The sequence below is a fragment of the Eretmochelys imbricata genome, chromosome 14, assembly GCF_965152235.1.
Source record: "Eretmochelys imbricata isolate rEreImb1 chromosome 14, rEreImb1.hap1, whole genome shotgun sequence".
Classification (NCBI taxonomy): Eukaryota; Metazoa; Chordata; order Testudines; family Cheloniidae; genus Eretmochelys; species Eretmochelys imbricata.
In genome coordinates, this window is record NC_135585.1 from 52,421,609 (window position 1) to 52,544,300 (window position 122,692).

General features: G+C 50.0%; 5 protein-coding genes and 1 long non-coding RNA gene across 23 annotated transcripts in view; 5 read left to right on the forward strand and 1 right to left on the reverse strand.

The window, feature by feature from the left end:
• The first annotated feature begins 7,909 nt into the window (after nt 1-7,909).
• LOC144274632 (uncharacterized) lies at nt 7,910-10,866 on the forward strand. The gene is made up of 3 exons (XR_013347905.1): nt 7,910-8,019; nt 8,111-8,229; nt 9,482-10,866. It is a non-coding gene; the product is annotated as an uncharacterized LOC144274632 (long non-coding RNA).
• Nucleotides 10,867-31,573: 20,707 nt separating this feature from the next.
• On the reverse strand, nt 31,574-36,076 carry LOC144274170 (early activation antigen CD69-like; the record flags this gene model as incomplete). The annotated part of the gene is made up of 4 exons (XM_077832804.1): nt 31,574-31,739; nt 32,685-32,788; nt 33,647-33,837; nt 36,055-36,076. Coding segments are annotated over 4 exons (483 nt in total), but the record flags the coding sequence as incomplete, so codon positions are not given.
• A 5,634-nt stretch (nt 36,077-41,710) lies between these two features.
• On the forward strand, nt 41,711-90,312 carry LOC144274606 (C-type lectin domain family 2 member A-like). Of its 11 annotated transcripts, XR_013347900.1 has the most exons (9): nt 45,864-46,033; nt 47,022-47,116; nt 65,955-66,059; nt 80,268-80,609; nt 82,081-82,221; nt 85,967-86,127; nt 86,712-86,815; nt 87,364-87,562; nt 88,049-90,312. XR_013347900.1 is itself a non-coding variant. In XM_077833562.1 (8 exons), exons 4-8 carry the CDS (start codon nt 80,438-80,440, stop codon nt 88,170-88,172), a joined length of 702 nt encoding a protein of 233 aa, XP_077689688.1. In that variant the 5' UTR covers nt 41,711-42,182; nt 47,022-47,116; nt 65,955-66,059; nt 80,268-80,437; the 3' UTR covers nt 88,173-90,312. The 11 variants fall into 11 exon arrangements, 10 of the variants coding, with proteins under 10 accessions (XP_077689688.1, XP_077689689.1, XP_077689693.1 ...); XM_077833562.1 differs by lacking the exons at nt 45,864-46,033; nt 87,364-87,562 and adding an exon at nt 41,711-42,182; XM_077833571.1 differs by having other exon boundaries at nt 87,364-90,312.
• Nucleotides 90,313-94,702: 4,390 nt separating this feature from the next.
• Nucleotides 94,703-101,476, forward strand: LOC144274619 (killer cell lectin-like receptor subfamily F member 1). Its single transcript, XM_077833601.1, has 6 exons — nt 94,703-94,817; nt 96,992-97,090; nt 97,708-97,869; nt 98,498-98,652; nt 100,354-100,466; nt 101,097-101,476. The coding sequence occupies exons 3-6, from the start codon at nt 97,818-97,820 to the stop codon at nt 101,239-101,241; spliced, it is 465 nt and encodes a 154-aa protein (XP_077689727.1). The 5' UTR covers nt 94,703-94,817; nt 96,992-97,090; nt 97,708-97,817; the 3' UTR covers nt 101,242-101,476.
• Nucleotides 101,477-101,968: 492 nt separating this feature from the next.
• On the forward strand, nt 101,969-114,315 carry LOC144274584 (uncharacterized). Of its 5 annotated transcripts, XM_077833493.1 has the most exons (6): nt 103,296-103,416; nt 106,096-106,183; nt 107,376-107,464; nt 108,141-108,267; nt 111,596-111,694; nt 112,056-114,307. In XM_077833493.1, the coding sequence occupies exons 3-6, from the start codon at nt 107,393-107,395 to the stop codon at nt 113,792-113,794; spliced, it is 2,037 nt and encodes a 678-aa protein (XP_077689619.1). In that variant the 5' UTR covers nt 103,296-103,416; nt 106,096-106,183; nt 107,376-107,392; the 3' UTR covers nt 113,795-114,307. The 5 variants fall into 5 exon arrangements, with proteins under 5 accessions (XP_077689620.1, XP_077689617.1, XP_077689622.1 ...); XM_077833494.1 differs by lacking the exons at nt 103,296-103,416; nt 106,096-106,183 and adding an exon at nt 101,969-102,068 and having other exon boundaries at nt 112,056-114,315; XM_077833491.1 differs by lacking the exon at nt 106,096-106,183 and having other exon boundaries at nt 103,289-103,416; nt 112,056-114,314.
• A 7,647-nt stretch (nt 114,316-121,962) lies between these two features.
• LOC144274588 (uncharacterized) overlaps nt 121,963-122,692 on the forward strand; it is an 11,984-nt gene continuing 11,254 nt past the window's right edge. For all 4 annotated transcript variants that reach the window (XM_077833504.1, XM_077833506.1, XM_077833505.1 and 1 more), the window contains exon 1: nt 121,963-122,086. The gene's annotated coding sequence lies outside the window, so the exon portion shown is untranslated. The remainder of the gene's footprint in view (nt 122,087-122,692) is intronic.

Sequence of the window (122,692 nt, forward strand, 5' to 3'; positions counted from 1 at the left end):
CCCTGGAAGGGGTTAACAAAAGCCCAGCCAAACAAGTCCCAGTAAACAAAAAGTTTCCTCAGTCCTACCCTCCTGGCCCTGTTCCCAGCCCCCTTCTGGGCTACCTACCTCCTAGAGTCTTTCTGGCTGCAGGAGAGAGACCCCAAATTGGTCTCCCCATTCTCAGCTCCTGCTGGACCTTCTCTGTTCCAGTGCAGAGCCCTGCACCTCAGGCTGGTGCCCACCCCAAGTGCCCAGCCACCTGCAGACCCTAGCTCAGAGCCCTCCACAGACCAAGCCTGTTTGGCCACTCTCCGACCTTTTATAAGGCCTAGGGTCTATTACATTATCACCTGACCCTCTTAGTCCCACCCCTGAGAAGCAGCTAATTAATAATGGCACAGGTGGGGCTGGTCTCATTTCCCTTTAAAGGGGCCAGTCAGCCTGTAACAGTCGACAGTGCCGTCAACCCCACCCATTCCAAAATCATGAGCCAGATACCCCCAAAATCACCAGACTGGCTTCAAAATCATATTTTACATTTGGGGGGTTGAGCCTGCCCCAGTACACTCAGTTCATCATCTCAAGCTTTTCTCCCCCACCACAAAGGCAAGAGACCTGCTTTTCTTTTTAAATGAAAGCTGAGGGTCTCTTAAAAATCACATGACTCCAGGAGCTGGGGCTTGAGGGAAAGCACCAGATATTGCGAGACCATGATAGGTTGGCCACGCTGTGTGTCTCACAGCTTCCCGTAGGCTGCTGTAATTTGAAAAAGGGGATCTCAGCTTAACAGCCAACAGCCCCGAGATCCAAGGAAGCTGAAACTACATGGAGGGTCCAGTCTATTGTCCTTACTTGGAACTTTCTTTTAGAGGTGGTCAAAAACCACACATTTTTGCAAAATGTTTAACAATTTCAAAGTTGTTTCACACCCTCCAAAATGGACCCATCTGTGCTCTCTCTTTGGGTGGGGGGATGCAGTGGTTTGTTTTTGTTTAACATTTCCCCCCAAAATATTTAAATCCAAGATTTTATTGAATTTTTCATCAAACATGTTACAGAAAAGATAGACAGGGGATATGTTTGGGAATGGGTGGATAAATAGATCTAGAAAGTGCCTATGGGGATGGATGGGTAAATAGCTAACACTGAGATAGAGAACATGGGCTTTTCTCAGTTCCCCCTTGTGCCGTGTGCTCGCACTGAGCTACAACTATCATCCCCAAACTGGGCACAATTTTGGGGTCCCCCCACCCCAGCCTGACAGTGAGTCTCCCAGACAGGGGTGGGCTGGGGGGAGTTATGGGAAAGCTGAATCATGCTCTTCATGCACAGGAAACACATCTGGGGTTAGATTTTCAGAACAGAGCTCAGCTCCCATTGAAGCACCAGATTTTCAAAAGCAGTGGGAGAGTAAAATAAGCCCTCTTCTTCCTCCCTCCTTGCCTATAAATCCTGTGTGCCGTGGGCCATGGGCAGGCGGCTGCTCCCCCGACAGCTCCATCTACCCTAAGTGTTAGCCTTTGGATTATTTCCTACAAATCAATCCCAATATTTACCCATATTTCTTTCAAAAATGCCCTGGGAGCTACAGGCCAAGACTTTCCACTGGGACTGGTGATTTGGGGTCCCAGCTTTTGATGTGTGTCTCCAGCTGCTGGGCCCCCAGAATCACCAGTCACAGCTGGAAAATCAAGGCCCCTCAGCTCTTTCCTGGTGTGGCATGGAAATCAGCCCTGGGAAGGAATAAAAGCCATCTCTTACCTGCCTCAGCCAGGCCATGGTGGGGAGAGTCTCCTGCATGTTAGATCTCAAAGCAAGCAGCCAGGATTGCCACATGTCTCAGCACGCAGGAAACTGCTCACCCCATAGTAGGCAGGAAGCACGCTCATCTCCTTACTAACCCACCAACACAGCAGGCTCAGGGCAAACTGGCTCTTCCCATTGGCTGCCTGAGCTTTGACTCTCCCTCCAAACACATTGCCTGCGCCGTTCCCTTTCCTGGCTGGGTGCTTCTGGGGCTGGCAGGGTGAAATTCACCCATGCTCAGATCCTCCCCGGTGTAAATCGGCGTCGCTCCGTAGCGACAGTCTAGCCAGGGAGGTTTGAATATGAGCCGAGATCCTGCAGGGCCAAACGGAGCTAACCTACATGTACAAGTCAATGGAGGAGCGGCTTTAGTGGCATGATGGGGCCTAGTGCTTTAGGGCAGGGACCATCCTTTTATTGTGTTTGTACAGCACCTAGCACAACGGGGGTCTGGGATATGCTTAGAGCACTCACCTAGGCTCGAGCAGGGTTCAAATCCTCTCTCTGCCCCAAACAAAGCAGTGATTTGAATCCACATCTCCCAGATGGCAGTCCTAACGACAGGAGTTTTTTTCTCTCTCTCTGTCCCCCCACCCCAATGCCTAAATTAAAGGGCCCTGACATGCCGAGCTCCATTCAGAACGGTAGAATTCTCATCCCAAACAAACCATTTCCCGAGCCAGATCGTTGCTTCTGCCTCTGGCTCCTTTGTGAAGCTCCAGCAGCATGAAAAGGGGCAGAGACCAGCCCTAAAATGGCTGGTGGGGATTCCCTGTTGTAGAGGGGGGCAGAACATCGACTTAGCGCCACTCACTCCTCTCTGAGATGGAGGGGGACACTCAGGAATGTGGCTGGCGTTCGTCGCACTCTGGTGATCCCTGGCCAGTGTCACGATCCACAGTGCCTGTTTTAGCTGGCGTAATTTAGAGCAGCCCAAAGGCTGCTCTGAGCAGGGCTGTCCTTACCCATATGCAAACTACGCAGCTGCATAGAACACCAGGAAATTTGGGGCACTAAATTGCCCCAAATTTCTTGGTGCCCTACGCAGCCGGCTGCTACACCAGTGTCCAGCCCAATCTCCCAGCTGCCTGAGCCAGTCACGAAAGCTGTCCCCCCTCCCGCCCCGCGCCCACTCCACCCCTTCCCCATAGCCCCCATCCCTGCTCTGCCCCAGCCCCACTCCACCCCTTCCCCTGAGCTACATCCCAGGGGACTGCAGCAGGGGTCAGGCACACCCTGCACGCACCGGGCGGTGGGAAGTGGAGCAACCCAGCCCCAGCCTGCTCCGTGCCGCTGCCTCATGCTGGGGGGTGGTTCCCTCCTGCCCCCCAAGTCCCAAGGCTGGGAGCCAGGGGAACAGAGCGGAGCGGGCTGGAGCCAGGTCACTCCACTTCCTGCTGCCCCGTCAGTGCGGGGTCGGGCCTGCCCTGCAATCACCGGGTGGCGGGAAGTGGAGCGACCCGGCTCCAACCCACTCTCAGTCACCCCCCCCCGCCAGCAGAGGCCTAGGAACGTCCCGTCCCCCCCCCCACGGGGGAGCTGCATAGGGCACCACAATATCTAGGGACGGCCCTGGCTCTGAGTTATGCCATGCCTGAACCAGTCCCCTGGACAATCCCAGTAATGGGGGAGCTACTGCTTAGCTCCCTTCCCTCCACTCCCAACTTCAACCCCAACCCTGCGTCCTGGACCTAGAACAGCAAGGATCTGACCTTTTCAGCCTCACAGATAACCAAGACACGCAACCACTTCAGTTTATTAAGGCCTAACCCTTTCAACCCCAGTAAATCAATAGCCCCCATTAACCAAGTGTAGCTGCCCGGGCAGCTTTGTCCTTTTGTCCCATCTCTTTGTTGGACACCCGTGAGCTGGTTCTCAGAACCTGGCCATTTCTGCTGTGCCCCCGAACAGGCCTGTGACATCCTGTGGCGAGCCCTGGAGTCACTAACGCCAGACCACATCCTTGGTTCCTGAGAGAGAGAGTGACCGTTACATCGGGTGCATTTCAGACAAACCCAGCCCTGCTCTGTGTGCTTGGTAAATGCCCGGAGGTTTCCTTGCCACCAGGACACCAGCTGGGATAAGGAGAAATTTCTTTGTTTTTCCAAAGCTCAGGCCCGGGCTACAGTTTGAGGTGTGACTAACTCCCACGCGGCGCGGGGACCTGTGGCCCAGGGAAATGATCACCGGCGCCATGTTACTGTTCTCTGCCTTCATGGGTGAGTGCGGACTGTCTCAGGACCTGGTTGGATGGGATCCATCCATGCTTATGTCAAAGGCTGTAGCGAGGCTAAGATCAACGAGAAGGGAGGAGGAGGAACGGCCTGTAGCAAAGGGGGGATGGTTTGTTACATAAGAGAACAGCGATTTCTATGCTACAACTGAGATTGAACCTCTGTCATGGATTATTCTGACCCAGAAGGGCCCAATATGGACATCTAATCTGACCTAGAATCATAGAATCATAGAATATCAGGGTTGGAAGGGACCCCTGAAGGTCATCTAGTCCAACCCCCTGCTCGAAGCAGGACCAATTCCCAGGACCTGCTGTATAACCCAGGCCGGACGAGCTCACCCTGGGATTCCTGCATCCCGCCTATAGCTTGTGGTTGAGCTAGAGTGTATCTTTTAGAAAGACTGATCCCGCAGTGCCACAAAGACTTTGAGTGCTGAAGAGTCCATCTCTCAGGAGTGATTAATCCTCCTCACTATTCACCGCTGGTCTAGTTAAACCAGTGCAGCCCCTCTGGTATGGACGCAGTTATAGCGGTATAAGTGTGTTTATACAGGTAGAGCTTTGTCCCATACAGGAAGGGGAATGAGCTATACTGGTATGCGGTGCCTTTATACTGGGAGAACTGCAGCCACGCTAGGGGCAATACTGGTATAAAAAGCACATCCCTAACCAACGTAAATATATTGGCCCAAAATCTATGTGCTGACCAGGTCGAACTTTATCGGTGATCATAACTACAGGTAGAGGACTTTACTTGTCATTAGAGCCGGTCAGAAAATCGAAATAAATGTGGCTTGAGAAATTTGGTAAGGGTTTCGCTTCTTTGGAAATTGTTTGCAGGAATTTTCATTTTTTCAACCAAAAAAATGGAAATGAAACCAATAGTTTTGGCTGGTTCCGTTTTGAACGTTTAAAAAGAGTTGCTTCGTTTTGGTGTTTGGAAAAGGAAATGATTTTTGTGAGAGGTTGCTTGTTTTTTCTCCCCTTCCCCCCCTTCCTTTTTTCTGGTGGGAGGTGTGGGGGGGGGCAGGATATAACTATATGTCCTTTTAAAAACAGTTCTGTCCTTCTTTTCCAATGGCAGAAAGCTAAGAAAGGGAGAAGAACAGACATAAAAATGGAGAGAAAAACCCCTTTTTACGTTAGTTGCTCTCCCTTCCAAGTGGAAGTTTGCTCATGAACATTGGTAGGGAGCAGTGGCTGGGCTGTACGCACGCTGGAGAGAAATTCATTCCTTAGCTGTGTCTAGGGATTGCTGATCAGGGACCTTTGCCAGCATTTTAAATCCGCTTTATAGAATTTGTGATTCTTTCTCTGTTCTACAGGTGCCTCCTCCACTCTCTTGATAGCCACTCCGGAGAATCCTGTCCATGCCATCACCAACCAGACAGCCGTCCTGCCCATCTCCCTGCGATTCTCTACCCCACCGGGGGAATTCTTCCACCTCAAATGGGATTTCCTCTCCGGCGATCGCCCCGTCTTGGCCTACGTGCTGAGCAGGTGCAAAGGCAGCGCCCCCAAGGGCTGGCAGCGCTCCTGCCAACGCAGCGTGAAGGTGGCGAAGGAATATCGGCAGCAGGCAAACGTCTCTCTGCAGAGCGGTTCCCTGGTGATCCAGCGTGTGCAGCCCATGGACACCGGGACGTACCGGATAACAGTGCAAGGCCTGGATGTGTTTGTCAAGGCAGAGGTGAACCTGACAGTGACTGAAGGTAACAGACATGTAGAGGAACATGGGCAGCGGGGGAACCCCCCCTTAGTGGAGACTAGCCCCCAGCCCTGCCCCCTCTGCCCAAGGCCCCACCCCCACGGCCAGAGGAGCCCCAGCCGTCCTGTCCCAATCCACCAGCCAGCCCTTCCCAGCTGGCCCAAGCCCCAAACTCCAGGCTGCTGGCTGGAGCAGAGCCCCAGCCGGCTTCAGCGGAGAGGGGTGCAAGGGCGGGGCCTTGGGGTGGAGCACAGGCGGGCCTATGATAGGCCTCCCCTGGCCTATGATACCCGCTGCCCCTGGAGAGGAGTCTCCATGTGGTGTGAGCACATCTAGATTGGGGGGGGGGGCATGGGGCGGGGGAAAGGCACAGATGGAAGAGATCAACCAAAGGAGAGAAGAATGGTTTGTTCCAGGGATTTCTCCTGATCCAGAGCATCCACCCGGCTCCTTTGCACTTTCCATGGAATCTAGGACACGCAAACCGTGGTCGGGAGCCGGGGAGCCTGGATTTCAAAGATTCCGGTTCAGAATCCTAGACACAGCTCCCGGCGCTCGCTCTCTCTAGCCCAGGGGTGGGCAAACTTTTTGGCCTGAGGGCCACATCTGGGTATGGAAATTGTATGGCGGGCCATGATTGCTCATGAAATTGGGGGTGGGGCTGGGGTGCAGAAGGGTGCTCCGGGCTGGAACCAAGGGGTTCGGAGGGAGGGAGGGAGGGGGATCAGGGCGGGGACAGGGGGTTGGGGCACTGGAGGGGGTCAGGGGTGCAGGCTCCAGGTGGCGCTTACCTCAAATGGCTCCCAGAAGCAGCGGCATGTCCCCCCTCCGGCTCCTACACGGAGGCACAGCTAGGCAGCTCCGTGCGCTGCCCTGTCTGCCCGCACCACCCCTGTAGCTCCCATTGGCTGTGGTTCCCAGCCAATGGGAGCTGCAGGGGCGGCGCTTGAGGTAGGGGCAGCGTGCAGAGTCCCCTGGCTTCCCCTATGCCTAGCAGCCAGAGGGGGGAATGCTACTGTTTCCAGAAGCTGTGTGGAGCGGGGCAAGTCCCCAACCCCGCTCCCCACCTGGAACACCAGCCTGGACCCCGTTTCCTGGCAGGAGCTCGAGCGCTGGATTAAAACGTCTGGAGGGCCGGATGCAGCCCCTGGGCCGTAGTTTGCTCACCCCTGCTCTAGCCTATAGGTATTTCAGGGAATATGTCAGATTCCTAGATTCCATGGCCAGAAGGGACCATTGTGATCATCCAGTCTGACCTCCCATATAACACCCGCCAGAGAACATCCCTGAATTAATCACTGCTTCAAGCCCACTAGCTGCGGTTGAGCAAGAGCAGATCTTTTAGCAAAACATCCAATCATCATTCAAAAAGATCCAGTGATGGAGAATCCACCATGACCCTTGGTCAGTTGTTCCAATCGTTAATTACCTTCAGTATTAAAAATGTTTACTTTGTTTGCCAGAAGCTGGGAATGGGCAACAGGGGATGGATCACTTGATGATTCCCTGTTCTGTTTATTCCCTCTGGGGCACCTGGCATTGGCCACTGTCAGAAGATAAGATACCAGGCTAGATGGACCTTTGGTGTGACCCAGTATGGCCAGTTTTATGTTCTTATTTCTAGTCTGCATTTGTCTAGCTTCACTTTCCAGCCATTGGATCATGTTGTACCTTTGTCTGCTAGATTGAAGAGCCGTCTGTTGTCAGATCTTAGTTCCCAATGTAGTTACTCATCGTAGACGGTGATCAAATCACCCTTAACCTTCTCCTCAATAAACTAAAGAGACTGAGCATCTTGAGTTTCTCACTATAAGACGTTTTCTAATCCTTGAATCATTTCATTTCCCGGGTGCTACATGAGCTGTTTTAGTATGCTGAGACCAAGCTGCCTTTAGCTGGCTCAACACTACAGCCGGTCAAAAAATAAAAACCACAACAAATTCCAAAATGTCAGAGTTGTTTTTATTTTGACGTGTTTGAAACTGACCATTTTTAAAAGTCATAATTTTTTTCAGTCTATTTATTTTTTTCTTGCAAACGTCGACCTGGCTAGAGACATTTTTCACTTCCCCAAAACACAGTTGGTTTGTTTGTTTAATGAGAAAGTCGAGAATCTAGAGCACAGGAAGGCAGCAGAGGAAGGGTGCGTGTTTGCTATCCCACCACATCCCCTCTAGCTTGAGCCCTGGTTTATCACAATACAAGCCCTGATCTAAAACCCAGTGAAAGTGTTTCCACTGACATTAAAGCATGTGAGGATCCCCGATATTACAGCAGTGGGGACCATGTGAGTATGACGGAGGCAGCCAGACATCAGTGGGCTTTGGATCAGGCCTACAGAGAAGTCAGTCTCTCAGATGCCCCTCTGTCTCTCTCAGCAGCTGCACCAACAAACTCGGGAAGAGTGAATGGAGCCAGAGGCAGCCTGGTGCCCAACGCCGTCCACCTTGGCTTAGCCGGCCTGGTTCTTTGTGTCTTGGGGATGATCGTGGGAGAGGTGAGTGATTCCCACAGTCGTGGCTGCCTCTGGAGGGCATGGGGAAAGGATTCCCCATCTACAAGCCACGCCAGCTCTGTGTATTGCCCGTTAGGGGGCTTGGACCAGATCCTCCAGTGGAGTAAACTGGTGTCGGGTTAAATCCGGCTTTGCAAGGCCTGGAATGCAAATAGTTAGTGAAACTCCATTTTTGCTCAAACTCTGCAACCTGATCTAGGACCTAGGGGTTACAGTGAATGAGAAGCTGAATATAAGTCAACAGTGTGCCCTTGTTGCCAAGAAGGCCAATGGCATTTTGGGATGTATGAGTAGGGGCATTGCCAGCAGATCCAGGGACGTGATCGTTCCCCCTCTATTCGACATTGATGAGGCCTCATCTGGAGTACTGTGTCCAGTTTTGGGTCCCACACTACAAGAAGGATGTGGAAAAATTGGAAAGAGTCCAGCGGAGGGCAACAAAAATGATTAGGGGACTGGAACACATGACTTATGAGGAGAGGCTGAGGGAACTGGGATTGTTTAGACTGCGGAAGAGAATGAGGGAGGATTTGATAGCTGCTTTCAACTTCCTGAAAGGGGGTTCCAAAGAGGATGGATCTGACTGTTCTCAGTGGCAGCAGGTGACAAAACAAGGAGTAATGGTCTCAAGTTGCAGTGGGGGAGGTTTAGGTTGGATATTAGGAAAAACTTTTTCACTAGGAGGGTGGTGAAGCACTGGAATGCGTTACCTAGGGAGGTGGTGGAATCTCCTTCCCTAGAAGTTTTTAAGGTCAGGCTCGACAAAGCCCTGGCTGGGATGATTTAGTTGGAGATTGGTCCTGCTTTGAGCAGGGGGTTGGACTAGATGACCTCCTGAGGTCCCTTCCAACCCTGAGATTCTGTGATTCTATGATCAGTGCATCCTTGGTCTTGGCTTTCTCCATAACTGCTGTTTGGTGATTGCCGATAGATCCTGAGGGGATATGCACTTTGGAAATTAGATAGACAGGAGGGTGAGTGTGTGAAGGAAGAGAGAACTAGATGTGAGGCTCTGCCCTGGCTGTGACGGGGGGGGGGGGGGGAGAACTGGGACAGTGTTTATTTTTTAAAAACAAACATTTTTCACAATTTCCTACAAAAAATAAGTGTCATTTTTCACCCAGCTCCCCCCATGACTCCCTCGGCTGGTGTGGGATGAGGCGGATCCGCCCGCCCCGTGCAGCACACACAGGGGAGGCACCTGTACCTAATCGCTTTCTCCTCCCCGCCCCAGGCAGTTTACAAGCCAGCCAGCTGCTCCCCGCACCGCCTGGAGGGAAGCCAAGAGCCAGGCTGGAGCCACTGGACTGAGCTTCCACATACCTGGATCTGCAGCGCTGAAAATCCCCCAGCCGTCTAGTCCTGTATCCCAACGCAGGATGCTTCTGAAGAAAGCAAAAGACCCCCACCCTGCCACACCCTGGGCGCTGGTACTTGGCAGGGGCTGCACTACAGCGCGGTCTTTCACCCCCCACACGGCAGAACGACCACTGGGCCCCGTTAAGAGTTTTCTTTCAGCAGCAATGTGGCCCAGCGGCTAGAGCACTAGACGGGCCCTGCCCTGAGGTGAGCTAGGTTCCGTTCTGCCGCCAGCCTGCTGGTGACTGTAGCCAAGTCCCGTCCCCACCCAGTGCCTCAGTTTCCCCATTGGTTACAATGATGCCAACCTGCTTTGTGAAGCGCTTTGAGAAGTGCTGATGAAGAGAACCAGATTATTATTATTATTTTAGCTATTTCCCACTCGGTCAGATATGACCCCAGCTCCGGAGGGGCTCCCCCTATTGACAGAAGAACTCCAGGCCAGGTTTACAAGGGCCCAGCACTCAACATTAGGGCTGGAGTTTTCAGTTCCCAATTAGGCACTTACATAAGTGGGCCAAGTTTTTCAAAAGGTCTCAGTGCCCATCATGGCACTCAAGGTCCTGAGCTCTTTAGATGCTCTTGCCCCGATGGTGGGAGCCGAGCCCTTCTGACAATTCCAGTCCCCTATGTACAGGTGACAACTGCTTAAATGGGTCAGGTTCTACCTACTGGTGAAAGAGAACTCTTTACCTCTGCCCACTGCACAAATATTGTCAACGGTCCTAAAGATCCAGCTTAGGGTCGCCAATTTTGTATAGATATGTTCCTGGAGATTTCATCACCTGACGTAATCTTTAATTAAAGATGGATCTTTAATTTCCTGGAGACTCCAGTACAATCCTGCAGGGTGGGCAACCCTAATCCACCTGCTCTGACTCCTGCAGCGGGGAGTTTCACAGGTTGTCTATACATTGCCCAAAGTAGTTCCTTGTGTAGGTTCCAAATTAATGGCCCATTCTTTTCATCTGCTTATCATCACTGGAGGCAAGAGTCTTTCCAGGCGGTAATCCAGTAGTTCTCAACCTTTCCAGACCACTGTACCCCTTTCAGGAGGCTGATTTGTCTTGTGTACCCCAAGCTTAATCTCACTTAAAAATGACTTGCTTACAAAATCAGACATAAAAATACAAAAGTGTCACAGCCACTATTACTGAAAAAATGCTGACTTTCTCATTTACCACCTAATTATAAAATAAATCAATGGGAATATAAATACTGTACTTACATTTCAATGTAGAGTATATAGAGCAATATAAACAAGTCATTGTCTGTATGAAATTTTAGTTTGTACTGACTTCACTAGTGCTTTTTATGTAGCTTGTTGTAATATCTAGATGAGTCGATGTACCCCCTGGAAGAGCTCTGCGTACCCCAGGGGGACGCATACCCCCAGTTGAGAATCACTGCTGAAATCATACCAAGATTCTACCATCTGCCCCACCACTAAGGGGCAGTGTCTCTCCATTCTGTACACCTTAACTGGCACCCAACATAAGAATAACAGACATGGTTCTCCATAGCCCGGCTGCTGGTGCAGTCATTTACACCGAGGTGCGCGTGTAACTGAGCTAGCTGGGCCTTTAAGAGCAAGGTGCCACCAGCCTGTCCACTATGGGTCCTGGCCCCTTTAAGGCCGGGGACTCTGGAGTTGTGGTCCCTGAGCGCGAGACCTCACCGAGCATGTGATTAACAGAAGGGGTATAAAAAGAGGCAGCCCTGAGCTTGGGTGTCTCCTCATAGTGGCCTAAGGAAGAGGTGCTTTGGCAGGAAGTTAGCCCTCTGGTGAGAAACAAGAGTCTATGCCACCCCAAAGCATCTAAATCTACTTGACCAGTGGGGGGAAACTGAGTCACACTGCACCTGGCTCTCCTCCAGTGGGTGAAATGCTAGTGCTGATGTAGCTGAGTGGAGCGTTCACTGTTCACTCCCGGTACAGATGCAAATGACTACACCAGGCATAAGGCAGTGGAGAATCCTACCCCGGAATCGGTACTGTACGCGTCAGTAACATGCAGGATGGATTGTCCAGGACTCCTAAGGGAGTTAAAGCCTAGAAGCCAGTGGGTGCTGCCTTAAGCTCCCCTTGACAATTCCACCCATAACGATCGGCCTTAAATGTGCAGCGGCAGCCAGAAAAGCGAACAGAATGTTGGGAATCTCTAGGGGGAGGAAATGAGGGGAGAGGGGGTCTGCGCTCAGCAGGGCGTGGGAGGCTGGGGGCTGTGCTTGGCCAGAGCTGGGGAGGGTGGGAGGCCCCAATCTGGGGCACGGGCTGTGCCCAGGTGGGGGAGGGTGGGAGGCCCTGCTCGGCGGGATGGGTTGGAAAGCTGATGGCCACCCTTGTGGGGAGCAGCCCCCCAGCTGCATCGAAGCGCCCAGGGCAAATCCACGCCTTGCTCTGTTCCGCAGCGGGCGCAGCCTGGCCTGACCAGCCCCGGCCGCAGCTGGCTGGGAGGAGCGGGCCCCTCACCCTGCCCGTCCCTCTCATGCAGGACGTGGGCTACCTGCCCGGCGAGGTGGCATTCAGCGGCTGGAGCCGCGGTGACATCATTGAGAAGCTGGTGAAGGACCGGCGCTCGGCCGACTCCTGCGGGAGCGAGCCCGCGGATGGGAGCGAGGGGGCAGCAGCGGGGCAGGGTATGGGGCAGCTCCAGCGTCCGTCTCGTCCCGCTGCAGCCACGTGTGCCAAGCTGACGTTCCTCCAGGGTCCCGGCTGTGGCCGCCCCATGGCGCAGCACCAGTGCCTGGGGCAGGGGGAACGACCAGCTCAGCCCCGGCGCCCCAACGGCTGGGGGCTCCAAGGGGAGTGGGGGGCTCGGCCAAGAAGCGTCCCCCCTCGTCAGTGCAGCTTCACTCGCACCCAGTGCCTGGACGGGCAACGCAGGCCGGGCCCAGCCACCCCCCCCCCCGTTCCTGAGCAGCGGGCGGGGAGCGGCCACGCCCGAGGGCGGACTCTGCTCAGGGCCGGGCCAGGCCCATCCCAGCGGGAGGGGCGCGGGAGGACCCGGATGCCGGCGTCGGTCCTGGGGGGCCGGGGAGGCCGCTCGGCCGCGCGCACCCGCCGGGGCGGCAGCAGCTTGGAGCTGCGGGGGCCGCCGCGCCCGCACTGCCCGCAGCGGAGGGGGCGCTCCCCGGCGTGGGGGCGCTGGTGGCGAAGCAGGGCCGAGCGGCGGCGGGGGCAGGCGTGAGGTTTCTCGCCCGTGTGCGGCCGGCGGTGCTCCCCCAGGCTGGGCCGCTGGGCAAAGCGCCGCCCGCGCTCGCCGCGTTGAAAGGGCCACCGGAGGGTGGGGTCTCCGTGCCGCGCCGGCACCGCCTCCTCCTGCCTGGCGCCGCCTCCGGGCACCGCTTCCTCTGCCCCCGCAGCAGGGTCTTTGTGCCACGCTCCGCATCAGCGCGGGTGCCGCCCCTTCCCGGTGCAGCCCCCTCTGCCCCGGCCACGCTCGCCAGCCGCTCCCCTGCAGGAACAACCAGGCATGAGCCGTCCCCACAGGAGGACAGGGCCCCAGCTACGGCAGGCAGAGCCCGAGGCACTGCCCACCTGGCCCTGCCCTGCCCTGGAGCCGGTTTTGAAGGGGGCGCTCACACCTCTTGCAGCGCCGACTCAGCACCACCCAGCTCAGGTTCACAGGCCTCTCTTTGCCTCCGTGTGGGCTGGAAATATTATTTGCTTTTTCAGTGAGAGCCAAGACACGGCTCTCCTATGGTTCTGGGGGCCCGGGCGCAGGTGGTGGGATGGGTGCCGTGGTGCACACAGATCAGGGAGAGGGTGGTGACAACCTCGGAGAGGAGCTGGGCTTGCAGGGGTGGCTGTGGGGGGGTGTCCCAGCTGCCCCCACCCCTCTCAGCTGGGCTTATTTATCCCTCACCGGTTTGGGGGCCCGGCCAGCTCTCACTGTCCTGGCGTTTGCTGAGAACTGGGACTTGCAGCTCCTCCCCTCGCTCCATCCAGTCTCGGGACTGGGGCCCTGCTGGGAGAGAACAGAGCAGGTGGGATCCAGGTAAATACCCGCCCAGCTCGGCGTTCATCCACCGCTCTGGGCTGGCACGGACGGGACAGCCAGGAAACGCCCGTGGAAACACAGGAGGGCCACATCGGACACAAACAATCAGAGTGGAGGGGAGACGACCCCCCGGGCTCCCCCAGCCATGGTGCCAGTGTGGCCCCACAGCCGCTCGCTAACACAGGGGTATAAAAGCCTCTTGAACCGAACTGGCTCCGTGCAGCACCAGGACTGAGCCTCTGAACGGGGCGGGTGGGAAACAGCTGGCCTGGCTAATGCCACCCTGTGTGGTGAACACCAGCTCCGTGCAAAGGAGCAAGCCAGGGAAGCGCCAGTGACCTCGCCCCACATCCCGCGAGCCAGCAGCCGCACCGGGGACCCCACGGCATGGGGCAGAACCCCTGATCCCCTCGGTCACAAGGGGGTGGCAGAGACTCCTGCGCTTTCCAGAGCAGACCGCGTACTCAGGCCCCGCAGGGGCCTTCCCGAAAGAGCCCCCCACCAGCCTCAGCGCACACGGCCTGGCCACCAGAGCTCTACAGGGAACAGCTCTGTGGTCTTCTGAGCCACAGAGACCTGAGCATGCTCCTGCTGGAGACATTTGACAGCATCACCCCACTGGACTTGACCTAGGGAGGACACGCCTCCCACTAATGAGGAAACCCCCCTCACTCCACAGCACACCCAGGGACCCCTGCACTGCCAGCCTTGCCCCTGGGACAGCGCCTCAACTCCTTGGCCCAAGGAGCATTTTCGTTCTGTCCTTGTGCAGGGCCCGGCGCCATAAGGCCTGATCTCCAAACGGCTCTTAGTGCTACCGCTGGCCAAAGAGCAATCGCCCGCTGGTGCTGCCATCGCAAATCAGCACCTCTCCCAATTCCCCCTCATCATAGGATTGGAAGGGACCTCGAGAGGCCATCTAGCCCAGTCCCCTGCACTCATGGCAGGACTAAGCATTATCTCTGACAGGTGTTTGTCTAACCTGCTCCTAGAAATCTCCAGTGATGGAGATTCCCCAGCCTCCCTAGGCAATTTATTCCAGTGCTTAACCACCCTGACAGGAAGCTTTTCCTAATGTCCAACCTAAACTGCCCTTGCTGCAATTTAAGCCCATGGCTTCTTTATCCTCAGAGGTTAAAGAGAACAATTTACCTCCCTCCTCCTGCTAACAATCTTTTATGTACTCGAAAACTGTTAGCATGTCCCCCCCGGTCTTCTCTTCTCCAGACTAAACAAACCCAGTTTTTTCAATCTTCCCTCGTAGGTCATGTTTTTTAGATCTTTAATCATTTTTGCTGCTCTTCTCTGGATTTTCTCCAATTTGTCCACATCTCTCCTGAAATGCGGTGCCCAGAACTGGACACAATACTCCAGCTGAGGCCTAATCAGCACGGAGTAGAGCAGAAGGATTACTTCTCGTGTCTTGCTTACAACACTCCTGCTAATAAATCCCAGCATGAGGTTCGCTTTTTTTGAAGCAGTGTTACACTGTTGACTCATAGTTAGTTTGTGCTCTACTCTGATCCCCAGATCCCTTTCCGCAGTACTCCTACCTAGGTAGTCATTTCCCATTGCGTATGTGTGCAACTGATTGTTCCTTCCTAAGTGGAGTACTTTGCATTTGTCCCTATTGAATTTCATCCTGATTACTTTAGACCATTTCTCCAGTTTGTCCAGATCATTTTGAATTTTAATCCTATCCTCCAAAGCACTTACAACCCCTCCCAGCTTGGTATCATCCGCAAACTTTATAAGTGTACTCTCTATGCCATTATCTGACTCATTGAAGATATTCAACAGAACCCTAACCCAGAACTGATCCCTGTGGGACCCCACTCGTTATGCCCTTCCAGCATGACTGTGAACCACTGTTAACTACTCTCTGGGAACGCTTTTCCAACCAGTTCCGCACCCACCTTATAGTAGCTCAGGGTAGATAAAAATCAATGAATTTTTTAAAAAATTTGGATTTTTTTGATAAAATGCTTTTTGAGGAAAAACCTATCTAAAAATAGTTTTAATTAAGATACATTATAGCTCAAAAATCTCTCATCATGGAATAGGGATTATAAATTCTATAGTATGAGACAATATATTCATGTAACGTGTAAGAAAAGTTTTGTAAATGAGTTCCAATAATTCATGGATTAGGGACCCAATCTTATGGGGTTCCACAGACTTCCGTATAGATTATTTAGGTTAATCTTTCTAGCTACCCAATGGGACTCAGTGGTCAGTCTAGAAGATACCATCAGAGACGGTTAGTGCTGCACTTCTCAAACTGTGGATTTGTGTCTTCAGAGGTAAGATGCTTGTTAACAGCAAAAATATTTTAAAATAAATAATATACAGAGGTGAGAAATAACAGACCTCAACTCTATTGTCCCTCTGCAAATTTGTGTACACAGAGTCAATCCCTTACCTCTCTCTAAAAGTGCAAAGTTTTAAAAAGTTCAATGAATAGAAGATTGTTGAGGGCAGAATAGATCTGGACAAGGAGAAAACATCTGGAGATAAATGTGAGAAGGGAGAGAGAGGCAGTAGAAACAAAAGTGAAATTGTTTGAGCAGCATATTCCAGAAGTCTTGAGGTCTTTCTGAGTGTAGCCTTCATTGATTTGAGATCTACCATACCATTCTCTCACTAGAAGGGAAAACCTATAATGGCAGCAGGCCATAGAAGAGACCCAGTTTGGGAATATTTTAATGAAGTTACTCTACCTGTGAGTAAGACAGACATGCGTGCAAAATGCAAAAGAAATGCAAGGCCTGGTTGCCTGAATGAAACAACATCATGAGAAGCATTCCTTCTCAAGAGGAAGCTGCCTTGAAGATGATGAAAGGAACACGTCTGAACATGCAAGACCTTCAGGTTGGTAAACTTCATACTTCTTTCTTAAGGACTGCCTGTCTTTCCTCTGAACTAATACTGAATTCTCATGTTTGAGCAAAAAATACAGTTGTTACTCTGTGGTACTATCATTTTAGATGCAGTTGTGATAAAAAAGAAAGAGCTGAAATAAGCAGATCTTCCTTTTACAATTTCACCTTTAAAGTAGTACTGAGTGTCAGTGAATGCAATGAGCAATACTAAATGATGAGCAATACGGTAATAATAGTTAAATAACTGCATTGACTTATTTTGTTCAGGAGAATCCATCCTCAACAAACAAAGGGTTCTGAAGACTGTCCACCTTCAAGATCACCATCATTTTCTATAGTTTCAGAGTTATCTGCCAAGGACAGTGTTTCAGTCACATCATATATGTCACATACCCACAGTGTATCTGTCACCTGTAGCAAAAAGAAAAAAAATTCTCCATCATCTAGAAACAACCATAGATAACAGGTTTCAGAGTAACAGCCGTGTTAGTCTGTATTCGCAAAAAGAAAAGGAGGACTTGTGGCACCTTAGAGACTAACCAATTTATTTGAGCATGAGCTTTCGTGAGCTACAGCTCACTTCATCGGATGCATACCGTGGAAACTGCAGAAGACATTATATGCACAGAGACCATAAAACAATACCTCCTCCCACCCCACTCTCCTGCTAGTAATAGCTTATCTAAAGTGATCATCAAGTTGGGCCATTTTCAGCACAAATCCAGGTTTTCCCAACCTTCCCCCCCCCCCCCACAAACTCACTCTCCTGCTGGTAATAGCCCATCCAAAGTGACCACTCTCTTTAAAATGTATATGATAATCAAGGTGGGCCATTTCCAGCATAAATCCAGGTTTTCTCACCCCCCCACCCCCCCTCAAAAACCACACACACAAACTCACTCTCCTGTTGGTAACAGCTTATCCAAAGTGACCACTCTCCTCACAATGTGTATGAAAATCAAGGTGGGCCATTTCCAGCACAAATACAGGTTTTCTCACCCCCACCCCCATACACACACAAACTCACTCTGCTGCTGGCAATAGCTCATCCAAACTGACCCCTCTCCTTACAATGTGCATGATAATCAAGGTGGGCCATTTCCAGCATAAATCCAAGATTAACCAGAACGTCGGGGGGGGGGGGGGGTAGAAAAAAACAAGGGGAAATAGGCTACCTTGCATAGAGACTGGGAGTGGCTAAGTCATTGTGCAAGGTAGCCTATTTCCCCTTGTTTTTTTCTACCACCCCCCCCCCCCCCCGACCTTCTGGTTAAACTTGGATTTATGCTGGAAATGGCCCACCTTGATTATCATGCACATTGTAAGGAGAGTGGTCAGTTTGGATGAGCTATTGCCAGCAGGAGAGTGAGTTTGGGGGGGGGGGTGAGAAAGCCTGGATTTGAGCTGGAAATGGCCCACTTTGATTATCATGCACATTGTAGGGAGAGTGGTCACTTTGGATGAGCTATTACCAGCAGGAGAGTGAGTTTGTGTGTGTATGGGGGTGGGGTGGGGGGTGAGAAAACCTGTATTTGTGCTGGAAATGGCCCACCTTGATTTTCATACACATTGTGAGGAGAGTGGTCACTTTGGATAAGCTATTACCAGCAGGAGAGTGAATTTGTGTGTGTGGTTTTTGGAGGGGGGTGGGGGGGGGGTGAGAAAACCTGGATTTGTGCTGGAAATGGCCCACCTTGATTATCATACACATTTTAAAGGGAGTGGTCACTTTGGATGGGCTATTACCAGCGGGAGAGTGAATTTGTGGGGGGGGGGCGGAAGGTGAGAAAACCTGGATTTGTGCTGAAAATGGCCCAACTTGATGATCACTTTAGATAAGCTATTACTAGCAGGAGAGTGGGGTGGGAGGAGGTATTGTTTTATGGTCTCTGTGCATGTAATGTCTTCTGCAGTTTCCACAGTATGCATCCGATGAAGTGAGCTGTAGCTCACGAAAGCTCATGCTCAAATAAATTGGTTAGTCTCTAAGGTGCCACAAGTACTCCTTTTCTTTTAACCATAGATAAGTTTGTGGTAAGAAACTAGCAGATTACAAAGAGAGGTAATTGATGAAAATATTTTCTGGTTTGTTTATGCAACAAACTCTCCTTTCCGTATGACTGAGAACCCGCACTTCATTAACATGGTTCAGTCATTTAGACCAGGATACTGTCCACCCAACAGGGCAGATGTCGCAGGCGAATTGCTGGATAAAGTGTATGAAAGAGAAATTGAGCAGTGTGCAAAAGGTCGAGAGGGTAAAATTGTTATCCTGAGTCTTGATGGGTGGAGCAATGTCCACAATGATCCTGTTGTATGTGCTTGTGTGACAACAGAAGAAGGGAACGTCTTCCTTACAGAAACAATTGATACATCAGGAAATGCCCACACAGCAGAATACTTACAAGAAGTAACAGTAAAAGCTATAACAAACTGTGGGGAAAAAATTCAAATATCTAGTATGCAGCTTGGTCATAGACAATGCTGCAAATGTATCCAAGGTGAGAAGAAATTATTTAGAAGAGAGTCCCAAGCTAACAACATACGGTTGCAGTGCTCATTTGATGCACCTCCTAGCCAAAGACTTCAGTTTTCCAAAAATAAAGGCTAATGTTGATGAAATTGCAAAATACTTCCCTAACAAGCACTTGGAAGCAGCTGCTCTGAAAAAAGTGGGAGGAACCAAGCTAACTCTCCCACAAGATGTGCGATGGAACTCAGTCGTGGACTGTTTTGAGCATTAGATCAAGAACTGGCCTAATCTGACGACAGTTTGTGAACAAATAGATGGCACTGTCACAGCCAAAGTTTAGAAGGAACTGAGGGAGATCTTAAAAAGAGAAATATGCAATGACAGAGTTAAATTACAAGCATTAAAAAAACGAATGGGACAAGCACTATCTCCGGCTCATTTTCTTGCAAATATTCTCAATACTCGGTAGCAGGGTCAAACCTTAACTGCTGAAGAAGAGGAGTTGGCGAGGACATGGACATCCAGCAATCATCCCTCCATAATGCCAACTATAATAAACTTCAGAGCTATGGGTGAACTATTCAAGAAATATACGTTTGCTGATGATGTTTTAAAGAAAGTCACACCAGTGAACTGGTGGAAGTCACTTAAGCACTTGGATTCAGAGACTGTTGAAGGGATAATCTCATTTTTAACAGCAGTAGCTTCTTCTGTCGGTGTAGAAAGAATATTTTCTTCCTTTGGACTAATTCATTCCAAATTGAGAAATTGTTTGGGACCTGACAAAGCAGGAAAGCTTGTTTTTCTTTTCCAGATTATGAACCAACAGGAAAAAGAAGGTGAAGACGACTGAGTTAGCTGCAGAAGGCAATATTTTAAGTTTCTCATGTTGATCTGGCTGACAGAGTCGATTTAACTTTTGTTTTTTTTAAAAAATATTTCATTTCACTATTTTAGTTAAAAACAATTTTAACAAAAACAAACCTGATTTTAAAAAAAGTGAATGTTTAACTAAACTCAAAAAATCGTGCTTGTTTTGTTAAATATTATGTTTGCTGTTGAAGAAAAAAATCCAGAATACATAATGTTGTTTTAGTTAAATAAAACAATTTAAATGTCTGTCTGGTGATGTTCTCCTCCTAATTCAGCCTGGCAAGAAAAAACGCCAAATATTAATGATTAACCTAAAAAGAAAAGGAGGACTTGTGGCAGCTTAGAGGCTAACAAATTCATTTGAACATAAGCTTTCATGAGCTACAGCTCACTTCATCGAATGCATCCGATGAAGTGAGCTGTAGCTCACGAAAGCTCATGCTCAAATAAATTGGTTAGTCACTAAGGTGCCACAAGTCCTCCTTTTCTTTTTGCGAATACAGACTGACACGGCTGCTACTCTGAAACCAATGATTAATTAACCTGTTGAACTGGCGATAGTTCACCTCCCAATGACTTCATAACTATCGTCTTCAGTTACCTTTGGTAAACGAAATAACCAAACAATCATTCACTGCCTGATAGTAAAACTAATCTGAAAAGTTTCCAAAATAAATCACTTTAAAAATGTACAGTGTGTACCTTCTAAAAATGAAACCTACATTGATCTCTGAGTTATGAAGAATATGTATTAAGGTTATAAAAAACCAACAAGAATGCACTTTTAGGTATGCATCCGATGAAGTGAGCTGTAGCTCACGAAAGCTCATGCTCAAATAAATTGGTTAGTCTCTAAGGTGCCACAAGTACACTTTTAGGTAGAAATCCATGATTAAATCGAGCCTTCCTGACTAGTGATTTAAATCATGAATTAGAACAGGATATAAATCAAATCCACCCTGTCACACACCCAGAGCCCTGCACAGGAAGCAGCCAATCCCCCCCCCATACACTCCCCCGCAGACACGGATCACCCCTCCCCCACCAGCTCCCCATATCCCTCTCCCGGAGCTGGCTGGGGGCCGGGCAGATCTCGCAGGCTGCAGCTATGCACCCCCGCTGCAGTGGCCCGGCTGATGGGGGGTGTCAAGGTTCCTCCCCCACTCTGAACTCTAGGGTACAGATGTGGGGACCTGCATGAAAAACCTCCTAAGCTTATCTTTACCAGCTTAGGTCAAAACTTCCCCAAGGTACAAAGTATTCCACCCGTGGTCCTTGGAATGGCCGCTACCACCACCAAACTAATACTGGTTACTGGGGAAGAGCTGTTTGGACGCGTCTTTCCCCCCAAAATACTTCCCAAAACCCTGCACCCCACTTCCTGGACAAGGTTTGGTAAAAAGCCTCACCAATTTGCCTAGGTGACTACAGACCCAGACCCTTGGATCTTAAGAACAATGAACAATCCTCCCAACACTTGCACCCCCCCCTTTCCTGGGAAATGTTGGATAAAAAGCCTCACCAATTTGCATAGGTGACCACAGACCCAAACCCTTGGATCTGAGAACAATGAAAAAACATTCAGTTTTTTACAAGAAGACTTTTAATAGAAAATAGAAGTAAATAGAAATGAAGAAATCCCCCCTGTAAAATCAGGATGGTAGATATCTTACAGGGTAATTAGATTCAAAAACATAGAGAACCCCTCTAGGCAAAACCTTAAGTTACAAAAAAGATACACAGACAGAAATAGTTATTCTATTCAGCACAGTTCTTTTCTCAGCCATTTAAAGAAATCATAATCTAACACATACCTAGCTAGATTACTTACTAAAAGTTCTAAGACTCCATTCCTGGTCTATCCCTGGCCAAGCACAGCATACAGACAGACACAGACCCTTTGTTTCTCTCCCTCCTCCCAGCTCCCAAAAGTATCCTGTCTCCTCATTGGTCATCCCGGTCAGGTGCCAGCGAGGTTACCCTCAGCTTCCCAACCCTTCACAGGTGAGAGGAGCCCTCCCCTGGCCAGGAGGGATCCCAAAGGGGTTTACCCTTCCCTTCATATTTATGACACGCCCCCCAAATCTCAGCTAGGGTGAAACACTGGCTGGGATTTCTTCCTGGAGCTCTAGGAAAAACAGAGTTAATAAGACACATGCATCTCTAAGTATACTACCAAGTACATAAAGACTAACAATATTTTCCACATCTCAAGGACGATTTTAACCAGTTGACTCTGGGAAACTTTCACGGGAGAGTGCATCAGCCACTTTGTTAGAAGCTCCTGAGATGTGTTGGATGTCGAAATCAAAATCTTGGAGAGCTAAACTCCACCGAAGAAGTTTTTTGTTAGTTTCTTTGACGGTGTGAAGCCATTTTAGTGCAGCATGGTCGGTCTGCAGGTGGAAACGCCGTCCCCAAACATATGGGCGTAGCTTTTCCAGAGCGTAGACAATGGCATAACATTCTTTTTCAGTGACTGACCAGTTGCTTTCCCTCTCAGACAGTTTTTTGCTGAGAAACACTACAGGGTGGAATTCTTGATCAGGTCCTTTCTGCATTAAAACTGCTCCCACACCACGCTCGGATGCATCTGTGGTTACTAGGAACGGTTTGTCAAAGTCTGGGGCCCTTAGTACAGGGTCAGACATGAGTGTTGCTTTAAGCTTGTTAAAGGCCTTCTGACACTTTCCGGTCCACTGAACAGCATTTGGCTGTTTCTTTTTGGTTAGGTCTGTCAGTGGGGCGGCGATTTGGCTGTAGTGCGGTACCAATCGTCTGTAATAACCAGCCAAGCCTAAGAAGGATTGAACCTGTTTCTTTGACTTTGGGACAGGCCACTTTTGGATAGCATCCACTTTGGCCTGTAGGGGGCTGATAGTTCCTTGACCCACCTGGTGTCCAAGGTAAGTCACTCTGTTTAGGCCTATTTGACACTTCTTAGCCTTAACAGTTAGTCCTGCCTCCCTTATGCGCTCAAGGACTTTTTGTAGATGTTCCAGGTGGTCTGCCCAGGAATCCGAAAATATGGCCACATCGTCAAGGTAGGCGACTGCATATTCTCCTAATCCCGCTAGGAGACCATCTACAAGTCTTTGGAAAGTGGCGGGTGCATTTCGCAGCCCGAAAGGGAGTACATTAAATTCATACAGCCCGAGATGTGTGATGAAGGCTGACCTTTCCTTGGCAGATTCATCTAGCGGTACCTGCCAGTACCCCTTTGTTAAGTCCAAGGTAGAGATGAACTGGGCCCGTCCCAGTTTCTCTAACAGTTCATCTGTGCGTGGCATTGGATAGTTGTCTGGGCGAGTTACAGCATTTAGCTTACAGTAGTCCACGCAAAAACGTATTTCCCCATCTGGTTTGGGAACTAGAACCACTGGAGATGCCCATGCACTTTCAGAGGGGCGGATTACACCCATCTGTAACATATCCTGGATCTCCCGTTCTATAGCAGTTTTAGCTTGAGGAGACACCCGGTAAGGTTGGACCCTAATTGGGTGAGCATTACCTGTGTCAATGGAGTGGTATGCCCGTGCAGTCAGTCCTGGGGTGGCTGAGAACGTTGGCGCGTAGCTAGTGCACAGCTCCTGGATCTGCTGTCGCTGCATACGCCCAAGGGTCATGGAGAGGTTCACCTCTTCCACACCACCACCACATTTCCCTTCGTAGTAGACACCTTCAGGCCACTCAGCATCATCTTCTCCCTGGGCTGTAAACTGACAAACCTTTAATTCTCTGGAATAAAAGGGCTTTAGAGAATTAATATGGTACACCTTAGGCTTTCGGTTGGAGGTGGGGAATGCTATGAGATAATTAACAGCTCCCAGGCGCTCCTGGACCATGAATGGCCCTTCCCACGATGCTTCCATTTTATGGGCCTGGAGCGCCCTTAAGACCATGACCTGGTCTCCTACTCTGAAGGAACGCTCTCTGGCATGTTTATCATACCAGGCTTTTTGCTCTTTTTGAGCATCCTGTAAGTTTTCTTTAGCAAGGGCTAAAGAGGTTCGGAGGGTGTTTTGTAGGTTGGTTACAAAGTCCAGAATGTTAGTTCCTGGAGAAGGTGTAAATCCCTCCCATTGCTGCTTCACCAACTGCAATGGCCCCTTAACCTCACGGCCATATACAAGTTCAAATGGGGAAAACCCTAAACTGGGGTGTGGTACAGCTCTGTAGGCAAAGAGCAACTGCTGCAACACTAGGTCCCAATCATTGGAGTGCTCATTTACAAATTTACGTATCATGGCCCCCAAAGTTCCATTAAACTTCTCCACCATGCCATTTGTTTGATGGTGGTAAGGAGTGGCAACCAAGTGATTTACCTCATGAGCTTCCCAAAGGTTTTTCATAGTTCCTGCCAGGAAATTAGTCCCTGCATCTGTGAGGATGTCGGAGGGCCAACCTACCCTGGCAAAAATGTCTGCTAGTGCCTGGCATACACTTTTAGCCCTGGTGTTGCTTAGAGCTACTGCTTCTGGCCATCGGGTGGCAAAATCCATGAAAGTCAGTATGTACTGCTTTCCTCTGGGTGTCTTTTTCGGAAAAGGACCCAGAATATCCACAGCTACTCGCTGAAATGGAACTTCAATGATGGGGAGTGGTTGTAGAGGGGCTTTGACCTGGTCTTGGGGTTTTCCCACTCTTTGGCACACCTCACAAGACTGGACATAGGTAGAAACATCCTTGCCCATTCCCTCCCAGTGGAATGACCCCCCCAAACGGTCTTTGGTCCTGTTCACCCCAGCATGGCCACTAGGGTGATCGTGGGCTAAGCTCAAGAGCTTGGCCCGGTATTTAGTTGGAACTACCAACTGTCTCTGAGGATGCCAGTCTTCCTGGTGTCCACCAGAAAGAGTTTCCTTGTATAAAAGTCCTCTTTCTACAACAAACCTGGATCGATTAGAAGAGCTGAGAGGCGGTGGGTTGCTCCGTGCCGCCGTCCAAGCTCTCTGGAGGCTTTCATCTGCTTCCTGTTCGGTCTGGAACTGTTCCCTTGATGCTGGGGACATCAGTTCCTCATTGGATTGTGGACCTAGGCTTGGTCCCTCTGGAAGCGATATAGGGGATGGAGCTGTTTCTGTTGACTGTGAACCGCTCTCCGCTGGTGCACTAGGTTGGGATTCAGGCTCCGGCTGAGCCTCTTGTGTAGGGTTATCGGCTGCTGCCAGTTCAGGTTCGGTGGGGCCCTCTGGTGTTGAGGTTGCAAGTACTGGATTCAGTGCTGGCACGGGGTCTGGTGTTGGTTGTTCGGCTGGTTCCGGTTCTGGGACTGGTTCCGTCTGGGTCTCTGGGACTGGATCCACTACTGCTGTTGCAGACATTGGCCTGGGGTCCGGGTCCATCACCTCTGACTGGGTCCTGATAGAAGTTTCCGGAACAGAGCTAGGCCTCACGGCTTGTTTAGCCTGGCTGCGGGTGACCATTCCCACCCTCTTGGCCTGCTTCACATGATTGGCCAAGTCTTCCCCCAGCAGCATGGGGATGGGATAATCATCATAGACTGCAAAAGTCCACATTCCTGACCAGCCCTTGTACTGGACAGGCAACTTGGCTGTAGGCAAATTGAAAGAGTTGGACTTGAAGGGTTGAATCGTCACTTGGATCTCTGGGTTGATTAAATTGGGGTCCACTAAGGAAGCATGGATAGCTGACACTTGTGCTCCGGTGTCCCTCCACGCGGTGACCTTCTTCCCGCCCACACTCACAGTTTCCCTCCGCTCCAAGGGTATCTGGGAGGTATCTGGGCCTGTGGACCTCTGGTGTGATTCCGGTGCAATGAACTGTAATCTGTTGGGGTTCTTGGGGCAGTTGGCCTTTACATGCCCCAGCTCGTTACATTTAAAACATCGTCCAGCTGACGGGTCACTGGGGCGAGGAGGGTTGCTGGAGAACGGGGTGGCAGGACGATAAGGGGTCTGGAGGGTTCTTTGGGAGGTAGGTGGGGCCTTGGGCGGCCCCCGGTAATAGGGTGTGGTCTGGGGTGGTCCCTTCTGGTCTCCGCTCCAACTGCGACCAGTTTTCTTCTTCTCTGCCACCTCCACCCATCTGGCTCCAATCTCTCCTGCCTCGATTACAGTTTTGGGTTTCCCATCTAGGATGTATCTTTCTATTTCCTCAGGAACACCCTCTAAGAATTGTTCCATTTGCATTAGGAAGGGCAAATTTACTGGAGATTCAACACTTGCTCCTGATATCCAGGCATCCCAATGTTTCACAATGTGGTAGGCATGTCGGGTAAATGACATGTCTGGTTTCCACCTTAGGGCTCTGAACCTCCGACGAGACTGCTCGGGTGTTATCCCCATTCTGACTCTCGCCTTGGATTTAAACAGTTCATACTTGTTCATGTGTTCTTTAGGCATTTCAGCTGCCACCTCAGCTAAGGGTCCACTGAGCTGCGGCCTCAGCTCTACCATGTATTGGTCAGTAGAGATGTTGTACCCAAGGCAGGCCCTTTCGAAGTTTTCTAGGAAGGCCTCAGTATCATCGCCTGCCTTGTAGGTGGGGAACTTTCTGGGATGGGAAGTGGTACTTGGAGAAGGATTACTAGGGTTTGTTGGGATATTCTGCTGAGCCTTTATCTTCTCCATCTCCTCCACATACTTCCTCTCTTTTTCCTTCTCCTCCAGTTCTTTGTCCCTCGCTTCCATAGCTCTCCTGTGAGCAGCCGCTTGGTGTTGTTCTGCTTCTCTCGCTGCCTCCCTTTCTTGTTCCTTCTTCAGCCGCATGAGTTCTATCTGTCTTTCATGTTCCCTTTGTCTTTCCTCAGCCTGAAATTTGGCTAATTCCAGCTGTAGTCGAGCTGAGGATTTGGTCATTCTAACCTCTCTGTTTTTAACTAACTTTACACCTGAGGTTTAGAAATAAACAAAAAAAAAACTTGGCTGTAAAATTTTGCTGTGCTGGAATAGAATACCTATTCTCTGATAGTGATTGTCAGCCTACAGAAAAAGACAATTCCCTTGTCTCTGCTCTGGGCCCAACTTAAAGCAAAAAACCTCCAGCTACTTGGAAACCTGCTTACCCAGCCCAAAGAAAAAAAAAATTCCCTTTCAAACCTGTGCTCCTTGTAAAACAAAAAAATCAAAATCCAAAAAAAAAAACCCCTGCCACTTTTGTCTCCAGGCAAATGGGTAGAGCACACACCCCCTATTTACTTTTAGGAAGGAAAAAAAAAAAAAAAAAAAACCTCTGGGTTGGAAGACTGTGAATTTCCCTGCAGGAGTTAAGTACCCTGCCTCCAGGCAAAGAAAACCTGCAATTCACAAGATAATCCCCTTTTGTCTCTGCTTGGCCACAAAGCAGAGAAAAACAATCTGCTTTCAGTTTCAACTGCTTTCCAAAGGAAAAAAAAAAAATTCCTTTTTAAAATCTGTATTTCTAGTTCAAAAAATCTCAACTGGATCTCAAAATGATTTCAGGTTAATCCCACCACTATGCCACCATGTCAAGGTTCCTCCCCCACTCTGAACTCTAGGGTACAGATGTGGGGACCTGCATGAAAAACCTCCTAAGCTTATCTTTACCAGCTTAGGTCAAAACTTCCCCAAGGTACAAAGTATTCCACCCGTGGTCCTTGGAATGGCCGCTACCACCACCAAACTAATACTGGTTACTGGGGAAGAGCTGTTTGGACGCGTCTTTCCCCCCAAAATACTTCCCAAAACCCTGCACCCCACTTCCTGGACAAGGTTTGGTAAAAAGCCTCACCAATTTGCCTAGGTGACTACAGACCCAGACCCTTGGATCTTAAGAACAATGAACAATCCTCCCAACACTTGCACCCCCCCCTTTCCTGGGAAATGTTGGATAAAAAGCCTCACCAATTTGCATAGGTGACCACAGACCCAAACCCTTGGATCTGAGAACAATGAAAAAACATTCAGTTTTTTACAAGAAGACTTTTAATAGAAAATAGAAGTAAATAGAAATGAAGAAATCCCCCCTGTAAAATCAGGATGGTAGATATCTTACAGGGTAATTAGATTCAAAAACATAGAGAACCCCTCTAGGCAAAACCTTAAGTTACAAAAAAGATACACAGACAGAAATAGTTATTCTATTCAGCACAGTTCTTTTCTCAGCCATTTAAAGAAATCATAATCTAACACATACCTAGCTAGATTACTTACTAAAAGTTCTAAGACTCCATTCCTGGTCTATCCCTGGCCAAGCACAGCATACAGACAGACACAGACCCTTTGTTTCTCTCCCTCCTCCCAGCTCCCAAAAGTATCCTGTCTCCTCATTGGTCATCCCGGTCAGGTGCCAGCGAGGTTACCCTCAGCTTCCCAACCCTTCACAGGTGAGAGGAGCCCTCCCCTGGCCAGGAGGGATCCCAAAGGGGTTTACCCTTCCCTTCATATTTATGACAGGGGGGCTGCTGCTGCCCGCACCCGCCACGCTGAGCCCGCTGGAGGGGGGCCGACCGGACCGGCTGCAGCGAGCCCAGAGCCGCCCTGGGCCCGCTGAGCTGCGCACCCCGCCTGGCCCCCGGACCCGCTGCGGCGCCCGGCCCTCGACCCGGCTTTACCGAGCTCCGTCTACAGCCCGCACTCTCCACCCGGCTTGGCTGCAGCCCGGCCCCGGCTGTTGACCAGGGGCCTCGCCCGTCCCGGGCGCTGTGCAGCACAGGGACGCCAGGCGGCCGCACGAGTCACGGCAGGGCAGGGCTCCTGCCTCTCACCGCGGGGCTGGCCGCGCTCACGCAGACCCTGCCCTGCTCCGGACAACCCCCCCCGGCCGTCCAGCCTGGCACCCGCAGGAGCCAGGCCAGCTGTAGCTCACGAAAGCTCATGCTCAAATAAATTGGTTAGTCTCTAAGGTGCCATAAGTACTCCTTTTCTTTTTGCGAAGACAGACTAACACAGCTGTTACTCTGAAACCTCCTATGGACCGTCACCGCTAGTTCCAGATCGCTCAGGGCAAGAGCCCATGTTCAGACAGGTCACCAGTGTCCTTGGGCCAGCCCGGGGTGCAAAGCCAAGGGCCTCATGAATGGCCTGTTATTGCCAATACTCCCCTACAGAGCAGCGTGTGCCCGGTGGGACGTGACAAGCGGCCACCCCATGTAGAATCATAGACAATTAGGGTTGGACAAGACCTCAGGAGGTCATCATCCAGCCCTTGGTCTCACCGCCCTCCTGCCTTTTGTATTTTGGATACCAGGTGAGCTCGAGCCCTTTGCAGAGGCACCCAAGGGAATTAAATTATTTGGGCAAGATCACTGGCTCAGGGACCTTTGAAAAGCCCAGCTTCGAAGACTTCCGGGATTGTGAAAACCCCCTGTATAGTTAGGTTGTCAATCAGCAACCCCATGTTCAAATCACTCCACGTTTCCCAGGAAAATTCCAGACCAGATTCAGCCTTAAGCTGATCTGACCGTTTTTGTTTCCATGATTCTCAGTAGCTTCATATTGTTTTTCCAGTAATATGATGATAAAACAGCTGTATGGTGTGCTAGCATGAGATGCCTGTCTGTGGGCTGTTGCACTAATGGCTTCATAACATATAAAGTCCTTTTTCCTAGGAGCAGGAATGTTAGCCTTGTTCTCCTGGCTAGCTCCAAGATCCAGCTCCAAGATCCTGTCTCACTCATTCAACGTTGAGTGAAAGTATCTGCGGGACACAGGCCTTTCTGGCTTTTCCAAAGCTGCTGACTCATGTTGCTGGCATAGCTGGTGTTACGTTCCACTCCACTTGAGTGGTCTGTGACTACATCTCTGCACAACACAGTGAGCTAGGTCTTTCGTTTGTTTCTAAGGTGCTTGGGATCTTTAGGGAAAGTAAGGGTGCTAATTAAATGCAAAAAGAAAAGGAGTTCTTTTTGCGAATACAGACTAACACGGCTGCTACTCTGAAACCTGTAATTAAATGCAAGATCATTAATTTTACTGATAGCCAGTCTGGATGTGTGCATTGGTAAGGAGAGCAATGAATGAAAAGAGGAATCCCCAGGTTTAGCACAGCCTCAATACACTGAGATGAGCTGCACAGCCTTCACCCCACCCCAGCTCTGACCCAAGGAAGACAGAGACTGTGGTGGAGGGAAGAATGCAAGGGAAAAAAAAAAAGAAAGAAAGAAACCCAGAAACTAGAGGAGAGAGAAAACCAGACAAAACCAAACAGATGAGAGCATAACGGTTTTTTAAAAAATGTTTTTTTAAAAATACATCTGATGAAGTGGGTTCCAGCCCACAAAAGCTTCTGCCCAAATAAATGTGTTAGTCTCTAAGGTGCCACAAGGACACCTCGTTGTTTTTGCTGATGCAGACGAACACGGCCGCCCCTCCAAAACCTGTCAACATTTTTCTGTAAGAGGAAAAAATATGCATCAAAATTATACAGAAATAAAAGCCAATTTCAAAGAACCTTGCAGATGGACTTTGGATCCACACACACTGGTTTCATTGGAACTTACAACCTGTGCCTAACCGTCATCATGCTCGCTTTGTATCTCGTCCCTACCCGTTTCATCGGCTTCGGTTGTAAGTTCCTCAGGCCAAGGACAGCGCCTGCCATAGGTAGGGCCCTACCAAAGTCACGGCCATGAAAAATGCATCACGGACCATGAAATCTGGTCTCTCCCTGTAAAATATGCTCTTTTGTGTGCTTTTACCCTATATTATACAGATTTCACAGGGGAGACCAGCGCTTCTCAAATTGGGGGTCCTGACCCAAAAGGGTTTGCAGGGGGGTTGCAAGGTTATTTTGGGGGGGGTCGCGGTATTGCCACCCTTACTTCTGCACTGCTGCCTTCAGAGCTGGGTGGTCGGAGAGCGGCGGCTGCTGACTGAGGACCCAGCTCTGCGGGCAGCAGAGTAGAAGTAAGGGTAGCGGTACTGCAACCCCCCCCTACAATAACCTTGCAAACCCCCCCCCCCCCCACAGCTCCTTTAAATAGCTGAAATCATGACATTTACAATTTTTAAAATCCTATGCTGTGAAATTGACCAAAATGGACCGTGAATTTGGTAGGGCCCTACTCATAGTGGGGGGCAGGTATGGCACTGTCAAATATAATGATTGTACCCTCTGAAGGACAAACAGCAGCGACTTCTCTTTCGTCACATTGATGGATTTTAAGTGCAGGGTGCCAGCAGCTGGATCACAGGCACCGACTTTTGTTTTCTTTCCAGTGGGGGCTTCGCCCCTGCTCCACCCTTGCTCCACCTCTTCCCACCCCCTGCCCTGAGGTCCCACCTGCCACTCCCTCCTCTCCGCCCCTCCCCTGAGTGCCTCCCGCTCGCTGATCCACAGCCAGCCCCACGGGTTCCAGAACAGCTGATCCGCAGCCAGCCAGGGAGCCGGCCAGCCACTGTGGGTGGCGGGTGCTGAGCGTCCCCTGTTTTTTTCCCCCGTGGATGCTTCAGCCCCAGAGCACCCACGGAGTTGGTGCCTATGAGCTGGACCTAGGTACAGAGAATCCCCAATACAACTGTTTTCCCTCTGACAGACGGCAAGGATATGGAGTTGAGCGTCTCCCCGGTGCTTCAGAATTTGCCAAATCTTGGTATCACTGTGGAACAAGCAGATGCTGAGAGGCTCTGGCCCACCTTCACTTGCATAGAAACAAGATACAGCAGGTCGCTAGCGCCCCCACCCCTCTGCTGCCTTAAAAACATAAGGTGCATTTTAAAAAAATGTATCGAGTTCGATCTAAATTGATACAATTAGGTTGAGTAGAAAAGTCGGGGTGGGTGTGCGGGCGTCCCGGTGCATACAGTAGCACTTCAGCTGAGCTCTGACGTCTCCAATTGCCCTTGCGCTCCGTTCTGCTCTCTCGGCATAAGTCCCGCAGGCTTGCTGCAGATCCAGTATCGCACCGTGTCGCACCAGGAAGAGGCGACGGCTTCATCATTCAGATACGCACACTCGCCGTGCGCTCTGACCGTGAACCTGCATTGCAAGCAGCACAGAATTAAAGTCAAGGCTTCGTATTCTGTGCAGCGCAGTGGACAGAAAGCAAGCGGCAAGGGCCTCTAAATTATGTAGCACTGTCCCCTTTCACTTTTGTACAGTCCAGTTCGTCTAACAGCCCCTTGTTATGGTTCACATTAAACGCTGCTCTCCGATTTTTAATTTCACTGTGATGCAAAATTTTGGTGCAAAGTTCCAAACACAATTGCATCACAGAAGTTGTCAAGGAGAACTGGGAAGTTTAAGCAGCTAGGTTAGGAAGAGCTGGGGCTTTTCTTATCTAGGAAAATACTGAGTTTGGGGACCCAAGCAGTTGAAATGTTGGTCACTGGGAAGGGGATGCATCACTTTTGTCTCTCCCCATTTTGGGGACATGAAGGAGAAGACTAAATTTGAGGGAGGGGGTTGAATTTTTCTTTCACAACGCCAGCAATCCGTGATAGCAACTATCTGCCCCAGGATCTGGGACTTCATCCAGTGGCGATGCGGAAAGTATGCTGGTTGATGCTTCTGTTAAAATGGTCAGCAACAAAACAGTTGTGTGTGGACCTTGAAAACAGCCTTAGTAGGGTTGGGTTAAGTCCAGCTGTAATCAGCTGAGCTATTAAGACTTGTCTCAGAGGTATCCTTTCAAGTTACAACAGCAGTTCTGTCCATTTCCTCAGGGATATGTTTTACTACTCAAAACAGTTCAACATAAAGCAAAGAACTAAACCGGGCTCTGCTTCCAGCAAGCACCTACCTGCTCCCTGCAGCTCTCAGCGGAGCAGCTTGCTGACCTTTGATCTAAGCTTGCAAGTCACCTGATCCTCTCTTGTGATCCCTGGCCTCAGCCCTATCAGCTGGGAGGCAGCTAACTCGTCACATCTGTAGCTAAGCCAACTTCCCTGATAGGGCCCCCCATTGACAAGAAAGACAACTCACCAGTGATTGAATTCGGTGCCATTGGTCCATTTCCAGGGCTGACCCGGTTCCCTCCGGAGGCCGATCCAGTGCTCAGAGAGGTCTTTATGGCGCTTAATGAAAGCCTTTCCAAAAGAGGAAGATATTCATCATAAAATATCAGAGTCAGAAGGGCCTCAGGAGGTCATCTAGTCCAACCCCCTGCTCAAAGCAGCACCAATCCCCCAATTTTTGCCCCAGATCCCTAAATGGTCCCCGCAAGGATTGAACTCACAACCCTGGGTTTAGCAGGCCGATGCTCAAACCACTGAACTATCCCTCCCATCCTGTCACAATCTGCATTTGAGTCTCTCTGTGCTGCCGATGGGGCCTAGTGCAGTCTGCAGTGCTGTTCTAGCTGCCAGCGACAGCAAAGTCGCCCTTGTTAAGGTTACGGCTGGGGCCTTACCAAATTCACGGCCATGAAAAACGCGTCATGGACCATGAAATCAGACCTCCTCTGTGAAATCTACCTATGCTGGGGGTGGGGGGGGTGGTGGAGTGCAGGGCTGGGGGCACCCTAGCTGGGGGCTCCTACTGTGCCCCCGACTCCAGTTGCTAGTCCCTGGGATGGGGTGGGACAGGACTTACACTTCCCTTGCACAGCTGCTCTCAGGGGAGATCAGACCCACCTCCGGGTACCTCCCCCAGCTGCAGGAAGCTCCAGGGCTGGGCAGCAGCTCCGGAGGTACCCAGAGGTCGGTCAGATCTCCCCCCAGCTCCTGCCCGCAAGCAGCTGTGCCAGGGAAGAGCAAGTCCTGTCCCTCCCGAGCCCAGCCCGGACTAGCAGCTTGGAGCCTTGGGCTGGGGGGCTCCCAGCAGCATGGGGGCGATCAGACCCACCTCCAGGAACCTCCACCTCTGGGGTGGGGAATGATGGGGGGGCACAACCCTCAAAAGCTTGGGGACCACTGCTCTAAAGTCTGAAAGGGTCTCTCTCTCACCATTTCCTGCTGGGTGTCAATCGCAGCCAAGGAGGCACTGGAGGAGGAGCAGTTCCTCTGGCTGTTGTTCCAGTTCCCTTCGGCCTCAGAGAAATAATAGCATTTCCCTCCGAACCCGACCCAGCCATCCAGGCAGCAGCGAGCAGCAGCCGGAGGATCAGGACCAGCGGACGGTGGGTTAGATGCTACCACTGAAAATGAGAAAGTCAAACAGGGTCAGAGATTCTCTCCCTCTCTGTATAAGAGGGGGGTAAGGGGCAATAAATGTTCTCAGAACTAGAGCCCTTCATTAAACCAACCGGAGGATCTGAGGGACAAAAGGGGGCATGAGAAATGACCCCAAATCACAGTCAAACTCCGAGCATGAAATAGGAAATCTTGGGCCTGGACCACCACCTCCTCCTGAGGGGATACGTAGTCTGGGAGACACCATCATCCCCCTAGTCTCCAGGCAGGGGTCACGGTCCCCTAGCTGTAAATGCAGGGGAGCTGCTCTGGGAGTGCTGTGGGAGTCAGGGCTGGTACCTCTGCCCTAGCCCCAGGCACCCCACACCAGCGAAGCCCCAGGCAATGGCCCGGCCTCTGTCAGGGGAGGCTGGTGACATGGGCAGTGGGGAGGTGCCACTCAGAGCCAGTTCCCAGCCGGGACGGATGTTCCTCTTCTGTCACAGACTCCGAGGCAATGCTGAGAGGGCAACTTTGGCCCTTCCCCACCCTTGATTCTCCCATGATCCCCCCCCCCGAGCCGTGCTGTGGAGTCGGCTGGGAACAGACACGAATGTGCAGAGGGGGCGATGAGCCCATCCCCAGGGCTGCAGATCACAGGAGCGATTTAGGCAGTGGGGGCTGGGGACTCATATTTTGAGGAGTCTGTTTCGGTTCTTTGCATTACTTCCTAGGAGGGCAGGTGAATGAGTTACACTCGCATTTCCCTGAAAGGACGGAACATCTCCAATTCCTGCATCCTACTGCGCAGGTGACATGCTCCCCCGAGACACGGGCCATCAAGGCAATATCGCTCTCGGTTTAAAACGCAGCAAGAACAGCAGAAAAGCTTCCAGCCCCAGGTTTGAACCCAGCTCAGTGCACCACAGGTGCTGGAACTAGGGGGGCTGCTGCACCCCCTGGCTTGAAGTGGTTTCCATCATCATATCCAGGGTCTACAGATTGGTTCAATGGCTCTCAGCGCCCCCAGTAGAAAAGTTGTTCCAGCACATTCTACCTCCACATGAGACAGAGGCCTTGTCTACACTAGAAAGTTGGATTGCTTTAGTGATCCTGATAGAAATTAAGCCATCTCACCCCCTAGTGTGGATGTGGTTATGCCAGTATAAAAGTGCCCACAGCAGCATAGCTATTCCTGTATGGGAAAGGGGAATACGCTATATTGGTGTAAGGCACCTTTCTCACACTATAACTGTGTCCACACGAGAGGTAATACCGATGTAATCGTGTCAGGAATAAATCACACCCCTGACACTGTTATACTGGTACTATTTCCAAGTATAAATCAGGCCTGAGAGTCACACGTTACAGAGTGAAAAAGGAAGAGTTTGAAAAAGGCTGTGATGATCAGTCATGCTTTGATACAGTGGCACGGCATTAAAACCTACTGTCCCTGGGGTGTGGCTGACGCATAATGCCCCCTCTTGTCCAAGGATAGTGCAGCTGCCGCTCCGGGCCTCAGTTTCCCTCTCCAAGGTTGGTCTCCTCAGCTTCCCAGCCACTGCTCTGTGCTGCAGATGTGGCTTCATCCTCCATTCAAGTCCACAGCAAATGTATCCCCTTCCAGGTTACCAAGGGTCCAAATTAAGAAGTCCCAAACAAACAAAGATGTCCCCCTGAACTTCCCATCAGCTCACCCTCTACACCCAGTTCCTAGCCCTTTTCCTTACAGACCCTTGCTCAAGACCTTCCAAGGGAGCCTGCCTGTTCCCTGTGGGTCCAGCTCTCAGTCCCTTTATAAGGCCCAGGTGATTAAGCTCTCACTTGACCCTCCTTAGTCCCCCTCCCTCAGGCTAGGAAGCAACTAATTAACTAGCGCAGGGGTGGGGCTGGCCCCATCTCCCCTTAAAGGGACCAGTTCCCCTGTGACACCTAGATGACATTTCATGTTACTGATTGTCACAGCGATTCCAGACACTGTCTATGGCAAATCTCTGGCCCCCTCTACCATAGGCGCTGACTTCCTGCATTCCCGGGGGTGCTCGAAATGCAATCCTTTCATTGCAGTAGAGGCACAGGGATGGTTACCCCTGGGTGACACGAGAGAGCTGATTTAAAGGGCCAGTGATGAAGTAGTCAGAGGGCCAAGGAGCGGAAGTTGGAGGCTGAGGAGGTGCGAATGTGTGACTGTGATCGCTCCAAGGCGAAACAGGAAGTGCAGAGACTCAGGGCTGGGAACTCACCAGCCAGAACAATGATGATAACGATCAAAACTAAGAAAACTAAGAGGACTCCAGCTACGAGAGCACATTTCTTGAACTTGCGGTTACATGAATATCCTAAAATAGGGAGAGAAAAACAATTAGTGCTCTTTGGGGAAGCGGTGTTATCTAAATAATAACGGAAATTATTTGATTTCCAGTGAGACAAGATGTGTGAGGTAATAGCTTTTATTGGACCCATTTCTGTTGGTGAAAGAGACAGCATTCAAGCTACACAGAGCTCTTCTTCAATTCTGTGTAAACTCAAAAGCGTGTCTCTCTCAGCAACAGAAGTTGGTCCAATAAAATACATCACCTCCCCTGCCTTGTCTCTGTAATGTCCTGGGACCCACACGGCTACAAGTACACTGCAGTGGTTGATTTCCAGTAACATCTACAGACTCCAGCTGAGATCAGGGCCCCATTGTGCCGGGTGCTGCACAGACACACAGCAAAAGACGGCCCCTGTCCCAGCTGAGATCAGGGCCCCATTGAGCCAAGCGCTGCACAGACACACAGGGAGAGACAGTCCCTACCCTAAAGGGCTTACAATCTAAATAGACAAGACACATAAAGGAAGGTTTACTTTCCCCATTTTACAGTTGAGGAACTGAGGCATAGAAAGATTAAGTGACTTGCCCAAGGTCACAAAGGAAGTCAGAGCGAGGAATTGAACCCAATTCTCCTTAGTTTTAATCCAGTGCCTTAACCACAAGTCCCCACAGTTTCTCTAGGGAAGCACATTCCCTACTCTCAACCCACAGCACCGGAGCAAGGCCCTAGATTTCTGAAGAGTTGACTCCCAGGTCTCTGTGTCTAAACCACAGAAAATACTTCAGGTCCATGCTGGGCAATGGCCAATACCAGAACAAGGCACAGGCTTCCAGCAGGGGTCCTGATCTCAGCAGGACCTCTAGGTGCTGTGGTAATATAAACAACAATAATGTAGGGATCCGTTCTATTATCAGAGATCCAGGATAAGGTACAGAACACTGATTCTCTTGGGAACTAAGGCATTAACTGCACAAAAATTTGCATTCCTTTAATGACGCCAGTACAGCCCCCCCTAGCGTGAACACATTTATATAGGTATCAAGGTACCATAAGCTTTTTCTACAGGTGATAACCCCATCTTTGCCAACCACACCAGGAATCGAACACACACTGACCAGACAAGTGGTTCTTGAGCTGTGGCCCAGCCAGCACAGAGCTGCGGCCCACGTGACATCCTCAGGGCCACACAGGTCGTATGGGATGCGGCCCACAATGGTAATAGGTTGAGAACCACTGGACTAGAGAGTTGCATACGCACAGACCAGAATAAGAGAGTCCACATGGGGGTTGTACTGGGGTAGGTATATCCGTTTAAAGTCACATCTTAGCTTATATGGGGATAACTTTCCCATGTGGCCAAGCCCTTAGTCTCTGTCTCTCCCGCTAAGCATTTCCTAGAGAGTGAGGGTTAAGGGCGCTTGTCTCCATGGGAGAATTTACTGGTACAGGCCATGCCAGTAATATTAAACCACTATGGTTATACCGGGGTAGCTCCCCATGGAGATACATTTATTCCAGAATAGGAGTGTCCACACAGGGAGTTATACTGGTATAACTACAATGGTATAATTATACTGGTAAATTTCTCTGTGCAGACAAGCCCTAAGTTACCTGGTTTGTCTCCTCCGTCCAGGTGTCCATGACAATTAAGAGGCTCCATCAGCTGCTGGTGCTGCTGAATAGAATTCTCTCCTCCTCCCTCTGCATTTTCATTGCCATTAAGACGCTCTTCCATTTGGAGTTTCCCCGCAGAATGATCTCCGTGTCCGTCCTCTCTCTGCAAGGCACACGAGCTATGGACACTGCTGCATGTGCCGGGCTCTCTCTCTCGCTATAACCGTGTCTGAGCTGGAGGTAGCAGAGTCCAGAGAGCTGTAGAGATTCCAGCCTCCGATCTCCTCACCTCCAAAGCTTGCTCATGGTTCTGAAATCACAAATAGAGGACACTGGAAGGATTAGTGACATTTGTCATTGGGTGCTTTGCTGATCAAAACAAACACCCAAAACTTTTAGCAGTAGAATAAATCTTACACTTAAATAGCATCCTTAATCCAAGGGTACTTTAGGACAGAAGTGTCAAACATCCGGCCTCTCTGATGTATTTATGTGCCTTGCAGTATTCAGATAGCCCAGGTAAAGGAGTCTTTGTGGCACCTCAGAGACTAACAAATTTATTTGGGCATAAGCTTTCATGGGCTATAACCCACTTCATCAGGTGCATGGAGTGAAAAATACAGTAGGCAGGTGTAAATGTACAGCACATGAAAAGATGGGAATTGCCTTACCAAGCGGGGGGTGAGTGCTAACGAGGCTAATTCAATCAGGGTGGATGTGGCCCATTCCCAACAGTCGACAAGAAGGGGTGAATAGCCCAGAACCTCATCTTTCATTAAGAAAAAAGTAAAATGTCTAGGCCTTATGGTTGGGACGAAAACCTTCCAACGGTGACCCAAGGGTAAATCAGTTCACTGTTATCTGCCTGAACGTCAACAAAGAGCCTCAAACTATGACTTGAGGAGGACTTGTGAGCTCCCCATATCCCATTTAATCTCATTGGCGTGTCAGCTCTAAAGCCCAATACTGACATTGAAGTGTCAACATTAACTATGTAATCACTGATCATTTTAGCAGAGGACGGTGGGGAAGAGGGTGGAAATTGTTGCAGGGAAGGAAACACAGAGAGAAGAAGGGAGGAGAGACAGAGGGAAGAGAGAGAGAAAGGGCTTTTCTATAGGTGCAAGTTGCATCAGTACAACCAGAGGGGCGAATTTAAACCCATTTAGTTAACCTGTGCAAACTCCTGAGTGGATGCTCTTAGGTTTAGACTTTAAAAAGGGCAGAAGTAGCAGTGGGCCTAAAGGTGAGGATATTTTCTCACTGAAGGATACTGAATGAGGCAATGAGTAGGGTGACCATACGTCCTGTTGTGGCCAGGATAGTCCTCGTTCGAAGCCCTGTCCTGGCCAACCCAACTTTTTTGACAAAAATGGGCATTTGTGCTGTTTGCTGTTCCCAACTGATCAGTTGGCAAGCGCAAACGAACAAATGCCCAGTTTACCAGAAAAGATGGGTGTGCCCCCCTATGGGGGGCACGGAGAAACGTGGGGGGGGCGAGGTGCTGGGCAGTGGGAGGTCAGCCACAGCCACGGTCGGCATGGAGCTCGAGGGGGTCAGTCACAGGTGGCACGGGGCACGAAGCTCAGGGGTGGGATCAGCCCCAGCCCTGAGCAATGCAGATCTCACGGGGGAGGGGTCAGCCCCAGCCGTGGACAGCATGGGACTTGGGTGCTCAGTCCCAGCTGCAGGCGGCATGGGGCTTGGGCGGCATGGGGATCGGGCAGCATGGGGTACAGAGCTCGGGGGACAGGGAGGAGTAGCCTCAGCCCTGGGCAGCACAGAATTCTGGCGGGGGGCAGCATGGGGCACGGAGCTTGGGGTGGGATAGGGAGTCAGCCCCAGCCCCGGGTGGCGGGGGTGGCTCTGGCTAGCCTTGTGGGGGGCGGGAGGGTTTGCGGGGCAGCTCAGGCGAGCCCCAGGCCGTTCCATTTTTACTTCAGGAAATATGGTCACTCTAACAGTAAAGCATGCAACAAATACTAAAAGTTCAGTCCCCATCATTTACCGTTTGTATTACAGTGGCACACAGAGGTAGGGCCCCTTGTGCCAGGTACAATACAAACCTATAACACAGAGACAGTCCCTGCCTGAAGGAGGGCACAATCAAAGGGTCTGCCCATGCTGCAATCAGGAGTTGAGATTGTAGATGTATCTGAATCATCTTTGATGCAGCTAGATCAAAGCGAGCTGGAGTAACAACAGCTGCACGTCACCACGGGAGCACGGACAGAGGCACGAGTTAGCAACATGAGTTAGCAACATACGCAGGAGACCAACAGCTTGTTCAGCCCACGCCGCCATGGCTGTGTCCGCGGCTATTGCTACTGGAGCCAGCTCTGGTATTCTAGCTCGGTACGTCTACCCACTCTGCAATCACGCCTCCCAGCTGCAGTGTAGACGTACCCTAAATCCAGGGCAAGGGGCAACAGGGGAAGCACAAGGTACCAATGAGATAGTTATGAACAGTGGGCTAGGCAGCGGTCACAGCTTTCCCGCTGCCTGACCATGGCCATGTGTTCTGCCAGCAGCAGGGCAGGAATCTGGGTGTTTTCCTTCGTGCCCCAGCTACTGGCATGTGGGGGTTATCTCAGCTTTCATGAAAAAACAAACAAACCGAAAAACACCCTCAGAGCGTCTAGCCCCCGCCCTCGGTGAGAAAAACTCGAGGCCGTGATGCGAGTGCAGCTACCGGCTAGAAAAAGGACCCGCATGGATTACTTTTAAAAAAGTCATTCATTATTTTTATGCCAGTCTCCTGATGACGCGGGATTTTTGGACGCTTGGGGTTGGTGAGACTGTCTCTCCCCAGGGTTGTGAGTTCAATCCTTGAGGGGGGCATTTAGGGATCTGGGGCAAAAATTGGGGATTGGTCCTGCTTTGAGCAGGGGGGTGGACTAGATGACCTCCTGAGGTCCCTTCCAACCCTGATATTCTATGATTCCTCCATGTCACCCGGCCACCCCATGCAGCCCAGCCCCCCTAGGCCACCCAGCCCCTCTCCATGCTCCCAACCCCTCTCCATGCAGCGGAGCCCCGCCCTCCCGCCTGGTCTGTTCCCGCCACTCCCATCTCCCCCCTCCACACGGCCCCGCCCCCCTCATTGAACTCAGTGCGCAGCCGCAGGGCCGGGCGGCGCGCTCAGGCGCCGCTTCGGCTTCTGTATTCTGTCCCCTTCGCCTCCCCGTAGGACGTTCGCCGCAGCCGCCGCCATTTTGGTATTGGCGTCGGCCGGGCCTGGGAATCTTCCTTCGGGTCTGTGGTGGTTCACGCAGCACCCCCCCCCCCCCCCGGCCAAGGTGGAGCCGCCCCCAGGGCAGGAGCGGGGGGACCCAGGCGTCCTGCCCGGAACACGAGCGCCTCATAGCCCCCTTCCCTCCCCCCCTTTTCATCTGCGGGGCCCTCGCCCCCCCCCCCGGCCTTCGCTCCGAGAGCGGGGCTGAAACCCCCAGGCCGCCCCTCATCAGTGTGGGGGGGATCGAGGGTTCCCCCGCTAACCCCCCCCAGAAATAGAGGTGCACCCTCCCCAGACCCCCCCCGGGATTAGTGCAGGAAGAGGGAAGGATTAGGGGTGCCCCAGCACAGCTGCCCCTATAAAAGGGGGAAGGTTTACCCCGCAGTGCCCCCCCCCAGGATTAGTGCAGGAAGAGGGGAGGATGAGGGGTGCCCCAGCACAGCTGCCCCTATAAAAGGGGGAAGGTGCCCCCCCAGTGCCCCCCCCCAGGATTAGTGCAGGAAGAGGGGAGGATTAGGGGTGCCCCAGCACAGCTGCCCCTATAAAAGGGGGGAGGTGCACCCCCCCCAGAGCCCCCCCAGGATTAGTGCAGGAAGAGGGGAGGATTAGGGGTGCCCCAGCACAGCTGCCCCTATAAAAGGGGGGAGGTGCACCCCCCAGAGCCCCCCCAGGATTAGTGCAGGAAGAGGGGAGGATTAGGGGTGCCTCAGCACAGCTGCCCCTATAAAAGGGGGAAGGTGCCCCCCCCCAGGATTAGTGCAGGAAGAGGGGAGGATTAGGGGTGCCCCAGCACAGCTGCCCCTATAAAAGGGGGAAGGTTTACCCCCCAGTGCCCCCCCCAGGATTAGTGCAGGAAGAGGGGAGGATTAGGGGTGCCCCAGCACAGCTGTCCCTATAAAAGGGGGAAGGTTTACCCCCAGTGCCCCCCCCCAGGATTAGTGCAGGAAGAGGGGAGGATTAGGGGTGCCCCAGCACAGCTGCCCCTATAAAAGGGGGGAGGTGCACCCCCCCCAGAGCCACCCCCAGGATTAGTGCAGGAGGAGGAAGGGGGGTCTCTAAGCCCCCCCAATTCCTCTTCTCCCACGACCAGACACAGGCAGCTCCACTCCCAGATAGTGAGGCAGTTACCACCTTTGTATCCGCTCCTGCTGCAGCGCCCCTGGCCCAGCAAATCTCATCCGGATCCCGCCTGCAACTCCCCGGCTCGGTAATACTCTGCTTCCTAAACCTCGGTTCTTATCTAAACTCTGCAGGTGTATCCTTGCCCCAGTCTTTGTAATACACCCCCATAAAGGGATTAACCTTAAAAACCATCAGAGAAAGTACTGAGTGAGAGTCACAGTGAGCTGTCGTAACTCACTTACAGGCGAGAAGCCAGAATGAGTCAGTTCATTTCATAACCAGTTGTGGTACAGTCTCAGTTTGAAAAAGTGCAAAGCAATGTGGGACAGTGCAAAATATGGGCTGTGAAAGGGTCTCATCCAAGTGTGTGGGGGGTGCCCCTCAGGACACAGGTGTATAAGAGGTTGGGATGGATTTGCTATCCCCCACCAGTGTGAAATGGGGGCTCTGAGGGTAGGGCCAGATTAACTCTCCTGTGGGCCTGGGGCTAATAGATTTTGTGGGGCTGCAGGAGATTTTGAGTGGGCTCAGGACAGGGGCAGGGGATTGGGGTGCAGGAAGGGGTGCAGCTCCAGCTGTGGGGTGGGGCCAGGGATGGGACGGGGTTGTGGTGCAGCAGGAGGTTTGGGGTGTGGGCTCTGGGAGGGAGCTTGGGTGCGGGAGGGGGCTGTGGGGTAGGGGCTTGGGGTGCAGGAGAGGGTGCGGGGTGTAGGCTCCGGCCAGGAGGCTCTTACCTTGGGCAGCTCCTGGTCAGCGGTGCAGCAGGGCTAAGGCAGGATTCCTGCCTGCCCTGGCTCCGCACTGCTCTGCTCCCCGAGGTGGCCAGCATGTCCAGCCACTAGGCAGAGGGGCCAGGCTGCTCTGTGCGGTGCACACTGCCTGAGCCCGCAGGTGCCCCCTCCGCAGCTTCCACTGGCTGTGGTACCCAGCCAAGGGGAGCTGTGGAGCCGGCGCTGGGGACAGGGACAGTGTGCAGAGATTCCCTGAATGCCCCTTGCCTGGGGCACATTGGCGAGCCGGCGCTTGCGGCTCCACCCCAGGGTGAGGGGTGGCTCGGGGACTGGTGTCCGGCCTGTGGCACAGAGGCTTGCTGTGGGCCGGATGAAAAGACGCAGCAGGCTGCATGTGGCCTGCAGGGCCCCCCTTAGCCCGAGGCTGCAGCCCCTAAAGCCCCTGCATTAATCCGGCCTTGTCTGAGGGGGTCCCAATGGATTTGAGTTTGAAGTGATTTTTACTCCTTGAGGGCATTTGGGGGTGTAAGCAAATGTAGGCAGGGAGTGAGGTCCTTAGTCCTTCTTTGTCAGAGGTAGATTCATCAGGCATCTTCCCCAGATGTAGTGTGTGTTTGGATTTGGTTCCCCACTACATCCAGCGTCATCTGAACAAATGTGGGAAAGCATGGAAATGCAGAGTTAAGTTCATCTAAATAACCTGAAATCTGTCCAATGTCCCCATCACCCAGTCTGTCCTATCCATGACATGGGCCCTTTCCCTTGGAATTTCTGTCCCCCCTGGCTTGAATTTTTTGACTTTCCTGGCACACTGCAAAGCTCATATGCACCGAGGATGGGATTTGTGGCTAATGGGAAAGTGCACTGGGGAATTTTAAGGTGCCTTGATCACATCTGATGATTCAGTGGTGTGTGGGGGAGGAAGTAATGCTGCTTTGGTCACATTTTACTTCATATCTCCTATATCCATGTGTTTTGTACATGATGGCATAAATGTGTGTTCAGCCCAGGTCCTCTTTGGTGTGAAACTTGTTTAAATCTGAAATCTAAATAAAGAAATAGATACATGCTGGTGACAACTGTCAGAACTAGTTGGCATCTTAATCCCTGTTTGCCTTGGCAGTTTGTCATGGTCCCTGGGAACACAAAAAGAAAAGGAGTACTTGTGGCACCTTAGAGACTAACCAATTTATTTGAGCATAAGCTTTCGTGAGCTTCCGATGAAGTGAGCTGTAGCTCACGAAAGCTTATGCGCAAATAAATTGGTTAGTCTCTAAGGTGCCACAAGTACTCCTTTTCTTTTTGCGAATACAGACTAACACGGCTGTTACTCTGAAACCTGGGAACACAAGCACTGTATACTTCAGTGGCTGGCTGTGGACTCTTAAGAAGTCTCCAGTTTTCAGTTGTTGGTCTTATTAGCTATATCCCCCAGAGTTTATGGAGCAGGATATGTGTAATTGAATCACAAGTGTATACAGGATTCAAGGCTTCCAGGATAAAATAAAGTCTAACCTCTTGTATATAATAAAAGGTTAAAATGGCTGTGAAACTCCCCATGGCTGGTGTGAGGGAATTATAAGGGAGAGATGGGGAAGAGGCTGGATACTTTTTGCTGTGTAACTGAAGTGTAAGAGGAGAGAGAGTGGCTTGGTAGATTGGGCCTTCTCTTCAGGAGGAACAAAAAGTGTGTTTAACATGTGTTAGGTGTTAGCACCTTAGTGCAGACAGAGCAATTTGTATTTTAACATGTGTTAGCTGGTCAAGGTAAAACCTATGCTCCCTCCAGTGGTTGACCCCCACCAGCTAACACATTAAAATATAAATCACCCTCTCTATATTAGGGTTGTAACACGTCTGCAACACACCTTTTTTCCTAGTGAAGACCAGGCCTTAGAGGACAGTTTGATCATGTAGGGGGCAGATACAGAAACAAAGTTAAGGCCATTTGTGGGAACCTGAACGCTTCAGTTCAATGCTGTCCAGTTTTTTAAAGTTTCCCCTTAACTGAAAAACTTCCTGTTTCGGTTTTTAGAAATGTCATACATTTTATATTCATAAAAACCGTGCTGTTGACGAAAGCTCAGGGCATGAGTACATAATTTCATAACGCACTGCAGCTGACTCCTACAGATGACATCTTCATCATCTGGACCCATGGAAAAGAAGCCCTTGAAGAATTCCACCATGATTTCAACAATTTCCATCCCACCACCAACCTCAGCCTGGTCCAGTCCACACAAGAGATCCACTTCCTGGACACTACAGTGCTAATAAACAATGGTCACATAAACACCACCCTATACCGGAAACCTACTGACCGCTATTCCTACCTGCATGCCTCCAGCTTTCACCCTGACCACACCACACGATCCATCATCTACAGCCAAGCTCTGCAATACAACCGCATTTGCTCCAACCCCTCAGACAGAGACAAACACCTACAAGATGTCTGTCAAGCTTTCTTACAACTACAATACCCACCTGCGGAAGTAAAGAAACAGATTGATAGAGCCAGAAGAGTTCCCAGAAGTTACCTACTACAGGACAGGCCTAACAAAGAAAATAACAGAACGCCACTAGCCATCACCTTCAGCCCCCAACTAAAACCCCTCCAACGCATTATTAAGGATCTACAACCTATCCTAAAGGATGACCCAACACTCTCAGAAATCTTGGGAGACAGGCCAGTCCTTGCCTACAGACAGCCCCGCAACCTGAAGCAAATACTCACCAACAACCACATACCACACAACAGAACCACTAACCCAGGAACTTATCCTTGCAACAAAGCCCGTTGCCAATTGTGCCCACATATCTATTCAGGGGACACCATCACAGGGCCTAATAACATCAGCCACACTATCAGAGGCTCGTTCACCTGCACATCCACCAATGTGATTTATGCCATCATGTGCCAGCAATGCCCCTCTGCCATGTACATTGGTCAAACTGGACAGTCTCTACGTAAAAGAATAAATGGACACAAATCAGATGTCAAGAATTATAACATTCATAAACCAGTCGGAGAACACTTCAATCTCTCTGGTCACGCAATCACAGACATGAAGGTCGCTATCTTAAAACAAAGAAACTTCAAATCCAGACTCCAGCGAGAAACTGCTGAATTGGAATTCATTTGCAAATTGGATACTATTAATTTAGGCTTAAATAGAGACTGGGAGTGGCTAAGTCACTATGCAAGGTAGCCTATTTCCTCTTGTTTTTTCCTACCCCCCCCCCCCCCAGATGTTCTGGTTTAACTTGGTTTTAAACTTGGAGAGTGGTCAGTCTGGATGAGCTATTACCAGCAGGAGAGTGAATCTGTGTGTGTATGGGGGTGGGTTTTTGGAGGGGGGTGAGGGAGTGAGAGAACCTGGATTTGTGCAGGAAATGGCCTAACTTCATTATCATGCACATTGTGTAAAGAGTTGTCACTTTGGATGGGCTATCACCAGCAGGAGAGTGAATTTGTGTGGGGGGTGGAGGGTGAGAAAACCTGGATTTGTGCTGGAAATGGCCTATCCTGTTGCTCACTTTAGATAAGCTATTACCAGCAGGACAGTGGGGTGGGAGGAGGTATTGTTTCATATTCTCTGTGTATATATAAAGTCTGCTGCAGTTTCCACGGTATGCATCCGATGAAGTGAGCTGTAGCTCACGAAAGCTCATGCTCAAATAAATTGGTTAGTCTCTAAGGTGCCACAAGGACTCCTTTTCTCTGGCACACCATGCTCTTTAGATGGCTGGTTACGTGCTTTGTGCACAACAAACTCAGAGGCAGGTCCCGTAAGCACTGCAAACACTAGGCTGTACAGGCTCTAACTCTGTGTGGGTTCTCTTTAAATACACCCAGTAAGCAAGGGGAGGAATTTTTAGTACGTCTGGCAGGAAAGAAAAGGTGAAAATACCCTTAGTCATTGTCCCCAGATGCTACAAACATTTAAACACCTGCTTAACTTTATGCACATGAGTAGTCCCACTCAATGGGACTATTCAGACATTAAGTTAAGCACATGTAATGCATAAGTATATGTATAGCTCCACCCTAGACTGTCTCAGGTATGCTTTGGGTGTTCAGTTTATTAATCTCCTGCTTCTGGCATTTCAGGAAATTCCCCAGGCACATAGAGGCAGACTCACTGAGCAATTTTTGATCACATATCTGTCATATCTTAATTCTCCTCACTCAGATTGAAACCTCAATTCAGGCCCTAGTTCTCTATTCAACTGATGTGGATATTTCTCTCTCCGCTGGCTCAATGTCGGTGATGTCTACGCTACCATGGTAAGTCGACCGACGCTCCCTGGAAGGTGGTACCTGTAACTGAGGCTGCAGAAGAGTTTTCTTTATAAATCCAGGTTTTCAGATACTTCACTTCTTGACCTTTTGCAGGTCTCCCAACGTGGAGAAGGGACAGACTAAGGTGTGGTTTAGTTCTAAATATCTGTTGTTGTTTATTATTTATATTGTGGCAGCACCAGGACCTCATGGTGCTGTTTTTAGCATTAATTTAAAAGGGGGTTGCTTAATAGGTGGAGATATAGGTTTGCTATATCCTATCCATAAGTAGGTAGGACCATAATGGGAAACTAGGACTGGTTGAAGCCATGAATACTTCCCTCTAATGAGCGGAGATCAGCAATGAGTCTGTCTGTGGTTGGGTTTGATTTTCTAGAATGCTGTGTTAGTGTGAGATTGATGGAAGGTTTATGCTATCTTAGGCTTTTCTATGGTGCCCATCACCATACTGTCTAAGTTTGTGGTTACTGCTTTGAAGGGTGAGTTTTCTCTTCTCTGTGAAAGCAAAGCATCCTCTGTCATACTGAGATCCCTATTTGTTTTGATTGTTATTGTTTTGAAGTTCTTTTTTCTTCATGGAAACATTGTCATAGTGAGATTCCTATTTGTACTGATGGGTTATTTATATATTGTACTGATGGGTTATTTATAAATCGTTGTTATTATTTGAGGATGCCTCTTCATATTCCCACCAATGGGTAAGAAGTCCTCGGGTGATTGAACCCTTTCAGAATTATGCTTATTTGGAACCTCATGACCCTTATGGCACTGTGGTATGAGATTATATCAGGGATGTGGTCCTTATCACTGCATTTCCTTTCTGTGGGTGTCTCTTTATTCCTGTAGTCTAGTTTGACCAGACTTCAAGCCCCTTTGTACCTTTAATTTTATAATAAGGTATGTCTTCACTGCAGAGTTAACCCAGGTGAGTGGCACTGGAGTCTGACGCACCTGGTTTAGCCTAGACTGGGTGAGATCAGCCACACTGGAAAGCTATACTCAAATCACTGTGTCCTGGTGCGGCACTCACTTGTGTGACTCACTAGGACTTCTGGGGCCATACCCCAGGTTTCTTTGTGCTGCAGGAAGGTGAGCTGCTCTACGATTCTTTGCCAGTGAGTTGTCCCCCCTGCAGGGCATACAGCAGGAATTGTATGAAGCCATTGGAGGACTATCAGCATTGGAGTGGCTTAGCCTGTATCCTCACTACAAAGTAGGCGGGTTACCAGACCCAGTGAAGTGAACACCTAGGCTTTTGCCTGTAGTCCGAGACAGGCCAACTGGCCTTGGTTTAAAGCACCACCAAACTCAGGTTAGAGTTTTGGGTATGCGTACGGGACAGGGGTTGGGGCAACATGTGAGTAAAAGCCCGAGTTAGCTGTGCAGTGAAAACACACCCTGAATGATAAGATGGCTGAAGTGTGCGGCAGCATCGGTCTGACTTGATGGCACTCTAACAGACTATGGTGGGTGCTTTTAAAGACAAAAAAAGCTTGTTTAAAGGAGAGTTGTTCTCCAGAGCAATGTGAGGATTGTCAAGGTTTTATCTCCTGCTTTCTCAGGCCCAAAGGCCAGGGATCTCCTTATCTCAAGTGGCTCTTCAGAGCTGGACATTGGAGCACAGCAAATTCTGGCTGTGGTTCCATGAAGGACCACGATAGGCCATCTTTAGCTGCCAAAACCCCATCCTCAGGTAAAGGGAAGCCTCTGGATTCCTTAGTCAAAGCTTTCAATGCTAAAGCTTGGAACTGGTTCTGATCCAGGCTCTACACTAAAGAACATAAGTCATCTGTAAGTGATGGTGCAAAATTACCACCCACACTTTCTCCAGTACCACAAATGAACCGGGAGCTGTTGTGCTGGCAACCCCCTCAGGGCTGAACATTAAGGACTCCAGGAAGCAGTGGGGCCCCAGGACAGGCTCCCCCTCCAGTGCTGAGCAGAGGGCCTGCCAAGATTCCAACTCTAGTTCTTGGCTAAGACAGTGCCAGGCATTGATGAGCCCACCTCTGGTGGGAAGGACTCGGGAGGATGTTGCATATTTGGTGGCTCTGTTGGGGATGCAAACGTGCAGCCTTGAGCCTCCAAATCCAACAGTTTAGTTGGAATATGTCAAAAGCTCTTGGTTTGCTTTTCTCTGCCCTTAAACTTGAGCGGCAGGGGAAGCATTCTGAGGAGAAAGGCAGGCCCTGGGAAGAAGAGGAACCATTATGCCAGCGGAGGTCATGGATCAGATGTGGGTCATTCACTTCTACAGACCTCAGTTCTGGAGGCCTCAGATACCATCCCAACACCTCAAATCCATTTGAGGTCTAGATTCCATCAGTATTCTGGTGCCACTGACTCTCTTTCTCCTTCACTTGGCACTTTCCCATCAGGTAGCTCTGGTGCTGTATAGTGGAGGACTCTTCAGTGCTCAGATGTCAGTTCTAGGGGTTGTTGGGGTTGGCACAGCTGCCTGCTAGCTAGGGTTGCAAACCTTCCAGGATTGGCGTGGAGTCTCCAGGAATTAAAGACTCATCTTTAATTAAAGATTAATGTCATGTGATGAAACCTCCAGGAATACATCCAACCACAATTGGCAACCCTACTGCTAGCTAGAAACTTTTTTTTAAATGAAAGTTTAGATCCTGCACAATCTGAGTATGTTAAAAGTCACATAAATACCGCATGTGAGCCAAATCCATTTTACATGCCATATATTCGATGTACACCCTGCTCTAGATTCTCAAATCCATGTTGCATTAAGATCTTTCTGCTTCTTCCTGCACTGTAAATCTAACATGTGACCTTTCCTTTCCATCCACAGTAGTGAACCTCGTCACCTTACATCTTGACCACTGCAGATCCTCCTTTGTGGCCTTGGAAATTCACCTCTTGCCTCATTTATTCAAAACAAAACTGCATTTTTCTGGCTCATCACTTCAACCACATCACCCCTCTTTTTGCACCCGTTCCCTTTCTCCACTGCATCAAACAGAGAATTTGTCTTCCCTTTTAAGGCTCTCTACAGCCTGTTCTCATGTTACCTAACACCTCTCATTTGCTGTCAAAATGTTGACTCCCCCCATCCGTTCTGCCACTGATGCCAGCCTTCACTGCCCATTGGTCAAGTTTTCCAGTAAGCACCTTCAGGCATTCTCCCATGCTGCCCCTTGTGCTTGGAAGGAGTTTCCCATAAAAATCCACACAGCCACCATGTAGTCCCCTTTCAAATTCTTCTTTGCTGCGCTGCCAAGGTAGCTTGAATCTCTATGGATAGAAATTCCATGCTTGAATAATAAGAGTATAGAAATAGGAATATACTACCAACCACCTGACCAGGATGGTGACTGTGAAATGCTCAGGAAGATTAGAGAAGCTACAAAAATCAGAAAACCCAATAATAATGGGGGATTTCACTTATCTCTCTACTGACTGGGTACATGTCACCTCAGGATGGGATGCAGAGATAAAATTTCTAGACACCATTGATGACTGCTTCTTGAAGCAGCTAGTTTTGTAACCAACATGAGGAGAGGCAATTCTTGATTTAATCCTAAAACAGGATCTGGTCCAAGAGATGAATATAGTGGAACTACTTGGTAATAGCAACCATAATATAATTAAATTTAACATCCGGAGGAGCGAGAAGGGGGAAATACCAAAAAAGCCCATCACAGTAGCATTTAACTTCAAAAAGGGGAACTACACAAAAATGAAGAAGCTAGTTAAATAGAAATTAAAAGGAATAGTCAGAAGGGTGAAATGCCTGCAAGCTGCATGGAAGCTATTTAAAAACACCATAATAGAGGCATTAACTAACATGTATACCCCCATAACATGTATACCCCAAATAAAACCAACAACAGTAAAAGGACCAAAAATTGCCACCGTGGCTAAACAGAGTAAAAGAGGTGATTAGAAACAAAAAGATATCCTTTAAAAATTGGAAGTCAAATCCTACTGAGAAAAATAGAAAGCAGCATAAACTCTGGCAAGTCAAGTGTAAAAGTATAATTACACAGGCCAAAAAAGAAGTTGACGAGTAATTAACAAAAAACACAAAAACTAACAGCGAATTTTTTTTTAAGTATATCAGAAGCAGGAAGCCTGCCAAACAATTAGTGGGGACCACCGGACAATCGAAGTGCCAAAGGAGCACTCAAGGAAGATAAGGCTGTTACAGAGAAGTTAAATTCTTTGCATCTGTCTTCACTGCAGAGGATGTGAAACCTAAACCTCTGACAGCCAGAAGCTGTGGATGACCTGGATGGATCACTTGATAAATTGCCTTGTTCTGTTCATTCCCTCTGATGCATCTGGCACTGACCACTGTCGGAAGACAGGATACTGGGCTGGATGGACCTTTGGTCTGACCCAGTATGGCTGTTCTTATGTTCTGCTATGGGTGCCTAGGCAGCTGGCGTGCTGAGACCACTACTTATTATGCTGATAATTGTCACATTATTTCCTTTTGCTCCCGTCGTTGCATTTATTTGTTGTATCACCTTATACTTAGCTTGTAAGCTCCTTTGAGCAGGGACTGTCTCTTTGTTATATCTGTACATTGCCCAGCACAGTGGGGCCCTGGCTTCTGGGCAGAATCTCAATACAAATAATAATAATTGGGTCTCATGCTTGTTGGAGATGTCAAGTATCTCCTGATCTACTGACATAGTGAATGGAGTGGTGCTTCATCTGGTAGCTTGGGTTATGGAGCTTTAACTGTCACTGGACTCTCTCTTTTGGGGTGCAGGACACCCTTTTGCTTTCTAGAAAGCCCTCTACCATGAAGTGTTATGCACAAACCTAAAGGAGATTTTTTGCACGAGCATCTTACGATAACCTGCCTCCTGAATCTGCACCAGTCCCTCTTGTCTTGAACTATTTGCTGCATCTTAAAACATTTGGACTGTCAGTCTCTTGTATAAAGTTCTATTTTTCTGCCATCTCAGTTTATGATTCTGTGGATTGGGGTGAAGCCGTTTAGTCATCTGACCATATCAAGGTTTATTAAAGGGCTGATTAATGCGTAACCGCTGCTCAGAGACCCTATTCTGATGTTGAATTTGAATGTGGTACCAACAAGACTGAGGGAGGCACTTTTTGGGCAGCTTAGGAGAATTCCACCTGTCCCTAAAGTCAGTTTTGTTGATGAACATAACATCTGCAGGACGAATGAGCATGCTGCAGTTCTTAATGGCTGATCCACCCTTGACAGCCTTCCACAAAGTCCAGGTGGTTCTGCAGTCTCAGCCTAAGCTTCTCTCTAAAGGCATCTCTGAAATCCACCTAAATCAGCCTATTATATGGCAAGTGTTTTCCCCTCAGGCCACATAAACAACCTGAAGTGATTAAACTGCACACTTCAGATGTCAAGGGGGTCCTTAATTTCAATTTAAGCAGGGCGAAGCCTTTCAGAAAGTCTCAGACTTCCTGTGGAATAAGATTAATGCCGTCTTCTTTCATATTTGCTAAATATACACACACTGGCACGCACTGGTGAAGGTCCTGCTGCCTGTAAATCTTAGAGCTCATTCTGCCAGGGCCGAGGCTGCATCTGTGGATTACCTCCAGGAATGTTTGAGCTTTGCAAAGCAGCTGCAGGGAGTTCTGCATATACATTCGCGAAGTGCTACTTTAGATTAGCATCCCGCTCTGATGCTAGGCTAGGGAGAATGGGCTTACACAACCCTTATTTAGTTGTCTTTAGTCCACCTTCCACCTGGGTTATACTCTTTTCTGACTCCCATCTCAAAAAAAAAGATAATTTATTTACTAGTTCTTCCAAAGCGTTGTCTCTGCATAATCATACCACCCCTGTCCTTTTCCCTTTCCTTCAGAGTTCGCTGACCGTGTGAGTTTCAGGTGTAAGGAACTGAGGCAGTTACTTCCAGAAATGTTTATTCCTTTGTTGAATTTGACCCTTTATATAACCTCTGACCTCCTCAGCTGGTCCTCATAGAGCTTAAAATGGACATGGCTTTTAATGAGCTCTGAAGCTCGCAGAGCCATAGGATGCCACGCAGAGTCAGCCCTTCAGCAACAGTTACTGGTGACTAACATCTTTTGATGGAGACCAAATCTGCGGAAGCTGGATGTGGACAATTCTCAGGATGGAAATGGCTTGGATCTAATAATTCTTCTGTGCCAAAGTGTTAATATTTAAATTCTCTCTCTTTGGGTTTTCCCCAGAAATGTTGTTCTTATTAAATGACTTGTATAGTTGCATCACCCTATGAAATGAATGTGCTGGAATCTTTCCTCACCTGGATATTTCTAAAAATATTTTGTGTCTGTGCTATTTGTTGTCGGACTTCACTGAGGAAACATGTTTTTAATTTTGGATAGTAGTATATAAATGTTTCTACCACTTTCTGGTCTGCACTTAAACTTACCAGCCTAGCTATATTGGTCAGGGGTCTGATTCTCTCTCCTCCCACCACCGAACGACCTGTCGACAGAGCTCCCCAGTAGATTGCAGCTAAGCCAGGAGAAAAGCACTTCTGTCGGCTTAGCTTATTTCATTTGGGGAGGTGTTGTTACTACACTGCTAGAAGTATCCGCTTCTGCTGGTGGGCATGTGTCTACACCAGAGGGCTATGCTGGCACTGTTGTGGCAAGAGAGCTGTGCCAACAAAGCTCCATAAGCCTAGACCTGGTCCCAGTTTGCTATGTCCGTTGATGCTTAAAAATTGTAAAATATTGAGATTTTCTTATGAGAGTCTGCCTGTTTCTCTGGTATAGAATTTTGTTGTATGGGTCTAGTTGTGAATTGGGAGAAACATTGCATTGTAGCTGCCTCCCCGAAATTTGTAATGCCTTGTGTGTCTCAGTCTGACAAGACATTTGCGATCTAAGCCCTGATTCTGCAAGCTCTTAAACTTTGTTAGTTGAGCACATGATTAGCTCCACTGAAATCAATGGGATTACTTATGTCCGTAGTTCTCAAACTTTTGCATTGGTGACCCCTTTCACACAGCAAACCTCTGAGTGCGACTCCCCTTACAAATTAAAAACACATTTTTTATATTTAACGCTATTATAAATGCTAGAGGCAAAGCGGGGTTTGGGGGTGGAGGCTGACAGCTCGTAACCTCCACTTAATAACCTTGCAACCCCCCAAGGGGTCATAACCCACAGTTTGAGAACCCCTGATTTATGTGCTTAAAGTTAATCGTGTAAGAGTTTGCAGGAATGGGGTTCTAATTTGCAAGGTTGGTGATAGTGAGTCTGCCCCTTGGTGTAAGACCTCATTGGTTTAGGGCAGTGGCTGTGTAAAATACATTGTCTTGGGGAGGGGGGGGAAATAGCCTCTGAGAATGTGTACTCTGAAGCCATACATTTTACTGCTGGTTTTTGGCTGTTGCCAAAAGTTGTCACTTTTTCATTGGAGGTTTAAGAAATATTTGTTTAGAAGACGTGGCTATGGTGAGATATTAAGAACGTTTGTGACTTTTGAAGCTACCTATTCAGATTTAATGTGTTTAATAATCTTCTCTGTAATTAATTCCAATTGTAATCTCTCTCCAACAATTTTGAAAGGGGGAAAACACTTTTTAAAAACGTTACAAGATTTCTTTTCACTCATATATTTTCGTGATGGTTTTTTATCTATTAGGTGTTGCTGCTTATGATTTTCAGTTAGTTGTTGTGCTTTAGCAGTAATATTAAGCAATCTTAGTGAAACCCTGGGCCCACTGAAGTGAATGTGAGTTTTGCCACTGACTTCAATAGTCAGAATTTTATTTTGAGTCTACCTTGCCATGATCTCAGTTCTCTTTTCTGAGAGGGAATCATGAGTGTTGCATAGCAGCTTCTGTGAGCAGGTTATGTTGCAATCTGATTTTTTTCTTTTTATGCTTTGTTTCGAGTACAGATTTTGCAATTCTTTATCTGCACGATCTGTGTCAGGTTTTCATTCTGATATGAATGTGTTTAACAGTGCAGAGTATGTATGTCTAAGAATTCTGTGACGCTACCCTTTTTAAGAAAATCTTTTGGAACCCATCGCAGATTATTAGAATAAATTTCTTTGGGGATGATTTTTTGCCTAATATTATTCACTTATGGTAGCCTCTGGGATTTGCTTCCAAACGAATTTTAAACGGGATCTAGAAATGCTGAGTGGGAATGCCATGGAGAGTTTTATAGCTGTGGTTCTTAACAAAAAATTGAAGCATAAAAGTGGATGTTGCCCGGTTGATTTTTGTGGTGTGCTTTGAGCTGGGCTGGAGAACGTGGGTTGTGTCCGCTGCCTGCTATTGCTCAGGGCAGGGAGGTTGCTGCGGTGTGTTTAATTGGTGGGAGTGTGTTAATTGATTTCCGGAATTAAGGGAGTGGATATGAGGACCAGAGGCAGCTCGAGATAAGCAGATAAAGTAGCAAGGGCGGCCGGGGTTAAAAAAGCAACTCGGGAGGCATCAGAAAAATACACCTCCCCCCTCCCAAAGGGCTCCCCCGCCCCCGGCTAATGGATTTGGCTCTTTCCAGAAGAGGCAGCTGGAGAGTTTGGCTGCGTTGAACAAGCTGGCCCTGATCTCAGCACGCAGATCTGCAGCAGGGTGTGATCCCGCGGCCGGGGGCGGCATCCAGCCAGCCAAGCTCGGTCTGGCGCCAGTTCCCCCATCTGCCCCCGGACACACGCTGCCCCCGGCCGGCCTCTCTCCAGGCCTCCCCGGGCAGGGGAGCGGCGCAGAGACGCGGGCAGCCCTGGCCGCTCTTCGCTCCTAACGCGCCGGCTCAGCTGTCCCGGGCACAGCTGGTTAAAGGGCTGCCCCAGCCCGGCGCTCCCGCGCAGCCCCCCACCTACCTTCTCGCCGCTGGGGCTGGAAGATCCCCGGGCACAGCGCTGCTGCCGGGGCCGCTCCACACAATCGCTCCTGGGGCGAGAGCCAGAGGGGCGGGCCCGCCTGCCGCTGGATGCCGTCGGTGTTTCCTCCCTCCTTGAGGTTTCCACTCTCCTGATCCCAGGCGGGGACTTCACCGCTCCCCCCTTCTCCCTCCCAATTCGCGGTGCGGCCCCCTCTTCCCAGTGGGCTGTTATGGGGGGCGGAGGGGAGTTCCCATTGGGGCGACGGAAGCACTCACCTCACACCCAAGGGCGCCCCTCCCTTCAGTCCTACATATACTGTGTAACTGCACCCACATACGTAGGACCGAGGAGTTCAAGGACACTGCTTACGGTCCCGACCCTACTTCTTGTATATGGGTTTGTACAGGTTCCAGGGCCCATAGCAAGGCCGGTGATAAATGATTTCTCCTAAGGGAAAGTCCCCCACCTCACTGGGTAAACAGCAGAGGGGAAGTCCAGAAGTTCTCTGCCTCTGTTGCTAGGGGGACTTTCCCCCCCTAGCTAACAGCTGTAACAAGAAAACCTGGTTGTAGTTTAAAGATGCCACAATTGGAGAAAAAAATGATCCTTCACTGCCTAGGGGATATGTATCTTGTTACTCACACCACTGTGCATACCTAAGACCATACAGGTGTAAGTCCTTGTAACTTCACTGACATTCACTGGTATTTAAACAAATAAATAAAAACAAAAAGACCTCAAACAAATGCATAATGCAACCATTGAACTGAACGGAAAAAGAACCTTGCCCTATGTGGAGTTTCTGTACCCCCAAAAGGGAAAAGATCCCATTAAGCCCACTAGGGAGTTTTATTCCCATCACTGTTTCCCTGCTGAAGGCGTTGTGATATTACAGGGATAGGCAGCAGTAAAAACCCCGAGATAGAGCAATTCCTTAGGAAAGGTTGAAGGAAATCTTTAGCTGTTACCCCTCAAGAAAGAGATCTTGGAGTCATTGTGGACAGTTCTCTGAAAACATCCACTCAATGTGCAGGGGCAGTCAAAAAAGCAAACAGAATGCTGGGAATAATTAAGAAAGGGATAGATAATAGGACAGAAAATACTATGTTGCCTCTATATAAATCCATGGTACGCCCAGATCTTGAATACTGCGTGCAGATGTGGTCGCCCCATCTCAAAAAAGATATGTTGGATTTGGAAAAGGTTCAGAAAAGGGCAACAGAAATTATTAGGGGTACAGAACAGCTTCCCTATGAGGAGAGATTAATAAGACTGGGACTTTTCAGCTTGGAAAAGAGACGACTAAGGGGAGATGTGATTGAGGTCTATAAAATCATGACTGGTGTAGAGAAAGTAAATAAGGAAGTGTTGTTTACTACTTCTCATAACACAAGAACTAGGGGGTCACCAAATGAAATGAATAGGCAGCAGGTTTAAGACAAATAAAAGGAAGTATTTCTTCACACAGTGCATAATCAACCTGTGGAACTCCTTGCCAGAAGATGTTGTGAAGGCTAAGACCATAACAGGGATCAAAAGAGAACTAGATAAATTCATGAAGGATAGGTCCATCAGTGGCTATTAGCCAGGATGGGCAGGAATGGTGTTCCTAGCTCTGTTTGCCAGAAGCTGGAAATGAGCAACAGGGGATGGATCACTTGATGATTCCCTGTTCTGTTCATTCCCTCTGGGGCACCTGGCACTGGCCACTGTCAGAAGAGAGGATACTGGGCTAGATGGACCTTTGGTCTGACCCAGTAGGGCCATTCTTATGTTCTTTGTTCTTATGAAACCAGACGCAGAAAGGGTCTAAAACTGTGGAACTAGGTAAATAGCCTGTCCTAATGCATTTAACAAGTGTATAACAGAACCACAGGGAACAAATAAAGAGGCCGCTTAGAAGGTTTTCAGAGTTGTGAGTCTGGGAATGTGTATCTTTTTTAGAGGAACTGGGCATGCCCAAATTTTAGTGCAGGCGCTGCCTTCTACTCCCAGTGTGGCCTGACACAACATAAACTTGCCTTACCTCAGTTTTCCAATCTGTAAAATGGGGATGGTGGTAATGACCTAGCCCACTGCTATGTTGTGTCGACTTCTCCATTAGTGTGCCAGATTCGTGAGAGGTATGTGCTAAGTCTGATTATTGCTGAGTTTGTTTAACCCACCACCACATAAAATAGCTCTGTCTGGGCCTGTCAGTATTGCCAACTTTCATGATAACATCATAAGTCTTATCATATTTAGTGTTTTTTCTTACAGCTACAGCTCCTGGTGTCAAGTGAAGACAGAATCTCAGCTTTCATTTTAAAAGAAAAAGTAAATATCTAGCCCTCTGTAACTGCATGTGACTGCTAACGGCTCAAAAACCAGATGGCAAAGAAAGAACCCACCATGTATTATTATTAAACTCATGATTTTTGGAGGCCTGCCTCAGCATTTTTAAATCCTTGGGGCTGGCAATGCTGAATAAAAGTGGTATGTTTAAAACTTGACAACTAACACGTCTCAAAATGCCAGTGCAGACAGGGCAAGTTGCATTGTCACATGTGCTAGCTGTGGGTAGCCTGTCGTTTACCTTGACCAGCTAACACATGTTGAAATACAATGCGACCTATCTACACTAGAGTTTTAAGCATGTTAGCTCTCACACTTTTGAACCACCCCTTTTATCCTAGCGTGTGGACAGGCCCTCTGAAATACTGGTTAAAAACCCCCAGTACAGCTGTGTGGCAGGTGGGCTGCTTATTTCCTGAATTGACTGACTTCTTATGAAAAACCTATTGCTGAGTGTGAAGTGAAGAGAGTGTCAGCCGGGGTACCCACAACAGTGGCATAAAAGATTGTTAAAGGAAATAAGGAAAGTCGTGAACTCCTTGCCCTTCCTGCTCTTTCAAGCAAGGACAAAAATAGAGAAGATCTTTGCAGAGTAAGATCACGCTCAGTCATGGATGCCGTTTCAGATTTTGGTAAGGGGGGACAACTTTAACTGTGATTGCAGGGGCTACTTAGGCAACTGAAAACTCTACGTTTTTTTGCAGACAATAACTTAGAAAATTACCTGTCCCTCTCCCTCTCTCTCGTATCTCTAATACTCAGCACTAATGCTAACACGTTCTAATATCTTGTGTCATGTCACTTAAAGGACACTGGTTAGGTTTAAAATTTTAAAGTATATTCTTACTCTTGAATACAACAATTGTAGAAAAATCTAGATTGCTTTCTACCATTTAAGCCACTTACTTCTTGAAGTTCACCAAGCTTGGAATAGATCATTTACCTTTTGAAAACATCCTACTAGGGCAAAGCCTCCATGAGTTTATACCTGCACCTGCCTGGGATGTTACCGTACTAAATAGAATAGACCAGAAATTGACTTTAAACAGGAATGAAACCGACACTTTCAAGTTACTTTCACAGTATTGCCAACCCCAAATGTTTAAAAATCATGAGTCAGGCTCACCAAAAATCATGAGATTGGCTTAAAAATCATATTTTGTAAAAGTAATAGATGTAGTATTCTTTTTATTTGCCTTCTGCTTTTTGAGCCTTTAGGGTGCACTGGGGTCACATTGTGAAGCTTTCTGTACAGCTACAAGGGCCAGAAACTTACTTGTTCTTTAGGAATGAAGGCTGAAATCCTCACATCTCCACTTGACTCCAGGAGCCGGGGCTTTAAGGAAAACAATAATTATTTGTCCCCTCAGACAGAGACAAACACCTACAAGATCTCTGTCAAGCTTTCTTACAACTACAATACCCACCTGCGGAAGTAAAGAAACAGATTGATAGAGCCAGAAGAGTTCCCAGAAGTTACCTACTACAGGACAGGCCTAACAAAGAAAATAACAGAACGCCACTAGCCGTCACCTTCAGCCCCCAACTAAAACGCCTCCAACGCATTATTAAGGATCTACAACCTATCCTAAAGGATGACCCAACACTCTCAGAAATCTTGGGAGACAGGCCAGTCCTTGCCCACAGACAGCCCCGCAACCTGAAGCAAATACTCACCAACAACCACATACCACACAACAGAACCACTAACCCAGGAACTTATCCTTGCAACAAAGCCCAATGCCAATTGTGCCCACATATCTATTCAGGGGACACCATCACATGGCCTAATAACATCAGCCACACTATCAGAGGCTCGTTCACCTGCACATCCACCAATGTGATTTATGCCATCATGTGCCAGCAATGCCCCTCTGCCATGTACATTGGTCAAACTGGACAGTCTCTACGTAAAAGAATAAATGGACACAAATCAGATGTCAAGAATTATAACATTCATAAACCAGTTGGAGAACACTTCAATCTCTCTGGTCACGCAATCACAGACATGAAGGTCGCTATCTTAAAACAAAAAAACTTCAAATCCAGACTCCAGCGAGAAACTGCTGAATTGGAATTCATTTGCAAATTGGATACTATTAATTTAGGCTTAAATAGAGACTGGGAGTGGCTAAGTCATTATGCAAGGTAGCCTATTTCCTCTTGTTTTTTCCTACCCCCCCCCCCCCCCAGATGTTCTGGTTTAACTTGGATTTAAACTTGGAGAATGGTCAGTTTGGATGAGCTATTACCAGCAGGAGAGTGAGTTTGTGTGTGTATGGGGGTGGGTTTTTGGAGGGGGGTGAGGGAGTGAGAGAACCTGGATTTGTGCAGGAAATGGCCTAACTTCATTATCATGCACATTGTGTAAAGAGTTGTCACTTTGGATGGGCTATCACCAGCAGGAGAGTGAATTTGTGTGGGGGGGTGGAGGGTGAGAAAACCTGGATTTGTGCTGGAAATGGCCTAACCTGAAGATTACTTTAGATAAGCTATTACCAGCAGGACAGTGGGGTGGGAGGAGGTATTGTTTCATATTCTCTGTGTATATATAAAGTCTGCTGCAGTTTCCACGGTATGCATCTGATGAAGTGAGCTGTAGCTCACGAAAGCTCATGCTCAAATAAATTGGTTAGTCTCTAAGGTGCCACAAGTACTCCTTTTCTTTTTGCGAATAATTATTGTGAGACTCGTGACAAAATCACGAGAGTTGAAAACACTGCTTTCACTTCTGTTTGAGACTAGTTACTTTCCTGAAGGCTCTTAAGAAAAACACTACGGTGATTGAGTTGCAGTTCTCACAGGAGAGTACTTAAAACCAAACACCAGGAAAATCCCACATTTTAAAGCTGAGAGAAAAAACGGAGTCTTCTGAGATATATCAGGGCCACTGAAGGGAGGAAAGGAAAATAAACAGGCACATGAGCTCAAGAGGAAGAGCTGTCCAGAAAGGAAGTTGGAGGGTCAAATCTTCCAGTGCTTAATCAGGTAAAATTTCTGTTGCCATCAGCACCTCCACTCATAGATATTAACATGTTCAATAATTATACACTTCATACTTAAATATCTTGAGCCACCTTATCCAGGGCTACACATTTTATATGCATTGGCTCAGGGACTATATTTTCTGGCATATTCTGAACAGTGCTGAGCATACAGATGGTGTCAGTGAATAAGAACGGCCGTACTGGGTCTGCTAGGCATCTAGTGGGGTTTACAAAGCACCTAGCCTTGTGGGCGCTTTTGAAAATCCCACTAGGCACCCCTGCACTTAGCTAGTTCCTGAAGCCCTTACTCAGTTTTCATCTAGTCTGCTCAGGTCAAACTCCCAACAGGGCCTTGTCTACAACTAGCTTCTCTCGATGAAGCTAAATTCAGCAACAGAATTAAATTAAATTGATATAAGGCAGTTGTAAACCGCTTTAAGAATGACCACCCAGGAGTTTGCATCAGTTTAACTACATTTATTTAAAAAACAATTTTGGTTAAACCAGCGTGTGTAGCCTATGTTTGATTCTGATTGTCTCTTGACTTCAGTGGAGTTTACTCCTTATATATGCCCAGGGTGAGCAAGAGGAGAATCAGGCCCAGGGGCTCCAGTGGGGTTGCTCCCGATTCACACTGAGAGCGAATGAGAAAAGAATTCAGTCCAGTGACTCTGATGAGAGGATAGCCCTGAGGGAGGACTTAGTAAAAAGAGTACTGGGGACTCGAGATTGAGCTCACAGTCTTCAATGATCTCGCTGGGGTGGGACTCTCTGCAGAACTGAGGGGCTGGGAGGGAAAACTTCTGAGCCTGCTGAGGGATGGGGCAGGCACCAGAATTATTCTCTGATCCTTCATTTAAAAAAAAGGAAGAAAGACTGTGCTGTTTTACAGCATGGTCCAGCACTGCCAAAGCCTTTAGAATAAGCTTCAGTGTTTGGGACTAGAACTGTAAAATATAGTAGTGAGATGTTTTCTCACTGAGAGAAGGATGCATCAGGGGGGTATGGGAAAAATCTCATCCCTCACAATGGAGTCTCCTGATTTTGTGTCCTTTTCCTTCCTAGTATTATTCCAGATTGTAACTTCTGGTGCCCATAGTGCATGGGGGTGACTCCTTTGGTGCTCTTTCTCACAGCTTGTCTGAACCATTTTTTATTCCCCACTGTAGCTGGTCTGCCTTTTTTTCTGAAGTCTGATTGCATCCCAAAGAGGAATCACTGAAATATTGGAGCGTGAACATCAGGCACCTCAGTTCAGGGAGAGTACAAATGTGTTCTGCCCTTACGTTAAAAAAAAAAACAAACAAAAAACACAACAAAACTGATCAATAAGACCTCAAAATAATGACTGTAAACACAGAAGTCCTGGTGGTATGTTATGTACTATTAATATTGAGTATTGTTGTACTTCCTTATAAGCATGTTTCCACCAGGACATGTAGAAGTCTGTATTAAATATCAGTTATATTTCATGCCCAGCCTGATAAATTTCCATTGTTGCATTTTGGTGATTTGTGATGGACTGACTGTGGGGCTCTTGTGTTGGACACGTAGAATATCCTGAATTCATATCTAGCCAACCTATGTCACTGGGCACGGAGCTGATTTCTACCCCCACTTTCCCTTCCTTCAGGACATGGAGAAGGAGCCATGCTACTGAAATAGTGCAGCTTTTGTAGACTAAACTGAAAGAATTTCCCTCTGTGCTAACTTTAACCCCATTCTTCACTATTTGGAAATTGGCCCAATAATTGAAATGTAAAAACTTAGCAGAGAATCTGACAAATTACTCCCACAGGTGGGAGTGACCAAATCTATTAGGATGTAAAATCTTTACATGGGAGAGGGGAGAAGTGGTCACATAGATAATTTAGGGTTCCGTTGAAATCGATGGGAGAGCTGTCATTGACCTCAGCAGCAGGCCCCCAATGGATTACACATTTAGGATCTGATCCAAACTCCACTGAAATCAGCAGCAGTATTTCCGTTGGCTTCAATGGGCTTTGGATGAGACCAGATTTTAGCGCTTTGGCAACCCTAAAAGAAGAAGGGTTTCCAAAGCGCTAAAACCTGGGCAAGGTTTTCAAAAGTGACTGGTGTCCTTGGGTGTGAGAACTTAAAGAAGCCTGACTTTCAGAGGGTGGGTACTCAGCAGTTTTTGAAAACAAAGCCCCTTTCAGGTGTCTCAAACTGGGACCCCAAAATCACTTGCCAAGATTTTTTTTTTAAAGTGATCACCTCTCATAAACTAGATGCCTGTTCCTGGTCCCATTGGAAGGCCAGTTGACTGAAAGGGAAGCGGGATTGGGCCGTGTAGGTAATAAAGGAAGTATTTCAAGCACCACTGAGATGCAGCCAGCTTTGCAGCTGTACGTGGTGGTGTTTAACAGTGCATTGCAATGGAGTGCTTTTTGTACTAGCAAAAGAGGCATAAAAAGGAAATGAATTGACCACAAGAATGCACCCAAAGGGAATAACAAATACTCAAATAAGACTTGTTTAGAACAAAGCCCATTTGGGACTCTGAGTAAAGAGGAAGCCTCCTCTCTTGGTGATATTTTGGTAAGATTGTGCATGAATAGAGCAACAGAAAAAAACATTCTGGTGCTAAAAGCTCACTCTGCCTCACCTCATGCAAAATAAAATCTCTAGGGAAACTGAGTCACTGGGGTTTAAAAGCAGGCGGAGTGGCATCTGGGCTAGAAAGCAGAAAATCCAAATAGTGCTAGCAAGGGCTTTTTCTCTAGCTCTGCGCACTTTTCTGTCTGTAGCATTTGGTATTTATTTCCCCCCTTTTCATGATGGCGCCCTCACAAAACACAGACTGTGTCATCGTTCTTGACAAACTGATTTGCTCAGAGTTATAGAGCTAGAGAAGGTAGAAGCGAACGTAAAGCTCTTTACTATCTCAAAAGAAGTTCTGTGTTTCATACTGTGGATCCTAAAGTGATGAGACTAGATCAGAAGAGGTTTGGGTTAGAGCTAAGGGTTTAAGGGCTATAGTCCTAAGGAGGGTTTATTTTTTAACATCTGTGGCTAATATTGAGATCCTGGATCTCTAGATCAAGGCCCTGGGGAATTCCCAGTCTCTCCCCAATGCCTCTGAGGCAGGGTGTAGTTGTTAAGTGTGATCCCTTTAGCACAAATACAAGAGCGGATGGTAGGGGGCACACATTAATTTATAACCCTGAGCAAGTGTATTAACCCAGCATCAGCAGCTGACAAACTAGTTCTTCTGCATTGCGAAGCAGAAAGCCTGGCCTCAGGCAGTGAGCAGGAGTGCCACCTCTCCCCAGCCCCCCAAGCCTCTCTCCACCAGTTAGCATCTGCAGAAGCTGTGCACTTATTCCCAAAACCAGGGACACGGGGTGTAATTACAGGGGCATCCCAACACTGTGAACTTTCACCGTAGGTTTCATAGGCTGGTGTGGGATTCACGCTGAACAAAGCAAAATTGTATCTCAGCCCTGCAGGCTACAGTGTTTCTTACGAATCCAGCTGTACCCTGGCGGTGATCAAGAAACCAGTATCGAGGGTGGGGCAGTGAGGGAAGGGCAGCTCTCACTGCTCCCTGGAGGCTGAGAGCCAGATTCTCATCCTGGTTATCAAGGTAACTCTGAGGTAACTTCAGTGCCCCAGAACTGGTGTAAATGAGAGCGGGATCTGGCTCTATGGGTCTAACTCTGCTACTCTGGGCCTTTGGCACTCAGGAGATTCACCCCTTCTTCATCAGCACTGAGCATACTTCAGGCACCTGAATTATCCTCCACTCCTGAACCCCAGTGGGATTCTTTCCTGTCACCTGCAAAGACCTAAAAAATAGCCCAGTCATTCATCCTAACCCCAGCTGTCTCTGCCTTCACCAGCTCCCTGAAAACACCCCAAGCGGCAAGCTGGAAGCAGGGTTGATATAACCCTATCCACCTGACCTCTTTCTGTCTCAAACAAGCCTCCTCTACAAATACTGAGAAGCCACGTGATCCAGATTCCTTAGCTTTCTGGAGTGCTATTTATGCACCAGTTTCCTTAGTTTTCTTTGGTGCTATTTTTCCCATCTTGTGACTAGTCGAACCTCAGTCACGGAGCCTCACCAGAGCACAGTCCTACAGCGCTCAGAGCGACAGCTCACCCTAGATGTTGTGACATCACACACGGTTCCCTGCCAGTTGTGTGGGGCAGCAGTTGCTGCTGACTTCAAAGTCCTGGGGATGAACCTCTCAGCGTTCCTGAACAGGATTTTGGAACAACCAAAGAGGAGCTGGTCTGGGACAATGCACTGGGCCCAGTGCACTGTGGGACAGGACCTTGGGAATAGCCAGTGCTGAGCGGATAACCGTGCAGACAGGTTTAGTGACACTGCTAGCTAGGTACCTCCTAGCTCTATATCTCCGTACCGAGGGCTTCAATTCAAGGCGACCCCAGTAATCAGGGACAGAAGAACAGCTGAGAACAGGGAGAAGAAGGTATTCGTATTTGTAGTATTTTATGTGTAGAGGCTTGTAGGGGCTTTGTGCTGGGAGAGAAGCTGAGCCCTGATTAGGGGGCAGGGCTTCTCTGACTAGGGGTCCTATAAAGGCAGCAGCACAGAAGCCAGCAAACAGAGCTGTAAACAGGGGAGTTTGAGCGGGAGTTTGTATTGTGGTGCTTTTTTGGGGTTTGTTTTTGCTGTGGGTGGTGGTGTTTTGATGTGGTTTGTGTTTCCCAGATTAACAGGATGTAGGTGGGAAGGCGATGATAGCTACAGAGGCAGCAGTGGGAGTGACCCATGTCGTGGAAGACGCAATGAGGATGACTGGATGTGGAAGCTGCGGTACGTACATGATCCTGGAGGGGGTACCTGGTAAGAGTTTTGTCTGCATGAAATGCCATCTGATAGAGCTGATGGAGGAAAAGATCCGCGGTTTGGAGATGAAGGAGGAAAGTCTGGTTGAGTTTAGGAAGGGGTTTGAGCAGATTATGGAGCAAAGACATGAGGCATCTGAAGGGAAAAGCTCAGACTTGCAGATGGAAGCAGGACTGAGGAATTCTGAGGGGAGACTGGGTAAGGAAAGGTTTCAGAGTAACAGCCGTGTTAGTCTGTATTCGCAAAAAGAAAAGGAGTACTTGTGGCACCTTAAAGACTAACCAATTTATTTGAGCATAAGCTTTCGTGAGCTACAGCTCACTTCATCGGATGCATACTGTGGGATTATTTTAAATCAAAGCTGCAGAAGCTATCGGAAGCCTGCATCCCAAGAAAGGGGAAAAATGTCATAGGCAGGAGTTGTAGACCAAGCTGGATGAGCAAGCATCTCAGAGAGCTGATTAAGAAAAAGCAGAAAGCATACAGGGAGTGGAAGATGGGAGGGATCAGCAAGGAAAGCTACCTTATTGAGGACAGAACATGTAGGGATAAAGTGAGACAGGCTAAAAGTCAAGTAGAGTTGGACCTTGCAAAGGGAATTAAAACCAATAGTAAAAGGTTCTATAGCCATATAAATAAGAAGAAAACAAAGAAAGAAGAAGTGGGACCGCTAAGCACTGAGGATGGAGTGGAGGTCAAGGATAATCTAGGCATGACCCAATATCTAAACAGATACTTTGCCTCAGTCTTTAATAAGACTTAAGAGGATCTTAGGAATAATGGTAGCATGACAAATGGGAATGAGGATATGGAGGTAGACATTACCATATTTGAGGTAGAAGCGAAACTCAGACAGCTTAATGGGACTAAATCGGGGGTCCCAGATAATCTTCATCCAAGAATATTAAAGAAATTGGCACCCGAAATTGCAAGCCCATTAGCAAGAATTTTTAATGAATCTGTAAACTCAGGGGTTGTACCATATGATTGAAGAATTGCTAACATAGTTCCTATTTTTAAGAAAGGGAAAAAAATGATCCGGGTAACTACAGGCCTGTTAGTTTGACATCTGTAGTATGCAAGGTCTTGGAAAAAATTTTGAAGGAGAAAGTAGTTAAGGACATTGAAGTCAATGGTAAATGGGACAAAATACAACGTGGTTTTACAAAAGGTAGATCGTGCCAAACCAACCTGATCTCCTTCTCTGAGAAGGTAACAGATTTTTTTAGACAAAGGAAACACAGTGGATCTAATTTACTTAGATTTCAGTAAGGCATTTGATACCGTGCCACATGGGATCAGGGCTGCAGCATGTGAGACACTAAACACACATGAAAAGCTAACTCTAAATAGACCCGACAGAAAGTGTCAGGAAGGGAAACTGAGGCACAGTCCAGTGATGTGCCTAAGGTCACCCAGCAGGTCAGTGGCAGAATAGCACTCAGGTCTCCTGATGCCCAGCCCAGTGCTCTATCCACTGGACAGCACTGCCTCTGATCTGGTTGCACTTCACACTCACTTTGCACTGGTGTAAATGACTACACAAAGGACAGGCCAAAGGTGAACGTGGCCCAGAGATACTAGCAATAGGGCAGTTTCTTATCTCAGCAAAGGGTCCCTCTGCTCCCAAAGCCAAAGGGGAGGGGAATCTGATTTAACTGCCAGCGTAGATGGGATAAACCCCCTTTCAGCCCAGTTATAAAGAGCATTTCATGGGTCCATTTCCTGGTGGCTGATTTAGTCAGGCTCAGGGGCCCTGCAAGGAGGGACGCCAAATGCCTTTTTAAATGTGACCTGGAAAGCTTGTGTGCTTTTTGTTTTGTTATATCTCTTTGGGTTTGTTTTTTTTGCCTTGGGTACTATGAACGATCATCCTTGATTTTGCTGGGGGGATTGTTAGGGGTCGTTGAGGATGTACTCTGAGCTCTCTTGTGTGCATATTGTTACTTGACAAACACCCCAAAACATTTATTTAAATTAAAAGTTTATTGATTAAAGAGAAGAAAGATCAAGAAATTAAAACAGGCCATTTATACTGAAATTGGGTGAGTGATTATGCAAAACAAGCAGTCAAAACTTTTAAAACTTTTTTCTGGAGGCAAAATATTAGTCTCTAATTTCAGAATAGCCTTTCTTTGAAAAGGAAAAGGTTAATTTTACTTTCATCTCTGGTGTATGAAGGGTATTTACAGATCTTGTTTGTAACAACCAGACACACTATTTGGAGAAGAGGAGATAGAAAAGATGGGTGAAATACGGCTTTTGTTCATGTTTTTGGCATGCTGGATCACTGGTTAGTTAGGAGTAGATGGCTTTTGGCTGACAAGTCAACAACAACACCTGCTCTTTGGATTGTGGCTTACCGATTTGGTCAGGAATGCTATTTGCTTGGGGTTTTTTTGTTTGTTTTCTTAGATCAGGAAGGCGTGGATGAACCCAGCATGGTTGACTTCAGGATTCAGTGAAAAGTCTAGAAAATGCGAGAGAGGGTAGAAGGAAAGAAAAGAAGGGGGGCATAAAATAACACAACATGGGAAGGGAAAATGATGCAGGATCTTACATACCTCTGCAGTGTGGGAAGTTGAATACGCCCACTGGTGGGCTGAGGGCTGCGTGGCATGATAATGTGATGACTTTCAGCACTCACAGATGAAAACAAAATTCCTTGAACAAGATTATGGCCAGCCAGCCAGCCTTCCTCTCAGGAAGAAAGTCCTTAGGTGAGTCAAGATGAATGGCGATGCTGCTGGCAGTTCGGGGGATGAGCTGTGTTGCAAGGCAGGATGGGCAGATGAGAGGGAGAATAGAAGTGAACTATCTGAACTGATCATGTCCCGTCCCCCTCCCGCTTCCCCAAGGAAACCCAAGGAGCACGAAAGTGGGCATCGTAGTTCATCCCTGTCCTTATTTTGTCTGCAATTAGGCTTAATATTGGTCACACTAATTGTGGTTTATTCGCTTCTGGTTCCACATCGGTTTTACCCAGCGTAATTTTAACAGCCCTTGGATTTTATTAACGTGGCCTTTTCGGTTTAGACTAATCCAGCTTTTTTTTTCTGGTTCTCCTATTTTTCATGGTTATTGGAACCTCTCAGGAACGTTCACATCTTTTTTCACAGTGAAGCTCACAATAGGGGTACACTGGGTAGGCCCAGTTGTCACAACAGCTCTCACACCTTAACTGAAGTGTTGCATCTCCTACAGCTACTGCCTTTTCCCAAATGTTCATTCGGCTTTGAAGTAAATAAAATTTTTTTCTTTTACATTTCTGTTCAGTTTGTTATTAACAGCTCCACCATAATCCCTTCCCCCCCCCCCCCCCGTTTTAAGCAGTCTGATATGCCCCTCTTATCGCCCAACTTCCACTCTCTTGGGCTCTAAACTTGCAAATTATTACATGTGAGTAGAGCCCTGTTGATTCCCCACTATGGCCAGTTCTACCCACCAGGGATATTAATTGGCAGCTCCTCCATGGAGTTGTGAGCACGAGCATGGACCAGGCGTGGTTCATGAAATCCCCTGAGGCCTGTCCCTTCTGCAGCGAGAGGGAGACCCTGGTGCACATCTATGTAGGGTGCGTCAGGTTGCAGCCCCTCTTCCGGCTCCTCCAGAACCTCTTACTAAGGATCTGGCTGCACTTCTCTGCGTATCTCCTGATCTGTGCAGACCCCATCTGTAGCCCCACAAAGCTGTGAGTCCTCCTCCTCAACCAAGGTGGCCATCCATCACTCTAGGAGGAGGAGGAAGCTGGACAGGGTTTGCTTTGTGATTGTGGGGCCTGTTTCTGGTCCGTTGCACAGCCATGACTCTGGGCAGAGTTCCTCTGGGCAGTGCCCGCTGACTCCTTAGACATCTTTGAGGAGCGGTGGGGGCTGTCGGGGGTTCTCTGCTTGGTGTCCCTCTCCGAATCTCTAATTTTCAACCTTTGATAGCGCTCCCATCCCTGTTTTTTCCTTTGTTGTCCCCAGCATTCAGTTGTGGTCAGGGTCCAGCTGGCTCCTCCCCCTTGGGTGAGGGGGCAGGCCTAGGCCCACCCGCCTGTCACAGTAGCTGCATATAGTGCTATGGGTGGTTCTGCTTAAGCTAGGGGTGGGCAAACTACGGCCCAGGGGCCACATCCGGCCCTTCAGACATTTTAATCTGGCCCTCGAGCTCCCACCAAGGAGCAGGGTTGCATGTGCACATCTTGCAGCCTTGTGTGTGGCTTAAGTTTTCACACTGTAACAGGAAGATGGGAGTGGGTAAAGTGGAGCAGGTCCTCACAGTGTGAGGTGCTAAGAATTCATTTGGAAAACAGGTTTCAGAGTAACAGCCGTGTTAGTCTGTATTCGCAAAAAGAAAAGGAGTACTTGTGGCACCTTAGAGACTAACCAATTTATTTGAGCATGAGCTTTCGTGAGCTACAGCTCACTTCATCGGATGCATACCGTGGAAACTGCAGCAGACTTTATATATACACAGAGAATATGAAACAATACCTCCTCCCACCCCACTGTCCTGCTGGTAATAGCTTATCTAAAGTGATCATCAGGTTGGGCCATTTCCAGCACAAATCCAGGTTTTCTCACCCTCCACCCCCCCACACAAATTCACTCTCCTGCTGGTGATAGCCCATCCAAAGTGACAACTCTTTACACTAGCCCATCCAAAGTGACAACTCTTTACACAATAACTTGATTATCATGCACATTGTGTAAAGAGTTGTCACTTTGGATGGGCTATCACCAGCAGGAGAGTGAATTTGTGTGGGGGGGTGGAGGGTGAGAAAACCTGGATTTGTGCTGGAAATGGCCCAACCTGATGATCACTTTAGATAAGCTATTACCAGCAGGACAGTGGGGTGGGAGGAGGTATTGTTTCATATTCTCTGTGTATATATAAAGTCTGCTGCAGTTTCCACGGTATGCATCCGATGAAGTGAGCTGTAGCTCACGAAAGCTCGTGCTCAAATAAATTGGTTAGTCTCTAAGGTGCCACAAGTACTCCTTTTCTATTTGGAAAACAGGATCAGGATGTGGATATTTTGGTCTCTTTTGCTGGATGGGGTGAAGGTTTCCCCTCCTGCTGTGTCCTTTGTCTGGCTTGTCTCTTCAGTTGTAAGCTTTGGGGACACAGTCGCTTATGGGTTTGGTTTGAGGCGGTGAGCTCAGCTGCGCCTTCTGGGTGCTGATCTGGCATCATCTGTGAGCAGGCGTCTAGTTGTGGTTTGGGAAGCGTGTCTCCTCGCAGCGGCAATACTCGGGGAGTGTGGCCGTGTGCGAAAAGTAATATTTGTGGCACCTTAGAGACTAACCAATTTATTTGAGCATAAGCTTTCGTGCTCAAATAAATAATATTTGCTCAAATAAATTGGTTAGTCTCTAAGGTGCCACAAGTGCTCCTTTTCTTTTTGCGAATACAGAGGAACACGGCTGTTACTCTGAAAAAAGTAATTTTGCCTCTTGCCTGCCACTGTGTCCAGAAAAGATGGGCAGCTGGCCCGCTGATGGGGGGATTTTTTGGACAGTGCCTCGCTGCTCTGTGTGTGTGTTGGGCGGTTTGCAAACCGCTGCCGCAGTGGCGGGGCGGGGGAGGTTTGGGACATCAGATTCAGGGGGCGGGCCCGGAAGTGACTCTTTAGTGAGCTGCCGGCCTGTGCTCAGATTGGGTTGCAGGCGCCGGGCTGATGTGGCCGGGGTGAGTAGCGGATCTCGTCTTTTCCATGGGGGGGGGTCGCCGCTGAGCCCCGTGTCCTCTTGCGGGGGGCCAGGGCGCCTTGCCCCTGCGGCGGAGGGGCTGCGGGTTGAGCCCGGATCGCCTCCTGACCGGGAGGGCGGCGGGGCTGGACTATTGTGCGCTTTGGGTGTGATGCGGGGGGCGCCCCTGGAGTGCAGCGGGACCAGGGCCGCCTCTTATGCTGCCTTGTACAGCGCCCTGCACCGGGGCGGCGGCGGCGCCGGCGCGGGGCCAGGTGATCCGGTCGCCTCCAGTGGGACTCGCCTCTCCCGTGTGCCCCGCCCCGCACACCCCCGCAGGCGCGGTCCCGGCTGAGCGCAGAGCCGCGGGGCTGAACCCTGCCGGCCCTTGGAGGGCCCCGCCCAGGTGGTGTCCCGGGGCAGCAGGAGGTGGGGGTGCAGCAGCGGCTCCGCACGCCTCTTGCACGGGATTTCCCTAGGGCTGAACGGCGCAATTCAGTGATTCTCTGGACAGCCTCCAAGCCGCTCCTGGCAGCACGTGATACTAAAACACGGTGATTTAATGTAACCCATCAGCAGGCTTTGAATCTGGTGGGAACTAATGAAGTCATCTTGCACGGAGCTGTGAACCAAGGTTCCCAGGGGAGCAGCCTTTCCCCGGGTGCTTCTGGATGTGTGGAGCGAGCAGGGATCTTGCTCCCCGGGGAAGCTCGTTGTAAGAGGGTTTGGGGGGGGGGACTCCCATATTGAACGACTCAGGAAAGCTGGCGCTAGCCTCACTTCCTCTCCACAGCGTACATGGTGCATCATATGTCGGGGGGAGCTGTGTTAGTCTGTTTCAGCAAAACCAGCTAGGAGTCTTGTGGCACCTTAAAGACTAACAAATCGCTTAGAGCAGCGGCCTCCAATAGAAATTTGATGCTAGCCATGCTTGTGGTTTTGAATTTTTCTTATTAGCCACGTTATATAAAATAGCCACATGCATAAGCCCCAATTCAATAGCCTATGAGCCACGTGTGGCTAGCGGCGAATGTATTGGACACCGCTGGCTTAGAGCATAAGCTTTCGTGGGCTCCAGCCCACTTCTTCGGATGCAGAGGGGCAAGCTGCAGTTTGGCAGATGAATAAACGTATACCTGCAAAGATGGGGGTGATGCAATACTATGTGGAGGACCAGTGCTAAGGAGGTAAATTCAGTCAGGGGGGATGTGGCCCATTCCTACGAGTTGATGAGAAGCTGTGAATGCCAAAATAGAGAGAGAACATTTTGTCGTGAGCCAGTCTTTTCTCAGGCCAAGTGTGCTACAATCCAACTGGCAAATGAATTCCAGCTCAGCAGTTTCGCGCAGAAGTCTGTTTTTGAGGGGTTTTTTGAAGTATGGCGACTTTCAAGTCTATGACTTTGTGTCCAGGGAGATTAAAATGCTCTCCCACTGGTTTTTGCTGTGTGAGGGTGAATTAAAGCAGCCCCACAGCGGGAGGACACCACATGCCTGCTGTAGGGCCGGCAGACCAGCACCCCCACCCCCTTCCCGGCAGGATCACACAGGCACGTCAGCTGGGACTGGCAAAGAGCCCTGTCTAGCCCCCACAGCCACTGCTCCTTCACATTAGCGCCAATCCTGCTTGTTCCTAGGGCGCTTGGCAAGGTGATCAGCCAGCCCCCCGAGGCAGAGAAAGGGCCACGCATCACACTCACCCTCACAGGAGGAGACGATGCAGGTGTTGCTGTGGGAGGGGAGCGGCTCTGTGCAGGACACCCGGGTGTAGTTTCCGGCGTGCACGCTCTCTCTCTCTCTGTACGCCTCGCCTCCTGTCCAGCCCGTGCGGCAGCCCTGATATTAACTTACTCGCTGGGAGAGTAATCTTAAATATTTCCCCTGACACACTGTTTAAATATGACTAAAAGAAAAGGAGGACTTGTGGCACCTTAGAGACTAACCAATTTATTTGAGCATAAGCTTTCGTGAGCTACGGCTCACTTCATAGATGATCTCCCAGCAGAGAAATCTGGGGGTGGGGGGTTCCCTCCAGCAGGAAGGACTGGGGTGGTTGTCTGGATAGAAGAGGACTGACGGAGTCCAGGTGTGGCAGACATGTAATATGTAGGGCGTCAAGGGATGAGATGTCCTGGGATTTTAATGATTGCTTGCACTGCAGTGATCAATGGATTGAGTGTTGGGATTTAGGTTTTCCCAGGGAAGGGGTACTGTTGGGGCAAGAGGTCCTGTCCAAGAGTCCTTAGGTTATCTGAAAGGAGGAAATGAGGTAGGCCCGCTGATTGTGCCATGGCTTGCCACCAAAGTACACTCTAATTGGCAGCCCTTTGTACAGCATCTAGCACTCTGGGGCTTGTCAATCACGTAACTAAAATGTTGCCCTGGTACACAGCAGGGAAAGAAACCCGAATGAAAAATCAACTAGAGTAGGTGGGAAACTGGTCTCAACTTCCTCCTCTGCAAGGAAGTTGGACACGCGGGGAAGAACCTCATGTGTGGATTCTTCGTCAAAAACTGCATTAAAATGGCATTCCAGTTGAGAGCACACATCAGTAATTGAAAATAAACAACATTGCTGGGATGTTGTCATTATCTCAAAAGGAATGTATAAATCTAAGGAATTTACCATTATGGTTACACTTGAAAGCAATCTAAATGTGTTAAGGTTTGGGTGTCCAAACTCTGCCTTGTCAGATTCTTTGAACTTCCTGTGTTATTAGATCACTGCCATCTTGTGTACAGGCTACCTTTGAATATACATGTATTTTTAGGATTAATGCTCATTACCCCCCTCAGTATTTTAATAATAGAAAGATTCTCCTTTCTGAGAGAACTTAACTCTGCTCTTTAGTGCTATAATGAGGATAGAAGAAGTGAAAACATTTAATGTCTCTAAAAAGGGATGGATAGAAATCAGTTTTTAAAAACAAAATCAAATGTTGTTTAAAGTAAATACCGGTTTTCTTTTAAAAAATATAGCTATTTAAAGTTAAATTTGAAATTGACAACCTGAGTTAGAATTAGAACCTAAACATACTATAATTTCTTAATTAAAAAGAATTAAGCAGAGCTTGTCTTCTGCAAGGTCTTAAATAAAGGCAAACCACTGAACTGGTGGAAGGCACTGGCTAAGCACCTGGAACCAGAGGTTGCTGAAATGATAAACCAGCTTTTGACAGCAGTAGCCTCTGGTTCAGAGAGACTATTTTCTTCATTTCAGTTTATTTAAATAGTTCATTGCCTAGTTCGTTCCTAGTTGGAAAAACAAGCTTTTCTATGTTTTCTTTCTTCCAATCCATGAATAATAACTAGATGTAACAGGATGAGATCTCCTAGTTCTAAAAAACTTGAAGGAAACAGTGACCAGAAACAATCAGCTTAATTCATTAACTCTAGATACCGGCAACGGGTTTAAATGAGGGCGCCGCTACCGGGGGGAGGGGCCAGCAGGGGCTGCCGCCGTGGGGGCAATGGCCCCTGTTGGGGGGGCCCCCCCACATGTGGCCCCTGACTTTTGAGAGTACTTTGTTTAATAAATCAGTTTTAAATGCAAAACATTTTGATAACATGTTTCTTACCTATCCAGCACATTTAAGGTAGTTGTATTTAACTAATAAATTAAAAATGTTAGTGAATTTATAATTGAATTTGATTTTCCATCTAAACAGAGCTTGCAACAAATCATTATTGTTGTCTAGTAAGTAAGAAAAACATCACTCATCACTTTCTAACATAGATATCTACACACATTTATCTAAGCAATTATATCGCAACTTGATGGCAACTTCCACCTTCTGTGTGTGTGTGTGGTATATATATCTTCTTACTATATGTTCCATTCTATGTATCTGATGGAGTGGGCTGTAGCCCACGAAAGCTTATGCTGTAATGAATTTGTTAGTCTCTAAGCCCACAAGTCCTCCTGTTCTTTTTGCGGATACAGACTAACAGGGCTGCTACTCTGAAACTTTAACAATGTTACTACAGTAAGGCAGACAGCTAGTGCCTCAGAGAATGAATCCATTAACTCAGGCAGGGCTGCTCTTTGTGCCTCTAGCCTGCCTCTTGCGTAAAGAAGATGCTTTGCTCCCTCCAAGAGTACTCACTCAGGCACACACATACACCCGGTTCCATGCCCCTGTTTCTGGGGCTGATCCTCCAGACATGCTGGGCTCCCAGGGAAGAGGCTGATTTTTAAAATTTATTTATTTATTTGCATTTTTCTGCATGGGGGGCACAGAAAAATGCAGGCCAAATGAATTGTGTGACCCCACAGGGACGCAGAATCCCCCCCCAGGAGTAACAGTGGCATGGTGTCACTGAAAACATCGCTCGATTTGCAGTGGCAGTCAAAAAAAGCCAACAGACTGTTAGGAGCCATTAGGAAACGGATGGAGAACAAGCCAGAAAATATCCTATTGCCTTTATATAAATTTGTGGTATGCCCAGATCTTGAATACTGTCTGCACATCTGGTCACCCTAGCTCAAAAAAGCTATATATTGGAAAAGGTACAGAGAAGGGCAATGGAAATGATATAGAGCATTGAACAGCTTCCATATGAGGCGAGATTAAAAAGACTGGGACTTTTCAGCTTGGAAAAGAGACGAGTAAAATGAAGTCTGTAAAATCATGACTGGTGAGCAGGAAGTAAATAAAGTGTTGTTTACTCCTCATAACACAAGAATTAGGGTTCACCCAATGAAATTAATAGACAGCAGGTTCAAAACAAAAGGAAGTGTGTTTTCACACAATGCCCAGTCGATCTGTGGAACTCCTTGCTAGAGGATGTTGTGAAGGCCAAGACGCTAGCAGGATTCAAAAAAGAACTAGATAAGATCATGGAGGATAGGTCCATCGATGGCTGTTAGCCAGGATGAGCAGGGATGCAACACCGTGCTCTTGAGCATCCGTGGTCTCTGTTTTCCAGAAGCTGGGAATGGGTGACAGTTGTTGGATCACTTGATGATTCTCTGTTCTGTTCATTCCGTCTGAAACACAAAGTAGCCCGCGCATATGGGCCCATTGCAGTAGACTTACAGCTGCTTTGTTTGACTAGAGCAGGATACCATCCAACTCGTTACCCTGTGTGCTCAGATACACCAGTTCCCCCTCCCTTGTGGCCTACCTGTTGAGTAGATCTGGCTGAATGGATGGCGTCTGCAAAGACATTCAAAATTAATGGCTATTTTTCATAACAAACTTTGTCAGGAAGAATGGCCTCCATATTGCATTGTTCTTGATGGGTCTGAAGCCACAGAATCCCTCAGGGAAGCTGGTGGGGCCCTGCACTTTGAGGAAGTAAAGAGAGATGCCCTTCTCAAAATGGCCACCAAGTGAGGCCAGGTATGGCTTCGCTCCCATTGAGGAGAAGAGGAGATGACGCCATTTTGAAAGAAGGCAGCTTTGTCTGGCATTCTCTGTAATAGACCATTGTATCTGAATCTGTTCTGCTGAAGGAGAACCTTTCTTTTATGAAGAATAGCTTGGTGGAGAGAAGGGAACTACCATTAATCCAAAACAATGCAGACCCCCTTCCCCTCCCCCCCGCCACAAGAGTTCAGTGGGTTTTAACTCTTTGGGAAGTGCTGTTACTGAGAGTGAGGGGGAGGGGGTGATAATTGTAGATCTTGCAATTGTTCCTTTATGATTTTCATTTTCACTGTCTACAAAACTGAAGACCATGGGCAATATCTTTGTGCATGAGGTTAGAGGGCCAGGGAAGAGAGGGGATGCATCTGGTGCCCATAATTATCCCGGATTCTTTATTTTTGCATGGCGCTCAGCATAACGTGTTTCTTAATGGGCAAAGGATCTCTTAAATAAATTGCTTGAATATTGAAAGGTTAGACGAGGTGGGTGAGGTAATATATTTGACTGGACCAACTTCTGTTGGTGAAAGAGACAGGCTTTCCAGCCACACACCATGCTCTTCTTCAGATCTGGGAAAGGTTCTCTGGGCTAAGGTAGAACAGATTGTTTAGCATCCCTAATTAGCACATATTGTAAGGGACCGTTCAAGGTAGAATGGCCGGTTAAAGCCTCTGCAGTCACAGGGCAAAAAGAGGGGATTACCGACTGTTGTAAAAAGCCATAAATCCCGTGTCTCTGTTCAGTCCGTGATTTTGAGTGTCTAGCAGAGGAATGAATTTAAGCTCCTGGACTTGTCTTTTGAAGGTGCTATGCAGGTTTCCTTTGAGGATGAAGACTGATCGGTTGGATTCAGAGGCTCGCTTTGTGACAGGTGCTCACCCACAGGCGATAGGGTGTGTTTATTTACTGGTTATTAAAAAGATCATGAAAGCCTTAAGGTGTGTCTGCGGCTGGGCACTTCTTGGAACCTGCTAATAACAGTCTCGCTACTGGCCAGTTGGCTCCTCTCCTTTCTTGTCATGTTTAGATTTTCTGCCCTTTTAGGGTGTTTTTTTCTGAGTGCTCGCGGGGATTGACTGGAATGGGAAGTGCCATCTGCCGCAGGAGAGTGAAGTGAAGGTGTATGCTGGGGGTTGAGCTAGCTGCCAGGCTCTGACTCTTGGCTTCATGTTGCACTTGTGTCTGTAGGACAAGGGGGGGGAGCCAACTTGGACTGTTTGCTAAAGAAACAGCCCTGAGCAAAGTCCCTGGGATTCTCCACCCCTGGGTCTAGGGGACCCAATCCTGCTCTGCTCAGGTTCAGGGTCCTGCTGGGGCAGGGAGACACAGTGCATGAAGTGAGGGATCTCTGGTACCAGGTGAGGATAGGGGATCCTGCACTGATTAGGGTGGAGAGTGGGAGCAGGAAACAAAGGCGGGGAGGACTGCACTGACTTGGAGGGTGGAGAAGGAAGGGATTTCAGCTAAACCCTGGAGAGTGCAGCAGGGCTTGGGTTTGGGGGGGATAGCACAGGTATGTTTCTCCACTGATCAGATGGGGGGACTGGGGTTGGCTGGGGGACTGTTGTTGAGGGGGGTTGGATGGGACTGCATGCTGGAGGGGGGTTGGGTTGAGGGCTGTGCTGAGCAATTTATTTGTTTGAACTGTGAATCCGCACCCCCACCAGAATCTCAATTTGCTGCTGGTGAGGGCAGGAAACAGCCTGGAGGTGTCTGTATCCGGTCCAGGGCCGTTCTCCTGGAAATGGCACGGGCCAAGTAGCCTGTCCTGCTGCTCTAATTCAAGAGCATGGTTCAGCTCCCAGAAATGTGGGGAAGTTAGCAACTCTAACATACCCTAGTTGTGAGATTAAATGGCAGGAGCTGAAGCTGCCTCCTCCCATAAGAACTCAGCAGCTGGGGGACAAATTATAGACCTTGAAGCAGCTATTACAATATGACCTGTTCAGCTAATAAGTAAGCTTGGAAGGATTTGATTTTGACAGTAAAATGTCAGTATTCATTTCATGGCACACAGACATGCTGACGGAGAATATCTCCATTGGTGATGTTTGAAATGTGCAGCCTGGCAAAGTAAGAAAACTTTTAAAATATCAACATCTGTTGTCCTTAAATATTGTCTGACGCCGCCTGCCCCCCCCCCTTTCTTCACAGCTGTGAAAATTGAAATTGATAAATATAAAAAAATTACAAGTAAACCAGTGTTATCCATTGAAATTATAAAAATTTAATTCTGCTAAGCCTAATAAGCAAAATCTTCCTGTTGACCTTTTACTGGAACAGTGCCAGGCCGATACTTTCAACACAGGAAAATGATGACTACATTAGTAGATTTGTAGAAGGGGATGAGAGTGCTGCTTATCTTCACCAAGAAAAGAGAATGGGTGGGTTGCTTTTTGTTGTTTTTCCAGATCTAGCCCCAATCTCCCAACTATGAATACAAACTTGTATGAAGGAGAATCTGTTTAACTGCTGGACCAAAAATGCCTTATGATGATGAGGTTCAACTGAGTGCACTGAGGTCTCAAAAACGGTGTATATTTTAGTGAGTTTCATGTACAAGATTCTCAGGCAGACACTCACTAACTTCTTGCTCTTTGGTTGCTAGATCTGATAGGAGGCACTGCCCATGCTTGGGGGAATAGCAGTAACCAAGGGTAAATGACTTTCTGTGAATGGAGACTTCCAGATCTGTTACCTGCTACTGGTGTGATTTAGAGGTTCTGGGCCAAAAGCAGGAGCCAGTTGAGTCTAGATGCTGGATACAGGGTTTGAAATGTTCTTGCCGAGCAATGTCAGATTAAAAACTCTTGTTATCCTGGTAAGAACTTCACTTGTTAGGAGCAGCAGGGTGAGGGGCTGAATGTTGGTGGATTCCAGGGCGTGGGGAGAGACTGCATCAATAAACTGTCATTTTCCTTTAGGCAAAGTCTTGAATTTGGGACCAAAAGCTGGCCTGATCCATGTGCCAAATGTGTGAATGTTTGTGGTGCCATTGGGCTGTTCTGGCAGGGTCTGGGTCCTGCTGGTGGATTAGGATCAGTTCTGCGGGCTCTCAACTTGTGCAGTAGAATTCAGAAGCCAAAAACTAACTGGGTGTTGTGATGCTTATGTTCTTGGACCAAACAGGGAATGACAAGAACTGACCTCACTGTGCCCTGAACTATTCTGAGTGTTACACCTTCGCTTCTGCGCAGAACTGAAAGCTGCAGGGGGAGAGGAATCGGAGTGACTCTCGCTACAGCTGGGGAGGCGCGGATCAGAGGTGATCAGAGCAACCTGTGTGTGTCAGTGGAGAGATGGGGGAAACAGCAGATTCTACTGAGCAGAGTCCGCAAGGAGAGGTGCACCCCACTTGTAATGGAGACCCTGAGACAGGAGGGGAGATGGAAACTCGAAATAATCCTCAAGAAGAACAATTATTAGAGTTGCCAAGTAGGAATGGAGATGTAAGGAGAGAACAAGACCCAGGTAATCACAGCTTCATGATCAGGGAACGGGCTGGGGGAGACACATGCAAATTCTCCTTCCACTGAGGGTTCGTCTCCTTGCATTTGTCCAGGTAGCAAGGCCCTGATTGCCCCAGTGGGCTCCTGGAGGCGGTTACCCAGCCTGCACCTGTAACCACCCTTTTCTATGTGCGGCGGGGGGTTGTGGATGAACAGTTCTGGGTGGGCACGTGTCACTCCTGTTTAGAGAGTTAAAGATACCAAAATGTTTTGAACGAACCCCAGGACGCCGTGGGGTGCCTAATATCCACGTGTACTAACTACACATGGACACACCGGGCCCAGCTACGTGCACGCTGCTGCACGGGCCGGCTTCTCAAACCTAAAACACAGTGAGCACCACTGGAGGGCTCACCAGCTATTTAAAGGGGCGCTAGCCCTATTCCTACGCATTACAGGGTCTGCATCTAAAACACTTGGCCCCTCTCCTGTGTTCATTCCATCCCTTCTTCCCTCTGCTTACCATAAGAGCCAGACTTTCAAACGGGAGAGCATAGGTCTCCTCGCAGATTCTTGTATTTCTGTTCCGGCACTTAGAGACCAGCCAGCCTAGGGCCTGTTGTGCTGGGTTGGGTTCTGGACGGACATACACACAATGGCAGTCCCAGTCCCAGAGACCTTACAGTCTAGCCACATCTGTGGCACATCCAGGGTCCCCCACTTGCGCACGGCAAGGAGCCAGGGTGTGGGGACAGTGTGAAATTTCTCCCTTCCGTTGAGGAGGCCTGTTGCCACAGCCCATGTTCGAGCATGGTTTCCCCTGGGCCTTCTGAAAACATGGCTCTGGGCATTTGGGGAAGGCTGGGTGGAGTCATAGAGCTGTTCTTCTTTCACACGGGGCGGCTGGGGTTTGTTCCCCGTTCCTTCATTTTTCAGAGGGTCTGAAGTCTTGATGCTAAGGCGCTTTCTCCGCTCTCTGGAGGAATCAGAATGAAATGTTCTATGAACAGATAGTAGATTTTCCCCCCACACTCACCGAGGGAGGGGCAGGGGGTCATGTGTTCAATTGCTCTGGGCTCAGAGCTGCCTGGCATAAGGCAGAGGAGCTGAGTGCAGCTGGGCCTGGGGGCTCAGTGCCTGAGAGTCTAAGCCCCCAGGCAGGGGCCTGAACACAAGCTTGGGGCCCAGACTGCAGGGAAGGGGAGGGTGAGACCCGTTCCCATCCCTGACAGCAGGGAGCCGTTCACCCTTCCGATGCTCCAGGAGAGTCTGGCCTGGAAGAGGGGGATTAACTAGCCCCATTTATCATCTAACAGGAGCCGAGATCCCTGTAACTCGGTGGATCTGGGGAGGCTGGTGTTAGGATTCTGCATGGTTTTAACTAATGTCCATGCGCCCGCACATACCAGTGATACAAATAAATTCCTGGTCTATGGCAGCTCCGATGCTGGTGGTTACTAACGCTGGCTCCCCGACCCTCTGCTGTGGAGCAGCTGTGGGAACCTGCCTGGCCTCTCTTTCAGGTTCTCAATCTCCCTTCAGGGACCCATTCGTGTGTAAAGTCCTGATCTGTGTCTCCGGTATGGCAGTGGTTCTGTTCTTTGCCGTCATGGTTTTGGCTGCAACTCTGCCAGGTGAGTTCCCAGCCTGCCTGCCCTCCTCCGCGCTTCCCATTCAGCCGGAGCTGTCTCAGGTGCATGTTCTCCTCTCCCAGCCTGTCTGGCTTCAGCTCTGGGTTCAGGAAGGGTTCCCATGAGACATCTCTGATTCTCTGTCCCAGAGCCCATCGCTCCCTCTGTACAGCTCAGACACACATGGCCCATCTTACACCTGGAGCAATGGACTGAACTTAACTCCCACCACAAGATCTCTAGCTCACCTGTCCAGTGTTGCTCTGAGCATGCCTGCCTCCCTGCTTGTTGGCTACTCCCAGGACAGGGCTTGCAGGTACTACAGTGTCTTTGAGACAGGCTTGATTAGTCAGTGGGGTTGTGGGGGAGAAGGGGGCGCTCTTACAGCACAGCTGGGAATTAAACCTGCCCGGTCAAGTTGGAACGAAGATGGGAGGTTTCCCTCTCAGCTATTAACCGCTCTAGCTGGCACACGCTGTTGACACTATTCATGCTGCTAAATGTGAACCTTATTATAGATTCACCACACACAAACCTTCATTTCTGCCGGGGTTAAGGCTGCTGCTACGTTCCCCTGGCTCCTCCTGCTGGGGCCTGGCAAGAACAGCAGTTCAAATAACCCCCTCAACATTAAAACCCAGGCTGCCCTTAGCACTCTGGGCATTCAGGCCACCTTCGCTCTGCCCCCATAGACACTCCTAGAAAATCTAGCTGCCCTCTCCATTCGTGCCAAGCCCAGCCCAGGAAACACGCTGCCACCCTCTCTCTAGCCTGATGTGATGTGGTTCCCGATAGAGCCCTTCAGCTCATGCATGTTTATTATTCAGTATCATTACCACCTAGATTGGTCACGGTGCTGTGCAAGGGCAATCAGAGCCCTGCTCCTCATGAAGGACCTGTTCTGTTCTGGCACGGAGGGCTTGGCATAGCAGCGACCCAGCCCCTCACAAATTGAAGCCCTCGGGATCCCTGAGGCAGGTGACTCCCTGTGTCACTAGAGCAGGGGTCTCAAACTCCAATCACCAGGAGGGCCACATGAGGACTCGTACATTGGCCTGAGGGCCGCATCGCCCCCCGCCCCTGCCTGTGGGGTGCAGCAGGGGGCTCAGGGCAAGGGGTTGGGGTGCAGGGTGCAGCAGGGGCTCAGGGCAGGGAGTTGGGGCGCAGGAGGGAGTGCGGGGTGTGGCGGGGGTTGGGGTGCAGGCAGAGGGCTCAGGGCAGGAGGGGTTCGGGTTCTGGCCTGGCGCCGCTTACCTTGAGTGCCTCCGGGGTGGCAGGGGCATGCTTCCCAGAGCGGCGCGGGGTCCTCAGCACCACAGGGTTGGCAAATCTGTGGGCCGGATCCAAAGCCCTGAGGGGCTGGATCTGGTCCGGGGCTGTAGTTTGCCCACCCCTGCCCTGGAAGCAGGCTGGGGACGCAACGCACTGGGGAGGGGACGGGGTGGGCTGCGGGAAGCTTGGCGGGCCGCAGGGAAGAACCCCGCGGGCCGCGTGTTTGAGACCCCTGTACTAGAGCCAGTTGCAGGTAGTCTAAATATCCAACCTCCCCCTGCCCAGGACGTCCCCGTGGAAAGCAGCACTGTCCCTGAGACCCCTGCTCCTCTGCTTGGCCTCAGAGACAAACATAGGCTTTGCATGTTATGCAGAGTGGGGTTCAGTTCCCTATTCAGCGTGTGACCGGAGCAGGCCAGTGTCACTGCAAGGGGGCAGAGTTAAGGTGATCGCGGGGGAGGTAACCTGAACTCTGCCGTGCTTGGTTCTTAATGTCTCTAATAACCCTGCCATCTTGTTAGGCCCTTGTTGGGCAGGCAGGGAATTAAATAACATGATCGATGTCCTTGGGCTGAGTGCCGTGGCCCTATCCCAGCTCCCACTGAAGTCAATGCAGAGCATCTAGGCATTTCAATAGGGACAGTATAACAGTGCTCTCTTGTGGCCAGACATGTCCCAGCAGATGTGCGGCTTCCAGCTCCCTCTTGTGTGTCTTGTAAGGAGCTCATTCCCAGGCCAGAGCATCTTAAACTAAGATTCTTCCACGTTTGTGCTGCCTCGTTGGGTCTGTTATAGCAAATCAAAGCGCTCTTTCGCCCATCAAGCCTAAGCCTTGTTCCCCTGGATTCAGGGTTCCCCCTGGTCTTCCTGGGCCTGTGCGATACTTTGGGTAGATTCCCCCTCCTCAGGCCAGGAATCGTGCTGCTGCCCTCCCTTGGCTTCTCCGAGCTGGCCCCTTCCAACTCTCCTTGCCCGCAGGCAATCAGCCCTCCTCTCCCTCGGAGGCTCCCTGCTGCCTCTCCGGGAGCTTCTCGCTGACCTTTAACCCCATGGCCTGTCATGGGGCCCCTTTACCTTCCCTGCCCGGGAAGGAGGGTGGAATGAGGGACAGGTAGGGCTGGGCCCGTTATTGTTTGAGGCCAGTCACACAGTGACAGGCAGGAACGTCCCCAATATAACTTCTGTTACTCAACCCATTCAAAGTACTGCCCAGACCCCTTCCAAGCCCTCCCTGGTGCTGTTCATGGGGATTAAGGAGGCAGAGTCCTCATTCTGTGCGACAGCCAGGTGTGGGTCAGGCCTGTGGTTAAAACGTTGGCACGGAAGTTGGGACTTCTGGGTGCTGTTGCTATTGGGTGACTGGACAGAATGCTCCCCCGCTCTGTGCCTCAGTTTCCCCCTTAGTGAAAAGGGTATAATGTCACTTCCCTGCCTCACCGGGCGGGGGGGAAACGTGAGGCTAAAATCGATCTGTGCTTGTGGGAAACTCAGGTGCGGCTATGGTGGGTGGGTAGGTGTGCGCATGCTGAAAGGCCTATAAATAGGAAGGGTGGGCCAGGCGATCGTGCCTCTGTCTAGGTATCTATGCTACACCCACCACGGGGGTGCCTGAGCTTGGCCTATACAAGTGAATGGCAGCACCTGTGTGTGTCCGGTCCCAGCCATCTGGGGCAAATCACTGCAGAGCCAGACCCGGCATAACTGCTGGATTTGTGTGCCAGCCATCCCTGGAGATAGTGCCCCGGCCCCATCACTGCCCTGGCCCGATACGTTTTTCCAGTGGGTCTAACAACTTGCAGCACAGAAGCAGCTTCCCATGGCTGACGTGCTCAAGTTCCCACCTCTCAGAACCCAGTTAGTGCCACGGGCTGAGCGCGCCCCTGAAATTCGTCTTACAAAAGCGCTGTAACTGACACTTGTGTGAGCCCCACCCTGAACTCAGGAGGGGTGTGGTGTGAGCGAAGGACTGGCTGCCAGGGCTCCTGGGTCTGAATCGCAGCTCGGCCACTGACTCCCTGTGACCTGGAGCCGGCCCCTCCCCTTCTGTATCGCCAGCCCCCCACCCCCCGGGATAAAGTGAGAGGGTGATACTGACCCAAGTGAATTTCCCTTTGCTCAGTGAAACTTGCCATTGAACTCTCCGAGCGCTGTCCAGCCATCACCCCTCTCAGCCCCGGGGGCAGCAGGGCGACTGTCCCCTTCTACAGAGGGGCCACATGGGGATGGTACTGCAGGGTGGAGGGATCAGAACCCAGAAGTCCTGCCTCGCAGTCCGTACGGAGGGTCAGCACGTGTCCCCGCTAATCAGGAAGAGGAGCGGGATCTGTCTCGGGCCCAGAGTCACTTGCTCTGATATGGGGTCCCTGCTCTCTACTCAGACGGGGGTGGGGTGTCTGTGCCTGAGGGGCTGCTCCCCTGGGGTGCAGGGCGGGGAAGGGGACAGGGACAGACTCACCCTGTTCTCTCTCCTTTCCAGGGGTACCATCAAGGGCACCTGTGGCGTGCCCCAATGGCTCGGTCACGTTCCAAGGGAAATGCTACTATTTCTCAGAGACCGAAGGGAACTGGACCTACAGCCGGAGCCGCTGCTCTGCACTGGGTGCCTCCCTGGCTGGGATCGACACCCAGCAGGACATGGTGAGTCCCTTGGGCAGCAAGAGGCCAGGCGTGGGCTGGTGCTGGAATGGTGCCAGGGCTCGGACCCTGCTGGGGTGGGATTGGGAGCCGGCGGGATGAGAGGTCAGGCTCCCCATCCACTGAGATCTCTTCTCCATCCATCCCTTTGGCCTGAGGAGTCGCAGCTCCCTGCCCTCCTGATTCCCTGAGCCCCAGCCCTGCTGCTTTCCCCTGGGCCTCAGTTTGTCCCTGGAGCAGCCGGCGTCCTGTGGCTCTTAGGCTACATCCAGGTGTTTCTGACGTGATTAGGGATGTGGGAGCCCAAGTGAGACACCCCCCAAGTAGGGCTGATTATCGCAAAGGACTGAGCCCCTGCCTTCTGACAGCTGGGGCTCTGGGAAGGGTCAGGGGTCCCCAGATCATGTCACTTTAGAATAATCTCTTCCAAGCCACGTGTTGGCTGCAGCCGGGGGCAGATGCTGCACAGGACATGTTTGCTGGATGGGGCGCGGGGCTGCCCCGTCTGTCGTCCCGTAGACTCAAACCCAGCTCGCTGGGAGCTCCGTCAGGCGTGTCATGTCGGTTTTCTTCTGCTCCGGTTGAAGGACTTCATGCTCCACTACAGAGGCCTCAGGGACCACTGGCTTGGCCTCCGGAAGGAGACGGACCAGCTCTGGACATGGATGAACGGCACCAAATTCAACAGCTGGTGAGTTCTCCCCGAGTGTTGGGTCACGGACATCTGGCGTGCCAGACTCGGACCGAGCTGGGACTCGTCGCTGACCAGGGAGACCTGAGTCTTGTATGACCTCAATGTGCTCCCCATGTCTGCGACCTGCCCCACTCCGCACTACTCTCTGTGGGAAGCAATGGGGGATCCGAGCTCTCAGATCCCAGTCCTGTGCGGTGCCAATTCCTCTCTGCCTTCAGAGATCTCAACCCCCTGCCCCTGGGGGCTTCATGGGGCTGGGAGGGGTTGGTTCCCTATGCACCAGTCTTCTGCCATGGGTCTTAGCTGCTTTTGCAGGGGGGCGGACCCCTCCTCCCCAGCCTGAGGGGGGCGAATTTCCAGCTGCTCTGCATCTGTGCTGAGATCTAACCTAGCTGCTCTCACTGTCTGTCTCCTCCTTCCCTGCCCCCGTCCCAAACAACACCATAGTCAGCAGCTCCCCATGTGCTGGGGTGACCTCTCTGCCCTAGGCTCTGCTTTTCCTGTCACCTGCTGCTTTCTTCTCTCTCTGGTCCCCCCCATGACAGTGGCGGCCAGCTCTGAGCTACGCTCTTTGGTGCTGGGGGAGCTGGTGCTGACTTGACTCTGCCAGGGGTGGGAGGAAAGCTGGCGGCTGTGTCTGGCTGATCCCTACTGGAGGAACTGCTGCTGGCTCTGTCCGACCACTTCCATCTGCACCTCCATCTGTTGCAACAGAGAGATTCTGGAGCTGCACCGAACACTCACGTAGGTGTTGGTGGTGGGGTGGCTAAACCTGAGTGACGGGTGTCCTGATTCCACCCGCCGGGGAGCACGAAGGGGTTAAACGTGTCGCTCCCCAGCAACCACCAGGTCCGGGGCGAGAGGGAGAGGGCTGCTCTGATTTTGCCCCAAACCAAAGTACAGATGAATATTCACCCTGCAGTTGAAGGAGCCTCCCCTTAAGAGCCAGCGTGGGCCAGCGGCTAGAGCAAGGGATGGGGAATCGGGAGACCTGGGTTCTGATCCCAGCTTTGTCACGAGCTGCTGTGAAGGGACCCGCCCCAGGCAGCACCTCTGCGCCTCCACTTCCCCATTTATGCTACGGGGGTAATCCCGGTTACCTCCCTTGGCACGCGGTGCAACTGTCTGTCTGTGTGTGTTTGTGCTGTGACCCTGCTGTGTGACTGGGAACCCTCTGCCCAGCAGCCCCTGCTCCCCGTTGCTGACGGTCCCTTTGCTCCTTCCCTGCAGGTTTAAAATCGGAGGGGGAGGGGAGTGCGCGTATCTGAAGGAAGCAAAAGCCATCAGCTCCTCGCGGTGCTCTATGGAGAGACACTGGATCTGCAGCAAACCCCACATGTGTGTAAAGGTTTAGCACAGCACTGGGCAGGGGGCTGAAGGCTCAACCCTGAAGAGATGGGCCATCATTGATGCTGACAGGCTCGGATGTTTCTCTGGCTAATGAGAGCGTTTGCAGTCATGCTAGTGAGGACTAAACCAAAAAGCATCTGAGATGGGCCAGACACTTCTGCTTCAGAGCATAAGATCCCTATCCTTGGGAGTAAACTTTCCGTAATGGATGAGTGATCTCTTAACAGTCCTTAACATCTTAACAGTCCTTAACATCTCTTAACAGCTGACCTGCCCTTTCCTCTGAATCAGCTGGTACTGGCCACTCAGACAGGAGACTGGACTGGATGAACTGGGGATTCCTGAACCAGCCGGTTCTCACCTGAGGCCCCTTCCTCTGGTATGTCTGGGCACCAAGACAGGCAAATAAGGACCAAATTCTGAGCCACCTTTCAGGGAGCAGTTTTGATCTCATCTTCCCATTGAGCCGCCTCAGTGCCGCGGAATCGCTTCCACAACCAGCCCTTCCAGCTGTAATGAGCCTCCTGCTTACCTGAGCTTCCAGTCGTAGGCCTGGTCCACGCTACAGAGAGAGGGCGACGTAAGGCAGCTTATGTCGACCTAATTATGTCAGTGTCCACACTACAGCCTTGCTCCCACCAGTGTAAGTGCCCTACTGCACTGACATAACTCCACTGGCACGGCAGGCGTAAGGCTTCTGTCTGTGTAGTTAGAGCGGCACAGTGTCTGTGTAGACACCGTGTAGACACCGAGTTATGTCATTCTTGTCAATTTCACAGCTGCCTGCTGGAGCCAAGAAATTGACAAGATAGGCTGGTAGGCCCCCTGCTGTGAACCTCATACCTGGCCCTTAGCTAGGGCTGTCACAACCAGGTGGGTGGGGGGCTCCCCACTCCTAAGCAGGCTGTTGCCTGGTCTACCCTCTCCTAGCCGGGCTGCTTAGAACCCGGTAGGAACCCCTGCGGGGAGCCAGGCTCTCAGCAAATCCGCAAATCCAATGCTCTGGCTCGCGCTGTGTGCTCTGATTGACAGGGGATGTACCCTGTTCCTCCTCCGGTGGGTAATAGGTCGACTTAAGTTTGTAGCTTCGACATGACCTTAGTCTCTCTGATCTGGGGACCTAGGAATGTTTTGGAGGGCAGCAATCTCTGATCAAGAATGACCCAAGACGATACCATGCCTCATAGTAGCTTCTCCACTGTTGTGAGGGGCAGGGGCGGGGATCAATTGGAATTCAGCTTATCATAAGTTACTGGGCTCAATGCAGGAATCGCTGGGTGAGCTTCTCTGCTTTGTTAGGCAGAAGGTCAGGCTAGATGGTCATAATGGTCTTTTGTGACCTTGAAACCTGAGCTGTTTGGGAAGCTGAGAGGTGGCTCTGGATAACCATGCAACTGTTCTGATTTCCTACCTCTGCGCTTTACTAGCTGCTGCAGAAAGCAGGTCTTGTCTCGTGCAGCTGATAATCTGAGATCAACCCGAAGTGCACTGCATCTTAACGCTGAGCCATGGACTCCTCTTATGTTTATTTTTAAGTCTTTGTAAACTGTGATTTACTTAATTATGCTATTTATCACTAAGCTATATATTTTTTGACAGCCCTTTTTTGCACAGTATTGATAATAGGCTGTCATGTTGTAAATGAAGCATTATCGTTGGATGTGGTTTTGTATTGCAAGGTAACTTAATTGCAGTGTTAAGATTAATGATGCCTGACTAGTATTGTGCTGATGGCTGTACAAACCTCACTGAGACTAATGGGTGTGAATGGACCTTTCGATTAACATAACTGTCAGAATAAGGTCATTGCAAGCCCTTTCCCCAGACACACAGTGTATGTGACCCTGTCTGAGACTTCTGTACTAAATGGGTGGCAGGGTTTTGCCAGTTTCTGGAGGGGTGGGTGCAGAACACGGGGAACTACAGAGCTACACAGACAGCTGGAAGGAACAGCTGAAAGCAAGGCGTCTGAGCCCGGAGTGAGGTTTTGGGGTCGGAGGTGCAGGCTGAAAAATGTGTTCCTGGTGCTGTGAGCAAAATAAGCTGTTTCCTGCTACCTGTTTTCTCCTGTGACCAGGGAAACGGGTCCTTTGTACTGGTTTTGTAAATAAACAAACCTTCATTAAATAAATAATGGCTTCTCACCAATGTCTCCTAACTGAGACAACCTACTAGACTCTAAACTTTTGGTGAGCTGCTCAGATCACAATGGAGAACAGTATTTATTCAAGACCACACACACATCTGCACGCATGCCAGCCTTTGTCTTGTTGAGGTCAGTGAAGATAGAGTTTGGGATTAAGTTACCAGCTTCTTAATTTTAGGAGTAGAGTGGGTTAAGCCGACCAGTCGAAAAACCACTATGCTGGTTTCCTAGTGTTGCTAGGATGTTGGGGGGGCATAAGAACAGCCATACTGCATCAGACCAAAGATCTGTCTAGCCCAGTGTCCTGTCTTCCGACAGTGGCCAATGCCAGGTGCCCCAGAAGGAATGAACAGAACAGGGAATCATCAAGTGATCCATCCCATTGCCTATTCCCAGCTTCTGGCAAACAGAGGCTAGGGACACCATCCCTGCCCATCCTGGCTAATAGCCATTGATGGACCTATCCTCCATGAACTTATCTAGTTCTTTTTTTAATTAGCTGCCACACCGCCTGGCTTGACGTGGTTTCCATCATATGCAGGGCTTACGGTTTGGTTCAGTGGCTCTTGTCCCCTCCCTGTACAGGTTGTTCCAGCTGCTCTGGCCTGACTGGGGGGCAGTTGCTTCCTTTTTCACACACTCAGCTCAGTAACCTGGAGTTCGCCCTCTTTCCTTCTCATCTAAACCCAGCAGTGGCCCCCTGCTCTTCCACCTATGACTGGGCCAACTGGAGGTGAGTTAGGTGCCCTAGTCTTCCTGCCTTTCAACAGGGATTTGTGCTTCTCAAAATCCCACCCCAACCCCAGCTTTAGTAGTCACCAAAGCAAGGATCTATGTTCCATGGAATCAACCAGTACTGAGGTTCTCTAGCCGCCCCTGAGTGGCCTACGGACCTGAGCCAAACTCAGCCGGGCGGCGCTCTCCCCACGGCTGATGGAAATATGGTAAATATGTTATGGAAGCTTACAAGTACCAAACCAAAATGTGTTTGGATTTTCTCCTTTGTTCTCCACCCTGCCCTTTTTCAGTGGCAAAAGCAAGGGAAGGGCAAGAAAGTTGGGGTGGGAGGGAGACCGCAAACCATTCAGTGTCCAAAACTGGAAAACTTTCGTTTTTTGTCAAAAAAAAAAAAAAAAAATTTTTTTTTCATTTACAAAAATATTCCTGCGGAGTTTTGGCCAAGGCTATGGGCTCTGCTCCAATGGGAGGATTTCTCTGGTGAAGGCACCATGACTTGGAGTCATCACAGCCACATGGTCTAATATCTGGTGCTTTCAGTGTTAAGTCCCGCAGATTCAAAGACAGTAAGAAGGAGAGGTCTACCCAATCAGAGCCCTGCTTTGCACACCTCTGCAAAGGCAGGAGTATGACACTGACCCACAGGAAGTGGTCTCTGGCCAGCAAGCCCCACGGTGCCTGAGCGCTGGTGTTTCACATGGCTTCTGCGAGCCTCTCAGATCAGCCCTTTCTCGCCCACGGCACTTTCCATTCGCTTAGGGGTCAGTGTTTGAGGTGGGAGCCAGGCTGCCTGGGCCACCACGTTTCAGCCTGGTTCAAGGCAGGACGTGAGGAAATGGGGCCCCCTTTGGTGCTGCAGAGATTACAGCGACTGATTAGCTCCAGGCTCTCAGCTTCCTGTCCTGGTGGGGTGGGGTAAAAGGCTCAATCTTTGATTCCTCTCCATCAGCGCGACCATGCTGAGGGGGCCCAGTGTTGTCTTTTCCAGCTTCATTTGGCACCTGTGACCTAATAGTCACCATGGGCTCATCCCCAGCTCCTTGATGGGCACTCGGAGGGACGGCTGTGCCCTTGTCTGGCAGTTGCTGGCACTCGCTCCTCTCGCTGGGTTTAGCCCGCCAGTCAAGGCATGGGGCTGCAGTGAACACAAGCAGTTACTTGGAGCCACGAGTGAGAATCGAGGGAGTTGCTGAGACCAATAGCAAGCAAACCCCCCCTTAGGGGTGCAGCTGACTAGCCTGCAGGGGGACAACCTTTGGGACTCCCCCCGGAGCTGGAGATGAAGAGAACTTCTCCTCCAGTGGCTGTCGCACCCACTTCAAGTTGGGGTGAATTGGGGCTTGGCTCCCTGACGGCAGGAGAGCAGAGCTGAAGTGTAGATCCCCCTCCTGCTCATTTGGGGCTGCACAAGCTTTCGCTAGGCCGTCAGCCTTGAATGGGGAGGTCACGAGCTAGGCTCTCCAGAGAGCGCCCAAGTCCTCCCACCTGCCAAGCATCCAGGGGACTGGCTTCTGGGTTTAGGGTCTGGTGCTTCGTCCTCACACCAGCCCTGTCCCACTGCGGCGAGGGGCTGGCTATGGGAACGAGCTGGGAATACCCGGTGCCTTTAGGCAAGTGGAAGAGCTTTGAGGTTGCTTTTTGCATAGGACACAAGGCCCATGTTTTGTCCCTCTTGCTGGTGCCCTCGCTAGCTTGCTGCATGAGCTGTTACGTTTCCTGTGTGGTTTCGAAGCATGCTGGCCAGGGGAGGCAGCCATTTCCTCTGCACGCTGGAGCCTCACAAACTGAACAGTCCGAGTCTCACCCCAGTCCCTTGGGGTCTCTCTGATTTTCCCTTTCCTTCCCATTTTCTGGGAGACTAAAACAGCGACTCTGGAGGATGCAGGATGAAGAAGGTTACACGGTATTGAATCTCCGGCCCAAGATGGGAACCGCCAGCCGCCTGTCGGCGGACGGGATCCAAGGTATTGCTCCAAAGTCTCCGCAAGGCTGTCTCAGTAATTCCGGCTTATGCTTTCAAAGGGGTCTGAGAGAGGATGGATGGGAAGCAGGCAGGGGGCAGCTTCATGTTGCGTTTCAGGCTGTGGCCTGGGATGTGGGAGACCTGGGTTTGAATCTTAGCTCTGCCAAGAACTTCTTGTGTGACCCTGGCGACAAATCCCTTCATTGCTCTGGGCCTCAGTTTCCCCATCTGTGGCCTGGGAATAAAAGCACTGCCCTGCCTCATGGGGGTGGGAGGGTCGGGAGGACAAATACAATAAAGACGGTGAGATGCTTCGATAGTGTGGGAGGTACTTAAAAAGTGTGTTTTAGCTACTGGGATGTTCATATGGGGTGATGGAGAACAGCAAAGGGGTGTGCAGGGTGTGTGGGATGAGCGTATCAGAGCAGTGCACCCAGAGCCACAGTGCTGGAGCAGGTCCGTGCTCAACTCCGGACCGCCATGTGCACGCATGGCGGTTATTGGGCAGCACCTTACTTCTGCACCGTTCCCGCTCTGCTGGTCTCTGCAAGTCACAGCCCCTGCACCCCCATCAGAGTCAGGACCCAGAGAGCTTGGCTGTATTTCCTGCATAGTTTGTATGCAATTAGAACTCTAGGTGAGCCGATGAGCTGTGTGGGCAGGCTGACCAGACAGCAAGTGTGAAAAATTGGGACGGGGGTGGGGGGGTAATAGGAGCCTATATAAGAAAAAGACCCAAAAATCAGGACTGTCCCTATAAAATCAGGACATCTGGTCACCCTATGTGTGGGGCAGGGATCGCCAACGCCTTTGTGCAGCACCCAAACCAACAGGGCCCATCTGGTTCACCTGTAGGTCCTGCCGAAATAACAGTATTTAATAATGTGAATAACCCAGCAGCTGGGGTGGGGGTGTTATTGCTGTCCATGGTTTGGGCCCTGAACACGCTGCTGCAATGCAAGCAGGGCTGGGGCAGGCACTGGCTGTATCGATGGTGTATCCGAATGTCCACAGGCAGAGTCAGCCTTTATAGAAGGGCAACTCTGGATAAAGGCCTGGGGCTATTTCTGGTTTCACCCTGTCCAGGCCCTGGATCATATGGTGACTAAGTAGAGTGAGGTCTTGCTGGTGGGTCGTAGCAAAAGGACGTTGGCGGTGTTTTGAATGCAATTTGGGCCAAGTCTGACATTCTACTGTCATGACCTAGCAGCAGGGCTAAGTGACGAAGGGCAGGATATGCTCATGGTTAATGCACTGGGCTGGGACCCAGGAGATCTGGGTCCAGTTCCCAGCTCTGCACCAGACTCTGTGTGACCGTGACCAAGTCAGTGCATCTCTTCGGGCCTTGGTTCCTTCTGTCAGTAACAGGGAGATTATCATCTGCCCTTTTTCTGTGAACAGTGAGGTCTCAGCTGGAATCTCCAGCCGTTACTGTAATATGGATAACCCCTGCAATGCCACATCCTGTGTCTCTGTCCTGCCAATGACTCTGTAGTGACCTGCCTTGGATGCTTAGTGTCCTGTTAGATATCCTCTCGTAAACGTTTCTCACCTCCATTTCCTGTGTTGCTTTGTTCTCTCTCTACCAGCTTTGGCGAGACTTTCAAAGTCAACCAGAGCAGTCAGGCTCCTAATGCCCATGGAAACCCCTGGAGAGTTGGATGCCTGCCTACCTCCCATTTGTGTCTCCAACTCTCCCTTCCCTCACCCCCCCCACAGCCTGATGATCAAAAGCTGTAACTAACTCCCCTTCCAGCTGTGCGTCGGAGAAAGCCAGACTGAAACACCCCATTCCCTGCAGCGTGAGTTCTGTGAACTGGGCTGGCGGTTAGAGTTTGCATGGCGGGCAAAGAGGTAGCTGCTTTGGGGAACCAACTTGGGACACCACAAGGGTTCTAGAGGGCAGGTGCTCAGTGATTTCCGCAAATCTAGAGGACTCCTTTAAGTCTCAGATTGGGCAGGGAGGGGAGGGGAAATCGCCAGTTACTTTGAGAAATCTTGGCCAAAATGCCGAGCAAAACTGTCCTGCAGCAGGAGAGCTCCCAAGGAGACAGAAAGAGAAGTAAAAAGCAAGATGTTGTAACTGCACCTTATCATGTTGATCAGCAGAATCTAACTGGTTCCTTCTGCTCCCCTGTTTGTATCCACGTGCTGTGTCTCATCTGAGACTGTAATCGCTTCAGGGCAGGAGCCGTCTGTTTCTAGAACATAAGAGCGGCCACACTGGGTAAGACCAAAAGTTCATCTAGCCCAGTATCCTGTCTTCTGACAGTGGCCAGTGCCAGGTGCCCCAGAGGGAATGAACAGAACAGGTAATCCAAGTGATCCATCCCGTTGCCAATTCCCAGCATCCCTGCCCATCCTGGCTAATAGCCATTGATGGACCTATCCTCCATGAACTTATCTAGTTCTTTTTTGAACCCTGTTACAGTATTGGCCTTCACAACATCCTCTGGCAAGGAGTTCCACAGGTTGACTGTGCGTTGTGTGAAAAAAATATGTACAGTACCTAGCCTGGGGGCACTGGGACATCTAGAGGCTATGGCCATACAGACTAAGCTGCAGTGCAAATTAGAAGTGTGGGACCTTCTGGCCCATCTGCTCTTCGGATCTGCTACGAAGAGAAATGAAGGCCCAACTCACTGTGGAAGCAACCATGTCTCACTCAGCAGATCTGTGTCACCGTGTGTGTCAGTCACATCTGCTGAGTGCTGTGCCTAATACTTGGGTTGTGAGCTCCTTGGGCAGGGACCCTCTTTTTGTTCTGTCTGTAGAGCTCCAGGCACAATGGAGACCTGGGGCAGGCTTGAGGCTCCTGGGCATTACAGTGATATACCTAACAAATAATATACAGCTCCTAGCACCGTGGGGCCCTGGAGCATGACTGAGACTCCGAGATGCTACAGCAGTGTAAATCATTTCCCACTTGGGGAATAGCTAAACAAAATATTAATCTCCGTTCACCCAAGCTGCTGCAGTGCCTCATGGGAGATGTAGTTTGGATGCCTCACACCCTCATTTGCTCCTCTGAGCTGGGCTCTCCAGCCGGATTACCCCTCCCATCATGCACCTTGGTCCCTGCTGAGCCAGTCTGGTGCATTGTGGGAGATGTAATCCAGCTGGGGAGCCCAACTCATACTGGAGAACAGAGGCATGAGGCACCATTGCACATGGGTTGATGTCGAAATAACCAGAAATGAAACGCTTAGTTATAATAATTTGTTTAAACTTTCTGTTCTGTTCAAAACAATTGATATTTTGATTTATTTTGTCCTGTTTCAAGACAGAACCAAAAGTCAGCATGTCAGAATTTCCTGTGGGATGGAAATCCTGATTTTGGATCTGCTGTAGTGACAGGTGAATGTGTCCCCTTCGTTTTTTGGAGGCTTTACTTGAGAGTATTTTTAAAGGCCCTAATTACCAGGTAGTGCTGAGAGCCTGCACCCCAACAACCAGCCCCCTGTAAGGTATCACCAGCTGGGACCTAAAATCCCTAATTAATTTAGGGTATTAACATGTGAAGGCCAAAACTATAACAGGGTTCAAAAAAGAACTAGGTAAGTTCATGGAGGATAGGTCCATCAATGGCTATTAGCCAGGATGGGTAGGGATGGTGTCCCTAGCCTCTGTTTGCCAGAAGCTGGGAATGGGTGATGGGATGGATCACTTGGTTCCCTGTTCTGTTCATTTCCCTCTGGGGCACCTGGAATTGGCCACTGTCGGAAGACAGGATACTGGGCTAGATGGACCTTTGGCCTGACCCAGTAGGGCTGTTCTTATGTTAAGATCTTGGCCCTTGGCTCTGACAGCTGTGACCCACCTCTGCTGAGGAGCGTTTGAGTCACGGAGCAGATGCAGATCACTTCATGGCCTCTGTTTCTTTCACCCGTCATGATGGGTCTACGAAGGGTTATGGCCGATGCTTGTCACACAGCCCAGGAGACACTGAAACTGACTTACAAATCCGAATTCACAGATTCTCCTGCGAACCTGCATGGGTATAAAATCACCATCGGCATTTTGGGGGTCTGGAGCGTTGTGGCGACGCTGGCTGTGATCACGCTGAGCATTCTGGGTGAGCGTCTAGATCCTGTTTGTTTTGAGGACGCCCTGCAAACTTTCCCATGTCTCAGCAGCTCATCCCAGAGGCTTTTCATAGATTCCAAGGCCAAAAGGGACCATTATCACAATCTAGTCTGAGCTCCTGGATAACACAGGCCAGAGACCTGCCCCCACCATAATTCCTAGAGCAGGTCTCTTAGGAAAAAATCCAATCTTGATTTTTAAAGTTGTCCGTGATGGAGAATCCACCACGCCCCTGGGCAAATTGTTCCAGTGGTTAATTACCCTTGTTTGCATGCTGGCTGTACGGGGTACTGTCGTAATTCCTGTGCTACAGAAGGGCTAAGCTAAGGCCCATAGAGGGGAGGTGATGTGCCCATGGCCAAAGCATGAGCCAGCTACAACACCAGAGCACAAGAGTCCTGACACCCAACTTTCCCTGCTCTAACCACCCAACCCCAGAGCCAGGGATAGATTCCACCAGTCCCTGTCCTGGCCCCTCCCAATGAATTACTTTTCTCTCTCTTCTCCCCTTGATTTTTCCCATGATCCACATTCTTTGATGCTCATTTTCCACTCTGTTGTTGCCAGGCAAGAACTCTAACCCCAGGTCTCATGGCTGTTTTCAAGGGTCATCTCATGAAGGACTGACCGGAGCAGCGCTGAATGCCACCGTGAGCCGTAGTGCCCAGCGGAGAGAGAGAAACGGGGCAGAATGCAGCGCCCGTCTGAACCACCTCATGTCACGCCTGAGCCAGGCTCTGTGTGCTCCCATCAACAGCCGCCCCCAGGGTAACCCCAGCGCCTTCTCTCTGGGCTCTGGGATTGACAGCTCCGTTTAAAGGCCCCGGAGAGATGCTCCCAGAGCAGTGATTGAGTGACACCTAATGGCTGCCCTGTAGCTGAGTGCAGTGTTATAGCATTAGTGAAAGGGTAGGTGCCAATGGTGTATTATCCTGATCACGTGGAACAGGGTGTGCAAATGCTAATAGCTTCATTGCAGGCAATGAAAAGGTACTGGTCATCCCTGGCGTCATCTCACTGCCTTCAGTGGAGTTCTGCTAACACCCCAAGCTCCCGGCTGAGATCGGGGCCCTGTCATGCCGGGCGCTGCCCAGATGCACAGCGAGAGACAGGCCCTGCCCCAGCTGAGATCAGGGCCCCGTTGGGCCGGGCGCTGCCCAGACACACGGGGAGAGACAGGCCCTGCCCCAAAGAGCTGGCAATCTACACAGATCAGGCACCCAGTGAAAGGGGGAACTGAGGCCCAGGGACGGGACATGACTTTCCTAAGGTCACCCAGGAACAGAACAAAGGTTTCCTGAGAGCCAGTCTGTCGTCCAAGCTGCTGCACCAGGCAGCCTCTTAATGGAAGCACCTAATTCAGCCATTAATGGTGTCTCCTATTTGTTTCCTCTAGAGGGCACTGGCTGCAAAATCTGTCCCCCGGACTGGCTGCCACATGGTGCCAAATGCTACTGGTTTTCTACCGAGAGTAAAATCTGGGCCAGGAGCCTTGAGGACTGCTCAGCGAGGAGCGCTCACATGGTGGTGATCCAGGAGCAGGATGAGATGGTAAAGTGAGAAACAGGCAGAGGGGTGGGGGTGTTAATCTTCACCTGGAAAGATGGGGGTGTCAAGGAATATCCATTTTAAGCTGATTTTAAAAATGATAAAATTACCCCAAGGCCACTTTTCACAGTTCCACTTTTCTTTTAAACAAAGACCATACTGTAACCAGCTTTGCCCTATTTGGGAATGTCCTCGCTCACTTGTCTGTCTTGCAGCTGTTCTGTTGGATCATGTCCCTAATTTGTTGCGGAGAAGCCAAATCGATGACTCTGCAAACACTTGTGCATACACTTAGTTTTATCATAGGACTAGTCCCCCCGAAATTCCTGTGCCAGTTTCTGTGGGTTTCCAATCACATTTTCCTATATATTTATTTAAAGTTTCTCTCTCCTGTTGCTGGGGAGAAAAAGCTCTAAACAGCCACAGGAAACGGAATAACTGAGATCTACAGGTTGATACAGTGAACCTGACTATACACCAAGTGCTGTCAAATGTAGGCCCCAACTCTGCTGGAGCACCCTTGGGGAAAAATTGGTGGGTGCTCTGCGCCCACTGGCAGCTCCCAGCTCACCTCAGCCTCTGCCCCTGAGTGAGCCGCCACGTCCTGCTTCTCCCCCTCCCTCCCAGCACTTGCGCCGCGAAACACCTGTTTCGCGTGGCAAGTCTGGAAGGGAGGGGGAGGAGGGGGAATGCAACACGCTCGGGGGAGGAGGCGGGGCCGGGGCAGGGAGGGGCAGAGTTAGGGCAGGGTTGGAGTAGGGGCAGGGCCGGGGCGTGAACACCCACTGGCGCAGAAGAAAGTTGGTGTCCGTGCTGTCAAATGCCCAAAGGAGACGCACTGAAAAACCCCAAGCTTTGAGTTTGTCAGCTTAGGTGTGACTGAGCCCTGGAAAGCAGAGCAGATGAGCTGGGAATGGCACATTCAGGCTGCACCCAAATGAGACGCCACTTGTGACAGATTGTGCCAGGTGTGGCTTGCGAGGGCTCTGGACTCAGCTCCCCTGCAGCCGGTTGGATGTGCCCAGGGGCTGCATGGATTGGCCCTTTCTTGACTGGAAAGGGAGGAAACCCTCCAAGTGATCGTTTCCCACCCCTAGGGGCCACTGACATGAGCTGACTCAGAGTGGACTGTGTAGATCTTCATACTATGCTTGTCCCCTCTCCCTTCTTCGCTGCTTTCAGCAACGAAATAGTGACCAACTGCTGTCATGGAAAGTATCGTCCTTGGTATCTGTCAGTACCCATTGAGATGAATGGGGAAGGTCACATCCTCTCAGAGCTGTTTCAGACTCTCTGCAAACTCAGGCAGATATTGCTCTCTGGGTTCCGGCAGCTTTACGTTTTCAAGCCTTGGTCTGAAGTCATTACAACTAGAGATGTACTCCACGTTTTTAAGTGAAAGCTGAGATGCTGGAGAACAAGAGGGCACTGCAGGAGAGGTGCCAGTGTGCCCATTTTAAGCCTTGAATAGTTGAAATGTTCAGACAGTACATGGGGGGGGGCCCTCTGGAAAATACTATCTGAGAATTTAACCTGGTGCTCAGATAGCAATCTAACATCAGGTGCTAGCGTAACCCGCTGGCATTACGTGTCCTGCTCCGTGCTTCATCCACGGAGAATGTGAATCTGTTACAAATCCGCTTGCAAAGCAGCTTGGAGTCACAGCGGGTTCTCATCCCCCAAGTGCCTGTCTCCTACTTACAGAAGTTCCTAGGGGACAGCATTCAAGAGAAGTACCTCGTGTGGACTGGCCTCAGTGCGAACGCACCTGAGAGGAATTGGACCTGGGTGGATGGATCCTTGTTAAATCAGACGCTGTGAGTTGCTTTTCTGGATGGTTGCTGAGTTATGTAAGGGAGGGGGCGGGTGTCCCTTATTATCTGAGGCCAAGACTTTCAGAAGTGACGAGTGATTTTGGGTGCCCAGCTGAGGCAGCTTAAAAGGGCCCAGTTGCCGGTAGGTGCTGAGCACCCTCCCTCTGATAAACAGGGGTCTGATGTTGGGGCCCCAAAATCACTCAATCCGTTTTTGAAACTCTAGGGCACAATTTTCAAAAGCATTCAAGTGACTTGGGCACTTAGTGTCATTGACCATGAATGAGAAGTAGGCTCCTAAATCACTTGGAGAATCTACACTTTGGCCCTAACTCTTAGGAAGGTTGAGACGCAGCATCCCAAGGAAGAGCTTTGAGTGACCCCCCCACACCCAGCCCCCATTTTCAGTCAGAAGAGATGCTGGAATGGGGAGATCCACCTCGTGAGGACGTCCCAGTGCTCCAGGAGGTTTGTCTTTGTGATTTCCAGATCCTTTGTGCTCCAGTTACAAGTAGCAACAAGGTTTCCCCAACACCAGTCTGGGTCTAGACACACAGAACAGCCCTGCTGTCGGTGACCTGCATTAACAAGATGCCATGAGGGCGACCAATTACTCTTCCGTTGGTCCGGCAGGTTCCCCGTGAAAGGATCTGCCGAAGAGAACAGCTGTGGGGTGATCAAAGGGAGTCAGATCCAGTCGGAAACCTGCAGCGGGGAATACAGATGGATTTGCCAGAAGGACGCCATCCCGCTAGACAGCGGACCAAGCAATCTGTAGCGCCCTGCCAATTTGCAGATACCCATCCGCTTTATATCTATGGACCATTTTTGCAGCTCAGATGGGGCTACAAAATTTGTATCTGCGCAGGGCTGTGGTGGAGCCAGGAAGTAACCACCCCTGATTCTAGTGCTCAGCGCTGAGATTTTTAAAGGAACCTTTGTTTTATTTTCTATGAAGTGCTCGGCTGGAACATAGGATCCCAAACCTGCAAAGACTGACATATGTGCTTCACTTTAATAACCTACATAGCCTTCTTTGCAGGATCCAGCAATGACTCAGGCCCAGACCCTCAAAGCTAGTTAGGTGCCTAGCTCCCAGTAGGAGGTAAGCACTTAAGCATCTCCTTGAAGATCTCTGTTTTTTGCCCCTGCTTCCAAGAGTTTAGAGTGTTTCAAGAACATCACACCTATTGCAAAGAGGCAGTGTGGCCTAGTGGCTAGAGTACTGGAGACCTGGGTTCTCTTTCTGGCTCAGCTAGTGTGACCATCTCTGTTTTGTCTCCCGGCCAGCAGCACAGCAGGGTTGAGGCTGGCTGCTGGCATGTCTCTGCGGAACCCTGGCTGTGGGAGGCGGGGGGGGGGGAGGGAGGCGGCTCTGCGTGCTGCCCCCGCCCCCAGCACCGTCCCTGCAGCTCATTGGCCAATGGGAGCTGTGGGGGGTGGTGCTTGTGGGCAAGGGCAGTGGACAGAGACACGCTGTCCCCCTCCCCCCAGGGGTGCGCAGAGACGTGCCAGCAGCCGGACGCTTCTGGGAGCGGCATGGGGCCACGGCATGCAGGCAGCCTGCCTCAACCCTGGTGTGCCGCCGGCTGGAAGCCGCCTGCGGTAAGCACCTCCTGGCCAGAGCCTGCACCTCGCACCCCTTCCTCCACCCTAACCCCCCTTCCCCAGCTCAGAATCCTCTCCTGCACCCCAAACTCCCTCCCAGATCCCGCATCCCTCCCCTGCTCCTGCACCCCTACCCCGGGTCAGAATCCCCTCCTGCACCCCAAACTCCCTCCCAGATCCCGCATCCCTCCCCTGCTCCTGCACCCCTACCCCGGGTCAGAATCCCCTCCTGCACCCCAAACTCCCTCCCAGATCCCGCATCCCTCCCCTGCTCCTCCACCGCTACCCCAGGTCAGAATCCCCTCCTGCACCCCAAACTCCCTCCCAGATCCCGCATCCCTCCCCTGCTCCTACACCCCAAACTCCCTCCCAGATCCCGCATCCCTCCCCTGCTCCTGCACCCCTACCCCAGGTCAGAATCCCCTCCTGCACCCCAAACTCCCTCCCAGATCCCGCATCCCTCCCCTGCTCCTACACCCCAAACTCCCTCCCAGATCCCGCATCCCTCCCCTGCTCCTGCACCCCAAACTCCCTCCCAGAAAGAGCCTAACGTAACAGCTGTTCTAAGGTAAGAAGTAGGCTATTTTGAATTAAGACTGAAGTATAACCACCGAAGTGCTTTATGTTAACTAACGCTATGCTCAACTTGCCCTTTAATAGCCTGGAGGCCACAGTTGTGATCATTTTGTTTTAAATTGGGAAGAAGACTTGCTGACCGGGGCCCCTACAAAATCTAATAGCCCCGGGCCCCCAGGCAAGTTAATCCTGGGGGACGCGAGGGGCCAGTCGGACCCGGGCTGGGGGGGGTGGTCCTGGGGGAGCAGCCGGGCCAGAGACCCCGGGGCTGAGGCTCCCGCCGACCGGGGACACGAGAGTTCGCCTGAGAAGCCGCCGCTGCTCCCGGGGGGGGCGGGTGTGAGAGGCGCCGGGTGGGGGAGGGGCCGGAGGGAATCAGGCTGATCCCGGCACCTGCCCGGACCGAAGCTGGAGAAGGAGGAAGCGCCCCCAGGGCAGGCTGGGAGATGTAGTTCCTGTCTCTCCCGCGAGCGGAAGTGACGTCGGACTGGGCAGGACGAGCCGGGCTCGAGCGGGGACGTTGGCGCCTCTCCCAAGGCGGAGAAGCGTTTGGTGCCGCTCGAGCTCTGGGCATGCGCAGATGGAGGGAGGCGGGGCGGGAGTCGCGCGTGCGCAGAGGCAGAGCTCACCCGCTGCTGCGGGACCGGGCTGAGCGGCGGGGTCTGTGCCGGGGCGACCTTCATTAACCCCCCCGTGCCCGGCCCGCGCCCTGCTCCCGCTGGGGCCGCCCCGGGCCCTGCCCGCCCCGCTGCCGAGCTGCCGCCTCCAGGTACCGGAGCGAGCCCCGGGGGCGGGGCGGTGACGCTGCCCCAGTGTCCGCGGGGACCCGGCATCGGGCGGCGCCGGGACCTGCTCCCGGGGGGGGCCGCGCCCGGGGGGGCTCGGAGCTGCTGTCCCAGCTGGAGCCCAGCGCCCCCCGGCGGGGTCTGGACGGGCAGCGGGTTAAGGGGCGAGGCTGGGAGACCCCGACCCCGCGGGGCCGGGCTGGGGGGCCGCTCTCTGTCGGCAGCAGGGCCCGGGCAGGCCCGGGAGGGGACGGGGGCAGCGAGCGGCCCCCCCCGGAGGCGGCCCGGCCCCAGGCTCGGCCAGGAGCTCGTTCCTCCGCGGGGCCGCGTCCTGCCGCACCTGGGAGACGCCTCGGGGCTGCCCAGCCCCAGGGGAGCCGCAGCCAGGCCCTGCCCCGCGCCGCCGGGACCCGGGGGGGGCTCCTGTGGGGGGGACCGGGGGGGGCTTGAACGGTCCCTGTGCAGCCTCAGGAAACCCCCGGGGGAGAAGGGGGGGGCGGGAGGTGAGTGAATTGGATCCTTTCCCTGCTGGTGCCGCTCACACCCTGATACAAATTCTCTCCAGTTCTTCCCCTTTTCTCTCTCATTATCTCACACGTGGCTATAAAATCCGGGGTGATTCCCCCCCCACACACTTTCCCCTCAAATTGTTGGGGCCCCAGGGCATGGCCACTAGTTAAGTCAAGGGGATGGAAGACCATGAGGGTGGAGGAAGTCTCTTTGCTCTAGGCCCATGGGCTTCTTTTCAAACCCCCCTTAACGGCACTTAGGCCTGACTGGCCTGGAAAAAAAAGCCCTTTTGCTCTTAAAACAATGTTGCAGCTGCAGATAGCGCTGTCTAGTGTAGGGTCTTGGTGACGCCAAGCTAAGATAACAAAAGGAGGCAGCTTCAAGGCTATAACCGCCCATCTACACCATTAATCACAAGGCCAGGCAGGATGCGCTGGTTGTTTAAGTTGCGAGGAATCCTTGTTAGAGGTTGCAGGAAATAAACATCGTTGTAAAGGAAGGCAAAGTATATGTGCAAAGCTTTGATTGGCTGATGTGTAGTGTAATAGCCTTAAACAATATAAAAGTATGTGTGATGACCTGGTCTGGTGTGCAGGATTTGAGATTCTCTCCCTGTACCTGGATTTGGAGCTCCAAATAAACTTTTCTACTTCTCCACCCTGTTGTGATTATTGGGTGACACATACCGGGCAACAAACCCCTGCTGTTGCTTGCCTCAGACACTCTGTGCCAGCAACAAAATGATCAGCTCTCTCCCGATTTCCCCCTGTTCTCGCCATAATTCTCAAATGTCCATTTAAAATCTCCTCCGATGTGGGGGATTTGCTCACCAATTTTACCTGCAGCGATTTGTCCTTGTTTAGGTGAGAAATTGTTCCCTGAGTCAGTCCCCAAAACATGGCTGCCCCTGGAGTGGGGATGGGATGAGATGCGTGTTCTCTGCCAGGGTGGGGGAAGGGAGGAGGAAGTGTATCCCATAGAGACTGCCCAGACCCCGGTTTCCCAATCCCACTTGCTGGCCCCAAACTGCCAACACAGTTGCCCCCAGCTATCCGTTGACCCTCACCTGCCCATCCACCACTGCTGTTCCCTTCCCTCACCCAGGAAGCCTTCCAGCTCCTCCTCCTCCTTTGCCCTCTTAAATCACCTCCTCAAAGGGCTCCTTGCTGCCCGTGTGAATGGAGGCAGACGGGGAACCATCACTTTCTGTTTATGTATTGCACAGGCATATAAAATCCAGTCAAAAAGGCCCCCTTTTCCAACTAGTTATTTCATAGCAATATAAAATTCCCTCTGATCTTGGTGTTTTTCTCTCATGTTATCAATTACTTAGTTTGTGACACGTATTCTTTGCAAATCTCAAAGATTGTTATGAAATAACCTAAACATTTGCCCCACTTTTTCTCTAGTTGTCTATTTCTAATTGAATATGCCCTGAGATTTTCTTAGTATTTTATAATTAGAGAGACAGGGGAAAATCTCAGATTTACACTTTTTCCTCAGATTCTTCAACATGGAAATAAAATGTTTGCAAATGTTCCCCATTTTCTCTCTCCATTTTTCAAATATTGATGTGAAATACACTCAGATTTTACCTCCTATCAACAACTGATATAAAATCCGTCTGATTTTCCACTTTCCTCTCTCTAATTTGCAAAATGGCAAAACGGGAGGAGGGGAGTCCTAGGCAAAGGGCATGGCAGAGGCTCTGGGGGCTGCTACTAAATTTGTGCCCTGAGTCCTTCTCCTAGATCTAGGGGGTGAGGGAGGTGGGAAGGGGATTAGCACTGCCACACAATGACCTCTTCCACATCACTCTGGACTCATCCTTTCTGAAATCTGGTTTCATTGAGACCATTGTTAATCCAGAGTGACTGTATGCAAAGACAAGGAGTGACTCCAGATGAACAGTGGGGCAAATGAGATTAGCAATTCTCCCTGTGAGGAGGTGCTCTCATTAGCTGCTCTCCCCAGAGAGCTAAAAGAGGGAAGGCTGCTCAAAGGCTCTGTCCCTCTCGCCTAAGGATATTGGGGTTCAGCTTCCTGGGTCAGATGCTGCAGCCTAAATGGTGATCCGGGAGACCAGCTTGCTGCTACCCTAGCGGGGCTTCTGTGCTGGGAAGTGACCTTAATTAAAGCTTTTTCTCTGCCAGGCCCAGGTGCTGACTTTCTCCAGCTGGTACTAGCCCTTTGGGGCAGATCTGGGCTCTGTTAATACAAATTCTGAGCCACAAACTTCAGGTAACTGAAAGACCTCAGGGAAAGTGCTGGGGACTGGCAAGAAAGTGACTCTGCACAAACAGCCCCTCCTCATTTCTCCTCCCATTAGCAATTGTCAGGAGAAAATCCAGTGGTGGGATTGCAAAGAACCCAGGAATGGGACTTTCCCAGCCAGAGAGGCAGGGAGAGAGGACGGGGAAGGAGAGACTGAAAGGGGCAGTGGTAGAAATGAGTGGGAAGAGAGATTTCCAGCTCTAGTTCACCCAGACACATGTGAGAAAACCTGGATTTGTGCAGGAAATGGCCCACCTTGATTATCATGCACATTGTGTACAGAGTTGTCACTTTGGATGGGCTATTACCAGCAGGAGAGTGAGTTTGTGTGTGGGGGGGTGGAGGGTGAGAAAACCTGGATTTGTGCTGGAAATGGCCCACCTTGATTATCATGCACATTGTGTACAGAGTTGTCACTTTGGATGGGCTATTACCAGCAGGAGAGTGAGTTTGTGTGTGGGGGGGTGGAGGGTGAGAAAACCTGGATTTGTGCTGGAAATGGCCCAACTTGATGATCACTTTAGATAAGCTATTACCAGCAGGACAGTGGGGTGGGAGGAGGTATTGTTTCATGTTCTCTGTGTGTATATAAAGTCTGCTGCAGTTTCCACGGTATGCATCCGATGAAGTGAGCTGTAGCTCACGAAAGCTCATGCTCAAATAAATTGGTTAGTCTCTAAGGTGCCACAAGTACTCCTTTTCTTTTTGCGAATACAAACTAACACGGCTGTTACTCTGAAACCAGACACGTGTTGCAGCATCCCTGGGCAGAATCACTTTCAAGTGAACAAGAAAAGGATCAGACAGAGGAAAAGTCAGTTTCTGACTCCATATTCCCCCTGCTCGGTGTGGCTGCCATGGGGTCCATGTCCGAGGGAATCCCCCAGAGTGACTCCTTTGGTTCTGCTCTTTTCTAGCATTGTGTTGAGAGACTTTGTTACGGGGTGGGGAGAGGGAGAAGGGAGGTTAAAAATGTCTCTGTGGGCTTAGCCTGGCAGGAGGGGCCAGGTCTACACTGAAATAAAGAGATCAAGCATTTTGCCAGCATGGCAGAATCTAGGATATCTGTCTGCAGGGAAAGGGCCCTAGGGGAATTCTGATGTGAAATTAACTAAAGCCTGTTCTGAAACCCCCACAATTTCGCTTCTTGCCCTCCCAGGCTGCAGAACGACGTCCATGTTTCACTCCAGCTCCTCCCATCCTCCCATGGGACCGGGAAGAGAAATGGCTGCAGTGGAGCCAGCTCAGGTAGGGATTATTGGGGAGTTTTGGGTGTGTTCCTTCTGGAGGGAGGGAGACAGCAAATACACCAGAGACGGGAAGGTTTGCGCAGTCTGGTTTGGAGGTTGGTCCGGGGCAGGAAATCCACAAGGTGGAGAAAGGGAGGAGCACAGGGGGTGGCAAACCTGCTGGGAGTTATTGAATAAGTGGCCTAGACTCTGGGACCAGACCCATGAGGTTGGGAGGTGGAAATGCTCTTATTTGTTGATCAGAAAATAACCCACCTACATGGGGCTAGGAAAACTAACCAGACTCAAAGTGCGGGAGCCTGACCCGACTAACCAGCGGCTGCCGTGAGATATGAAGGGGGCACCCACCAGTCAGGCTTAGGGCAGATTCCCTTCCCTTCATATCCAGCTCCTCGCATTGAGGAGCATGTTGGACTTCCCACCAGGGAGCTGTCCCTAGACCCTGCTGGGGGCTCCATCTCCTGTATCAGTCTGTGGCTAGTAGGTGTGTGATGGATCTGGTGGGAGAGAAGAGAGGCTCTCTCTTCGTCCCCTCACCCTGGTGGGGGTGGGAGTCTGACGAGGTGGGGGTGGGAGTCTGACCGTGATCCACCCAGAGCTTCCATTTGATTGGCTCCTCTCCCACACAAAGAGAGGGGCAGCAGCTACTGAGTGTTGGACTTTTGCTCTCTCAGGGGCCGGTGACCTTCGCGGAGGTGGCTGTGTATTTCACCAGGGAAGAGTGGGCTCTGCTGCACCCTGCTCAGAGAGCTCTCTACAGAGATGTCATGCAGGAGAACTATAAGAATATGACCTTGCTGGGTAAGGATTCCCGTCCCCTCAGTTCTTGGAAGGGGAAATGAAGAGGTACGGTTCACGCCACCCCCCAATGGCATCTCTGCTCTGTCCTGTTTCAGCATCACCCCAATATGCCAGTAACACACACACACACACACACACACACGACCAGAGACCTTCCCCTGCTGAAGAACACTTTGGGAACAGAGCACAGGAGCAGTATCGCACAGTGTCAGATATCTCTTTTTGCTCAAGTAAAACTGGGGCTTAGGTCCAGCATAACCAACAGAAGCTTCCTACCCCCGGCCTTCTCGGAAACCCTGAGCCTACTCCACCCGAACCAGAATGGGCTTGGGGTGTAACAAGCAGGCTGCTGGAGTCAGAACTGCTGGTCCAGGGCTACTTATCACACACACACTCAGTGCGTCCTTGAATGCTGGCTGGGGGTATCCAGACGGGAGCTCCAACAGCAGAACATTGAATCTCACCCAGGATTACAGATGACACAAGTCCTCATTGGTCTGGATTGCACTGCAGCGTGTGAAAATGGCTTATGTTGGTAGTGAAACTTCCTGAGACATGGAGAGTCTTGCTTCTCCATCCGCATGTGTAATAGCCACAACCCCTCTTCCCTGCAGGCTCTTTGGATTTTTGATTACCTCATTGTCACATGACCCCGATTTTTATTTTTCACATTCTGCTTTTCCAGACTAATTAGCATCTGTTGCTCCTGAATTATAGCTTCTAATTTCCCAGTGTTCTCCACACCCAGGGATTTTCCTACTCCCTCCCGTTACACTGGGCTCACTAGATTCCCTAGTACATAAGAGCGGCCATGCTGGGTCAAACCAAAGGTCCATGTAGCCCAGTGTCCTGTCTTTCGAGAGTGGCCATGATTTTATCAACCTCTCTCATATCCCCCTTTTGTCTCTTTTCTAAGATGAAAAGGCCCAGTCTTTTTCATCTCTCCTCATATGGAAGCTCTTCCATACCCCTAATCATATTTTTGCCTTTTTCTGAACCTCTTCCAATTCCAGTCTATCTTTTTTGAGATGTGGCAACCACATTTGCATGCAGTATTCAAGATGTGGGCGTACTATGGATTTATAGAGAAGCAATATGATATTTTCTGTCTTCTTATCTATCCCTGTCTTAGTGATTCCCAATGTTCTGTTTGCTTTTTGACTGCCTGTCCACCTTGAGTGAACGTTTTAAGAGAACTCTCCACAAGGACTCCAAGATCCCGCTCTTGAGTGAAAACAGCTAATTTAGACCCTATCATTTTCTATGTATTGTTGGGATTATGTTTTCCAATGGGCTGCAATACGTGCTATCCTGACATCTAGTACTGCTGAGCTCCTGCATTCAGTAATATCCCTGCCCTTCCTGTTCCCTTTCTCCAGTGAACCCCACCAGCCCATGCTTACTGTTCCCGGCTTCCCCAAGACTGACTCATTGTCTCTGGACTTCTCTGTCAGCAAGAAGCAATGCCAGGGAGACTTGCCCTCTGTCTGGAGTCTTTGATTTCTGGGACAAGGATTTACTTTCTCTGTGTTTTTAGGAGACTCTTTGAAATTGAGTGTCTGTGACATTAACCACAGTACAATCTGGACTGTTGAACAGCTGTTTCCCCTCAGTTCCCCAACCTGCGGTGCTTTTACACTGCTTTACTGTGAGAACAGTCACTCCTGGGCGGTTAACACACAGTCTCCAGCACGTAACTCGCTCCCAGCTTCACAGTATTGACTGCTGTTAGTCAGTGACTCTCAAATTCCAGTACACCACAGGAGAACCTCAGAAAATTCTCTGGTCCCAGACTTTCCCCCAGAAATGTGCATCTTGCATTGTCCAGCACGCTGCTGAACAATGCAAACTCATACAAAGTCTGTCATTTCATCAGTGGAAAATGACATGCACCAGCCTTGTTATTCCAAATGGAGTTTCCAACACACTTTAATCCAAAGACACTGGTTACATAAAACAATAAAACGAAATTGTTCACTACCGAAAAAAAGATTTTAAGTGACTAGAGGTAATGAGGCATAAAAGTCAGAATTGTTTACAAAAGAAATGCAAGATAAAACACAAACTAACATCTAACTTAACAAGCTAAAACGGATTCAAAGCAAATGTTTCTCGCACCATATGCCAAGACAGGCTGGTGGCTGTCCTTTCAGCCAGGACTCCCCTAACCCGCCTCTGCCGCCCAAGTTCAGTTCTTCAGGAGTTGTCATGAACAGAGGGAAAGCGGAGGGGGAGAGAGAGTCTCAAGCATTTTCCTTACCTCTTTTTATAGTTCAGTCCTTTGTACTAAAAACAACTTCAGTTCTCAGCTGAGTGATGGTGACAGGCTGATGTAGGGTGTATTTGTATTTCCAAACTTGTGTAGTGTTTCTGGGTGACACCCCCCAGATATATTGGCATCAGCACTGCCTAGCCTGTTCGATGGCCCATCCAGGGTCATCAGCTGTACAATGAGCCCATGGAAAGGACCAAGGGGATACACCTATTGAGTCAGCAAGACATGCAGGGGTGCGCCTGTGTACTAAGAACTCCAAGGCTTTTCCATGCCATGTGCTGTGAAACTTGTGTTTGGGGCACAGGAAGTATAAGCCACATGGCAAAAGGCATATAAAGGGTAGCTGCATCGTCTCCATTTTGTCTTCAATCCCTCTTCCCACCTCTGGAGCAACTTCTCTACAAACTGAAGCCTTGAACAAAGGACTGAATGACCCATCCAAGCTGTGGCTGTGTTCCAGATGGACTTTCAAGCCACTAACTCACCAGTACTGCTAAGAACCTGATATACAGATTTCAGAATGTACCTGACTGCTTTCCCATTTCATTTCTTTCTGTCTTTCTTTTGTTTAAATCTTTAGTTTAGATGCTAAAGGATTGGCTGGCAGCATGGTATTTTGGGTAAGATCCAAACCTATCGTGACCTGGTACTGGTGCTAACCCTTTGGGATCAGAAGAACATTTTGTTTGTGAGCAGAGTTTTTAAATAACCTCTCACTGTAGTGGACCTAGGTGCTGACTGGGAGTCAGAGAACTGGAATGCAATAAAGGGGGCTGTGTGATATCTTTTTTCAGCTTCTCGGTAACCAGTGTGGGTGAGGAGAAGCAGTTTGTGACTGGTCTGTGAGTTTAACTTCAGTGTTAACCATCAGTTTGGGGAGCATATGGTATCCCTTTTTCAGCCTGCCCTGACCTTTGCATTTTCAGTGAGGGACTGCCCCAGGCACACCAGGTCACACTAAGCACTGAAGTTAAATTAATAGAATGTTTGGGTTTTTTATGATAAAGTCTTATGACATCAACTGAAGTCCTTTGTTTTCTTTCATCTGAGCAGGGTTTCCAGTTTCCAAACCTGATGTGATCTCCCAGCTGGAACAAGGGGAAGAGCCATGGGTCCCAGAGGGAAGAGAGATCCTGAGAGCTCCCTGCACAGGTGAGGAAACATTAAACCAGCTCAGAATCTATAAGTGCCTGAAGGAGCCATCTGGGATGCCCTACAAAGTCTTGGGAGGTCTCTCAATTCATTATTGTCTTTAGCAGGGGTCGTATCCTCAGGGTAAATATAGCTCATGGCTTCCTATAGATCCTAGCAGACACCAGGCAGAAGTTTCCTCCCTTCCCCCTGTGAATTTGGATGGGATGTGAGGGCTGAATTGATCCCCCTCCTCTCTCCTATTTGGTGGAAGAGTTTGGGGGAGTTCAGGACCTGATTTTTATTTGATCCCTCTCCAGCACTTGTTTTCGTTTGGTGTTCCCCTTTCCATCTCTGTTTGCAGTTTCTATCTCTATCACAGCAGGTGATGCAATGCTCTGTGAGAAGGAGGAGCAGAATTCTGAGCAGGAAAATGTTGAGCAAGTGGATAAACACAGAGAATTATCGCAAAGATGGAAAAGGAATGTGTCCAGGAGTCATGAGCAGGGAAAATCCTTTGTGATTCATCACAGACCAGAAAGAGAGCAGGGAAACCAGCCATTGGAGAAAATGGGTAAATTTATTTCCTGTCGAGGAACTCAGCAGGGCCTCAAGAAAACCACATCCCAGCAGGAAATCCTCAGCAGAAAGAGGAAAAATACATGCAGTGAGTGTGGAAAAAGCTTCACCAACAGATCATCCCTTTCTAATCATCAGAGAATCCACACAGGGGAGAGGCCCTACGAATGCTGTGAGTGTGGGAAAAGCTTCATTCAAAGATCAGGCCTTTTTCAGCATCATAGAGTCCACACAGGGGAGAGGCCCTATGAATGCTGTGAGTGTGGGAAAAGCTTCACTTGCAGCTCAGCCCTTTGTAATCATCAGAGAATCCACACAGGGGAGAGGCCTTATGAATGCCATGTGTGTGGAAAATGCTTTAACAGGAGCTCAGACCTTTCTATACATCAGAGAATCCACACAGGGGAGAGGCCCTACGAATGCAGTGAGTGTGGGAAAAGCTTCAGTAAAAGATCAGCCCTTTTTCAGCATCAGAGAATCCACACAGGGGAGAAGCCCTATGAATGCAGTGAGTGTGGGAAAAGCTTCATTCAAAGATCAGGCCTTTTTCAGCATCATAGAATCCACACAGGGGAGAGGCCCTATGAATGCTGTGAGTGTGGGAAAAGCTTCACTTGCAGCTCAGCCCTTTCTACTCATCAGAGAATCCACACAGGGGAGAGGCCCTATGAATGCCATGTGTGTGGAAAATGCTTTAACAGGAGCTCAGACCTTTCTATACATCAGAGAATCCACACAGGGGAGAGGCCCTATGAATGCCATGATTGTGGGAAAACCTTCCTTTGGAACTCAGCCCTTTCTAATCATCAGAGAATCCACACAGGGGAGAGGCCCTATGAATGCAGTGAGTGTGGGAAAAGCTTCATTCAAAGATCACACCTTTTTCACCATCAGAGAATCCACACAGGGGAGAGGCCCTATGAATGCAGTGAGTGTGGGAAAAGCTTCACTGAAAGATCAGCCCTTTTTGAGCACCAGAGAATCCACACAGGGGAGAGGCCCTACAAATGCAGTGAGTGTGGGAAAAGCTTCAGTCAAAGATTAGGCCTTTTTCAGCATCAAAGAATCCACACAGGGGAGAGGCCCTATGAATGCAGTGAGTGTGGGAAAACCTTCATTAGGAGCTCAGCCCTTTCTAATCATCAGAGAATCCACACAGGGGAGAGGCCCTACGAATGCAGTGAATGTGGGAAAAGCTTCATTCGAACAACAGACCTTTTTCACCATCAGAGAATCCACACTGGGGAGAGGCCCTATGAATGCAGTGAGTGTGGGAAAAGCTTCATTAGGAGCTCAGCCCTTTCTAATCATCAGAGAATCCACACAGGGGAGAGGCCCTACGAATGCAGTGAATGTGGGAAAAGCTTTATTCGAACAGCAGACCTTTTTCAGCATCAGAGAATCCACACCGGGGAGAGGCCCTACAAATGCAGTGAGTGTAGGAAAACCTTCACTAGGAGCTCATCCCTTTATAAACATCAGAGAATCCACACAGGGGAAAATCCCTGTCATAAATATAAAGGGAAGGGTAAACACCTTTAAAATCCCTCCTGGCCACAGGAAAAACCCTTTCACCTGTAAAGGGTTAAGAAGCTAGGATAACCTCGCTGGCACCTGACCAAAATGACCAATGAGGAGACAAGATACTTTCAAAGCTGCAGGGGGGAGAAACAAAGGTTCTCTCTGTCTGTGTGATGCTTTTGCCGGGAACAGAAAAGGAATGGAGTCTTTGAACTTAGTAAGTAAGCTAACTAGACATGCGTTAGATTCTGTTTTGTTGAAATGGCTGATAAAATAAGCTGTGCTGAATGGAATGTAGATTCCTGTTTTTGTGTCTTTTTGTAACTTAAGGTTTGCCTAGAGGGATTCTCTATGTTTTGGATCTGATTACCCTGTAAGGTATTTACCATCCTGATTTTACAGAGGTGATTCTTTTACTTTTTTCCTTCAATTAAAATTCTTCTTTTAAGAACCTGGTTGCTTTTTCATTGTTCTTAAGATCCAAGGGTTTGGGTCTGTGTTCACCTATGCAAATTGGTGAGGATTTTTATCAAGCCTTCCCCAGGAAAGGGGGGGTAGGGTTTGGGGAGGATTTTTGGGGGAAAGATGTTTCCAAGCAGGGTCTTTCCCTGTATATATTTGTTAGACGCTTGGTGGTGGCAGCAATAAAGTCCAAGGGCAAAAGGTAAACTAGTTTGTACCTTGGGGAAGTTTTAACCTAAGCTGGTAAAAATAAGTTTTGGGGGTTTTCATGCAGGTCCCCACATCTGTACCCTAGAGTTCAGAGTGGGGAAGGAACCTTCACAGGCACTAGGAATGCCGTGAGTGTGGGAAAAGCTTGACTCAAAGATCAGAACTTTCTAATCATCAGAGAATCCACACAGGGGAAAGGCCCTACGAATGCAGTGAGTGTGGAAATACCTTCTCTTGGCACTCAGCCCATGTTAGCCATCAGAGAATCTGCAAGGGAGATCAACACCATAAAAACCTCTAGGGCTATCAATACTTTACTTTTCCTGATTCCTACACAGTAACTTTGAATGCTGTTTGAACTGTTTGCAGCACCGTTATCCATTAGCTTGTCCAGATGAGTGCCCCATTTTTGCCTTTTGCAGTTCGCCCTCTTGAGGTGGACCTATTTGTCCTTTCTATTTTCCCATGAGTAATTTGAGTGTGCGCTTCCTATCAGGAACCAGGGAGCATCACATTTATACCATTCCTCCTATTGCAAAGTTATTGTTAGTCATCAATGATACAGATTGTATCATTGCCAGTTGTTCTCATGTTGCTCTGGGTTTTGCTGAAGAGCAGTTATACTGGCAACTTTTCAAATGATATGTAAATGAAGAGAAGCAGGGGCTTGAAAAAAAAAAGTGTAATTTCAACAGGGTGACACTGAGGTTTCCTCCTTCCCCATCACTGCAGAACTGTTAGCTTTTGTCTGAGCCATGTAGAGTTTATCTCTGTAACATTCTATCCATCTACCTGGCAAAGAGTCATGTGACGAAGCATTCTCCGTTGTGTGTGCTTGGAGATCATGCTTTGACTTCTTTAATCCTACATCAGAGTCGCTATGACTGGAGATGAAAGTGTCAAAAGACCTGGGAGGGAAATTCAAATAGATCCCAAATACAGTGTAATCATTTGGAGTTTAAATCCAAGGTTCCATCTATTGGCAAATCCACTTCTGGCAAAGTGGCTGTGTCTCCCCTCCCTCCCTCCCCCCCCCATTATTTAGATCCTAGTATACTGAAAATGTTGAAAATAACATAACTGACTCTTGGGACAGTGCTGAGTGAAGTATGTTTGAATGGATCAGAGTAGAATGTGATGGGAGAATCTCTTGTCCTGATTCTGAATAATCAGATGTCAGCTCTCTGGAATTTCACTTGACACTTTCACTGTCATGTATTCTCTCTCTGTGATGTGGGTTTCTGTCTGTCCTGAGGGCTGTTTGCTCACCCAATTGGATATTAGTTCAGTTTGATATGATGGAGCTCAGATCTATTGGAGAATTTCAGACAAATGACCATTTGCTAAAGTGGTCATTCCTCACTTCAGCTTTGCTTTTTCCCCATCCCTCCATGATGACATGGAGAAAGTTCAAGTGCAGTTCTGTCAACATGAGAGAACTCTCCAATTTACTGGACATGCTAACAAAGAAACAGCAGTGATTTTAAAATCTCCACTCGGAAATAGCGAACAACAGCAGAACCTCATCTAACTGAAGGAAGTACATATGATCACAGTGTAGTTCAATTGTTGAAGTCAATATTGTCTCAGATGATCTGGGGAGAGAATTCCACCATAAGTGATTTTGAATGAGGCAGAATGCCCATGTATTTTGTTCCCAAATCATGTGTAACCCAGGCCCTACAAAAGATCTCTCCCAGTTAATCCTATGTGATGAGGAATCCTGCCCTTCGTGACACAGATGGTGAGGAAATAGAAGTGGGTTTTTTGTTGAATTTATCCTTTGTATGTGCTAAAATATGTATAAATCAGTGTTGGCAATCAAATAGCAGCAGAAAAATAGCTATTTTTGAATAGAATCTCCATGTCTGGTAACTAACGGAGATTCTGATCCAGCCCTGTATCCAGTCCCTTGCCTGAAACTGTGCCACCAAATTTAAGAAAAGCTGGGCATGTTTTGGGGAGCCATTCCTCACTAACACTGTTGATATTTTGAGTGGTTTTGTAAAGGATTCTACTTCAGAGAAGTGTAAATTTACCCTAACCAAGGCCAAGGATTTGGAAAGAACTGGGGTGAAAGGAGTACACACTCAGTTCTTGGTTTCTACTCCAGTAAAGGAAGCTATGGTGGCCAGGAAAATTGTTTGTACAAGCCCACTTACTCGTTTAGTGTCACTGATTACCATTCCAAAGGATACCAGGGTTAGATTGAGAACGATCATCCTTCACCATTTTGATCCAAAGAGAGAGTGCTTCATAGGACGTCCGTTCTCTGTGGATCCCACCCTGGCTACCTGATTGGGTACCAAGGACTTTGAGGCGGTGGAAATGATGACAAGCAGCGAGGCAATGAATGTGTCGGGCTCCAGTTTCAGACGTCAGGATCCACCCGTGTTGAGTCCTGAGTCGGTGGTTTTGTGCCTGACGCTGTGACTACACCTAGAGCTGATGCTGGCGCAGCTGCCCAGTGTAGCTGCACTGCTGTAGGACTGCCTTTACAGATGCTCTAAGCCAAGGGGAGAGATCTCTGCTCTGGACTGTATTAGTCCAGCCCCGCAAGCGGCGGCGACTGTCTTGGCAGGAGAAACTCTCCTCTTGATGTCACGCTATCTGCACGGGGGGCTGGGGCTCTGTAAGTACGTTGCTCAGTGGTGTGGACTTTTCACACCCCTGAGCAATATAGTTCGACTCATATTAAGGTCAGCAGGGACCATTATGATCATGTAGTCTGACCTCCTGCACAACGCAGGCCACAGAATCTCACCCACCCATTCCTGTAATAAACCTCTTACCTATTTCTGAGCTGTTGAAGTTCTCAAATCGTGGTTTAAAGACTTCAAGGTAGGGAGAATCCTCCAGCAAGTTATACCGATAAATGTCTTTAGTGTAGACCAGACAGTTTTCTGTTGTGTTTTATGCATTTATATCACTTCTCCTCTACCTCCTCCTACTTTGAAAGATTAAAAAGTGAGAAAAGAGGTATTTTTCCTCATGATGCAAACCTTCCCACAAAGGAGATCTCTTCCACCAACGCACATGGCAGAAGATCCTGAGATATATGAACTCCCAGAAGTGGTTGGGACCTACATTGGGACAAACCACAACTTGAGCCAAGGTTCAGTTGTTGGCAATGAGTTTTCTTTTAATCCCAACATATGACAAGAATTTGTAATCTTTGAATATGTTATTGTTACCAATGAAAATGAAATGATAGGTGACACTATTGGTTAAAGAGTAGGAGACTAATTGTGTGATAATCTGAATTATTTTGGAATACTGAAAGTGGTCTTGTTTTTTTAGTTGTACAGGAAGTGATAGCCAATCTTGAAAAGTTAATTTGATTTAATTTACCCCCTGTAGTGTAAGAATTTCTGGAAGAAAACCTTGCTCCAAAGGTTGGGGTGGGAGAATGTGTGTGAGAGAGAGTGTATAAGAGAATATTGGCCCAGTATAGATTTTAATTTTTTATATTTCAAATAGAACTTATTTTGCTTAGCCTCAAAATCAATTTCTATTAAAAGGAAAACTACTCGAGACAAGTTGTGTAACTTTTTGCCCACTTACACTGTAAGGGTCACTGACTTCCCCACTTCTCTAATTTGCAACAGAGAGGCATCACATCTGTCATAGGATGTGTCCAGCAGGTAGGAAAACCGCCATCGTCAACCATCAATATAAAGGAAAAGGCTGAACTCCATTGCCTTTCATATCAAAAAGCCATCTAAAGCTGGTCTACGCTGAAAAGCTATGTTGACATAGCCCCATCTCTCAGGGGTGTGAAAAATCCACTCCACTGAGAGAAGTAGTTAATGTGACCTGAGCCCCAGTGTAGACAGTGTTAGGTTGTCAGAAGAATACTTCCAGTGTTTGAAGTGTAGAGATAGCATTAGACAGATTGATCCCCTATGGGAAGCAAGTCAGGACATCAATTCCAATTTTGACCCATCTCCCTGTATGTGAGAAAGCTACTAGTATGGAGGGCTGAGCCAGCTGTCTGATCGCCTGGTTCCTCAACTGTAGCTACAGCTCTTAGTACCCATCAATCCAAAGACTGAAAGAAATGGAGAGTTCCAACCATTGTCATTTTAGTATCTTATTAGTCCTTTATTTTTTGTGCTGGCCTTTCTCTTCTATCAGAGTGGGATGGTATAGCTCAGTGCATGCATGACAAAAGCTGATTGGTGCCAATTGGCAAAGGAGTCACTGTTATTTAAAAGCAACTCCTGTCTCAGACCTGACAAACTCACCACACCAAATACACTGATTTTATGATATTTATCCAGGAAGCACAGCAATGAGATCTCTACTGAAAGCTTGTAAATCATTGTCAGGGGATCTTCTGCTGTGGGTCGCTCTCCATCTCTCCTGTTGAAGGTGCTCCCTTTTGGTTAAATCATTGGAACTGGGAATTTGAACCCTGATCTCCCAGGTGGGTGCCCTGACCACCAGCCTACAGCATCACTCTCCCGGGTGCAATTAATGTTTAATGATTTATGCAAAGTGGAACAGCACCAGCAGGGGTAATTGAGACTGCCCCACCCAGGGCACCCAGCTGGGATGTAGGAGACCTGGGTGCCCATCGCTGCTCCTATCAGATAGAGATGGGTTTTGAAGTAGGGTCTCCCACTTGCTGACCCAGCGCTCAAACCACTGAACTTGGGCACAGAACAAGGGTTCCACCTCCGGTGGAGTTAGATGAGCAGGGCTGACCAGGCTTAGGAGCCCAACTGACGGCAACCAACAGGAGGCACCTAAGTCCCTTTGTGGCAGAAGGCTTGGGTCACCCCTGTCCTTAGCTGTTCTGACTGGCTGGCTTCGGCAGCTCTCCATCCAGCACACTGGCTTTTGTGGATCCAGCCCCTCATAAGAACGGCACCCAGGGCTCCCGCAGAAAAGCCGTAAGGGTGACAGTCTCTGAGTTCTCTTCACCCACTTCTGCACCCCAATTCCTCACTGAGACACTAACAGGCACAAAGCGATGGTCAGTAGCAGCCTTGGTGCCCAGGGATGTGGTCTCAGAGCTGGGATGTCCAAAGCCCAGCACAGGGTGTGACCTGTGTGAAATGAGCTATTTCAGGACACAGAGAAAACACACCCCTGTAGCAGTCAGCAAATCATGTCATAGGTTCCAGAAGCCAAACAAGAGGTGGGGGGTGGGGGTGAGAATCGGATATGGGGCCTTTCCCGTCTTGGGAGTGTTGACTCCAGTTCACCCTCAGGGTTGGGGGACTGGCTGGCCCAGAGGGGCAGGGAATGGATATGGGGCCTTTCTATAGAGAGCGTGCCGGCTCTGATCCGACTCCAGGGAAGGGGGCTGGCTGGCTGAGGGGTTCAGGAATGGGATAAGGGGCTTTACCCTACTGGGGCACTGGCTCCAATCTAGCACCAGGATTGCAGGCTAGCTGGCTCATGAAGGTGGGGAACAAGAAAAGTAAAAGTTTAGAATATTACTGGTATCCAGTGTGTTAGTTCTTTTACCCTCATGACCTGGGAAGTAATAGGGAAAGGTGGGAGTTTTTAACATAGTTATATTACACATACATTGCTCTCGTGGTGGTTCTTGCCAGAAAATCTCCTCTAATCCAATCACACTGTAGCGAGGTGGAGACTCACCAGCACAGCGCCTCCTAGGGAATTAGCTCTCCAGTGTACAGAGCACCTCCTACTGGCCAGTGTCTAGCCTGCCACTGGCACCTGTGTCCCTGCTGGACCCCGGTGCCCTTTACCATGGGATGCTGCCCCTGCAGTAGCCCCTTATTCTGAGTTTCCCCGCCCAGGGGAACCCCCAACCCTCTAAACCGACTTTGCCTCAGTGGCTGCTGCCAGTCATCATCTCGCCCCCAGTCACTGGGGCAGACTGCAGTGTAATGGCCACTCATCATCGGCAAGGGGTTAGGACCTGCTGCCTTTGCCTATGCCCGGGCTGCCCCTCTGCAGCCCCAGTACCTTTTCATAGGCCTTCACCAAGGCCCGCAGCCTGGGGGTTTAAAAGGCTGGAGCTCCGCAGCTCCCCTTGTCCTTCCCCAGCACTGCTCCACTTCAGGTACCCTACTCCCCTTCCCACTCACTCCAGGGCTAGAGTGAGACTTCTCCAGCTTCTGGCTCACAGCCCCCTTATCAGGGCCAACTGGGCCCTAATTGAGCTGGCCACAGCTGTGTACCATCCGGAAACATACCTAAGGAAAAGGTTATTTTCATGTTTTGTCAGCAGAGGAGTTAAGACTGTCATATCTGTAGCTCATACCCAATCCATCTCACTTTCTGTTAGCATAACAGCTAATAACTGGTGTTCAGAACGCCACAAGGCCAGCAGGTAGGGCCCCTCGCAGCTCTCAGGAACTGCTCAGGGTAAGAATTCGCTGCCCGCCGCAGCGAGAGGTCCAACCTTGCTTCTAAAAAGGCCGCCTGATGAGGCTGATTCCTACAGCTCGCAGTCTCACAAACCCACGGTGCAGCAGCGACAGGCCCAACTTTGCTGAAAAAGGGCATTTCCAGCAGCCTCCTCACATGTCAAACCGACCTGATCGCTTTCTGGAACAGCGGAGCAGGCCCACAAGCGGCGGATGGGGCCTGTCTTGCCCCGAGTACGGCTTTTGATGCGGCCTCCCGTGACCTTCTCCCAAAGGATGGACAGAAACCCCGGTGGCCAGAAGGACACAGCAGATGGGCGTCCGGAGTGGGGCTCTCCGGGGACCGGTGGTGGAGAGGTTTCTCCTCAAGATCTTAAGGACTGAGAGACACCGGCCCGGAGAGCGCCCTGGGAGAGTGTGTGAAAATGGAAGGTCTGGAAAACAGGGAGCGAGGCGGGAAGGCGGGAAGGGGCCAACAGCGTCGGAGCATCGACAAGTCCAGCCGCGTCTGTCGCCAAAAGCGGCGCCTCACGCCCTGCCCGCGTCGGTCCCGGCCGCAGCGAGCCCGTCCCTGCGCGGAGCCCTGCCGCAGGCGCCCCGGGGCGGGGCGGGACGGGGCGGGTTCACCGAGCCGACACCGGTCGGGACGTGCTGCCCTCGGGAGCCCAGCAACAAGCCGCGCGCGCGGAGGGGCGGGGGGGGGGCGTCGGGCCCGGGAGCTGAGGCTCCGCCCCCCAGCGAGCAGCCCGGGGACACGAGAGTTCGCCTGAGAAGGCGCCGCTGCTGCCAAGGTGGGGGCGGGTCTGAGAGGCGCCGGCTCAGTGTGGGGCTGGGCGGGGTCTCTGTGGCGGAAGGGGATGAGGCGCCGGCGGGAGGAGGGAATCAGGCTGATCCCGGCACCTGCCCTTACCTGGGCTGGAGAGGGCGGAACCGGCCCCGGGGCAGGCTGGGAGAGGTAGTTCCTGACTCTCCCGCGAGCGGAAGTGACGTCGGACCAGGGAGGACGAGCCGGGCTCGTGCGGGGCCCTTGGCGCCTCTCTCAAGGCGGAGAAGCGTCTGGTGCCGCTCGAGCTCTGGGCATGCGCAGATGGATGGGGGCGGGGCAGGGCAGGGCAGGGCGGGAGTCCCGCATTCGCAGAGGCAGAGCTCACCGGCTGCTGCGGGACCGGGCTGAGCGGTAGGGTCTGTGCCGGGGCGACTTTCATTAACCCCCCCGTGACCGGCCCGCGCCCTGCTCCCGCTGGGGCCGCCCCGGGCCCTGCCCGCCCCGCTGCCGAGCTGCCGCCTCCAGGTACCGGAGCGAGCCCCGGGGGCGGGGCGGTGACGCTGCCCCAGTGTCCGCGGGGACCCGGCATCGGGCGGCGCCGGGACCTGCTCCCGGGGGGGGCCGCGCCCGGGGGGGCTCGGAGCTGCTGTCCCAGCTGGAGCCCAGCGCCCCCCGGCGGGGTCTGGACGGGGCAGCGGGTTAAGGGGCGAGGCTGGGAGACCCCGACCCCGCGGGGCCGGGCTGGGGGGCCGCTCTCTGCCGGCAGCAGGGCCCGGGCAGGCCCGGGAGGGGACGGGGGCAGGGAGCGGCCCCCCCCGGAGGCGGCCCGGCCCCAGGCTCGGCCAGGAGCTCGTTCCTCCGCGGGGCCGCGTCCTGCCGCACCTGGGAGACGCCTCGGGGCTGCCCAGCCCCAGGGGAGCCGCAGCCAGGCCCTGCCCCGCGCCGCCGGGACCCGGGGGGGCTCCTGTGGGGGGGGGAACCGGGGGGGGCTTGAACGGTCCCTGTGCAGCCTCAGGAAGCCCCCGGGGGAGAAGGGGGGGCGGGAGGTGAGTGAATTGGATCCTTTCCCTGCTGGTGCCTCTCACACCCTGATACAAATTCTCTCCAGTTCTTCCCCTTTTCTCTCTCATT

Coding starts and splice junctions, on each gene's coding strand:
- LOC144274606 (XM_077833562.1), top strand. CDS start 80,438: ATGGGGGAAACAGCAGATTCTACTGAGCAGAGTCCGCAAGGAGAGGTG. Junction 80,610..82,080: donor AAGGAGAGAACAAGACCCAG/GTAATCACAGCT, acceptor GCTGTGGAGCAG/CTGTGGGAACCTGCCTGGCC. Junction 86,128..86,711: donor TCGACACCCAGCAGGACATG/GTGAGTCCCTTG, acceptor CTCCGGTTGAAG/GACTTCATGCTCCACTACAG.
- LOC144274619 (XM_077833601.1), top strand. CDS start 97,818: ATGTCACGCCTGAGCCAGGCTCTGTGTGCTCCCATCAACAGCCGCCCC. Junction 98,653..100,353: donor TCCAGGAGCAGGATGAGATG/GTAAAGTGAGAA, acceptor TCCTACTTACAG/AAGTTCCTAGGGGACAGCAT. Junction 100,467..101,096: donor TCCTTGTTAAATCAGACGCT/GTGAGTTGCTTT, acceptor TTGGTCCGGCAG/GTTCCCCGTGAAAGGATCTG.
- LOC144274584 (XM_077833494.1), top strand. CDS start 107,393: ATGTTTCACTCCAGCTCCTCCCATCCTCCCATGGGACCGGGAAGAGAA. Junction 107,465..108,140: donor CTGCAGTGGAGCCAGCTCAG/GTAGGGATTATT, acceptor TTGCTCTCTCAG/GGGCCGGTGACCTTCGCGGA. Junction 108,268..111,595: donor TAAGAATATGACCTTGCTGG/GTAAGGATTCCC, acceptor TCATCTGAGCAG/GGTTTCCAGTTTCCAAACCT.